The sequence below is a fragment of the Lepisma saccharinum genome, chromosome 9 (assembly GCF_977018435.1).
Source record: "Lepisma saccharinum chromosome 9, izLepSacc3.1, whole genome shotgun sequence".
NCBI lineage: Eukaryota > Metazoa > Arthropoda > Insecta > Zygentoma > Lepismatidae > Lepisma > Lepisma saccharinum.
Window position 1 is genome coordinate 58,181,331 of NC_139237.1, and position 123,013 is coordinate 58,304,343.

The following is a 123,013-nucleotide window of genomic DNA, read 5'->3' on the forward strand; positions in this document are numbered from 1 at the left end:
ATTCCATACATTTATTGTTATATTCTCGTTGTTCATCCACTGCTCCACGAAATAGTCCAGGAATTTTGTTAATTTTAGATCCTGTGGCACACTCTCCATAATCCCGAGCCAGGCTTCGTCGACTTTTTCTATCGGTATCAATGCCAAAGCAGCACACATCGTACATGTTTTCCTAATCTCCTCGTTTTCTTTGTACTCCTTTTCTAAGCCTAGTTGCTGTATCTGCCTCCATAGACACTGGTTTAAATGATAATTACAACCGGACACGAAAGTCTGTGGTAACGCATCTCTGATCGCCTGTATCACCGCTACCTCAAAGTCTAATTTAACGATTTTCGGAGACCAATCCCGACTTTTTAACGCTGCAGAAAGTTGCACGTACGTCGATTTCTTCTAATCGCCCAGTAAGACGTACGTACACCACTGGAAAACTTTTCTTTCTTTTTCTGAACTTCCACAATCAACATGGATTGAATAAATCTGTTGAAACTGTTTAGAACAGCTTTTGAATGTGCCGTCTAAGAAGAAAGAGTCCCTGGATTTTAATAACTTTCTGCCACTGTCACTTCCAAACAACATGCATTTCTTTCCATTATCCAGCGTTATGTCGAACATAGCTCGGAACTGTCGCCCGGATTTTGCGTAGTTCCCAGGGCTTTTCTACGTTCCTGGCACAGATTGCCTTTCACGTTCTCGCATCTAGGAATTTGGGTCACCAATTCCTATCCCCTGTTGAACAGTTTACCACACTCTTGCTTGTAGACGGCGTTGGCTGGCGTCGAAAGGTCCTCTCTGGCTTTTTCCTGCACTTATACTTGGCTTTTTCTACTTCCGACTCGGCAACGTTTGGCACACATTGATGAGGTGTCGATTCCAAAACATCGTCGTTCGATGGCGTTTTCACCGAACCATTGCCCTTGAGTTGCCGTTCCTTCACACACCGCCAGTGGATAATGTTCTCAGTTTGACGGCCAACACGGTACATATATCCGTCGAGCAGAAGGCTAGGTTTACTCTTGTAAGTAGTGATTACTTCCATTTGAAAAAAAATACACAAAAATAATGCACTCTGAACCGCGACTTTCTCACTATAAATACTTTGCAAAGAATGAACCCAATTTACAAATTTCAATTCCCGCCTTGCTTGCACCTTGGGTATGCTATGGTGACTCAATTAGTGACCTTCACGTTCGCTTGATAAACGGCTTCTCTACTTTGTGCGCTCCAAATACCGTGTTCTCGACGCAAGCAATCTGTTTATGAAATCAACTAAACACTTTATACTAAACATATGGTAACTGAAACACAAATCCAAATATAAAACATACACACACACACACATAATGCAATTAATTACAAAAAGTTACACTTCTCCCAGATGAACCGTTATAAACAACAGTGTCACAGGTGTGTGCACACAAGTGAATGGATATGATTAGAAACGAAAATATCCCTCCAGCGTGTTATATTCCTCTCTCCGGTTTTAAGGTGATACGTGAAAAGGCGAAAGGAGACTTCCCATTTCGCCTTAAATTGACCACTGGAGATCAACCGGTTTCTGTGTGTTGTTGAAGGCGAAACGGGAAAACACGATTTCAAGGATGGATGGTAAAACTTCACCCCAGTATTGATTGCGGGAGTGGGAAGAAAAAGATGCGTGCATCCTGTTAAAAATAAGAAAGTTATATTATATTCTGTGTCATACGAGTCAATACAGTGAAAGGGCAGATAGGAATGACTGATTGATTGGTTAATTGAATTGTTTTATTTTACTTTGCTTCTTGTGCCACTTTTGGCTAATTTGCGAGGATGAGGATGAGTGATGATATGATGAAATTGATGAATGGACACTCACAAACATCCATGCCTAGGCCAGGATTCGAATCCGGGACTCCTGGCGTGGTAGCGCGATGTGCTAACCACTCTGCCACGTAGCCGGCAGGAATGACTGATGCATGCTTTTCCAAATATAAGTCGCTCTCTAGGGTAATTAGTAATGCAAATACTTTAACGATCTTTTCACCTGAACTAACAATCTACTTTGATCGCCCTATAATTATCTAGGGAGTTGAACAGTTAGGTAAGGTGCATGTCTCCTTCTAGGGTAACCTTTCTAAAACAAACTTGGTAAAAAAAAAGATGCATGTAAAACTTTCTCGTTTTCATTATTTGAGGTCGTTTTCTACCTCTTGGGTTAATTGCAACGATGTGGATGATCTGGTGTAGCGGCGATGAGAGAAACACATCAATGCCTGACCAGGATTCGAACATTGGGCGTCTAGCTTCGTGGCCTTTTACACTGACACTGAGGCCTACTTCCTCTGTTAAACTTGTTCCACTGTTCTGCAGATATTATATAGTTTAGCAGGTAATTCTAGGAAATTATTTTATGATGTTTCTTCTTTGTATGCCCAGATATCAAAGATTATAACATAAGTATTGAATTGAATTGTTATTTTAAGCCCACTTTATGCACAGAAAAGCTAATCGGGACTGAACCTACAGTTTAGAGTGGGATTCGAACCGCTATGTGCCTCCACCGGGTATCGAACCCGGGACCCCTTGATTATAAGGCGACGACGATACCACTGCGCCATCGGGGAGACCTATAACATAAATATCGTAAGAATCCATAAATAATAGGAAAATATTAGTATGAAAAAACTCCAACACCCAGACACCAGCCGTTGTATTCCAGACAGGAAATATCTAAGGAATGCCTTGTAAGACATTACCTAAGCTTGCCGGGTCACCAATGGGGTAAGCATGTAAACAGGTGTAATCGAGGAAGAAGCTACAGGTTACTCACTCGGCATTGCTTAGGCAAATTCGATTGCAATAAATAAGTGGAACAACGGGGGGTGAGGGGTCAGTGACCTTTGTGCAGTACGAGCCAGTGAGACGATTGTCAGGCAGTCCGTTTGACGATTCTCATCCGGGCCAAGGAGTTCCACGATTGTCAGTGAAACGATTATGTGAATCGCAAGTCAGACTCTCTATAGCCCAGTCAATGAAGGACAAAAGAAGGCCAATGTCGGGAATAATTCCGTAAAAGCTGAATTTTGGTCAGTTGTTAGAACACTACAAGTAGTGCAAAATCCCAAAAGTCCCCGCCACTCCTCGCGGTGCTTCCCCCCCCCAGCCCCCCCCCAAACCAATTTCGCAGGCTCGCAGTTATTGACCCATGTCTCCGTAACCAATGGTCGTAGGCAGGTAATCTTTTTTTAGTCTTAATTCTCATTAAATGAGTGGGCTACAAAAAGATTCTGTTTAATTTTCCGACAATGTTGGTGATTTTGCCGTAATTTAAAAAATAATCTTCAAAAACTGAATTTTTTCTAGTACTTTCTGAAGTTTTTGCCTTGTAACTTTTGAACAAATTAAATGACAAAAAATTGTTTCGAATAAAAGTTGTAGCCTAATTTATAAGCTTTAAAACGATATCAGTTTTAATATATTTTAATGAAATATGCGCCATAAAATGTGTCTCAAAATGGAGGACAGCATCAAAAAAGTTCGTCTTGATCACAGACCGGCGGTTAAGTCCGGAATCAATGATCTTTCGATATAAGCATGAGACTTGGTAGAATCAATTGTTATATCACTTACGACATGTTCAGTCGAGTAGACAATCGCCATCTGTGTCCTGTGGCCGTCATCTTGAAAAGAGTCCGGCATATTGGATATTTTTGATTAGATATATCTCGGGAACGGTGGCACCTGTCAACTTCAGGATTTTTCAGAAATGCTCCAAATAGTGTAAGCTTTCATAATATAGCAATAAATCATTTTTTTAAAAATAGAAATAGTGGTCTTGTAGAAAAACTCACTATAATACATTATGCGAATATCTCCGAGTTAAAAGTCTTAATAATTCTCGATCCATACAATAGTATTGTATGTTTGGTAACGTTACGAAATGTTTGTTAGAAGACTAAGTAATCCCTTAAAATACTATTTTTTTGTATTTATAAATTTACCTCAAATAACATTTTTAAGATAAATACAAGATATATATATATATATATATAACCCAATTTGATTTCTGAAAATATGAATGAGAGAAAAATCAAAATCGTATCTTTCACATTCGCATAATGTAGTGGAGGCAAGATTTTTCATTCAACACTTGGAACATCCAATTCACTGTTAACTTGGCGCGTATTTTATGATTTCTCTCTAGTTATCACCAGCAAATATTTACATACATTGTCAGCCATTGACGTATCCAAGGACCTCTGTCGCTCTGTACTCCTCCGTCGGAAATCAGCAGAGCTGGGTCGAGAACAAAGGCACTTACAAAGATACCAACCCTATGGCTATAAGTGATGGAGGTTCTTGCATGATACAGAAATTTTATTATTCTAAGATCCTCATGTTGACAAAAGTGGATCAAAATATCCCACTCTAGCCATGTCAAAACGAGTAAAAACGATTGGGATGTTTTCCAATAACTACACATTTCCGGATCGCCTTAATCTCAAAACACATTTATCTTCATAAACTTTTATCCTCTCACATAATATCTATGAAACAAAGTTAAAATTAACCAAAAACAAAAAACAAAAGAAGACCAGTAATTTTGCCTGTAGTTATGTATGAATGCGAAACTTGGTCCATTGCATTACAAGAGGAACATAAATGAAGAGTATTTGAACATAAAATCCTCAGAAAAATATTTGGACCTAAGAGGAATGAGGAGACAGGTGAGTGAAGAAGATTACATAATTTAGAATTGTATAATTTGTATTCATGTCCAGATACGTATTATTAGAATAATTAAATCAAGAAGACTTAGGTGGGCAGTTCACGTGGCACGAATTGGAGAGGAAAGAAGAGTTTACAGGATTATTGTTGGAAAACCTGATGGTAAGAGACCTGTGGGAAGACCAAGACGAAGATGGAGGGATAACGTTGAGATGAATCTAAAGGAAATTAGTCCGGATGGAAAAGATTGGATTGATTTTGCCCAGGATAGGGACAGATGGAAGGCTTGCATTGCTGCATCCATAAACCTTCGGGTTTAGAAATGCTAGAAAGTGAGTGAGTTACTTAAGCTGGGTACCTTTCAGCCTCCAAGATCTGATGAATTAAGAACTTGCAAGTAAAGAATCCACCTGTTGCTGACATGTTATGAACTATATGAGTTGATAGCAATGAGTGGATACCCAAACTTCAACCCATTCACGTGATGTAACAGCACGACTGTTTTTGTTTCTTAATGACTAAATAAGTCGTAATGATGTGACATGGGTTTGGCACTCAAAAAACAGTAAATCTTCTGAAAACACTACAGTTCCAACTTTTGCATATTGATATTGAATATACGTACCGTACATATACATGTATTCAAAATATCGAACTGGGTTCAGTGGTTCCCGACTAGCCACAACTATATGAAGACGATAAGGGAGTCATCATGTTAGGAGGCTCCACCTTGAAATGACTGCCTTAAAATGCATGGCGGTGTTCTTACTGGAAGAGTCTAGATATAAACTCTGGAGCAAACCAAAATTCCTTCTTATTTGGTACAAGGGATTCATTTAGTAAAGCTTCACATGTGAGGAAAACAGCACATGCCCATCAGACTACAACGCATGTACTCTCCAAACTGCATAAGGATGTAGTATACCTTGTTAATTGTAACACAGAACCTGACTCAAGATATCTCAATTTGGAAGACTAGTGCATGCAAGGAACTAAAAGAGCCCAAAAATCTCAGTGTAACAACTTAAATTGAGAGAGAATTTCACATTGTTTATCTGGGAAAGAACCTTCATGAAATAAACCTATTTTTATACATCAAAACTTTTTAAATCTGCAGTGGGTTTTTCACGTTCAAGACCATTACAACCAAGCACAACCCGGGGGGGGGGGGGGAATCGATGGAGGAAGCGAACGAAAGTAAGTCTCTGCCCAAGAGGGGCTCCAAGAATAAAATTTTGCGAGGAAACGGGGTTGCGTGTACGGGCAAAGGGGAGTGCAGTTACGAGCTGTTTGCATCAGCGTGTACTGCTTTGCTCGTGTTCTCCAATTCATTTAATTTAATTTAATAGAATCAATTTTATAATCAATTTAATAGAATTTCAATTACTTCTACTTTCAGAAATCAAATTGGGTTGTACATAAATTGAATTTCTCTTAAAAATGCTATTTGAGGTAAATGTATAAATACAAATAATAGTATTTGAAGGGTTCAGTTCATCTAAAGTTTTCTAACAAACATTTCGTAACGTTACCAAATATACAATACTATTGTATGGATCGAGAATAATTAAGACTTTTAATTCGGAGATATTCACATAAAATATTATAGCGAGTTTCTCTACAAGACCACTAGTTTTATTTTTCAAAAAATAGATTTACTCCTATATTATGAAAGCTTACACTATTTGGAGCATTTCTGAAAAATCCTGAAGTTGACAGGTGCCACCGATCGCGAGATATATCTAATCAAAAATATCCAATATGCCGGACACTTTTCAAGATGGCGGCCATCAGGACGCAGATGGCGATTGTCTACTCGACTGAACATGTCTTAAGTGGTATAACAATTGATTCTACCAAGTCTCATGCTCTTATCGAAAAGTCATTGATTCCGGACTTAACCGCCGGTCTGTGATAAATACGAACTTTTTTGGTGCTGTCCTCCATTTTGAGACACATTTCATGGCATATCTTTCATTAAAATATATTAAAACTGATATCGTTTTAAAGCTTATAAATTAGGCTATAACTTTCTCGAAACAATTTTTTGTCATTTAATTTGTTCAAAAGTTACAAGGCAAAAACTTCAGAAATTACTAGAAAAAATTCAATTTTTGAAGATTATTTTTTAAATTAAGGCAAAATCACCAACATTATCGAAAAATTAAACAGCATATTTTTTGTAGCCCACCTAATGAGGATTAAGATTAGAGAAAGATTGCCTGCCTACGACCATTGGTTACGGAGATATGGGTCAATAACTGCGAGTCTGCGAAATTGATGTTTGGGGGGCAGGGGGGAAGTACCGCCAGGAGGGGCGGGGACTTTTGGGATTTTGCACTACTAGTAGTGTTCTAATAACCGGCCAAAATTCAGATTTTATGTAATTATTCCAGACATTAAACCTTTATTCACTGGGCTAGTACGTATCGTACGGTCTCAAGTACAACTCCTCACCGCAGAACTTCTCATCTAGCAGACAGAGACAGGTATACCTTCACATCATGCTGGTCCAGTCTTTGAGGGCATAAAACTCAAGTGTTGTGATTTGCCATTCGCATGTGTATTAATCACCTCTCGCATGTTGCCATTAAGCTCTCCATGAATAGCGAGTGTGCCATTGTTGAGGATGATTGATGAATGACCTACGCTACCCAGGTTCGATCCTAGTTCCCAGGAATGTTACGGTATGCAGCTGATAATGTCGCTGTGGGAAATATATTATTATTGTTATCATTATTTTTATTATTATTACTGCTAAGATGAACATTTAACAGCTTATAGTGTGCTCCCGCTTTATGCATGATGTTTACGTTTAGAATGAAAAACTGTGACGCGTGTAGAGAAGATCATATACGTACATATACACAGAAAACTACGTGGCACAGCTTCAGTGTTGCAGCGGACTTTCATTTTTTCTTAAATAATCATATTAGTTACTTAAGTCTGTCGTTGTTGGACACTTAGTGATTTATTATCCATTAAGGTATAAAAATTATTAAATTCATGAATAGTAGAGGAAAAGGTCTAAATATGGGCCCCCTTTTTTATGTTTTCATTTTCGGAGGGAAAAAAAATAATATATCAAGCACCTGCCTTTAAAATGCATAATATTGAAATATATACTAAAATGTAATAGCATGCTAAAGTATAGAAAGTTCCAATATTTTTTTTAAAAAAAAGCAATTTTCAAAAAATGGTAAAATGATGTATTTCAAAATTGTGGTCTAAATATGGGCTACTAGTGGCAATATCACAAAAAGCAATTAAAATTTTAAAAAACAGTCATTTATCGCTAAAACATTATAAGATTCATATTTCTGAATAACCTCATGCCATATTTAGACCATCACGCTATTTTTCTTCTTCAACTTATTTTTGCTCTCTGTGGTACATATTTCACAAACATCTCATGGCATTATAAAAGCCCACATTTGTTTTATGTTCCGCTAATATCATAAACGATTCAAAGTAGATGAGCATTCAGAAAACGTTGAGTTAAAACATACCTGCAAAATGTTTTTGGAGGTCGCAATTCTAAAACAGCGTGGCCTCGCCCATGGCGCTGCCACGCGTCATTGCCTTGTAATCGATAGATCCCGGGTTCGATACCCGGTGGAGGCACAAGTGGTTCGGATCCCACTTTAAACTGTAGGTCCAGTCCCGATTAGCCTTACTGTGCATAAAGTGGACTTAAAACACCAACTCAAACCAACTCTAAAACAGCGTCTAAGGCCGAAACTAACCACCACTATCTTTTGCGAATTGGCGCCGCAACCTTTGTCCTTGACAGATAACCAGTATCAATAGCTTCTACCAGCACCCGGCAGCGTTGATAGCTCCAAAACCCATATTTAAGCCTTTAGCCATATTTAGACCTTTTGCTTTACAATTATTTTCTTTAAGAGTTAAAATACTTAACAATAGTTTCCTGAGCAGCATAAAATGAAGTAGCTCTACGTATCTTCCTCTACGATAACATATCATACTACGTCGCACATACACAGTATCGAATCTCGTATATATAATTCATTAAGTAATTTATTATTTTATCAAACAGCATGAATTTCTAAATAACAAATGAAGAAACATTTTTCGATAAATAGTTTTTACACATTCTTCTGTTTTTCACTGAAATCACTTTCTTTTTGTGCTTGAAAATAAAGGCAGACAGACTATTATTTGTGCAGTACCAAGCCTCCAGTGACAGCTCATATCCATCATGTATCTCTTCGTGCAGGAACAAATAGAACATCTATTGATTTTCTTTGAATTTACTGTTCTCTTCCGTGTTAAATAACGTGCAGGGCCTTCAAATAATATTTTCCTATATCCCATCTTATAATCAATAGTTTACTATCACTGATGTGTTAAATCTATCTATCCTTTGTATGAAAGTACCCCCCCCCCTTTTCCTTACCGCTAAGACTTTAAGCGTAAGTATTGCTTCATTCTGTTATCCATGGTTCTCACGTACAGTGACCGGCAATAAAAATGGGTGACGTAGATCCTGAAATACTCGCTTCCCTCCAATGCGTTACGTGTGTTGCCTAACTCTCCGGCAATAAATGGATTTACATAGCAAAATTTCAATGGCAATATCTGCCACCGCCGTAGAGTTATGCAACACACATAACGCACGGTACTGAAGTTAATATTTCAGGATTTAGGTGTCCCATTTCGATTCCCGATGAATGTACACTCAGCGTAAGTACAGTATGCGCCAAAATATACAGTACTGAAATGAAAAGATGAACAAAAGTATAGTACATGTTACAATATAGTGACTGGTCTATATGCAACCCAAATAACAAACGTGCCTTTTGGGTTGCATAACTGTCAGGAAACATAAGGTTAGGTTAGGTTAGGGCATGTGGAGTGGACGATTGTCATTTCGGTTGCATATAGACCAATTACCTTTTTCAAACTCGGTCCACCTTCACGACCGCTTCCGTATGAGCGGAAATAATGCTCAACTATGAATTCTTTTTCCTCCGTCGAGAGACCCATTTCCAACAACAACTGCACAACACAACTTCCTTTTCACTACTGCGAACACGTGCAGCTGGAGCTATGCCCCGTCGACAAACGCAACCACGTGTTCGATATGCGCGAGTTTCAGTACCGTATATTTTGGCGCATACCGTATAGTTCAACAACAAAATATGGAATTCTCAATTGACTTCACCATCACTCATTGCTGTGTAATAATTATATCCTTGGATTTATGCAGCCAGGATCATTTGATGGTTATGTAGGTTGCCTACCTACAAGGATACTTTTTTTAACAACGATAATTTTGTACGCCGATTGTAGATTCGTCTGACTTTACCTGTACTTCATACCTATGGTCGTCGTACTAGCACCCACTGTATAATACCTTAATATTAGTAAAGGTGATTTTCAGTGACTTCATCGAAATATATTATGGGATGGAGCCGCCATGTTGTGAGTCTGCTATGTAAACAGCCTGCTAACCTAACGTTGAGGAGAGGATATATGAAACGCAATTGTTCACTATGCAATTATCGGTTCCTCAAATAGACGTTACCGCTTGTCATGTATTCCTCTGAAACTCGATATACGCTTTTTCTACATGCTGACGATTATCGTAGAGCTGATTCTACGAGGACTGAAGAATTGTAGACAAGATTGTGGCTAGTGAGAATACACAGTACCGACCTTGGTGAAACAAATAAGAATTACCTAATTTGCAGTGCAGTGAACACTTTGTCTCAGGCAAATACAGTTATCACGTATTTCTCTATACGTTACAGTGCAAGCGGGTTATATTCATGGTTGCCAACCCCTGCCAATAAAAGGCGCATTCTACACTCTGAAATTGTGCTAAATGCTGACAAATTATACTGGAATCTACTAGTATTATTAATTTATTATTATTTTCCGAGACTGACTTTAATTTACGTATATATTTTCAGAGTTCTGAACATATGTTAACCAGATCGTTATAAGGGAAATGTAGGATAATGCTGTCCCGAAATATAGGACATTAAGTCAAAATGTAGGACACAAAACATTCTCAATAAATAATACATATTTCTATAGAACACGTGAGAAAGTAATTGAAAAATGACACTTTTCAGTTTTATAAAATGAAAATTCTTAATAAATTTTCAAATGCAAAATTTCAAAACCTGCAATCATACTAAACAATGCACCTCTTACTACATGATTTAAGTGGTACCTCTCAGAGGAGCCAATTTCTCTCAAAATTTCAGGTTTAGTCAAAATATTTATATTAGGGTGGACAGTAAAACTCTTTGAAATTCTAGTGACCAGTACCAAGCATTTTACAGACATTATGAAAAAAATCATTTCTCTCGTGAGTATGTTGTGCTGATGGTAATGAAAGTACTCTCTCAACATTTGCATTATGACTTGTAATGACAAACAAATATTCAGCAATTACCGTAATTTGAAATGGTTCCAGAAGTTTCATCTTGGGGTAGTTTCTAGTTCAATTACAGGGTGTCTACCAAAGCAACAAATCCAAAATTCTTGACTTTTTCTGAACTTGATTTTTTCCCTGTTTTCCTTAACGATTATATTTATTGGACACCTACTTAAGTAAGTTGGAAATTATTAATTAATAAAATAAATATTTATTTAATGAAAACCCCTACCAAAGGGCCAGTTAAAATTAAAACTGAAACTGTATTTAAGAAGAGAATTACATCTGCTTTATCTATTAATGCATCCTCGACTGTTTTTGGCAGACTAGCGAGGCTTTGGTGTTTGGACTTACAGCCAGTATAATCTTATGTGGGGCTTGTGTCGGTTGTTTCTATAATATGTTTGTGACTGTTCCTTCATCCATCTTATCTTAGCACCATTTATCCTCATCTTCGCGATTAGCCAAAGGGACAGTGAAGTGAAATAAAATAAATCAAATCAACCAATCAATCTTGACCACAAGAATAATTTATTGACTTTTTATTGACTTTTTGACCTACTTGTTGATTTCTGTACTTTCTCTTGACTTCCATGATTTTCTTGACTGTGAGACACCCTGAATAACTTTGTTCTCTATGTCCCTGCTTTACAATCAAAATATTGAATAAGAATGGGAAACACCTTATAGCAACACACATAGCAACATATTGCAAGACCCTGGGCGAAATTAGAATGCGAGGCCCCCATCCCTTCTTTACATTTGAAATCTCTCAATGTGAATCGATACAAAATCCTCTGGGATACCATCAGCAATTTTTCGTATGGGCCTGCTGTAGGAAGGAATGAAACAACGCAATCATTTAAATGCCGCACAATTGCTTCGTGGCAGTTGCAGGTGCTTTTTTGTGAACTTTTTATTCAATAAAAGAATAAATGGGTAAAAAAGTCCTAGCGAATTATCGTGAATTTTTGCGTAAATGTTTCACATGAGATATACGGCGATAATTTTTATGTTACGCCCCTGATTTGACGTATTCGTTCAAACTATAACATTAAACTAGAATTTAAAACTAGATAAAAACAGAATGTTTTATTTTTTTTGCCCACAAAAATTAGCCTTTTCCAAATTTTTCCCCACTTCTATTTATTATATTTTTCGTATCAACCTCACCCGACGCCCTTCAGGCCTTCAGGCGCAAGTTCCCGGGCGGTCACTCACTTTGCCCACCCCTTGCTACGCCACTGTTCATCAGTATAAACCATAAGGCATGAAATTCCACTCAGGCATTGAACAGTGACATCATCAGAAAGTGGTCCCAAAACTTTGTTCATTAATTGCTTCCGTTTTCCCGTTTGTTTTCTAGCAGGACAAACTTTTCTTTTCTTTGTGGGCAATGACTGAATCAAAATAAATTTCACTGAGTTTGAGAGCTCAGTCCATAGACTTGTAACTTGCATGTTTTTATTTTGTTACATATTTTCCTAATTAATATTATGTGATGCTCAAAATGTAGGACATTTATGATATTTTTCAAATTCCTCCCGGACGCTGGACAATATGCTAAAATGTAGGACATGTCCGGGAAAAACCGGACGTCTGGTAACCTATTATTAAACCTCTATCTACGGTTCAGTTGCCTCGGCATTCGCAACTATTTTCTCAGATTATGTCTCTAGCAGGAGAGTGCCGAGAGAAAAATATCGTGTTGGGTTTCTTAGAGCCATAATTTGCATAAAGCGTACATACGTATATGTATTTACATAGAATAAATTGTCCAATACATTTTCGACACTTTTATCACAGAGATTTCTTAAAATCTTAGTCTTTTCCCGAAATCGGAATCCTGACGGGCAGATTTTCTACCCGATCAGAGTACCTAAATTGTGGGACCTCACATAACCAATCAGTGATTTAAAAAAATTGAAATTATTTCTTCCTTTACTTCAGTAAAATTATCTTTCACATAGTCTGCATGAGAACTGGTATAGTTTTCGAGTTATTGTTTAAGTATTTGAGTGTTCATACTAAGTATTTATACTCCATGTGTGGGTAATAATATATTTCGATTATAATAGAAGTGGTTAATAAATCTAATGTTATGTATTTCATTTTTAGTATTACGAACAGATATTTCTAAGAGGTTGATCCCCCAAACCCTCTTGTCAGCAAGTACTTGGTTTTCACAGGTACGCGTATTATCACGTCAGTAACATAACACATATTTGTTGGGGACAAAGATAAAGTAACAATTCAAGATTCTTAACAAAAGTTACATATATATTACCAACCAGTTTTTCCGCAAATCCTGCGAAAGGAGAGTTCCAACAGAAAGCATACGAAAGCGAATATCAGACTGAATACAAGAATGTAAAAAGCACCCTGAAGATGCGTTGTAGTTAGTATCAACGCATCTTCGTTTGAAGCTCGTTGTAAATATAATTTCTGCAATCTTGCAGTAAGTATTATGTTCGTGTACCAAAAGTTTACAAGTCCAGCTTCAACCGCTCTTTCGATAATCCAGTCCACCCTTGGTAAGTATGGGGATCCTTTCGGCAACATGTAGATCACTTGATACTGAGCTGGGCATTCTTCAACTATGTGCATGGGGGTGTCGGACTTAAGATGGTGCTCGTATCTAAAGCTCTGTTGGTATTGCAGATACTTCTCGCTTTCAATCAAGGCAAAGTCTCTTTTCCGAGCGACTTGATCGAGATGCTCCAGAATGTCCAGCACTGGCGTAAAACGCTTGTAGATAGTGGACGCGTAGGATTGTGAGCTGTCTTCGAAGAGGTCTCTGAAAGCGAAGAATCCTCCGACTGTTAGACCGGAGGCAGCAAGATCTTCAAGAGTGTTTATGTCCGGGTATCTTTTGGGTACAGCGAAGAAGCTAACAAGGGAACCTTGATAGCTATAGCACAGCACAAGGGAATAGAACAGCCACGCTGCGAAGAAAATTCTCAGAGGTGTGCCACGTGGACACTGCACCTGCGAACCTCCAAGTGATGACGACATCAGGTAAAGAGTCACGGAAGCAAATGTCTTGGAAGGTGAACGCTCCAATGTATTAGCAACTGCAGCTGAGGTCCAATACATGAAAGACGCTACGACAATTACAGCTAAGATACTTATCCAGAGTGATGTCTGAAATGGGAGCATAAATACGCGCCAAGCCGGGACGACCCCCGCCCGCGGAACAGCCCAGCAACAATAATCGACCGTGTACGGTTTCGATACATCGACGTATTCGAAACGATCAGTGAAGAGAAAGGTATTGGCGAAGGCCATTTCAGAACGGCGGTATATGACGTCACCTATCAATCCTGTCCAGGTCCCGTTCTCGAGCTGCCCTCCCCATAGGCTGTCGTCCCTGGGTGAAGATATGAGAGGGGTGAAGTTCATAGCCCAAGACACCGTGAAAAGCAATTCAACGTCAACACCACCGTACACCAAGGAACCATCGGATGCGTTTTGGAGCAGCACTGCGGGTGGGTGGTGGAACGTAGAGAACTGTAGCACCCTTCCGTGAACATCTACCAATTTGTTTGGAAATATTTCTGTGCTTTTCACAACCGCTGAGCAGCGCCCGAACTTCACGACCTGTATGGAAGGAAACGGGTTGAATGTCATCAATTGGACCTCACCCTCGACGTTTGTCAACAGTAAAACAACATTCAGCATCTGTTGCTGCCATATAAAGTAAAACATATATTCCGTCTCTTCAATTTTCATGAAAGTCAAAACTATTACTACTTTTCCCCTACGATCCCACGATTCAGCCTCATTTAATGCTTCAACCATGTTTTTTAGTATTTTTATAGTTCTTGCAAAGCAGATATAGTTATTTGCATTTCCCAATGCTCTGTGGATATGTTTCCCACGTGAAATATTGTAAATGAAGACCGAATTCGAATTCTGGAGTTTGTCTAAGAAGTCTGGCAATCCAATTAAGTAATTTTCGTCGAAAATTATAGTCAGGTGATTGGATGTCAATGAAAGAGTGGAACTCACTTCCACAATACATTTGCTAAGTTCTTCATTTTCAACTGCAGGTAGGATAATGGAACTTGTGTCGCTCCTTAGAGATTTTAGAATAAGCCACAAACAAATCTGCATCATCTTCGACATCTTGTTTATTCTGGAAAATAATAAAAATATATATTATTTCACAATTTAAATGTGAATGCCATCTACTTTAATAAAACGTTAAGATTCATATTAATATATGTACCATACTACAAAAGGCATCGCCTTTACAAATAAATAGTGAATATCGATCTTGTTATCGATCATCACTTATTCTCCTCATCTTTGTTTGTCGAAAGTGGCAGAAAAGTGACGCTAAATATACAATACACCAGCATGATCAGCTTATAAAATATCCAGAACATGACAAAGAAATCGGTTCTACGGTGTTAAGAGGTCCAATGGCAGATCTTGATCGAAGCTATACCCTGTCTCGGGAATTTGTAGAGCAAGGCCGCGCATAACAGAAGAGAATGGGAGAAAGCGAATTAGCGGAGCAAAGCAGTGCGCTCTGCTGCAAACAGCTGGTAGCTGCATTCACTTCCCCTCTCACGAGTTTATTGTTCGAGCCTTCTCGAGTCACGACCACTTGCGCAGAGACTTCTTTTGTTTGCTTGCTCCAGACAATCCCTGAAAAGACTATATATAGGCCTAATTTGAAATGTGATTAAATAAACATAAAGATATAGCTATTACTATATTATTCTACATCTTGCATATTTTATCTGTGAAATTTTGTATATTTTTATTTAACTTAGTGCTTTTTTATGGTTTTATTTTGTGCTCAGTACTTCAAATAAACTAGTGGTAGTGAACCTAAAAAATAAGTAAAGTGATCCCCTGTGCTTTGCACCACCCAATAAAGGCGAATGGGGGGGGGTGAAGTTAGTGCCCCACACTTTCTTTATCACGGCCGATCACCACGCCTCTGGCCGGCTTGAGCCCCCAGAGTTTCCTCTAGATACCCACTTTATACGACGCTGAGCGGAGCCGCTTGAACAGCTGGAAAAAAAATCCCGGATAATCTCCCGCCGGGGATCGAATCCGGGTCTCTCTCATGGTAGTCAGACGCTCTAACGATTGAGCTACCGCGGCTCCTCAGTTGTGGGCCTAATAGAAATGTAACTACAACTACTATTAGTAGAGACTTTTCATGTTTGTTGTACAACTATTCAAAAAGAAATTTTATTATTTGCTTGTTATTGCTTAGTAATTAATATTCACAATACTAGCGCCAATTTTTATAACCTTACCTGCAGAAAAATTCCGATCAGGAAGTAATTAATACAATGAATCTACTGTGACATACCTGTATCTCAACTGAAAGTTCTTCATTGTTTTACTTCTCTATACGTTCTTGGGGGTGGGGGGAAGGCTGTTGACCTTTTGGTGCACTGCAGGTCGTGCGTCATCCATTAAGATGCATGGTAGTGACTTCTGTCTAAGAAAGATACATCGTCAGTGCTTAATCATGATGCAACAAAGGAAAACGACAAAATTAATAAATATCGAAAAAATGAGACTTATTCATAACGTCTCCCAGTAATTTTTATCGTAATATCTTATCATTTGTACTGCTTGCCACAATTTGTTAGATGAGAATGATTAATATAACGGCTATGACTCATAGGTAACTTAATTAATCCATCTTTCATTTGATCTATCCATTCATTATATTTTCGAGGTTAACGAACCTCTAGAAATTTAATGCAAAGGAGTGTAATCTCTATGCCTTTATTTAATTAGTATTATTTATAATTAATTACCAAATATACTTACTTACTTATATTACAAAAAACACAAAAGATCATCTTTTCAGGATCAGGTATCATATAAACAACTACTCAGAGAATTCAATGTTACACCTCTGCACGAAAGGAGAGTAGTATCACATCAATTATTTTTATATAAGTTAGTCAACGGGCTGGTCGACAGTCCAAGTCTCCTCCAAACATTAAACTTTAATGCTAAGAAGGACATGTTGCGGTTCAGGCAGCCTTTTTATTACAGTAAATCCAACACAACAGAACACCAGAATTCGCCCATTCTAAGACTATGTATTAAACATAATGAAATAGTCAGAAACGGTGGAGACTTGGATTTCGCTATGCCATTCATGCAATTCCTGTCCGTCCTTCGAAGAATATCATGAATAAATAATAAATAATTATAGATGTTTTCTGTGTATATGGGTATGTTTGTAAATACAATTATTCCTGTATGTGTGTATATTTGTTTATATATGAGTATTTACATGTGTATAATTATAATTGCCTCAGTCTGTATATAGATATGTATCTTGTTCTACCTCAGTGAATATCATTTTTGGATTTATGTTCTCTAGAATACTTGTGCTGGAGTTCTTTATGAAACGATTATTGTAGTCTTGCTCTCCTTTTTCTTCTTTGTTTTGTATTGTTGGAATTATAATTTTTTAATTGTTTAATATATATATATATATATATATATATATATATATATATATATATATATATATATATATATATGTAAGCCTATTGTAATTGGAGCGAAAGCTCTGTTATAGGTGAAATAAATAAATAAATACTTGCAAGCATTCCTTAGTCGATATGTATGTACCCATCACGTATCATTTAGGTTAAGACGTTCTAAATCAATACCCTGATGATAAACCATCCACCATAATGTGAAGTTTTTCATATATTAATATGGTTATATGATTTGCCACACTGCAAAAATAGAATCAATTCAGAAACTTTTTCTCGTGTGTGCATGTGTGTTCATAGAATTATTGTGATGTTCTCACATCGAAGATTGATAGTTAATATTTATTGAGAGACAAATATAGGACTAGAAAAAATTATCTGTTGTCAGTACATTGTAATATAATGGTGTACTAATAAAAACTCTAACATAGCCTATAAAATAAACGATAATGTTCTGTGAACTAATTAGAGAAATATTATACCTGGCACTATATCTGACCATGGCTATGGTCAGCAGTAACAATAAATTATTATTATTATTATTATTATTATTACTGAAATGTGCAATTCCTCCCATGGAATCTGTGATCTTTTAATGTTAGGTCAAATTTGTTTTATTTATGAAACAACCGAAGCTGCATAGAACTTACTAAACCTTATGTTTTGAGAGAAAATAATTGCGCATACATTAGATAGTTATGCAACTTTAATGTGACATATTGTTCTAAGAACATCATTAATTTATAATATACGCACTGATCTTAAACACTGTTCACAATTCACTTTACTCCACGGCGAATGTTCCGAGAATACGCGAAGGTGAGAGTGGTCTGTTTGTTAATCGTAATTAATCTCGTATTTCTAAATTACCTTGAATGTACGTATATTGTCCAGTAGGTAAGAAAATGCAGCAAATCCAGTCCGGGTAGATTCAATTCTTACTTTTGTTACCACGGTAACGTCAATGTTGCCAAGTGCACAATTGTTAGACAACTTATTATAGATTAAAACATTATTGAGCACTGTACATGAACGAAATAGACATTTGAAGTTTAAAAGACAAATATGAATGAAAGGTAATAAATATACAAAAAATATGAATAATAAATTGGTTTTGTAGCAGTGAACAGTCAGAAAATCCATTCAACTTCTTTCCTTTGAAGTGGCAGTATAGTTTTGTTCAATCAATCTATTTCTTAACCTAAGTAAAATATCAATATGGAAATACTGATTGAGAGCACTCTGCCTAGTGATTTATGCCTAAGAATAGAGCACCAGACACACATTTATTAATGTCTATGTTCCATGTAATAAAATAAGAAAAAATGGACGCAACTATTTAAAGCGGATGTCGCATAGTACTTCATTGTTCTGCCTTCAATACATATCCCGTTTTAATGGAACAATGGTTGTGAGTTTGCAAAATTTATGGACCATTATTTACTACATTCGCGATTAGCCAAAAGTGGCAGAAGTGCGAAGTAAAATGGACCAAATCAATTATTTACTACTCACAAATAAATATACTCGTACCTTACTTCAGAGCCGGGTATAGGGAGGGGCAACTGGGGCTCTCCCCCGAAACCCCGTGCCAGATAAAAATAATTGTTTGTAAACGCTGTTGCTTCAAATTAAACAACAAATTTGATTTTCCTGACTTCTGGATTGTTTTGACAAATCTTACTTAAAAATAACTTCAATTACAGCAAAATCTTTAAAACATTAACTTTATTGAACAGTCGAGTCGGTCTACCACACCTATAAAAGCAAATATTGACGGATTGATAAATCTAGCACATTGTAATTCAATGCAACATAACAATCGATAAAGAAGTAACCTGTCGATATCTCGTAAAGAATCAAATTCTCAAATCTAAAAGTTTCTGCAATGGAAGACGTAGCGAATGATAGTTTAACGCGACCCAAATTTTGTGATGAACACCACAATCTGACACATTTTTAACCCTGCAATATATGCAAAAACATTCGAGCAATAAATTGGAAATTTGGCGGGCTTAATTGTAAATTATCTCCATTAGACTAGTAGAAGAAATTAGATCGATTCCTCCTTTCTTATTTATGTCAATACTCAAAGTGTTTATATTTATTTACATATTTGTGCATATAAATAAACTATTCACATATTAAAAAAAACTATTGCAGATACGAATATGCACGTAGCCAGAGGGAAGGCTCGTGAGACTGAACCCCCCCCCCCAAAAAAAAATCCTACAAATGAAGGGCACGGTGCAATAAGGAGCTAACCCTCACTTCTGTCAAAATTGAGATACACCGTGTAGTACGTGCGGCATGAACGTCTGCTGCATTCACCAAGAGGTGGTGCTGTGTCACATTCGCGCGCAATCACATGGTACCCTTCTTCGAAAGGAACGTACGAACGGAAAGTTCTGTGCAACAAGGTGTCAAGCCACAGGAAAATGTCGGATAACGAGGAAGGTCTGCAGAGCACCTCCTCATATATTTGTGATTCTGATGAGGAAAATGGCCCTCTGTGCGGCGGCAACAGCTTTGATGACCCAGACTATGTGTGTGGAGTGTCGAGCAGCGAAAGCACCGACTCTGAGGTAAGAAATAAGTTGGTTTTTTTTTTGGTATTTTTTTGAAAATGTTGGTTAACACCTTATTGTCTCAGACTTGGGCACGGTGAAAACGGTTGGTAAGTGTGCGTCGTGATGTGCATGTTAATGCGCAAATCAGCTCACTATGCATTCGTCAGGCCTCTTGCAAGTTGGTAAAGTAAATTCATGAACTTATTCAGATGACAACTGCTGCTAACATAATGAATGTAGGTTAGCACCATACTGCTGAAATGATTAATCACGAAGAAATCGACATGACACACGTACATGGTTCCCTAATAATGACAAATTCTGACAACGTACCATCAAGGACATTGCGATAAATCGTATAGAATAGGAAAGGTGGCCTCCCGGATGGCGCAGTGGTAGCGTGGTTGCCTTGTAATCAAGGGGTCCCGGTGCAATTCCCGGTGAAGGCACATAGTGGTTCGGATTCCACTTTAAACTGTAGGTCCAGTCCCAATTAGCCTTACTGTGCATAAAGTAGACTTAAAACAACAAATCAATCAGTCAATCAACAGGAAAGGTATTGTAGAAATAATGTAAAGATAAATAATCAGAATTGTTATGTCATTTGCAAAAATGATGTGTTTCGGAAATTTTTGTTTGTCGAGTGGATTGGACTGTTATTGCTTAGTCCTAGTTTACATTTATAAATTTATAAATAATATTGTTACTCTGATCCATTTCAGAATGACCTTCACATCACAAGGACGACAGAGCGATCTCCTGTGAAACATCCTTCAGCCAGAAAGAGACGATGCGACCAAGATAACTGGGAGAGAGTGAAACGTAAGAGAAGAAGAAATAGAGAGGAGCAGTACACATCCGGGCACACAAAGGATGTTGTTCCAGCTAGGAAGATAGGTGAGCCATGTACTTGTCCAAAGAAATGCTGGAACAAAATTAAGGGGGATGCAGAGTTCATTTTTCACACATTCTAGGACTTGGCTGATTATGCAACACGGAACACATGCAAAATATTAGACTCCAGAATACGAAACGTTCCTACACAAAGGGACAGTCTTCCAGGAGGTCATTCACATTTTCCTATCATATACAATATACAACAGATGAATGGGCAGATGCGATCAGCAGTGCAAACAGAAAGAAGAAATTTCATGTAACACGCATGCAGCAAACCGACTTCAAGGATCTCACACCACTTGTGGCATCAATTACCAAGAAAACCATCACAGATGGTAAGGAGCCCCTCAAGTTTAAAGAGGCTGCGGTGTTCATGATTGAATCCGCTACTCGCCATATTCTGCATGAGAGTTATTCATACCAGAAAGAAGCGCCAGTATGGGCTAGGTGCACCCTAAAGAAAAGAGGCCGTCCACTGCCACCCCTAAGTGATTTGCCATGCAAGTACAAGGAACATATTCCCATAGATGCCCGGAAATATTCAGACATAATGTCCCTGTTGGAATGGATCCCTCGAATATACCATAATTTTTATCTCAGCCTTGTTCCAAAGGAAGTAGCTGCCGAGGAGAGTGCAGAAATTCTGGATGGACTTCATGACTGATACATTAGGAGGGCCTGGATCAGTTGATTTCAGAATAGTTTGTGCGACCTGCATTCATATGCCACTATTTGGTGTCAGTGCTGAGAATATTTCGACTGACACTGCATGTGAATTAAACTTGTATGTCATTTTTTTCTCCCTACAAAATTAACTTTGATTTTTCATTCTTATGTATATGTTCTTGTTCACAATATAATGGTCATGCATTCCTGTTTGTTGTTATTCCACAGAACTGACACCAAAGATTGTGATGCAATAAGGATCTAACCAACAATGGGAAACGATGAACTGAAAAAAAAACGAATGTAATCATCTTTGCAATAATTGTACCACATTTGAATGTGTCCATGTAAACTCGAAACTTCAGACATGCTTTTGAAATCAACTATACGACAATACAAACAAAACTCAGATTTATGGATTTTTTCAAACTTTCAAATGCTAATATCTCGAAAACAACTTTTTGAGGGTTAGCTCCTTCTTGCACCGAGCCCTTCAAATATATAATTTAAATTGTGTAATAGTGAAAGTGCGGTAATTAATTTTACTTATATGTATGAGAAATTCATCTTCTTACACATATGTATACTGAGAAATTCATCTTCAGGGCTTCTTCCCCCCACTTTTTCGTCTTTATTGATAAGGTATGAGTCCCCCTCCAACCCCTTTGAAATGAAGTTCTGGATACGGGCATGGGTACAAGGATATAATTTTATTGACTAGAAGCAATTCCAGTCCATATTGTAGTATCATATGTTACCATTCTATATAATTTATCTCTATCAAACTAGCCATATGTTTGCCAATGAGAGTCAAAACATAATAATTTTTAACCTATCCGTAACAAATAATGTTAAAACATTTTTGGATATTTTTTGGTTAAACTGCTTATACGAGTAGCATAGTGATTTCTAAAAAGTTAGTCATCTCGATTTGGCTATTTAGAAAACTACAAAGGTAAAAAAAAAAAAAAAAGGTAAAGTGTTCCCCTGTGCATAGCACCACGCCATGAAGGCGTATAGGGGGTGTGGGGGTAACGCCCCACACTTTCTTGATCCGGTCGTGAGTGGGGGTGATGTGATCAGCATCACGCCCCTGACCGCCTTTACCCCCCAGGGTTTCCCCCAGGTACCCATGTTATTCGACGCTGGGTAGGCGCCGGGGCCGCTTCCACCGTTAGAAAAGTTCCCGGATTTGAACCGGCCGGGGATCGAACCCGGGACCTTGAGCATGGTAGTCAGACGCGTTACCGACTGAGCCACCGCGGCCACATTTAGAAAACTACAAATTCTAAAATTTTATGTAAAGAGATCAGTTTCAAATGCTAATTAAATGTGATAATATAATTTAACCTTAAGTTAAGTAAGTGTTTAAAAAGTCTATAGGCAATGAACTATCAGTGTTCTCATCAGTGCCCATAGTGATTACTTTACTTAGCAAATGCAGCTGAATAGTATTTATCCCTCTCATATACACCCTCTTTCTCTCTTCCTCACACACACACACACACACGACCCATTATGGACTTTGGAGTCCTCAACTCTAAACTGGTCTTCTATGTATACTCTCACTTAGCGGTGTCAACATAGCAATGCCATATTATGACACATCTCACGTATTTTCAACGAAATGTGTTAATGTTGCGTGCTTCCAAAAATTTCCCATTCCCAACCATCAGATGCAGAATTTGCCGCTGCTCCGACACCATGCATTACGTTCTTGGTCAAATAAGTGCTTGGAACATGAAACAAAAGGAACGTGTTTCGTCGTGTCTCGTGTGGCGTGCCTTAGTAAAAGGAGCAGAGTGGCCGCAAGGCTTGAATGGACTGTGCTCATTGGATCACATTACTCAAACAACAAAGTAACAGCCATTTGTTTTCGTTTGTCTCTTACGTGACTACATTGTCACGTAGTTCAGAATTCATCTTTCCTGATACGTGACAACCCTCAAAACGATAATGAGAAGTAAAAGGCATGACTCCAATTGAACGATGTAAATTGTATTCCCTTTATCACAATGAAGTAACAATGATGAGAATTGTGACGTCATGAGTAGGGAACGGATTTTAAGGTGCAGCACCTATCCCAAAATGTAGTTGTTTTCATACCAATCCTTTGAGATATGTATTTTAGGACATGAAATCAAGTCAAATGAACACACTTTGTTGCACCTTTTTGCACCTTTTCGTGAGACTAGTAGATTTATTCCATGCTTCAGCACTTTTACCTTCCTTTTTCTTTCATGTCTTCTTAAAAAATTGGACGGAAAAATGAATGATTTTCATTCTTTTTGAGCAGTTACATAAAATCCAATAGCCTCATTTTCGAAAACAGAAATGTTTAGCGTAATCCAGTATAACAAGTAATCTGAATATTTATATGTCGACTATTAATTGTTGAATTTCGACCGGCCAATCAAGATAATTTTGTTATTTTCATTTGATAGCTCTCTGTAGTTTTTGAACTATTACAAACCATATTTTTTTTTATACACAATGTTTCAAAGGTCTTGACAAAATTTCGACCTGCTAGTGTTGGCAGCTAATGTTATTTGCCTCTAAAATGGCACTTTTTAACCAGTTTCAAATCCATCAAATGCGGCACTTGACCTACGTTGGTCACAAATGACAGATTAACATGACATCAGTCATCATGCGTCTAATTATGGCCCTTCACAATTTCTTACATATGTGTTTCGCACCAAAGATTCCAATAAAGCTGACTTCCGCCACTGATTAATTTATAGAATGCCCTGTATGGAGTAAACTGATAATGTTAAGCATTGATAAATATCTCAATGGATGAGGGTTTGTAATGCAAAAAAACCGGTGTAAATATCCCTTGCAGTTTTCATGCTGTAAGCGATCAAAGTTTTGGTTGGGCGACTTTTGAAACACACTGTATACCTAGGTAATCCAACTTACACCTTCCTCAAAGCTTTCTTTCTTGTGTCTAGATTATAATATCCACACTGCATATAGTCTTCTGTTTAGGGCAGTACTTACATCGGAGAAATTTACGACTCGATTAGACACACCAGTTACATTTATTAACGATAAAACAATTCTTCAGAGTATGCTAATCTGATATTGGAAGTAGTCTTTGGGGTTGTTATGGAAACGATAGAAAAACAAAGTGACACGGAAGAAAATAATTAACAGATATCATGGTGTACCAGGTCTGACATTGTAAGGAATAACAATTACCTTTCCTCGTTATTACTACAACTTACACACACATGTGCCTGTAATATTCCAAAAATCTCCAGCATAAGACATTTTTCATATCCGTTATAATGTGTCTGTAGCTGTTGTAGTTCCTAATATTTATTAGCCATTTCGGGACACACACAGGGACAGATTGCCCAGTTAAGACAGAGGTCGCCCTGAGAGTAAATATCTTACAAAGAAGTGAAGATTTTTAAAATGGAATAACATTTTTACTCTTCTCATGACACGCTAGTGCATTTAGTATTTTGTCCAACAAAAGAAAATTCTCTGGAAACCCTGAATCAATTCCGTAAGATTGCGTACGAATAATACTATATATGCCTATTTATTTTCAAGAGGTCTTTGTTTCCAAAATAGTTAAAAACAAAACTTTAATTTAGAATGAACAACATTTTTACTAATCTAATAATATTATTTACATATCGTTTACAGCTCTTACACACCCTTCACAATATTAGCAAACTTCTGCTCACAAACAATATGCATAGGTTCCAGTGGCGGCGATTGGGTTCCGAAATCGGGGGTATAAGGTGCCAAAACTGGCGGGGCAAAGACAGTAAGTATATTTCCCTTTATTGATAAGGTTTAGCATAGTGCGGGGGCAAAAGTGGCGAAAATTGCGGATGCAACTCGCCCCCCCCACCCCAAATCGCCGCCACTGACAGGTTCTATAACAAAAATTATTAGGATGAATTTAAGACGTTCTGAAATTCACAGACAATACTTTCTTAGTCTGAATTACTGGTGTCCTATTCAACCATAATAAGCATTGTGATCACTAGTAAATAATTTACATCTGGTACAAGATCCCTTTCTCAGAGAGACTTACCCTTAAAATCAGCACTTCTTGTAAAGATTCAAGAGCGAAATTCTATCAATAGTAGACGATGTTCATACAAGGACATTCTGGGTTCAATGTACTACTACTACAGAAATAATCCTTTTTGTAACTCTTTGATCCATCTTCTCAGCCTATGAAATAGTGATGTAGTAACATTCAGGATATCCTTATCACGTACCTGATGTTGAATTTCTACGTATAACGTGTCTCCACCAAACTTGACTGCAAATGCCAAAGGGACGTCTGGTAAGGAATGTTTGCATAGCATACACATTTATCACATATCCTGTAGTTAGCGAAGGGTGGAGACCAAATGACTTTGTAAGTGACGCTTCCCTCGTAAAGGACTACAATCGATTCTGCTCTGATAAGGAGTGACAAAGTGTCCTTCCACACGGAAAAGGATGATGATTATTCATTCTCGTAAGTCGTTAGTTATATAGGATTATCTATAACGTAGAAGAAAGAAGTACGAAATGAATATGTATGTTGTATAAAGAGTTATCAGCTCTTTTCCTTGCACGAAAGCTAGTCTGTATACTTTTATCTCTCCTTGTCATTAATTCTACTTAATACTGTAAGCTCGAAACAAAACTTAGAACATGTTTGAAACATGTACAGTCACGGACACATATGGATTGTAATGTTTCAATTGAAAGTGAATTTGTTTGTTACTACCCAGAAGTGTCCGTGACTGTATGATTGACTTAGTTTATTGTATTTTGCTTTTCTGTCCCTTTTGGCTAATCGCGAAGATGAGGGTGAGTGATGATATGATGAAATTGATGAAGCGACACTCACAAAGAACACCCATGCCCAGGCCGGGATTCGAACCCGGGCCACTGGCGTCGTAGCTCACTATACTAACCACTCCGCTACGTAAGTCAAAATATTGTACCATGCGTTAGTAGAGTAGAGAAATTAGTTAGTGGATGTTTGTGCCCTCGGGCGATAACTAATTTGAATGTATTTAGATTTAATTTGCATAATTTAGAATTAATTTGCATATATTTAGAATAAATTTACATACAATTACAATAATTAAGATCCTTAAGAAAATATTTGGACCTAAAAGGGATGAGGAGACAGGTGAGTGGAGAAGGTTACATAATTTATAACTACATAATTTGTATTCATGTCCAGATATTATTAGAATAATTAAATTAAGAAGACTTAGGTGGGCAGGCCATGTTGCACGAATGGGAGAGAAAAGAGGAGTTTACAGAATTCTTGTTGGGAAACCTGATGGTAAGAGACCTGTAGGAAGACCAAGACGAAGATGGAGGGACAACGTTGAGATGGACCTAAAGGAAATCGGTAGGGATGGAAAAGAGTATATAGATCTTGCTCAAGATAGGGACAGATGTAAGGCCGGTGTTGCTGCAGCCATGAACCTTCGGATTTAAGAAGGCTAGAGAGTTAGTTAGTTAGTTAGTTATAATTACAATTTGCATTTATGTATCTGCATGTATAAAAGTTATAAATGTAATTGGAAGTGTAATTGGTGATATTACTATCTCGATAAAGTATGAGCCCCTCTCAGGCAGCTTTGGCTACACTTAAAACTAGCTCAAGATGTGCATATGAGCTTATTGCTCAAGTGTGGTACTCTGTCTAACCCAAGATTTTTGTAAAAATGCCCTCGGGAATTTCCCGTGAAAGTATGACCCCCTCAGATTGATTTGCCTACACTTACAAAAGCTGCATCTGTGCGATTGTTGTCCATAAGCTTGTCAAAAATATGCCCCTCTTGATATTGTTATGGCTACACTTAAAACTAAGCCAAAAATGCTCATAAGAGCCACCCACACCCACCCACATCCACCCACACCCACACATATTTACTTCCGGTCCACTTCCGGTTTACTTCCTGTCCACTTCCGGTTTACTTTCGGTTCACTTCCGGTCCACTTCCGGTCCACTTCCGCCCACTTGTGGCCCACTTCTGGTTTATTTCTATTGCATCATGTTGTGCAACAAATTATTATCCAATATTATGCAATAAATTATTAGGCATGTGTTGTTTTCTGATTGGTTGGTTATGACATAATGTGATGATGTGGTATATTCTGATTGGCTTATTGTTTCAGATGTTTTCAATGCGGTCCGTGCTTAGGCTATATAAAGAGATTTTGCATTACATATCAGCTAGTATTGTGAGAGTGGCTGAGGAGTAAGGGTATGTTGTTGCAGTGCTCCCCATATTTTTTTAAAAAACACAAAAATATAGCAGATTTGTATAAATTGAATTATAGGTTTGTTTGATTTAATATACAGAATTTTTTATTATTTATATCAAACATATTTCTAATAATTGAACCAAGGGTTTATATCTGCCCCAGTTTGTTATACATGACACATGGTATTAGGTCATTGCCTTTCTAGGACATGCCTGTGTAGATATGTATTTGTGGTGGCTTAGTGCTTCTGCAGATTAATACTTATTCTACCTTTGTGCATGTAGGCTATCAGCTTTATACAACCTGTCATAGTTTTATAAGTATAGAGTTTTGATTTGAACACCAAGAAATTTTATATAATAAACCAACAACAAAAATACCAAAGCCAAAAGTATTAAGACACTAAGTATACACACACTAGGTATACAAAGCACACTGCTGAACCCAACTGATATTTTTTATTAAGCATAGAATTTTGATTTGAACCCCAAGAAATTTTATATAATAAACCAACAACAAAAATGCCAAATCAAAAATATTGTAATCAATGCAATAAGAATATATCCAGCCCTAATTGGGCTAAGCACCAAAGGAATTGTAATCCAGACAAATGCAGAACACCCACAAAAATATGCCCAAAATGCCATAGAAAATATAGCATGGAATACTTCACATATAAACATATGGGTACTTGTTCTGCACAGTCATCAACATTGCCCCCACAACCATCTACATCTGGTCTGAAAAGGAAGCTTGAAACACCTGTTAATGCTAGACCGGCAAAGCAGCCACGCTATGAACCATTCCATAGCAGTTTTAATGGCCAACTTAGGGATCACCGTTTTGTATCAGAGCCAAGATGTGACATTAAGAATTTTTTGAACAGTATAAATTCTGATGTGCAGGCAATTCTAAATGCACAAAATGGCTCTTATAAGCTGTCCCTCAAATTGTTTACACAATATAAGAAACCAAATGGCACAAAATTTACACAGCCCCACATAACAGAAACTGTAGCTATATATTCAAATACAAATTCAGACAAAATAATAAGCAGTTTGATAGATCAATTGAATATTAAACACTCTGAATTTGCTGCAAAAGAATCAGGATGGAGCCTATGCGGAACTCCACACAAGCTCTATGTTAATATTTCTGAATTCAGCCCATTACAAGGTTCTACATATCTGCCATTACCTGCCAATATCAAAAACAAAATAGCCGTGGTTAACATAGAAAATAATGATGAGAAATGTTTTCTGTGGTGTATTTTAGCTGCTTTGTATCCAGTTTTAAGGAATCCTCAGAGAATAACTTATTATAAACAATATGAACACAATTTTGATGATGCTATGAAGGGCTTAGAATATCCAATGTCAGTTCAGAATATTGATAAATTTGAAAAAAAGGCCAGGGATATCAATGGTAAACAATTATCTATTAATGTATTTATTTGTTCCACTGGTCGTGGAAATTGCTTGATAGCACCTCTCAGAATCAGTACACTTGATGATGATTCTACTGTCCCGATTGATCTGCTCTTAATTGAAGGGGATGACACATACCATTACACTCTGATACACAGTCTTGAAGCTTTAGTCAGAAAACAACAAGGCAAATCCAATACAATATTCAAGTTGTGCAGAAGATGTTTGACTGTATTTGTTGGTAGAAAAATGGTGAATGGGGTTCGGGAACAAAATGCAGAAATTGCTAAAAACAAGTTAATTGAACATTTAAAATACTGTGGCAACCATAAACCTGTTCATATGGTGATGCCTAGTCCAAGTGAAAATGCCAAATTCAAAAAATTTGAAGTCTTGTTGGAACACCCAGCATATATAGTCTGTGATTTTGAATCAAACCTCAAACCCCTTGCATTATGCAGCCCAGATCCTGATGAATCTTCAATTACATCATACCAGTTACATGAGCCTTCTAGTTTTTATTATGTTGTTGTACAGGATGGTGTTGTTAGTGAAGAATGTTTATACATGGGACCAGATGCCATCAAAGAATTTGCACATAGAATAGAAAATGAGTGCCATGACATAGCATCTAATATCTTATTAAAATCAAAACCCATGATGCCTTTAACACAGGATCAGATTGAAGATTTCAACATTGCAGAAAAATGCCCGGTATGTGATTCTGAATTTTCAGATACAAATATCAAGGTGCATCACCATTCTCATACAGATGGTAAATTCAAAATGGCCCTGTGTAATATCTGTAATATTAAGATCCAGACACCAAAATTTGTCCCTATATTTTGCCATGGTGCATCCAATTATGATTTTCATCATCTGATCAGGTACGAGGGGTTTGACAAGCAGAATATAAATATTTAAGCAGAAAATGATGAGAAATATATTGCTATTAGCAAGATAATTAAAGTTAATGGTGTTCCTATTCACTTAAGATTTCTTGATTCCTACAGAATTCTGTCGGCTAGCCTGGCTACACTGGCCAGTCAATTATCTGATGATCAATTCAAAATCGCATGTGCTTTGTTTCCAAATCAGGACCTGAAATTAATTAGGCGGAAGGGTGTATACCCATATGACTATGTTACAGATTTTTCTAAATTTGATGAGTGTGCTCTGCCACCACAACAAGCATTCTATAGTAAACTCAGGGCATCTCGAATTATTGATGATTATTATCACCATGCCCAGTTGATGTGGAACAATTTAAAATACCAGACATTTGGTGATTATCATAAGGCATATTTAAAACTTGATGTGACTCTCTTAGCTGATATACTTCAGGCATTTAGAAAATCATCGATGGAAAATTATAAGCTGGATCCAATGTATTTCTACAGTGCTCCAGGCTTAGCATGGTCTGCAATGTTTTTGAACACTAAAATGCAATTGGATCTGATCCAAGATCAAGATATGTATCTGTTTATGGAGCAATGTATAAGAGGAGGCATGGTGCAATGTTCTTAGAGATATGCCAGAGCAAATAACAAGTATATTCCCAATTATGATCCAGCACTGCCATCAAGTTATATACTGTATGTAGATGCCAACAGCCTGTATGGTCATGCTATGATGGATAAATTGCCATATGCAGGGCTTGAGTGGGTTGAAGATTTCAATGTTGAAGATCTTCAGGATTTTGATGACAGTGACTATGGCCTGTTCTTAGAAGTTGATCTGACAATTCCTAATGATTTACACAACAATTTTTCTGATCTGCCCCCAATTCCTGAGGTTAAGTGTTCACCTGGCTCTAAACAGAAGAAGCTCATGATGACTCTAGAGCCAAAACAGGATTATGTAATATATTACAAAAACCTCCAGTTCCTAATGAATCATGGTGTTCAAGTGACCAAAGTTGGCAAAGTTTTGAGGTTCAGGCACTCAAGATGGTTGAAGCCATATATTGATACAAACACAGAGCTTCGAACATCTGCAATGAGCCAATTTTATAAGACCTTGTTTAAATTGATGGTAAATTCAGTGTATGGCAAAACCATAGAAAATGTCAGAAAACATAGTGATGTTAAATTAATTACTGACCCCAGCCAGAGCAAAAAATTGATAGCAAAGCCTAATTTCAACTACAGAAGAATTTATGATGAAAATATGGCACTTTTCAACACGAAAAAAACAAAGATTAAGTTTGATAAGCCTATTTATGTAGGGGCTGTGATATTAGAATTGGCCAAATTACACATGCTAAAGCTCTATTATGATGTATTGAAGCCTATTTATGGTGATTGTGTAAAACTGATGTACATGGACACAGATAGCTTTATTCTTGATATTCAGACAGAAGATGTCTATCAAGATATGTCACAGCCTGCATTGCTTGAATATTTTGATACCAGTGAACATACAAAGATTCAACTCCACAACAAAAAGGTGCCTGGCAAGTTAAAAGATGAGACACTTGGTGATGTTATTGTGACATTTGCTGGGTTAAGGACCAAGATGTACAGCTTTGAAACATGTAGTGGTGTGGTTGCCAAAAAGGTCAAGGGCATTGGCAGAGTAATTTTGGACAAAGAGCTTGAATTTGAAGATTACAAAAATTGTCTCAAAACCCAGAGTTTAATCAGAACATCAGAATGCAGAATTCAGAGTGTGGATCACTTGTTGACTACAAATGTTGTAAGAAAAGTGGCTCTGGACCCACATGATGATAAGAGATGCATTTTATCATGTGGCCTACATACTCTACCATGGGGGCATTGTGATTTGAAAAATGGTAATCAATGCCCAATTACAGACCATGATTTGAAATAAATAAACATGCCTATGAACTTATTTGGGTTGAAAAACAGCCTATTATGGACCTGCCAACACCAGCACCCTCTTCTGATATACAATCTATGATATCTAAACTAAGTGGTTTGTTAATTATTCATCTGAACAGCATACTTACAGATGTTGATGATAAAACAGGTAAAACATTGTACATATTTAACAATAATTTAAATCATTACCAATTACCTGTAGGTGGTCAATTACAATTTATTACAACTCCCGAGGGTAATGTCAAGGTTTCAATAGGGAGAAATATTTATAGAATTAAGCACTCAAACATGGTTTCTGGCACTGTATATACTGTTTCTGCCGGTGATTGTTTATATATTGAGGTCCCAGGATCCTATGACAAGCTTATACCTTTTTTTATAGAATTAAGAATTAGATATTTTATAATAAATAACCACTAAAACAAAAATGCCTAATGATATATTTGGCCATACAAGGCATGAAGATCACAGTGATGAGATTCTGATGCTTGATGTAAGTGTCAAAAAATTAAGAAGTGATTTACAAGCTTTACAAACCACACTGAATGCCAGTCTTCAACTAGAGATTCCAAATTTACAATCACAATGCATGGGCCCTCTTCTTAAAATTGATTCAGAACTCAAATGGCTGCTTCAAAAATATACTGACTTGGCTACATTGGATAATTTTCAAAGTTTAGAGGAAGCTGTAGCAGCTCTTCAAGCCAAATTGAAGACTCAGGCTACCAACTCTGAGCAATTGAAGCAACAATTGGAACAGCAGATAAGTAATGTCCAGACACAGCTCCAAACAATTGTCAAAAGCATAAAGTCACAAGAAGATTTTGATCTAGTGATTTCCACTCTAAAAGAACAGATTCAATCACTACAGATACCTAATCTGGACCCCTTGAACAATGCCATAGCCGAGGTTAAAGAAAAATTGAGACACTTGAAAATTTTATGAACAACTTGCCATCTTCTGATGCTTTGAGTGCTATAACTCGTAGTGTTACCAACATCAAGCTGCAACTTGAAACATATGAAGATTTTGGAAAAGTTCAGAGTACCATAAGCCATCTTGAGGGTACAATAGCAGCAGTACAAGGTGATCTGACAAATGTACAAGAATCTCTAGAATCTCGCCTGCCTGGTATTGTAGACACCCTTGTCAGTGTCCAGCAACAGATCACAAAACTTGAAAATCTCAACACTGAATCTGAGCTATCTCATTTTCATCACTTGATCGATGATATCCAAACAAAGCTTGAATTTTACAACAATCAACACCTACTCAGGCAGACATAACCCTGCTCCAAGATGCTATGCAAAGTGTGGCTGATGCTTCTGAATTAAATAATGTGAAATTGGCATTTGAATCTTTGCAGAATACTGTATCAAATCTGCCTACATCACAGGAACTTAAAAATATTAAGAGAGCTGTGAATCGCATATTGAAATCAGAAGATATCAAGAATATCCAGACAGAGATCAAACAACTTACTCAGACAGTGGCCACTCTACCAACTAATCAACATATTAATGAACTGCATGCTCTGTTTGAGGATATCAGAAGACAAGTCCATGATCTTACTGCTCAAAATTCAAAATTGGCAGTTGTTGAAAATCTACAACAAATTGTAGCTAATATCAAGCAACAGCTAGGGAGCATGGAATCCAACCAAGCAAATGCTCTGTCTGTTTTTGCCACCCAGCTTCAAGAAATTGTGCAACAATACAAAAAACTTGTTGTGGACATAAAAATCAAGCCAGGCCATGATGATGTTGTTAGGACTATCAATGAGCACCTTGAATCTGTAACAAGTAGATTGCTTACAGCAGAAAAAGAAATAACTGGCCTAATCGAGAATCCTAAGCATACAGTAATTCTTGAATTGTACAGTATCCCCAACAAAGAATATGATTCACCATTTATACCAGGTGGCAAAATATATATGCTGTCCCCTGCACAATTTTATTACCAGTTTTTTGTTGGGGGCACACTTAGACCAATTAAGATCAAATATTGGCTACAACCACAGGCACACCACTACCCTACTTTATCAATAACCAATGCTGACAACAAACCAAAGGTCACCAGTGTAGAGTTAGAGGATTTTACAGACCCCAATACATTAGAGACATCTTATGCTGAAGATGATGGTTCTCTAGAATTTAATATACAAATAGGAGACAAATTATATTTAGAAAATCCTGTAGTATCAGCTGCTGAACATCCCATAGTTGCAATATTCTTGTTTACATACTATGTCTAGACAAATTATTGTTGATGAATTACACAGACAAGCCAGACATAATTATAAGAGACTGCCAGTAGTTACAAAAAGCATAGATGATTTATGGCAGTGTGACTTGGTTGAGATGGCAAGTGGACAGCTGAAAAACTTAGACAAAATCAACAAGGGCTACAAGTATCTACTCACTGTCATAGACACATATTCAAAATATGCCTGGGCTGTGCCACTCAAATCCAAGAATTGAACATGTGTTACAGAAGCCTTCAGGACAATCATCAATCAGAGTGGAAGATCACCGCACTATCTACAAACAGATAATGGCAAAGAATTCTATAATTCGGTGTTCCAACAATTTATTAAAAGCCAGTCAATACAACATTACTCGAGTTACAGTGATCTCAAGGCCTCTATTGTAGAAAGATTCAACAAAACCCTAAAAAATCATATGTATAAACAATTTACCCTTCAAGGTAATTATAAATGGCTCAGTATCCTACCAGAACTTTTAGATAGATATAACAACTCGGTCCATTCCACAACCAACATGAAACCCTCTGAGGTAACTTCATCTGATGAGCAAAAATTGATCAGTACTGTTTATTATCCTAGATACCAGCCAACAACAAGAAAAGCCAAATACAAAGTAGGTGATCAAGTAAGAATCAGCAAATATAAGCACATATTCAAAAGAGGCTTTACCAGAAACTGGAGCATTGAATTATTTACAGTGGTTCAAGTTAAACCTGGGACCCGATACACATATATAATAAAAGACCACCGAGGAGAAATTCTCAAAGGCAGGTTTTATGAAGAAGAACTCAGCAAAACTAAACAGCCTGACACATATCTCATAGAAAAAATCATCCGCAGAAAAGGCAACAAGATACTGGTGAAATGGCTAGGTCTCCCAGAACACAGCTGGATCGAGGCAGACAAAGTGATACTATGAACACCTGGGATGTTATAAAAAGACTGCCAGAGCCTGAACAGCAGATTAAGAGAAATGGAAAGCTGCTGCCTGATAATATTAGATGTCTTATTGTTGGGCCATCGGCTTGTGGTAAAACTACACTAATGATTGATAATATTTTATTGGCACCCAACTGGTTAGACTGGAAAAACAGGCACTTGTATGTCTTCTCTAAGAGCTTGGAACAATTAAAATATCAGCAGCTGATGAAGCTATATGATGGACTGGATATTGCCACTTTTGAATCAGATGTTAAGCCACTCCATGATTGTCTTGATAACTCTGTTGTTGTGTTTGATGACATTATACTGGATAATCAAAACAAGGTTAGAAATTTTTTTACACAGGGGCGGCACAGAAACATAGATTGCTTCTACCTGGCACAGACGTTTTCTAAAATACCGAAGCAGCTGATCCGAGACAACAGCAATTTTATGTGTGTGTTTCATCAAGATCATACCAACCTCAAACACATACATGATGAATATGTAGGTGGGGACTTGAGCTACAATGATTTTTCCAAGTTTTGCAGTAGGTGCTGGAACCAGGACAGCTATGGGTTTGTCACAATTGATATAACAAGGAAACCCAATAGTGGTAAATACAGAAATAAAATTAACCATTTTGTAGACATTGAAACATATATAAATAACCATGAAAAGGCCAATCATTGATGATCTTAAATTAAATGATTATCTTGTAAAAAGATTTAAGGGATGGAAATCAGAGAACCAAGGAATCTATGAACAACACAAGCAAACAGAACAGCCTATTATTGATGCTATTGGTGAATTAGGTAAAAATATCAAAACTGTTACAAAGCAAAATCAAAATTTGATCACAGAGCTTGTACCTGTAGCTGCTAGGAACATATTAGATTATCCAATCACCCCACTTTCTAGTATTCATACACCTAGTCCTGTTGCTCCTCGAAGATTTGAAGCTACTCAGGATCCTATTGAATTGGGTCTTCTTGCTCAAAAATATTTAAGCACACCTAAAGACAACAAAGATGAGGTTTTTGGCTTATATGCTGACACAGAGCATGATGGTAGCATCATACATAGAATTGGCAATTTTAGAGTAACATTTATGGGAGATGATCTAATTGTATATTCAGAATCTCATCTTGGAGAAAGAGGTGGTTTTGTTAAGTACCCTGGCACACCTGGAGTGTGGGAACTGATGACTAGGAAAAGACCTGGCAGCTATACAGATCAAGATTATGAGCATTACAAAGAAATATTAATAAAATCGGATGCTTTATACCAGAACAATGATCCCACACAAAAAAGAGTCAAGTCTAGCAGTGGAGCAAAATACAACAACTTAATCAAGCCCATATGGTCACAGATCAATACTGGTAGTGGAATCAAACATTACAATACCCTGCCTAAAGAATTTGTCTGGGTTGATGATGTCAGGAAACTTGTAGATAGGTTGCTGGTGATAGCTTGGGAAGAAAATGCTGGCAACCACAATTGTTACAATGAAAAGGTTGGAATTATGGACATGATAAGCACCAAATTGTCTAACTTTATAGTGAATGACACTAAGGGGATTGGATATCTTATAAAAATTATTAATACTCTACCACCTAAATTTTGGAATATCTCTGAGGGTCGGGGCTGGTTAATGACATCATAAACAAGCTGCCATTTGAGCTACACATACCAGGTTATCAGTATTGTGGTCCAGGCACCAAACTAGAGCATAGATTAAACAGAGGGGACCCTGGTGTTAATCCTCTAGATGCTGCTTGTAGAGACCATGACATAGCATACAACACACATTCTGATCTTGATAGGCGACATGTTGCAGACAAGAAATTAGAAGAGGCTGCATTTGGTAGATTTGTAAGCAAAGATGCTTCTTTAAGTGAAAGAATAGCAGCATTGGGGACCACCATAGCTATGAACACCAAACAAAAACTGGGGTGGGGGTTGTGATAAATTAAATAAATTTAAGCCACTTAATTAAGCTATGTAATCCCAGAATATATATATAATAAACCTACAATGAAGGCCAAGGGTGTTATGTATCAGATACCTTATGCAGGTCTTAAATCTCTTAAAACGTTTGATAGTCTTTTAACCAAAAAGCAGCGCAAGAAAAAAAGCTCTTGTCTTGCCAAGGGCCATGGTATGAAATTATTACTTAGTACCCCTCAATTAAAAAAATTACAGCAATCTAGAAAAAAATTGCATACAGGGGGCTTCATATTTAGTATCCCGGCCATCTTAGCAGCTTTGGGGGCTGTTGGCAGCTTGGCTGGGGGATCAGCTGCTATAGCAAAAACAGTAATAGATGCCAAAAAAATAAGGCAGAATTAGATTAATTGAAGCGCCATAATCTGGCCATAGAGAAACAAGGCAAAGGTGTTAAGAGAGCCATGCATAAGTTTAAAAAAACAAGAGCCGCTTACAAACCAAGATATTGAAGCTTTAATCAAACCACTGGGCATCAAAAATTTTAGAGGTGTGTACATGTCTGATTCTTTACCAGAACAACCACTCAACAAAGAGTGTGGCATAGTTAATTTGGATAAGTACAAAAATCAGGGCACTCACTGGATTTGTTATCTTAAATATTTAAAAGATGAGGCATTTGTGTTTGATTCATTTGGAGGTGTTCCACCTGAGAATTTAGTAAAATATCTAAAATCAACTAATCTTTATTACAATAATGCCCGTGTTCAAAATTTCAAAGATGTTAATTGTGGACATCTGTGTTTATCTGTTCTTAGATATCTGTCTCAAATAAATAAACCATCAATTGAAAATTTTCAAAAGGCCCTGTGGTATCTGAAGCATCATGGGAGTATTCCATCTCACCAGCCAAAATTCAATATTGAAACTTAGATTACATGATGTTATAGTGTATCCCAAAACAATAGCTCTCAGAGCATTTTATGGCATGTACTTGATCCCTAATATTACACACCACAACAACAAGATTGCAGTTCGTGACCAAAACATTGTCATCACTCCAGGGCAATATAATCTGTCTACTTTAAATGCTCAGTTACCCAGAGGTATAGTGTTAACTCAAAATTCTGTCACTCACAGAGTAGAGATTGTGTCTGCTACAGAAACAGTGGATCTGGGTACTATAGGAGAGCTGTTAGGCTTTGAGAACAACACAAAACTTGAACCAGCTATTAAACACACTGCTATTAATATACCTAAATTCTTAACCATAGAGACTCTAAATATTCACTGTAATGTGGGCGAGGGTATGATCACCAAATCAGATGGCATAGGCACTCACAAACAAACTGGCATCATTGCAACATAACCTAACTCTGAATTTATGGAGCCGATCATCTACACTCCATCACCAACATTATATTTTCCTGTGTGCCATAATAGAATAGATTATATTGAGTTGATGGTAACTAATGAAAAAGAAGAATTAGTTGATTTTGCTGGAGCCACAACAACTGCTATCATAGAGATTAATATTTAAATAAAAATACATACAAGAAAAAAATGGAAAATATTGAGAGTTATGAGCTACAATCATTCCCCCAAACAGGAGGACCTTTGCAAATTTAAATCAACCCAACACAGAAATTGAGGTTGATCTTGATGTAGGAGATGGCTTTATACACCCCCACAGAGCAGATCTATACATCAAATTTGATGTTGTAAAGCTCGATGGTACAGATTATCCGGCAAATTCAAATATAAGATTGGTAGACAATTTTGTGCCACATCTGTTCTCTGAAATTGAGATCAGAAAACATGGTGTTGTTATAAACAGAGTAGATTACCCTGGTATTACCTCTACAGCTTTGGCCACACTAAAATTATCCAAGACCGAGGCCTCATACAACAAAATAGGTGGATTTGAGGCTGGTGATAAAATTATATTTAAAAGCCACACAGTGCTGTTCCCTATGCGCCTGTTGCCAGGATTCTTCTCGGATTACAAAGATATTATGTGGAAGGGTGGTTTAAGAATCACATTTAGAAGAGCTGCAAATGATAATAATGCTTTGATGAGGTACAGTTATTAAACTCTACCGGGGAAGCTCTGCCTAATACCCTACCTGATGAAGGCAAATGCATTTTTCAGACTATGGAGCTAAGAATCCCGGTTGTTGAATATAAGGCCAGTTATGCTCTTAAATACAAAGCAGATATATTAAAAAATCCACAGGTGCCTTTACAATTTTATACATATCAATCTGTGCAGAAGCCTGCCACTGGAAGTTATTATGAATTTGATGCTACAAACTCATTCTCCAGTATACAATATGACATGCCAGATTTTGTGGTGGTACTGTTTCAAACTGGAAGAAACAATAATCAGGAAAAAAATTCAAGTAAATTTGATAACTGCAACATCAAAAACATATATCTTAAAAATGGCAGAAATGAGGTGTTTCCTAGAGAAAATTATAATTTAAACATGTCCAAGGATGATTTTCTTAAATTATATGAAGCATTTACAGCATACAAAAGGGTCACAACCGGGAATACAGACATGTATTACACACCAGATGAATTCAAAGCACAGAGACCCATGTTTGTCATCAACACCTCAAAAAGGAAACAAGTTGTGGTTAATGACAGGACAAACATTAAAATTATCTGTGAATTCCATGATACACTCCTTGATGACACCATATGTAGTGTTATTCTTATAGGTGAAAAATCATATGTTTATGATGTAAAAAATGAGAGAGTCACAGAGCAATTCTAGAAAGCCTCTGCATACTACATTGTCTTAGCACTAGATATGCAAGTTGAGCCTGGTGCCCAATTGAAATATTCGGGTTAACATATTAATACTCTGAACTGACTGTCAAGTATTACACTAGAGGCAATAAGCTCTTATGAGCATCTTGGCTTAGTTTTAAGTGTAGCCATAACAATATCAAGAGGGGCATATTTTTGACAAGCTTATGGACAACAATCTCACAGATGCAGCTTTTGTAAGTGTAGGCAAATCAATCTGAGGGGGGTCATACTTTCACGGGAAATTCCCGAGGGCATTTTTACAAAAATCTTGTTTTAGACAGAGTACCACACTTGAGCAATAAGCTCATATGCACATCTTGAGCTAGTTTTAAGTGTAGCCAAAGCTGCCTGAGAGGGGCTCATACTTTATCGAGATAGTAATATCACCAATTACACTACTGTAATTGTAATTATAAGTAAATTTATTCTAAATATATGCCAATTAATTCTAAATTATGCAAATTAAATCTAAATACATGCAAATTAGTTATCGCCCGAGGCGCAAACATCCATTAACTAATTTCTCTACTACTTGCGTTAAAGAAAGTGTCGCCTAATTCGTTGTATTCTCTTTTAAAATTAAGCTGATTTTCAACCTTGTTAAGTTCATAGCAAAGATGAGTTGAGTTGAGTTGGTGTTTTAAGTTCACTTTATGCACAGTAAGACAAATCGGGACTGGACCTACAGTTTAAAGTGGGATCCGAACCACTATGTGCCTCGACCGGGTGGCGAACGTAGCAAAGATGAGAAAGAATTATGAGATGAGGTGGATGAAGATACAAAGATGCCAGCTGGTACTTGAACTCAGAACCTTTGGCAGCAAGATTGTGAGTGGAATACGTACTTATGCACTCTGGAACTTCAATATGTTACGAATAGAGTGACTAGATTCTTCAGGGGGGGATGAATACTTCATTTTCTACTTTGCTTATGCATTTGCCATCATTGTTGTCAATGTGTAAGGTTCAAAAACCTCACCAAGCGTTAGATTCCTGCAGACTTAGGATTTTTAACACTCCAAAAAGAAAATCTTCATTATGTAAAACTCAAATCAAGTAAAAACTTTAGAAATGTCCTAAACAATATTTATGTTCTAAGAGAAAATATAATAGCCTAGGTGTATTTATTGCGTATATCGGCGTTATTGCAAAATGTTAATATATTGTTCGAATTTATCATATGCAGGAATTAATTGCAGTACTGTTTGACATTACTTAGTCAAAAAGTTCCGTTCACGATAGATTAAAGCAAGTTTTCACTACTTCACTGTTCAAAACAAACACGACTTTTTCATCAGACGAATAATATATATTACGTAATTAAACTGAAAGCTCTATCTTCTGCAGTATTCGCTTCCGGTAGTCACAATGCCAACAATGTTATTTGCCTTTTCTGAACAAGTATACAAGGGATGTATAAAAGAGTTGATCTACGTCGGTGTTCTGAATAAGTCAATGAACAGAGCACTTATATTCATTCTACGGATTGTGAAATTACATTTCTAACGCTCTTCGTTTATTGTGCTGATGACAACGATAATTTCAAATTGCTCAGAAAATATTACGGATTTGTCTTTTTGGTTCAAAAGCTGGATAAATGAGTGTCCTGAAAATATTTCGAGGGACACCGGCACCTCTAGATCAAAACCAGGACGTCTGCATTCCAGAGTTATGGGTTTTGCTAATTATTACATTCATCTTTTCATATTCAAAACTAAAGAAATGAGAAACTGTTGAAGAAAAACTTACATAATTTCTCAAGGATATTCATTGTTTGCTGTCTGTTGTACGGATTGTGATCAGAGGACAATATTGTTCTAAAGTCCTTATGTAGTGATACGAGAGAAGCATCGCTGTGCCTGCATTTTTTGTAAGTATCAGTATCAGATTACTAAAATTGCTTAAAAATGCAATGCAATTAGAATTTATGTGTTCCTGGACTGTTAACAACCCTGTATTTTAGTCCTCAGGGAGAGTATAGTTTGCCTGTGTTAAGCAACGAATGAGCGATTAGTTTCAAAAACTGAATAATGAAGTCTTTATTCGAGATATTTTATTTTCTTGTTAGATGTCCGTTCTTAAACCTCTGTTGGTATACGTGTGACCGCGGCGTTCACCCTGCGATATGATTGTAAGTTTGTCAAGCTCAGCACGTATACCAACCGCGTAAGCATTTTCTGAAAACATGTTTTATTTCTGTGCTCACTGAATTCGTGTTGTGTCACTGTTTTCTGTTTTCATTCTTCTGTAATTATTTTATTTGACTCCATTCACTTATTACGGTTACTATTTCTGGCTAAATGAACTTTGAAATCTGATATTCGTCACGAATGAAGAACGGCAGTTCCGAGCATGGCTTCCTGAATCAAATGCTCAGAAAGAGATCTAGGTAGAATGTTTGATCCTTAGGGAACAGAAGATAATATTTGCTGCTGAGTCATTGAAAAGTGATAATGATAGCAACACCGATCAATCTCATTCTGAAGATGAACTTATTTGTACTTGTTTTTTTCCCCTCAATATATTGCTCGGGTTGAAACTACGAAGTAAAATGTATACCTTTTGTATATATGTAATATATTATTAATTTTTTTACTAATGCAAATTAGTAATCAACAAAATTAAATTATTTCAAAAAACTATATACATGGTCATGATTTTCTTGACAATTTGTCTCTCTTAATAGGTAATCATCACTAATATCGCAATACGCATATATAATTTGTTTTTATATAAAAAAATATGTGATAGGCTATATATTAGACAATGCATATATGTAAAATATTTTTAACATGACTATAAAAATAAATTCGAAAAGAATGACAAAAACATTAAAATTCATATGTGAGCGCGACGCTCACCAACGAAGGGTTAATTTTGCTTTAGTTAAAGGGCATATCCACGTATTGTGTAACGGGCAAACATAGCTACCTATGTTCTGTAGTGCCCACAATATCTCGATTCTCGAGCCACCAATGTGTTTATCTCTTGATAACGTAGCCAAAATATATCAATATATTTAAAATCAAGTGGATATCCACATGCTATATCTGAAGAAGTTCTAGAGTAAAATAAATCAGCACCATCTATGTTCATTTTATACAGAGACCTGTCCCGTTCTCAGTTTTGTCTCAACAAGTCTTGAACAGTCTGATGTCGTTTTCGTCTCGATATTTACAAGTCAGTCTCGCTCATGGTCTCGGTATTATCGAGCTCTCGACACGTGGCAACTTAAGATCATTTCTGGAGTTCAGTTATTGGGAATTGCCTGATTAATTAATTAAATGCGTGCGAGAAGTGTGTGCAACGAATGCTTCAGCCTAGTGTGCCAGAAACCTATTGTTTAGTTTGTCACTGTTTGCGATAGCTTCATAGCTGTCACCAAGATTAACGATATTCTTGTACTACAAATATTCCAGGAAACTTACCATGCAGTTTTCATGAAGTTATTAATGATTATTCTGCCAAAATATTCAAACTAGCCTGATTTTTCAAAATTTAAAATATTTGAGTCCATCTTGAAAACGAGAAACATTATTTTAAAAAAGTCATTTCTGAGTCATGACCACTGTCATAGCAAGGCTATATATAACAACTGGCTTACCTCAGAAGTTAAATCCCAGATGTATTTCCAGTCAAATTTGATTCCATTCGGTCCTTTTTTTCAGAACCACATAGGCTCCTAAGCACAAGAATGGCAAACTGCATTGAATAAAAACGATCTGATACAGGGTCCAAACCGTTCTGTCGTTACCATAGATATCGATTTATTGTTGCATTCGTGGTAATTACAAGTACTTATGGTGCAATTGTTGACGTCAGGAATAGTATTTACGCAGTACACCCCAGAGAGGCAATTGACGATAAGTACTTGTATAAACAAAATGGGGTAAAGATAATAACAGGATATTAAAGAAGAGAAGGTCGATGAAGAGGACAAAGATATGACAATGGGTCGTATGAATTAATCTTTGAAGTTTCTTATTTCGCAGGTTTTTAGAACACTTATCTAATTTCGTAACCTCATCTCTTCCTAGCATTATTCGTTCTAGTAGCATATATTCCACAGTTGTGTTAGGGTAAGTTACGCATTTTATATGCTACGTGCCTTTGGGTGCACACTGCATACCACGGCTAATCTCGAACGTTATAGGTTCTTTTATTTGGAATGTAAATCAGACATCAGAGATATATTCCAATGGATATAAGGATGAGAATATATACCGTATTCTGAAACCTTCACAATTACAAACATTATATGCTTAAATTCTCAATACAAAATTATCTTCTTCTTCTAAGAAAGAGGTTAACATCTTCTTTCTTCTATGGAGTGGTTAACTTCTTCTTCTTTGGGACAATTAACTTCTTCTTCTTTCTTCTATAGAACGGTTAACTTCTTCTTCCTTTCTTCTGTAGAGCGGTTAAATACTTCTTATTTTCTTCTATGGAGTGGTTAACTTCTTCTTCTTTCTTCTGTAGAGCGGTTAACTTCATATTTTCTTCTATGGAGCTGTTAATTTCTTCTTCTTCTTCTATTCTTCTATAATATGCTTAACTACTTCTTCTATTCTTCTGTAGAAGGATCAACTACTTCCTCAATTCTTCTATAGAAGGCTTAACTACTCTTCTATTCTCCTATAGAAGGCTTATCTACTTCTTCTATTCTCCTATAGAAGGCTTATCTACTTCTTCTATTCTCCTATAGAAGGTTTATCTATTTCTTCTATTCTCCTATAGAAGGCTTATCTACTACTTCTATTTTTCCGTGGAAAGATTAACTTCTTTTCTATCAAGATTCGATTTATTTTGGGGCGACAAATCTTGATATAGCGCCACCAAGATAACGACCAGAGAACAACCAAGGATCGCTAATATAGCAGCGCTACCTTTGGTCCAGTACGACTAAAGTCAATAGCGCAACCGCAGTGTTTTGGGGCGACAAATATCAATATAGCGCCACCAAGGGGAAACAACCAAAAATCTAACGAGACGTTTCCTTCTCGCCAGAGAGACAAGACACGGATTTGAATCGGCAAAAAAAATCTGCAAAAAAAATTATCAGCTGCATGGGTTCTTTTTAGTGAATGTTATGTTTTTTGGTGTGCTGAATCTTAATATGACCTCCATTTTTTCCCAGCACGTACCGGTTTCTTGCAAAAGAAGAAAAAATAGTATTGAATCCACAATTCTCGATCAAAAAAACATAATCTTATTATCAACTAAAACACAATTAAATTTGTCATCCATGAAACACAGTTGATTGATACATGTTCAATATTCACAATGTTGACCTGTGAAACCTTCTTTTCTTCTCTTTCACAGTTCTCCTGGTACGCTTTCGTTTCTCGGTATTTCCAGTTTCCCGCTTCAGCATCCAGCAATAGTCAGACATCATAGTCACGTTCCCATCTTCCTTGGTAACGTCTCTCCATTTCCATAACATCTTGATGGAATTTTTCTCCCTGCTCTTCACTGTAGGCTCCTAAGTTTTCAGGAAAGTAGTCCACGTGTGAATGTAAAAAATGAACCTTTAAGCTCGTGTTACAGCCTTGAGCTTTAAATGCTGACAGCATTCGTTCTACAATGTTTTTGTAATCTGGATCTTTGTTATTACTCAAAAATTTGTGAACCCATTTTTAAATGAATCCCATGCTTCTCTTTCAATTTCATTCATGGAGTCTGGAAAAAAGGAATCAGACAAAAGTTTGCGTATGCCAGGTCCTACAAAAACTCCCTCCTTCAACATTGCTTCAGACAGTTTCGGGAACTTGGAGCACAGGTATTTGAAACACTCTTGGTAGAGATTTCAGAAACTGCTTCATAAGTACCAATTTTATGTGAAGAGGTGGGAGTGGAACGTTTTCACGTGGAACCAGGCTTTTACTTATGACGTTCTTTTCACCAGGAGTTAGGGCATCTTGAAGTGGCCAGTCGGTTTTTCTTCCAATGAAGATCTCGGGCTCGACTATCCCACAAGCACAGGAAGCAGGGATACTTTGTATATCCTGACTGTTGGCCCAACAACGTGGTTAGTATCTTGAAGTCTCCACAAACCATCCAGCGAAGAACTTCGTACTTGATTTTCTCAAGAATTGGAGCCAAATCTTTATAACTTTCTTCCAGATGCACCGAGTGTCCAACAGAAATTGAAGCGAATTCATTTCCATTATGCAGCAAGACTGCTTTGAGGCTTGTTTTGGAAGAGTCTATAAATAAGCACCATTGGGATGATTCGTATTCTATGTCAAATTGCCTCATGAGCCCAGGGACATCACTACATAAAACGAGATTTCCCTCTTTAGAATGAAACGATGTGAATCCTCTCTCTCTATGCCTGTACCACGAAAACGACGTTCCAGGTGATAGAAGGTTTTTATTCTTGAGTCTTGATCCCAACAATTTAGCAGCATCTATTGAAAGGCCCAAATCTCTAATAAGATAGTTTAACTCGTTCTGAGAAAAAGTAGAGGCCCCTCATCGATAGAAAAATCAGATCCACAATCTTCCTGTGCTGGTATTGCATCTTCTTCTTCTGATTCCAATCTGATATCATCCAAATTAGGGGGTGGATGTGGTATTGGTATTTCGGTGGAGTGAAGAAGTGGACGAATAGCTAAATTTAGTTTTGGGGAAGTTATTTCTTTTTTGTCTCGTTTATTGAAACCTTTAACATTGACCGAACAAATGTAGCAGTCATTACTGTGGTTCTGCTGTTCACGCCACATCATTGGGATGCCAAAACGAAAAGATTGCTTCTTACCCTTATACCACAAGCGGAGATCTTCTTTGCACCTCCTGCACACCTTATGGCGAGTCCAGGTCTTGTCTTGATCCCCAAGTTTCAGTTTGAAGTATGCGAAATAAACTTTCTTCACAAAATCACTTATGTTTCTTCGTTGATCTTTAACAGTGTATTCGCCACAAATATAACAAAAGCTGTTCGGAGAAATAACACAACCTCTTGGAGCCATATTGCGCGAAGATGAAAGAATCGTACTGGCAAGCTTGAATGCAGAACTAGTAATGATGGATAAACAAATAACCTGTACGTACAGTTACTTAATAGAACAAGTCAGGGCTTGTTTAATCTTGTTGTCACCCACACCTCCACGACAACTTTTCCCAAGAACGGAATGATTCACGTCAAGACATTATGCTTCTGTGAGCTAGCCCAAATCCCCCTCACCCACAATATCCAATCCACTATTTCCTTCTCCTCCCCCCTTACTGTCCTCCATTTTATCTTTTTTCACTCTTTATCTTTATTTTAGAAGTCATTTTTTAATAAGAAACTCTGACGTGTTGGATTTTTTAAAATATTTTCCCCGTATTCAGCGTACACAAATCTTCAAGAAACAGTTGAAATATCCTATGCAGTTTTTTGGTTGCAGACCTGTGATATCTTTAATTTGTTTTATCTAATTTTAATCACTTTCTGGCTCCTCTTATTTCATTAGTAAATTTACTTTCCGCCTTGCAGTCGCGCTGCCATCTGTTGTTGTTTCCGCCAACTGTTTCGGCCGTCCAGGCACGTAGGTACAGGATGTCAAAACTCTGATCCTGAAATATTCAGCATAAGGATAACAATGATTTCAGGGAACCGAAACTTTTCTATTCCGGATCCGAATATTGGAGAAACCGGGTAACCCAAGTCCTAGAACATTTGGTCATTCGTAATGTGTTGACTGATTTTGTTTAAACGGAATACTAGTATATGCGAGCCTTCGAAAGTTTCTAGCAGCTATGAACATATGAGATCAAAAGGATTATACTCTATACCGGGAATATTTGGAGCAAGGCCGCGCATAAAGACATAGTATGGGAGCAAGCGAGTGGAAGGAGCGAAACAGTACACGTACTGCAGTTTTGATTCTCATTTCCCGCCTCGTGGCGCTGCGTGCATTGCATGTGCAGAAACTGTTTGAATTGTTGGTTCTAATGAAACAACTTTCAATGCATATCGTGTAACGTATCTTTCACAATAACTTCATCAAATCCCTCACCATTCATTCTCGGAGATCCTGTATATGAGCCATTCCATGTGAATCAAGGTTAATTCATTTTTATTGAAAATATATCTTATTATATATGAACTTAAATGGAAAACTATGCAGAATTTGGAAATATTAATATAAACATTAGTTTCGTGGCTTTTAAATAACATATTGTTTCAAACTTATTACTTTTTATGGTAGAAATTGGATTTTATTTTTCCACTTATTTTAGCTTCATTTTCATACTAAAATTATTCCAATTTCGTTCTAATTGCCTCATTTATTGTTTCTATATCTTAAGCTCTAAAATATTCTACTTAATTCTGATACGAGCCTTAGTTTGAAGAATCAATTTATGATAATTTTCATAGCCTTTACATGTTCCATAATCCTACATGCGCATGATGTCACGGCCGTCATAAAATTTGTCACACCAGTCACAGGCAAAAAAAAGTTTATAAGAAAGTATGTAGCAATATTTTTAGAAACTAAAAGTATCTAAATGTCAAGTTAAGTTTGTTTTGTGAAAATATAATGAAATTGTTTCAGTAAACCGACATATTTCACAGAGTTTTCTGAAAGACTGAGGAAGGTCATGAAGTCGTGTCTCAGGAGTGTCACACACGTCACAAGTACAAAAATGTATTGTCTGTAGCTGAGAATTGGGATGGGGGGAGGAATATACTGCAATTAAATACCTTTCATCAAGGAAAATGAATCGATGGAGTTACATACTTGAATGTTCTGATAAAATAATTTTAAAATGAATGTAAATTTGTCTGCATGTCACACCAGACACAATGGAATTGCCCATGTGTATGTGAGGATTAGAGACACAAAAATGTCATTGCAAGTAGTAAAAGAGACCGAAACGTGTAGAAGCAGATCGATTCTTTCCTCTCCACATATCAATTTCCTACTCAAATGGAGTTTGTCGTGATTCTTGGTTTGTTCTTCAAGAATCGACATCGGGGTCTGTGGAACGAAAAAAAAAAGTGGACAAGAACATTCTTCTACCTTAAAATATCCAAGAAACCAAAAATCACAAAGAAGATAGTTCAAAGAAAGGTCTATTTACCAATGCGAGAGGTGGTGGAAAGTTTTTTTATTCTCGTCTTTTTGTAACAAAGAAGAGTTAAACCTTAGGGTAGAGTTAGTTAGATCCATAAAAAATAATTGTTTAAATACATAAGTTAGAAATTTAAATAGGAATAAAAATAATATAATAATTTTTATGATAAATTATTGTCAGATTTCGTTCCCATACACTGGGACATATTTACCTCCATTAGGGTTATCAATTGATGAATCCAAGAGCTTTATTACATAACTGTAGTTGCAGTTACATTATGATGTCTTCTGGTGTTGTACTGAGGGTTTCTTTTACATCATTTTTTGAACAATTTATTACAAATATTAAGATATTACCTATAAACTGATGACACAATCTACATCCAAGGCTACGTAATTTGATCTTGTTATTTAAGTTGTATTCTTTATAAACGTAATGCATGTGCATATGTATGATTTCTAGTGCGTTTGAGTATTGTCATTCCGTTTCAGAACAAGACACAAAACTCTCCATTTTTAAAATACAATTTGCATAAACATGTACTGCCGATAAAACAAGCAAAATTCACAAAACGTTGTAGTTGTGATGTTGAAATTTTAAAAACTACGACTATTTTTTAAGATAGTTTCTAACAAGTTTTTATAACATGTACACTTCAGGAACAGGTAAGCTCTAATTTTAAAGTTCCTCATAAAACTTTCCGAGAGTAAAGATTAAGGAAGCAACATGTATTCTGACCCAGGAGTCTGTGGAGTAAGCGAACGAAAGCAAGTCCTCTGCACAGGTATTAACTCGAGACGGCTTCACCAATGAACGAGTAAGAGAAAAGGGGATTGCATGGAGTGGGCAACGCGGCTACAGCCACTGGCCGTTTACAGCAGCTCGCGCTGCTGGGCTCCGCCTACTAGCTATCTCCCCTTCTCTACAGTTATGCGCGGCGTTGCTGCACAGACTCCAGGAACAAACTGTAATACCACAATGTATTCACGGTGGTTTTGATTGTTTTGGATAGGGTCATAATGTAGACAAAAGAACACTTTTACGTGTAGCTACTAAAAATAATATTCATTTAACGGCAGTGTCTTGCGTGTGTCAAATTATTCGACGGGTTACAATTTGATTCAAAGGATTTAAGGGGACACAGTGCCCCCTCCTCAACACCCCCCTTCTCCCGTTTATGCGTCATTACAACGCTATTGCATGTTATAATCTATGAGGTCTTAAAAAGATCGCTTCGCGGGCTTGCAGCAGACGACAATATGGGGGTGTGTTTGCAAGAACCAATCAGATCCGCGAATGAGCGAGCCCGGTTGCCACAGCTAGCTCGCTGCACCCTTCTGGAAAGGTCAGTGGCCTCTGCCTGTTGCTACCTCCGCCTGTTTGTTCGGCTGACGAGCAGACGACACGAGAGTATCGGCAACAGTGTGCGAGCGACGTCTGCTGTTAGCCCGCGAAGCGCTCTTTCTAAGGCCTCCTGCAGTATAGTTGGTTACACGGTGCAACACCGACACGTCTACTTCGTTGATTTGGTGTCAAGTAGTGTATTTAGTATCTGTACCATTTCCACTATACTCTGTCCCGGGTATCGCTGGAGCGGGCGAACGAAAACAGGTCTCTGCGCAAGTAGTGACGCGAGACAGCTCGACCAGTGAACACGCGCGAGGGAACGGGATTGCGGGAAAAACGACTGCACTTACCAACCTTGGCAGCAGCGTGTTCTGCTCCAGTTTCGCCCATTCGCTCTCTCCCCTTCTCTACTCTTGTGCGCAGCCTTGCTCCAGAGATCACCGGGATAGAGTGTACGTTCTGGAGCGGTGTAATGTATGGTGTATATTCATAGGGGTACATCTGCAATACACCTAGTGTCAAAAAGAGCAGCGAACTACACGGGGCTCTTCTGTGACCGAAACTCGTGTTGTTTCTTTTAAAAAATCACTACCACGTCAGTGCAACTCGCCCACGTGACAAGTTAATTTATCGTCAAGCACAACGCGTTTCCTTGCTTTTAGTAGGACCCCGCCCGCTGTTATGCAACCGGAAGAAGCTGCCGTGTGTGACAGTTTCCGGCGAATTCCGTTCTGGTCAGCCAGGGCTGCCTTCATTATGAGTTACCTGTACGTCGGAAACGGGCGCCAGTCTACAAACCTGTGCGAAATTCTGCTCCGGAGTATGGTCAATATCGGACGCTAATGCTGTGGCGGTAGTTGCGAACTTTGCGGGGAGATGGTGCTAGTGAGGCAACGCGGTACACGTGACAATCCTACCGCAACGAGGAAAGCTGCAACCCGCGTTGCCGAGGTGACGCCGCACTTGCCTACACCGCCCGATGCCATTTATTATCGGTCCTGCGGCTGTGCTCGCAGATATCCCCTGAGGGAACGACCCGATTCGGCGACATCTCCCGGTGAGTAAAAGAACTATAATTATATCCGTGTGCACGTTAATTGTCGAGAAATCAATATGTAATGAACCATAAATATTGCGGCGTGTGCATGAGTACATGCGTGGACTTGGTTGCAGGTTCTATCGAAACAATAGAAGCATGTTTTAGTGGTTTAATCAGCATTATGTTTTCTGTACTTTAAATTAATATTGTTAATATTTTAAACATCAAATCATCTATTTTATTTTAACTCTATTATACAGTAACGATGCAATATGTCTGTATTATAACGTGTTTGTTCGAATTTTGTTCTTTAGCGTCTCATTTCTTCCACTTTTAGCTAATCGCAAATATGAGGATGATATGATGGAATTAATGAAGGAACTCTCGCAAAGAACACATAACGCCCAGGCCGGGATTCGAACCTGGGGTCTTTTGGAGTCGTAACGCCTTTGATACAAACAGGGTCCTAGGAAGAAGGGGGCCACAGTGAGGGCCCCACCCTGAGTCAGTTGTTGGTCCATTCTGAAGTTTAGAAATCGATGTACACCTAGTGCATATGCCGAACAAAATTTTCCACAATAGTTGCACTACTTAAAAATACAATGTTGCACAAGGTTACTATTTATAAAGGATAGAAAACTTCCACAAGCTTGGAATTAGAAAACGTACCAAGCTTACGAAACAGAAACTTGTACAGGATTTTTCAGAGGAGGGATAGGGGAGAGATTGGCTGTACTCGTGTTGCAATTTAGCGTCGTTGCCTTGTAATCAAGAGGTCCCGGGTTCGATACCCGGTGGAAGCATATAGTGATTCGGATCCCAACTTAAACTGTAGGGACAGTTCCGATTAGCCTAACTGTGCATAAGGTGGACTTAAAACACACAAACAATCAATCAATCAAGCGTGTTGCAATTTTAATCTAGAAAGGTTTGGTTTGAACGTACGGGTGATCTGCCTGGGTGCAATTTCTACCTTCTCCCGTCCATTTAGCCAACTTTAACTCCCACTATCACACTCACTTTCTTTCTTCTTTTGTTTTAAAGAAATCTACACCAATGGGGGATATAACTTCCATGTTCTTACCCGAAGACACCAATGTCAGAAACTATTTTGAACATAGCATAACTAAACGTATCCAAAGTAAATATTTAGCCACTGAAATTGACATCTTCATTTGTATGTATCGATGGGGTAGTGGAAACGACGTCGCTTTGTAATCAAGGGTCCCTGGCTCGATACACAGTGGTTCGTATCCAAGTTTAAACTGTAAATCTAGTTCCGATTAGCCTTTCTGTGCATAAAGTTAACAAGGAACGAACTCAATACAGTTAATATCTGTGAAGGTTTAAATTTGAACAAGGAGTACTAAATGGTTGAGCCACAAAGGAGCAGTTTCTACGTTCCTCCACGGCCGACACCCGTGGCGTAGTGGTTAGCAGATCGCGCTACGACACCAGGGTTCCCGAGTTCGAATCACGGCCTAGGCATGGATGTGTGTGAGTGTCCATTCATCGAATTCATCATGTCATCACTCATTCCCATCTTCGCAAATTACTAAAACAATGGCCAAAAAGCGAAGTAAAATAAAGCAAATGAATCAATCGTCTGGCACCCTCTGACAAATTTCCGTTTGGCGTTATTTGTACTTCGATTACACCTGCAAGAAATGAACTTGTTGGTGCGTTAGAGCATCATGCAACAATGCCCCAGGAACCATCCACGTCTCTGGATGAATTCCTGAAAACACGAACTCTGATTGGTAGACAAAACTTACAAAAAAGACGTGTTCAATTTCTTCGTCTCGTCTACATGCGGTGGCGGCGGAAGGTATAAAACTTCCACCGGGCTACAAAACATCACGTGTCAACGTGCCTTTGAAAAAATCTGCTATTTTTATCGCTTCACGTCCGACAACTTCAAGATTTAATTGAACACGAGCTCTCAACTACTGCGTTGCAGAATTAATATTAACAATAATAATATTTTGAGAAGCATTGATTGGGCTAGAGCCGCCTATGACTACAAAATACATACGCGTAACTTTCCGAGGGCACTTCCCCCATCCCCCCAAAAGAATATCAGATTTGTAAAAATTACAAGTTAAGGGTACTTTTCTTAACCACGCGGGAGCTAAGTCAAATAATGAAGACTAACTTTTGTGATATCGGCAGGGATTCCGGGTTCGAACCCGGCCTGGACATTGATGTTCTTTGTGAGGGTTGCGTCATCAATTTCATCATATCATCACTCATTCTCATCTTCACGATTAGCCATAAGTTGCAGAATATCGAATTAAAGTAAGCCAAATCAATCAATCAATAACAGTCAAGAATGCGACTGATATTGGATGGAAAAGTTTTCGGTGCTCGTCCCCCTACGATGTTATTCCTAGAACGTTGTCTCCAGATAACCAATGTTGATCGTGGAACAATGTCTCAAGGAATCCAATGTTTTTCCTATGAGATTGTCTCAAATCAACCTATGTTGTTACTAGAACGTTGTCTCAGCGATTTCAATGTTGTCCCTAAAACTTTGCTTCAAGGCAGCCGATGTTTTATTTTCTATATACTTGTTCCTGGGCAGTCGATGTTGTTTATCATCCTTATCTCAGGGCAGCCGATGTTGTTCCTAGAGCATTGTCTCAGGGTAGCCGATGTTTCTCCTAGAACGTTCGCTTTTTCAAGGATTGTTTCTACATCTTTGTCCCAGAGCAGCCGATGTTGTTCCTAGAGCATTATCTCAGGGTAGCCGATGTTGTTCCTAGAACGTTGCCTCGTAGGAGCCGATGCTGCTCGTAGAATGTTGTCTCATGGGAGCCGATGCTGCTACTAGAACGTTGTCTCAGGGGAGCCGATGCTGCTTCTAGAATGTTGCCTCATGGGAGCCGATGCTTCTCCTAGAACGTTGTCTCATGAAAGCCGATGCTGCTCCTAGAACGTTGCCTCGTGAGAGCTGATGCTGCTCCTAGAACGTTGCCTCATGGGAGCTGATGCTGCTCCTAGAACGTTGCCTCGTCGGAGCTGATGATGCTCCTAGAACGTTGCCTCGTCGGAGCTGATGCAGCTCCTAGAACGTTGCCTCGTGGGAACTGATGCTGCTCCTAGAACGTTGCCTCATGGGAGCTGATGCTGCTCCTAGAACGTTACCTCATGGAAGCTGATGCTGCTCCTAGAATTTTGCCTCGTGGGAGCCGATGCTGCTCCTAGAATGTTGCCTAATGGGAGCCAATGCTGTTCCTAGAACGTTGTCTCATGGGAGCTGATGCTGCTCCTAGAACGTTGCCTCGTCGGAGCTGATGATGCTCCTAGAACGTTGCCTCGTCGGAGCTGATGCAGCTCCTAGAACGTTGCCTCGTGGGAACTGATGCTGCTCCTAGAACGTTGCCTCATGGGAGCTGATGCTGCTCCTAGAACGTTACCTCATGGAAGCTGATGCTGCTCCTAGAATGTTGCCTCGTGGGAGCCGATGCTGCTCCTAGAATGTTGCCTCGTGGGAGCCGATGCTGCTCCTAGAATGTTGCCTAATGGGAGCCAATGCTGCTTCTAGAACGTTGCCTCATGGGAGCTGATGCTGCTCCTAGAACGTTGCCTCATGAGAGCTGATGCTGCTCCTAGAACGTTGCCTTGTGGGAGCTGATGCTGCTCCTAGAACGTTGCCTCATGGAACCCGATGCTGCTCCTAGAATGTTGTCTCGTGGGAGCCGATTCTGCTCCTAGAACGTTGTCTAGTGGGAGCTGATGCTGCTCCTAGAACGTTGCCTCATGGGAACTGATGCTGCTCCTAGAACGTTACCTCATGGAAGCTGATGCTGCTCCTAGAACGTTTTCTCAGAACAGCCGATGCTGTTCCTAGAACGTTGTGTCAAGGGAACTGATGTTGTTCCCAATACGTTGTTTCAAAGAAACCGATGTTGCTTCAACAATGTTGTCTCAAAATAGCCTAGAATTGTCTTAGTGGGACCTATGTTGTTCCTAGAACGTTGTCTCCGGAGAGCCGTTGACGATCCTAGAAAGTTCCAGTGCCAGACTCCCTCATACAAGTTACCAAGAGTTCCGTAATCTTCTTTTCGTTTTTCTCACTACCACTCTACCTGGGGTGACATTGACGTCGAAGCAATGAACTACGATAACTAAAATGTGATACTGCACCGCCGCTAATATCTACATTTTTTTTATGGTTGATTCATAACTTTCAGTGTGAAACTACAATCTGCTTACAGCAACCAAGAGAGTGAAGATGTGAGTTAATCTATCAACTTTACAATTTGGACTATTTTCGATAACAATTTTAAATTTACAAAAGGAATCTCTCGATTGTCTTACATAATATTACTATGTATGAGAAGAATATATTTCTAGAATGAAACTTTCTGCCAGTCCAGTGGGATGTACATGAATTTCCCAGCAAATTGTGCATGAATGCTTTCATTAAGGGGTAGGTTTTTACGTATGCTGGTACGGAAATTGCCAGCAGCTTGTTTGGAGTTTTTTGATTCTTGAAACTCTCATTGCGTAAAAGAGAGAGAATGAACATGACGAAGGACAATTTGCTTTGTAATACTTATGCATCAAATGTCCAGAAGTTTCGTATGGTGAGAATCTGACGATGAATGAGAACAACAACAAGCTACAAACTTCCTCTCTTAGACAAGCTTATCCTTTAAGCATAGGAAGAAGTACATTCAATGCTGAATCTTTGTAGAGAATGATTGCGCCAAATTATCAATCTGCACCTAATTATTCTATTTTAATTGTTTTATGTCTGTTTCTACCTCTTGTGTTAATTGCGAAGATTAGAATTAATAGCGAACTGATGAATAATTGGAGGAAAGTAATGATAGGTGCATAGGGATCGAACCTGGGACCTCTGGCATCGCAGTACATGACGCTTATCACTCCCCACGGAGGCACGCACCTAATTATTATTTCCACAATATCCATTCAGTAACATTTGAAGCAATTTGCATCAGCGCTTCAAGTGGAAGACGTTAGCTGGGGGAATGTTTGGCAGTGCCTTGGGGTTAGCTGAGAGATGTTTGTGATTTAGCATGGCGACAATGAGACAGCTCGGAGGACGCTTTGCGAAAATATTCCAACCTTTTTTATCTATTTATCTACTCCATGCTCAAATAGACTTATGGAAACTAGACTCGCGGTTGAAAGTGAGATTCGAACTACTGATCAAATTCTCTCCTCCAGGAATCGAAACCTGACCCCTCGATTATAAAGTGACAGAATTATCCACTGTCAATAGAAAAGCTTGTATTTTGCATGAAATGTGATTGATTGTACACTCACTGACTCATAAACGAACAACCCATATCTCTGAACCTAGATAGCTGGAAGTTAAGGGGTGTCTTCCTTTTTGACGTAAGTACTCACTTTAGAAAGGATTTTCCGAAATTCAACCCCTTAAGAGCGAAAGGTGTGCTAAACTTTTTTTTAAAAAAAATTGCACATTTACAGCCCAACCCCATGGACCTTGAAACCAGAAAGTTTAAGAATATGTTCCTCTTATGACGTAAGCAACGAATTAGAAGGGATTTTCCGAAATTCAATGCACAAGGATGCAAGAATGGACAGTATCGATGACAGAGAGATTGACAATAGTTTTTGAAGAGAAGAATGGAAAAGATACCGATTATAACTTTACATGTTTTATATATATATATCTGCTACGGTTCGATAAAAATGAATGTTAGAAAAATATTTAGGAACAAAACAAATTGACTTAGTAGATACCATTCCAAACTTTGGGGGTCACGGGTTCGAATCCCAATGCGGGCATGGATGTTTATCTTTTTCCCAATGAGAATACAGAGAATTAGTGAAAATTGAGGAAATAGTGACAAAGACGGGGTATACTACCGCTTGGTTCTTTTTTTATTTTTATTTGTTTTTTTATTATTTTATTTAGAAAAAGGTTGGTACAGGATCTGACTACCACGCGGAAGATCCGGGTTCGAATCCCGGGACAGATGATCTGTACCATTTTTCCAGTCATTTCCTTGTTTCTGCGCGGCTCTTAGGCCCACCCAGCGTCGTAAATGGGTACCTGGGGGCAACCCTGGAGGGTAAAGCCGGCCAGGCGTGATGCTGATCACATCATCCTAACTATGACCGAGATCAAGAATATGTGGAGCTCTAAAGCTCCATATTACCCTATATGCCTTCATGGCATGTATGCACACGCACAGGTGTACCTTTATCTTTCGTTGATTGACCACCCAAGCCACCCTGGGTGCAAGGAACCATAGATGTGTATCTTCGTGCGCTGAGGCATGGTTAGGAGGACATCAGCTTCAATATACCGCAGACACTGGGCGGTCATCCTGTCCGATGACGTCATCAACTTAATTCGAGGGAGTATCACTTAAAATTAAGTGTCCCATTGAAGACTGGAAGAGTTGCCAAGACAATTTTGTCCGTACCGTCGAGTTTCAGGGCTTGTTCAGAAGTCCTTGCTCGTAGGGACAAGTGCGACAATTTCTTAATAACCGAAAGATTTTCTCGTGACAAACAAGCCAGAAGTTGATCATATTGACAGCTGAACTCGGAAATTCGGATTTACTAATAAAAGTGTGGTAAATATGTTCCGATTTTAAACGTTGGTCATATTTAACCCGTTAAACCCGAGTGTAAAGCATGGCTGTAATGATTTCCCGCGCACGGAAATTTTGGGAAGATCGTGTTGCCAAAGAAGAGGAGGAGGGGGTAATTTATGCCCCCGGAGAGCTGAGGCGATGGAGTAGCTTTGGCAGCAGTCGGAAGTCGCTTCAAGAAACTCCAGTTTGGTCGAATATCTACTGCACTAGTAAGTATGATTCATCCGGCTTCATAGCGATCTCATATTGTGCTGAGGCGTGTTCTTGCCTGTGGGTGTGTACCTTTGTTGTGATTCTTTTTTTTATCAAACTTTATGTTCGTCTTGTACAGTAACGGACACTTCTAGTTTGAAACTATCTCATTGTGCTCCAATGGACTAGTTGCAACCCAGAAATATCCGTGGCTGTATTATAGTCAGGAGGATTACAATATTTTCCTCGAGTTTTATGTTAGTATTGCTTTCCCTGTCTTTGTCTTCCTTGATCTGTCTTTACATCTGTCTCACTCGCTTTCTCTATCTCCCTGGCTCGATCTTTCTCTTTCTCTCTATCTCTCTCTCTCTCTCACACACACACACACCCACACACACCCCCACACACACCCGCACACTCTCTCTATTCGTCTCTACCGCTCCCTATCTCTCTCTCTCTATCCATCTCTCGGTCTTTCTGTCTTTCTATTTGTCACTCTCTCTCTCTTTCTCTCTCTCTCTCTCTCGCTTTCTCTCTCTCTCTCACTATATATACGATTTCTTTCTCACACTCTCTCTATTCATCTCTACCGCTCTCTCTATCACTCACTCACTTTCTCTCTGTTCTCCCTCCCTCTCCTCCATCTCCTCTCCCCTCTCTGTCTCATCCATCCTCTCCCCTCTCACCCCTCTATCTCATCCCTCTCTTTCTATTCATCTCTATCACTCTCTCTCTCTCTCTCCTTCTTCTCCTTCTTCCCTCCCTCTATCATTATGCATCTCTCTAGTTTTCAGTTTCTCTGGTTAAACATGAGTCATATTGTAATCAAGGGGTCCTGGGTTCGATACCCGGTGGAGGCACATAGTGGTTCGGACCCCACTTTAAACTGTAGGTCCAGTCCCGATTAGCCTTACTGTGCATAAAGTGGACTTAAAACACCAAATCAATCAATAAATCAATCAAAACATGAGGCATAAATAAGAACCAATTGAAATAGTTTTTTTTCTTTTTTTTCCCACAGTGAGCCTTGTAGTGGATTCTACATTTTATTCTGAAATGTTTCGTAAAAACGACACATGTTTGGCTCAAACCAAAATCTTTGAGATCCGTGACACACGCTTGATAAAGTTCTAGAAACATTATTATTAAAAATAGTAGTAGTAGCATGGTTATTGCAGGCCAATGTGTTTAAGCCAAGCATCTATAATTTTAAATTTAGTTTCTAGTAGCTGCGTCTTATTAGATGGCCACAAAGATAATTTTGGGAACCTAGGACAAATTTTATTTCGGAGAACCCTAGCTTGTCGTACGTGTAGTTTTGCTAATTTATACAGACGACTCCTTAATACCATTCAATCCTTTGCAACGGTTGTAATTCCATTGATGAGCATGATAGCTCAAACTATAAATTGAATTTCGTTCGAGGGTACGAAATTTAGTGGAAGAAAACTTACAGTTTTATTCGTGGTAGGAAAAAATTCCATACAAAATGCTGTTAAATTAATTGTTTTGTTCCACAATAATTGTCAAATACAACGTCCATTTATCATTAATAAATATCTAAAAATATTGTACATTTAAACCCTACATTTTGGAAATGTTATTATTTTTTAAATGTTTAAAATTTATATCATGTGTATGGTCTTCGGTGTTGTAAAATTGTGTTGTTTATGGAAGAAAAATTGGCTAGTCATTTTAAGATTTGGAGATATCTTTAGACGCTCGACAGACACATGCTTATTCGAGAAAGCTATTTGGTTTATTTTTATGAATAATTTGCTTAAAATAGTATATTTTATGCACTTTTCGTAAATTTTGTATGCGGATATCTTTATTTTTGTGTCATAAGACCAGTTGAGACAATACAGAATTATTAACATTTAGATAGTCTGTCCTAAGAATAATTATCGGCAATTCTATCGATACTTTGACGACGTTATCAGTCGTTTAATCTGTACCTCTCCATATTTCTAATTAACATAAGAAATGAGACCTATACTCTCTATTGATTAGAAGTTGGATGATAGCAGACAATGGTTTTCCAGCATGCATGAATGAAAATATTATAATGTGCTAGGAAATCTTTCGAAGACAGAGTAGATGATTAATTAGAGAGAATTTTCAAAACTAATAAGTATAAAGAATATTTAGAGAAGGAAAATCTTAATTATGGACTATGATACTACTGAAACAAAAATTTTAACAGTCATCAATAATAAGTCTGATACTTACATACTGTCCTGTACTGCAACATGTTGGATATGAGCCACGACATTAGATTGGATAAGCCACTTGAAGCAGAGCCTTGATTCTCTTTAACGAAAACTTACTACGACGTATGTTATCTTAAATACAGAATTACTCCCGTGAAAGCTTTGTGTTGAATCGCGGTTTGGATGTAGTTCCATAGCTACTGTTATTGTTATCAACAATGTACAACGTTATAATTGCTGAATATTATTATCAGACAAAATCCGCAAAGAGTAAATAATGAGTGTGTAGCGTATCGAAAAAATAAAGAAAACCAACATGCTGATGTTAAAAGTTATTTTAAATTTTAATTTTACTATTACGTACTGAAGAAATGTTTATATTAATTGAGAATTTAATCTATTTCGCTAGAAATCTCTTCCTTTGCATTATTTATAGATGGAATACTTTTATGCAGTCCATGTACGGAATTATTGAACTTGTTCTACGTGCAGTGGGATCCACGAGTATTACCGTGCAAATTGTCTATGACTATTTTCATTAATTTTTCTCTTACATCCTATGTATTTTAAGCGATGGATTATTGTGTATGCTGGTGCAGAAGTTGTCAATAGCTTGTTTTGAGTTTTCTTTTAATTCTTGAAGCTCTTATTGGGTCAAATAAAGTGCACGAACATGGTGATGGACAATTTTCACGTTAATACTCATGGATTCCACTGTAAATAGGCAAATGAGAGGCCCAAAACTCCTATTAGAATATATTTAATACTTGTACTTAAGCCGCTTGAAACGCTGTTGTCAGATTCTGTAATTGACAAACCCAGACATAAGTTTCAGAGAAGAAAGGATATTCTACTGCTCTATATTATAAGAAAGGAATATCAAGTATTTCCTTTGAGTTATAACATATTGAAGTAAAGAACATTTCACCATGTACCAGTAATAAAATATTTAAAAGAAGAGGCTAAATTTTTACTCTTCATGAATGATAGCTAATGTTAATGTTTTATGTTTAACATGCTTAGGTTTTGTGCCTCCCTTGCGGCGTGGTAATGTCGTCGCCTGGCAATCAAGGGCTTTCGGATTCGATGCCCGGTGGAGGCTGACATCACACTATATTAATCCACCAGTCCCGATTAACTCATCTGTACATAAATTAGACCAAAAACAACAAAACTCAAAATGTTCAGGTTTCAAACTTGAAATTAAATTAGATGAAAACCTTTTCCTAACTTAAGAATGTCTGAATTTCTACCTTCATATTTCTATCACTCCCGCTCCTGATATTTACCTGACTGCAAAGCCTTGGAAACTAGATCTTGACGCTGGCTCTAATTTGAAAACAAAACCTAGGCAAATAGGCGTTCCCAGAGCATTTTTCGGGGCTGTCACGCAAAACCGGTACGTCTGGCAACCCTGATGCAAATTCTACACGCAATGACAATAATAGAAAACGCAGAATCTAAGATTATGTAATTTCCGCTAATATCTAAGAGAATATTCGCTGCAATGCTCTTGCTAAACACCTAAAATTCACTGACCACTGAAACAATGTAGACATAACACAGATTGCCAAATTCCTGACACGCCACTGCGCCTATGTATGGTTATAGAAGTTCTGCATGCACCTGAGGTTCTAATCGAGACAGGTTCAACACCGTCACTGTGGGTGCTATTCTAGGCTAATCGGGACTAGACCTACAGTTTATAGTGGTATCAGTAACACAATTTGCCTCCACCGCGTATCGAATCTTGAAGTCAGTTGGAATCAATATTAAGCCATAGTTTAGGAATTAGAATGAATGTGCTGTCAAAAAACTAAATTTGAATGTATTTTTCTGTATCTCGGCTCTTTGTCACCGTATGTGACCGAGTTGTTAGATTAAAAAAACAAAACAATGGATTCTTGCAACGCATCCGGCAGCAAGTCCTTGTCTCAAGGCCACAGTGACGTCACGGTAAGCACGTCGGAACAGATGGTGTTCTCGTAGCATGCCTGTCGTCTCATGTGAAATGGATATCGCAGGCATGCCCTTGCACACTAAATTGTTAAATACACATGTGCAAAATAAACACACTCAATTGCAGCTGATAACAGTTTCGTTGAATAGAAAATCGATGGAAGGTTTCAATAGCTAGAGATTTCTTTCACAAGGGGGCGCCTCCTACACCGAATTTAGTGTCCCCAATTTCTTTGCTCGGGATAAATGTTTTTCTTCAAATTGTAAGTTACATTTTCTTTATAGCACTTTTTCTTTGTGTGTTAAGCAAACTTTGAATAAGTTTTGTTTATAAAGCACACTGAGAATAAACAGTGTTTGGCTTTATTAGTTGGTAAATTTGCTGTTAACTTTTCTTTCTTGAAGCTTTCGTGGCGGCGAATGATTAAGAGGTTTGATCGGGATATGATGATTTCCGAGCATTCGAGAGCCAACGTCACTCATCTTCAAGAAGAAGAAGATGAGAGTGACGAGCTTTCGAGAGCTAATCCCGAAAGCTCGGAATCCTATCCGGAAATCACCTGCTTGATGTCCAGAGAAAGCCTCTTACTAACTTTTCTTTGCTTATGCATATGCTTGTGTGTGAGCATGAAATGAAAAGTAGTGAATTTCAGATACAAAAATTGGTATGTTAAAATTGAGGGGTCTAGTGAGAGAGGGAGCTATGCCACAAATCTTGAAAATTTTATTTTTTGCCATTTTCAGTCTTCTCCTACCATCTGTCATCTATCATGTGAACTACAACCATGTGGTATAGCTCCCGCTTGTTCTGCAGCAGATTTTCTGAGTTCTTGAATACGTCCTCATCAGCATTTTGAGCGAGAGAAGGAGCTATGCCACTTACTGATGGTGTCTGCAATAAGAGTGGCAGAGGTTGTGTTGCAGTAACCGGTGCCAGATTTAATATCAGCCCTGAAGTTAAAAGATCTAATGGCAATAATGCCTTATATTCCTCCAGTTTCTCATGGTGTTTACCAAAAACTAAAATCCACAGAAACAATGGACAGTGAAGATACTCCAGAAAATATATGAAGTTTTCTTCATATAGTTCATATGTAACCCTGTGAACGTGATTTACACTCAGGCAAAAGTATTTAAGCCTTGTCCAAAGTCTTTGATGTGCTAGATTGATTTTTCCACAGGGGTATACTACAACAATATACCATACATGTTCATCATAAATGGTATTTATATTGAAATTCATATTTTTCCTTTTGAATAATTTACCTAACAAAATGTTCAGAAAAAAAATTAGCCTTTGTTATACAAATTATGACTCAACGCAATGCTTTAGAAAACTCAATTTATTTCCATTTCTTGTCAAAGTGGCATAGCTCCCTCTCTCACTAGACCCCTCAATTAGTTTCTACATATTTTATAGGGACACGAATACATTAATTAACATTTCGAACTTTCGGTAAACGATACAAGTATGAAACGAAATTTATTCACATCACTGTATTATTCGCGTTAGTAGGTCGAAAGCATTTCAGACAATGTAACGGCACAGAAAAGTACATAATTTTACGATTTTCAATAAACTTAAACACGTAACTCCTAAAAGCCTAATGCTTATTTACAGTGGCGTGACCAGGATTTTCTAAAGGAGAGGCTTGCGTAAACGTTTTTTATAGTCAGCCCTTATTTTGCCGTATTTTCGTGCCTTTGGCGTACTTTTTTTTATGTAAAAAACTGGTACAAATCGGGAGGTTATGGCCTCCACCAACCTCCTTCGGGAACGCCACTGTTTATTTACCACAAAGCAGATTTTCCTTCTACCACGCTGGCCTTGTTTACTCAAATCATCCTTCTGGCTGTGCAAAGATAAAAGCTCACACACTGTCTCTCAAAACGCGTCAGCATGAGAGTAGATAGCACGCATGGCAAATAACAAGCTGCGGTGAAAATCGTTCTGGAGTTCATCTTCCGTTGATCTTCTTTGCCTGTAAGTAGTAGTTTTAATTCTCAACCATCGATTTGTATTGTTTTCGTTCCTGCATACTAGCGACTCGCTGAACAAAGGGTCATAAACTGCATCTAATCAAAGACAAACATGTTGACGTAAGCGAGCATATCTCATTGGCACAGTCTGCAAGCAATAGAGCTTGCGAGGCTTGGTGCGTTATGTCATCTGTTGAATATAATCTGAGGAACAGGTAAGTGCATGAAGCAGCATATAGCTTAAATAGAAATAACTGTCACAGTTTCTTGTCAGCGCATTATCTTTGTCTTACTCTTGTTAACTATCTCTGGTAATTGTATATTTGTATGTAACGAATTGTAAATACAATAACTTGTGTATGCTTTACCTTACCTATTGCTTTCAACAAGAAATAAGAGCAAATTAAATCCAACTATTTGTGAATATTTCTGAATTGATATTGATGTGGTAAATTTTACTTCGATTTTCTGCCACTTTTGGCTAATTGCGAAGATAAAGGATGAAAGGACACTCACAAACAACATCCATGGCCAGGTCGTGATTCGAACGAAAACTTCTAACGGTTGAGGCTTATAATAATACGTTATTCATGCATGACAAAATGGAAAATATTTACAACTTAGATTTGCATTTATAAAGTAAGTTAAAAATGTTATCTGCATGATAAAGCTTGGTGCATTATCTCTGCGTTGTACGGACTTTTGTTGTTATCTTTAGTACTTAAGTAAATTACTATCTTCTGTTACACTAGTAGAGACAGAAAAGATTTTGCTGAAGCTTACTCAAGCTTATCGGCGTATCCAGCGGGGAAGCAAGTTTGTTGCACTTGCTTCCCTCTGAAAAACAAGTGGTGGAAATTTAATTTTGTTCATAGTGCTTCTTACGTTGGAAAGTAAAGTAAATGTTATTTCTTCTTCATGTAAATCAAAGCATTGCCACAATTTCGAAATATAACTTGCTCTTCCTTTCGTTTCTTCGTACGGCTGCAAACTGTTGATTTCGTCTTAATATCTAATAGAGGGTAACCAGAGTGTGTCCAATAATTCCATTGACTGTTCAGTAAGGGACGGTTTGCTTAAACCATTGGGATAGTGGCGCAATGTTTGTATGGTTTAACATGGAGATAATGAAAAGGTTTGAAGAGTGCTTGCAGGATATTTTCGTGGCTGGAGGTAGGAATGGGCGTGCATATAGCACCGTGCCATGAAGGCACATTTAGGGTACGTGGGAGTAGGATCCCACACATTCTCGATCTCGGCCATTTTGGATGTGATCAACACCACGCTCCAGCAGCCTTTACGCCCAGGTACCCATTGATTTCAGGTTGGGGATCCCCAGGTAGCCGCAGAGTCAGTCACCTTAGGTTAACCACCCCGGGAATTAGTGTTGCCCACGAGACGAGACGAGACGAGACTTTGGTCTGTCCCGTCCCGTCTCGTGAAAATGCTGTCTCGTCTCGTGTCTCGTCTCGAAAATATTCGTTTGTCCCGTCTCGTGTCCCATCTCGAAGGGTTCTGTCTCGTCTCGTCTCGTCCCGTCTCGTTTTGTCTCGTCTCGTCTCGTAAAAGTGATCCGGGATATCATGCCAACAAAAGTCAAAAGTAGCAGAAACACGAAATATTTTTCCAGAAAGTGGGATAAAGCTCCAAATATTTTACCCATTGCGTGGTGAGAATAAATAAGGTTCGTTAATCATGAGGACATTAATATTAAAAATGCAGTTTGTTGGTTACTGATTGCTAGGTATCTTATGAAATCTACCATGTGTTTTTCTCGCTTCCATACAACTGTCTATACACCGTACATAAGTGAGTGCTCTTTTTCATTACTGCTATACCTTTTGGAAGTCTTCAAATGTTTTTCACTAGACCTTCTTTCTTTCTGAATGTCGAACTTCCATGCACTATGAAAATTTACATTTTTTCTTCAAATTCTAAGCTTGGCGCGGGGAGCAACAAAAAAGTTTTTAAATGTGTAGTACGAACACAAAAGACTATTTAAAATTTCAATACTTAGCCTAGTATATTACAAATAGAAAGCATTTATTGTTCTTAATATTGTTAAACATCTTCTATGACATAAGTTTCAAAAAGTGTTTCTTTGTGATATTGTGCTGTTTCTTATGCTCAGCTTATGACGCACATACTTCTTTGTTTTCCCTTTAGCCTCTAAGTCCGGTACCACCACCGTTTGATCTAATTTATCCTTCGGTAGCCACGCATCTAGAAATGTCGGGGAAGGTGTCCTAGCCAAGTGTTCAGAAATAATAATAATAATAACATTAACGACAACAATTAAGCAAATGTTTAAATTAATACATTAATATAATTCATAGGTCTATTCACTTGAATATGTAAATTAATTAATTCTATTATTGTTATTACATGAAATGTTACACAGATGGTAGAATAATAGTAATATAACAGCACGAATATTAGCTAATATCTAGCTTACGTGTAGTTAAGATCGCCAAAATTTGCATAAAAACAGCTGTCCTGGCAAGAAAATTAATGTCAAAAAAGGTGATAAATTGAATATTTGTTGAATAACAAAAAAGGATGTTACATCCAGTTGACGAAAAATAAAGTTCCTGATTAATATTTTATGCTTATTATTATAAGTAGTAGTGTACATCATAAATCTTCATTGATACTGTCATTCAAAGCCGCATGATCCCAATGGAATCTTCTTTTCTAGTAAGTTCGGCAGGAATAAGTAACCCTCGATTATGCTAAACAAATATATTTTCTTGTTTAGCTAGAGCAAGGCCCCAGGAGGATGAAAGAAGCCGTTCCTGCAAAAGTGTATGTTTCACGAAGCGAAGAAACGTGACAAAACCACCACGTATGGAAGGCAAACCTGCATTTAGTTCATATCGCATATTTACAGAGCCGTGCCTCCTGAAGTTATAAAAATCCCAACTTGAATGATTCTTTTAGACATGCTATAGTTGAAAAAAATATGTTTAGATGCACCAAAAGTGCATCATTATCAGATTATGCATATAACGTGTTATTGGAATCAACATATTTGTGTAAATTGGGTGCCTCCCTGATGGCGTAGTAATAAAGTTGAGGTCTTGTAATGAACGGTCCTTGCGTTCGATACCCAATGGAGTCAAAAAGTGGATCGGATCGCACTTTAAACTGTAGATCGGTTCGTGATTTAGCTATTTGTGAATCAAGTGGACTTAAAAATAAAAAAAAATATCAACCTTAAGAATATTAGAAACCACTAATTCACCCGCAGGTAAGTCAAATTTCACATATCCGTCTTCATCCTCGTTCATAGACTTCCTGCAATACCTTCTGAATGTGTGTTGCATCCTACCAGGTGCAAGAAATGTGCAGAGTTATTCTTTTCCTGTACTGCGTTATTTCTTTTCATAACAGTAAAGCTAAATTCTCGTTTTATCTGAACTTTTAAAAAATGTGCAAAATACGTCTCTATCTTTAAACAACCACCCTTTCTCATGTATCTGTAAAATAATCCCACTCTTGTCTCAGAAAACCTTTTCCCACGATGAAATGAGGGAACAACTATCAAGTCTCAACAATTATAATTTTTTGCTTAAATTTCCTATCATTTATACAAACAGTAGAACATATCACGTCCTTTGGTGCAACACTGTCAACAGCTAATGTTACTTTCCTCGTCCTAATCAATTTACTTCCAACCAGTGACGGCGCCAGGGAAATGTGACTGGGAGGTGGCGGAAGGCTGGCAACAAAATATTGTAAGGGGGCAGTCACATTAACACGCCCGAAAACACTACACATATATATACGTATATAATAATACTTATAATAATAATAATTATTATTATAATTATTATTATTATTATAATTATTATATTCATGTATGGTGTTTTGTGTTTGTCTTTTATTTAGAGTGGACGTTTACTGCCTAAATTTACTTCTTGATTACGAGTTTATCTCCACAAGATTCGTTTTAATAAAGGCGTTACCCCCACACCCCCTATACGCCTTCATGGCGTGGTTCTATGCACAGGGGAGCACTTTACCTTTACAAAGGCATTAATTCTTTTTTATTGTAAAGTTGCGTTGTCTCTAGTGCCCTATTTCAGTATTGGAAGACATTCATAATTTTATAATTCATCGTCTTTCTTGAGATGAAACTACTGATATAAATATTTAAGCTATAAGATAATAATATAAATGACGAAAAAATGCTTCGAAGAGTTTAATTTTCTTGGAAAATAAACGTTACGTTGGAAGAAATTAGTCTTCTTAAGTATTAGAAACAATGTGAGGCACTTAGTTAAGTGCAATTCTCCTGCAGGAGAATTCTGCTCTATGTACTTTGGAGAACACATTGCCCACGTCTGCATCCAGCATCCTGTTTCGAGCAAGCCTTTTCAAAGATTTTAAGGACAACCATCTTCGCAACGCTGAAGAGTTTTAGGCAAAATTTGTGTTTCACCTTTCAGGGAAATGTTATCACAGGATAAAAAATCAGACAAAGGTTTCAGTTATCTCATAATTCAAGAAATATTCTGACCCAGGCATTACTTACTCTTGCTCTACCACTCCATCGTATGTCTGTGCTCACAATTGCAGGCACCTATGGAGTTCGTGGGAAGAAGTTCTTCGACTTTTATATGTACGAGAAAGAGCGAACCTGCCCGCGATGTGTTTTGAATCGAATTTTAAGTGTAATTTGCATTTTAAGGTTCAAGTTCAATACATTTCCAAATAATAATTCCTCATTAACTTCAAGAGTATCGAAGAAATTCCCTTTGTTAAAGTTTGCCTCAGGCTTATCATCTCGAAATTCAAGTCCCTGAATAGTAAGAAACCGCGATGAATCCACAACAACTGACATGTAGTGTCGGTTTTTCTTCGATCACCTTTGGTCCCGGGTTCGATACCCAAGTGGAGGCACTTTAAACTATAAGTCCAGTCTCGATTAGCCTTACTGTGCATAAAGTGGACTTAAAACATCAAATCAACCAACCAATCAAATCTTGAATCAACTTTGAATGTCTTTTACTAATTAGCGTTGTCACTAATGACCACGATTAGAATAATTTGCCCGTACTACAGATGATGTCTTGTGGTCCTCAAAATGTTCGTGATGTTTTAAAACCATCCACATTCAACATTTTTTCCCAGTTCTTAAGACTGGTTAAAACTTAGGTTAATCTCGGCTATTACAGGACATAAATGAATGAGAAATCACCTATGCCCAGGTCGGCGCTCGAATCTTGGACGAAAGTCACACACAGATAGCTATATATATACTAAACAAATTAATATTTGTTAATCAAGTTGGTATTATAAGCAGGAAAGTGATATCATGCAGAATACACCACTTTGAAAAGGTGAAAATTGTCATACTCTTATAAATGAATTCTCTTATTATTCGATATTTAATTAACGTCAGTTGGGGACCCCCAGGGGAGGGGGGAAGTGTCTGACATGGAGCGTCCCCCTGCCCCCCTCTGGCGTCGTCACTGCTTCTAACTCTCTAATAAATTCGCTGCTGATAGCCTCACCTTGGAAATGGAAGCTTGTGTGTCGGCGAATAATACAAAGAAATTGTATTCACTGTCCCTCTTTCATTCAAAGTCTGCCGTTTTCCTTTTCAGTTTTTCCTGCAAAACCTCGTCAGCAAGCAAACCAAATTACAGAATTTTTATTGCCCCTCCCTTGCATCAACCTTCATTCCTACTTCAGGCCTGGATTTATGGCACTTACCCGCTACTGGAGGTCAACCTCGCCCCTATGTTTGGTGTTTGCCCCCTGAAGCAACGGTGTCCTTTGTTCAAAGAGAAACCTCTGTCAGTGGGGAACGGCGAAAAATAGTCTCGCAATACACCCTGGCCACAAACAGGCTCCCGCCACCCTGACATTGCTGTCAGCTTCCCTCTGAAATTTGATAAAACTACTTTGTGAAATTTGTTTTGAAGGCTAAATTCATAGAATAAAAATAACAGCTACAACATTCCTTCATCTGATTTACAGAAAGGCTAATTGGGACTGGACCCACAGTTTAAAGTGGGATTCAAATCACTATGTGCCTTCACCGGTTATCAAACCCGGCACCCCTTGATTACAAGGCGACGACGCTAGCACTGTACAATCGGGGAGTACCCTCGTAGAGCAACGTTTCCTTCTACGACGATTATACAGAACTTTGTGCATTTCTTCATTTGAAATCTATTCTATATCATCCTTGGTATTTCGTTATTACAATCCAAGGAATAGTATTCTCCTTAAATAAGAAATAAATAAATAAAAAAAGCATTGGAAATAATCTTCAAACGGACGTAAAGAAATCGAATCCAACCACCTGTAGATTGCCTGAGGGAAACAACAAGAATTTTCTGAACAAAGACATTTCCGAAATTTCCATAACATTCTAATAATTTCGCAACCCGTGCAAATAATCATGTGGTAAAATCTTGTCATGGTTCCCTGTAAACACTAAAATCACCAAATTAGTTATTTCCATATTTCCCGTATTTTCTCCTCCTCTTTAGCTCTCAGCTGTTCGGAGTGGGATAATGCAAGATTATTTGTACGTACCTAATTATCTCCTTCTCTTAGTCTTGCTAATATCTTGGACTCCTTAATAACTTTCCCAACAACTCCTTATCAATTTGTACTGCTATGTTTCCTACAATGTTTTTCCTACATCCTAATAACATTCACTTCTGTACACCCTTTGATGTAAAAATTAAATAATAATAATAATAATAAACCCTATCCGTCGGTCCGTTTATCTTTCCAACCTATAGAGCTGAGACTATTTTTACAAGATAAATCTCGGACTCAGACACTCCACGATGTTTTGGCCTCTCCTTCCACCTTCTCTACCTGCCCTTTTACTTGATGTTATTCAGAATTGTATTATTATCTGGAGTACTATCGTAACATAAAGTTATTAACCTGGAATAAATTCGAAAAAAATGGGGAGTAAAGCTGTGTTTCGAAAGAGTATTGAAAATAAGTTGAGGTATTCAATTCATTCATTCCTCTCTCTAAGATAGCCTTCTTTTGACTTAATACACGCTTAGCAACGTTTTTAATTGAAATACCTTTTTCCAAGCAAACAAGTATTTGCAACTGATTAAATATTTTGCTTTTATTTTTTCGAGACATTCGAGACGAGACGAGACTTTTCAAAAGCCATCCCGTCCCGTCTCGTGTCTCGTCTCGAAAACGAGACGAGAAAGGCATTCCGTCTCGTCCCGTCTCGAATTTCAAAAGGCTTGTCCCGTCTCGTGTTTCGTCTCGTTTTCGAGACGAGACACGAGACGGGACATATCCCGTCCCGTGAGCAACACTACCGGGAATCGAACCCGGGTCTCCCGCGTGGCAGTCAGACGCCCTACCGGGTAGACCACCGCGGCTAGGTTTCAGACAAATCCAAGACGAGACTTCGCACAGCCTCGTCTCCTTATGTTTGGGGTTCGAGCTTGTTTTAAGTTCACTTTTTGCACAGATAGGCTAATCGAGACTAGACCTATACAGTTTAAAGCGGGATCCGAGCCACTATGTGCCTCCACTGAATATCGACCCCGAGACCCCTTGATTACAAGGCGACGGCGGTCTTCTTTCGTGAATGAGAAGCCTCTCGTTTACGTCTGGAGTAACATATGCCAGGCCTCTTAAGGCATCAAGACAATCTCTAAACTCCAGTCTTTCTCTCTTATCTCAAGTCTCGTCTGGGCTCTAAAAAATATATGTAGAAAAGGATTGACAATAGTTATTATTATTATTATTATTATTATTATAATAAAATATAGCCTAATATATAAGCATAAGGTTTTGAACAGTAAACAAACCAGGCAGCCACGCAATTGGCACTTCCGAATAAATCACTCAATAAAGCAATTTTGGTATAAGGTAATTGATCATGTAGCGAACATCATATTTACTAACATCTCCAAGGAACAAAAGGTACAAAACATACTCGAACAGATATATTGGGGAGTCTTTTTCACTGTAGCAAAACAAGAAAGAATGCTTTGAAGAAATCACCTATGAGTACAATAACAGTATCTCTGGAAGAGCTCCAAACTTGGATACCTTTCCTTTGTCGATCAAAACTTTCAGTGTTTAGAGGAAGAAATGTGAATCGGAATTTTTATGTATGTATATGTTTCTTATATACTTACATGTACATTGGGTGACAAGTACGTATATTATTGTTTCACATGGGTAAATTATTATAATGAGTATATACCTCTTGTGCTTCGTTCAACAAATTAAGTACATGTATATTTTTCCAGTTCGAGATCGGAGGCGGAGTCGATCCAAAACTCCAGCGCAGACACGGACTTCTTCCCGATCCAGCGAGGTTTCTTCTTCTTCCAGTCAGGAGACAGCCAGAACTACCCCTTCCCCAGGGTAGGTGAACGCTTGCCTTTGGCTTCTTTGACTTCGATTTTGCTAAGTAAGGCTAATGTACCAGTAACCATGAAATGTGAAAGGAAAGGATTAAGGAAATATATCAATAAGGGTTATTTATAAGGATCTATAGATATCCATAAGGAATAATATATATATATATATATATATATATATATATATATATATATATATATATATATATATATATATTATAGTGTGTATGAAAATAGTCAAATATAACACTGACCATTAAGAAAATAGACAATAACTATACATACATACAACACTAAAAATCTAAGATCTAAGTTTTAAAGTGTATGGAATGTACTTTCGAGAGAAGCCACCAGATGTTGTATGTGAACAAAGGTGGGGTCATATGAACGCATGCAAGTTCAGTCGGTGAGTGACAGCGTTCGAAAATGGAAGTCATGAAGCAGGAGCAACGTTCGTACGTTAAAACAGCAGTTCTTATGCCATACAGAGCTACGGGAAGCACTGGGTGTGAATGTTATGCCCTATAGAACAGTGGATAACCTGGGTGAATACTTTGAAGGTTGTTAAACAGTGTAGTCTTGTGTACTTGTTGTTCATGCCATGGTAAAACACTGTTGTCCAATGTCCTGTGTTCTGCCTCTTCCCTACGAGAGTCTCCTGCATCCAGACTTCATCTGGTGGCTTCATTCGAAGGTTCATTCCATACACTTTCAAACGTATATCTTAGATTTATCGTGTTGTCCCCTGTTCGCGAGAAAAAAATAGTTGTCATGACTTATGACTTAACCCTCGTATATATATAGATAGATAGATAGATATTGGATTGAAAGACATAGTGCAATTGGGTTATGTCTTTCAATCCAATGTGATGGAAAGTTTGGTATTTTTCAAATTATGGAACTCCTATAGGATGATACATCACCACATGATATATGAGATGGTGTATCACTTGGACCAAAGTAAGTTCCTATATTTCAATTAGCATACTAAATTGTGAAATTATTAATAATCACTATAGACACCATATATATTTACATACATACATACATACTTTGTTTATTTATTTATTTGCTTTATTTTACTTCACTTTTTGTGCCACTTTTGGCTAATTTGCGAAGATGGGGATGAGTGATGATGATATAATGAAAATGATGAATGGACACTCACACAGACATTCATGACCAGACATACATACATACTTACATACATACATACATACATTTTGAAACCTCTGTTTAGCTTAGAGAACGGAACTCACATAATTCAACTTTATCTACAATTTGATAAGGAAAACATTAAAAAATCGTATTTGAGGTCCAAATGGACAGAATTGAACTTTGTGATGACGATTGTTTTCAATATGGAATTGGCGCAGTTTATGCGCAGAAGAGATGTTTTTATATTGGGTACACAAGCAGTCCTTAATGACTTATAACCATGATATTTTTTTTTGTTATACTAGTTTGAATCTATGAGATCAGATAATTTATAAGTTTTCATATTTTGTTGGCACGTTGCAAGCTACAAATTTAGGGGTAGAAACAAAATTAGAGGTTCAAAATGGATCTTTAGAGCGTTTATAAATTTTAGCTTCAAATATCCAGCTGCTAGTTACGAATTTTACAATGATTTGAACCATTTTTTGAGAAGAGGTTTATTTTTCACTTTCCTCAAAAATTGATAATACATTTCAGCTTTGTATATCTATTTGAGACTGTGCAAGCCCCATCCATTTTTCTACATGTAAAACATTTTATTTTATTTAATTATTGGCCTATACTTTATTTCATACAGCATTCATTTTCTATTTCATTATCCTCAATCTGTCTCCGATATGCACGTAGACCAACTTTCACCACGCGGTACCGCTTTCAACCCTTGCCCTGGCTACGACGAAGTCAAAGTTCTGAACTTCGGTCAGTAACCCTAAATCACCGCCAAGATCTGGATAATTGCAAAGGAAAAAGTGACAAAAGTCTTCATGAACGAGCCAATAAAGATAGGGGAGAAAGAACGAACCGAATTTCACATTCAAATTTAGATGAACCTGTGAGTTTCGGGATGAGAATAGAAGTTGGGAGTGGTTATATAGCTGTTGAGTTTGTGCGAAAAAAGTGCAGTGTATTTACCTACTCTGTGGTGCAGACAGTCGTGGTTTGATTGAGTGCCTATTCCTACCGTGGATGCGCGTAGAGAACAGCATAAGTTGATAGAAGACTTAGGTAAGCCAAGGTCTAACAAAATTTACAAAACGAAATCCATCTGGAAAGCACAGGTCTTCATGCATTCAAAGATGCAAACTTTCTAGTGTCTGTTTTGTATTTTTCACCTACGAAACTTCTCCGGGTGTTTTGCCTGACTATGGCCATTCCATGTGAAATCAGCCAAAGAGAGACACTTTCAACCTCGCATACTTTCATCCATTTGAAATATAGCATATTGAAATGGCCACCTGAGATAGAAACCTATGCAAATTTGCAGATACATCTTTCCAAAATTACAGAGGTGCAAGTTGTGCGATTTCGACTAATTTTAAATTGCAATATTTAGGCAATCAGGGCACTTATAGAAATGATTCACACGTCGATTCTGGGTGGTATTTGTAGGGTACTTGTGCCCCCTCTCTGCTTGCTAAATTTTATCCATGGGGAGAATGGCATGAAGTCATTATCTCATGCTGTCCCTTGACAGTCAGTAGAATTTCCCCCCACTAAAAATTTCTTAAATACCACACTGTACTACTTGTAAATCGGCTCATCAAGAGCGTTTTTGTAATTATAAAAGTTTCAGTACAGTATTCAAGTAAGTAACTCTTCCCTCCATAAGGAAGGCCCTTGAAAGAACACATTAATATCAATATCAATATACAGTAGAATACTTTTCATTATATAAGTGATCGTAGTTAAACTAGATACAGAGGAAGCATTTGTCACTAAATTTCCTTATCATCACGTTAACTTCCAATTTATGTCTCCTTTTCGTAGTGGTTGAAAATCCAAAATAAACAATTGCCAAGATCCCTCTGTTCAAGAGTCTCTTGCTAAAGAGAGCATGTTTTGCGGTCTTCCTCCGCCACGAATATACGTACAAGGGAGAGTCATAAGAAAACCTTAATTTGTTTTTATTTCTTATCTAATAGATTTCTGTATGTAGCGTTGCATTTTAGCACAGACCTATTGCTGATCTACACATATTTTCAACTTTGAGCTAGTGCCTGTATACCGTAAGAAGAATTAGTCATTGGTCACTTAGGAGCCACTGCGAAGGCCTTTCCACCCAGCTGCCTGCGAAAACTGAGGCCATTGTCGAACCGTCTCCTTCTTAGTAAACTTGCTGGTGTGGTAGGAAATCACAGAGATATTGAATTTTCATATGCCGAGAAACTGGTGCAAGTGTGTATAGTAGGCGCCATCTTTAAAATTACAAAAATGGCGTTTTGAAGCTCACTTGATTAATGTTGAGGTCGTTTTGTAAATAACAGTTGATACGTCATGTCAATTTGAGCTGTGTACAGTCTGCCTTGTCAATTTTATTGGACTTTTAAAGTTTTTATTTGACTCTTGTATTATAAGGCAGATAATCGTAAACATCAAGAAGCAATACATTTACATTCACAATACTTTCTTTCCGGCAAAGTGCTCCACGTGCGTGGAAATGAACTTTGTGTTTTGAAACCATTAGTAGCTTAATACAGTAATTTGACACAACTGTATCACAGGACTAACGTAATGTGAAATTTAGAATTGCAATTGCATCTGTTTTATTTCTAAAATTAGTTTCTCTTTCTTTTCCAGCCCTCAGTTTCGTATGTCAGCACGTACAATGTCTGAGGAGATTATAGTGACGTCACCCACTCCAGGCCCAATTCTCACCTACGACAAGCGTTGCGATCTTCAGTCTCCTCAAGGGTTAGTATTTTTGCTACACCTTGTAGCAAGTTTTACGTTATCGGTAAACAAGAGTATTGCATGGTATTGCGTTCATGCTGATGGTACTTTCCCTTATATTATGCACACCCCGGAAGTAGAAGAATCAGTAGCAACATGCACATACGTCATAAGCATCGTGCTCACATATTGGCTACACTGTCTCGGGAATCTGTGGAGCAAGACCGCGCATAACGGTAGTGAAGGGGAGAAAGCGAGTGTGCGGAACAAAGCAGTTGCGCGCTGCTCCAAAGCTGGTAGCTGCAGCCGCGTTTTCCCCGCTATGCACTTACTTCCTCTCTCACATTGGTCGAGCCCTCTCGAGTTCTACTTTCGCAGATGGCTTGTTTTCTTTCGCTCGCTCCAGGACGAAGTGTAGTATCCATCTCGACGGTTTTCGTTAACAAGTTAAGGCTTAGCAATGAAAGCTTGATGCTCCAATGTTCGTAACTTGGCACCAAAACGTTGTCGAATATTTATTTCATTACGGATTTCATTCTTATACGATACCCTTTTGCAATGAGTACGGGTATGAAAATATTACCACTATCTTTCCTGTTCGTTAGGATGTTAATGTTCAACAATTCTTGTTTGAAATGTGTAGGTAGGGACGTGAAGTTTTAGTTTTAACGATAACACCGAAAAGTTGAGGAAAGCAAAATAAAGTGTTTAAAATGTATTTGGGTAGGTAAAGGAGGCAAGTTTTCGGTGTTTCGGAATCGCCAAATAACGCGAATTATGCCATTTTTTAGAATAACACCGAATTTTACACTTTAACGCGAAATAAGCAATATTAACTGGGGATAATCCATCTTCTGATCAAAAAGAACTACCTGAAGTAAAGCGCTATTCTGTCATTAGTAGTCGCTGGTAATAGTTCGATTCAAAAGATATTATCACGCTTCATTTATTGCAGTTTGGCGCAGACATGACTGACAGTGATTAACCTCATCCTGAAATAGAATTCGCTCGGGGGCGGGGGTCTTCCCAGAAGGGAAATTTCGTAAGAACGAGAAAATTTTCAATGAGAGGGGGGAGGGGAAGGCGTGTATGTGTGTGTCCACGAAAACAGTATTTCGAGGTCGCAGAGGAATTTTTTGGCATTGTTATGGAAATGTGATGTGTATGATTGTGTTCAAAGATGTGGGTGTTATCATTTAAAAAAATGCATGTTTAGTGTCTGATAACATGAAATATGTAGTTTTCCTAACAGAAGAAATTTCGTCATTTCTCATAAAGGCAAGCCATATTTTTTTTGTCATTAAAACTAAAATTTTGTCACAATTTTCCAGAACCAACACAATGTGAAAATCTTAAGTAAAAAACTATACAAATGGATGTGAAAAGAACACCGATTAAAAATTAATAACACCAAATTTTGTCCTAAGCCGCGAAAAATAGCACCGAATTGCAGTAAAAAATAACACACGAAATTTAGGGAAAAATAAAAAGGAAAACTTCACGTCCCTATGTCACGTCATTGGACGGACGTTCCTTCAATAACGTGTTCACGGTTGTCATTACGTTTCTGCGACAGAAGACTTCAGTGGGAATGACATTGTGTTGCATGGCGATTCTTCTTGTATTCTGTTTAGGAATATACGAACATAGCAAAACCGGTTCGTCAAACTTGGACCTAACTTTGGGGAGGCAGAAACGAACTTGGAGCTTAGCTTAAAGGGGGGGATGCAGAATCAAAACGTTTTCAAGCCTATAAAACTATCGCCGACTCCCATGGCGGTGTGGTTGGCACATCGCACTACGATGCCAGGGATCCCGTGTTCGAATCCCGGTCTGGATGTCTGTGAGTGTCGAGTCATCAATTTCATCATATCATCACTCATCCCCATCCATCTTCGCAATTAGCCTAGGTGGCACAAAAGCGAAGTAAAATAAATCAAATCAATAAAATTAATATAAGATTATCATCCAGAATCATTTTGATTAATAACTGTTACAATTGGAAAATCATAAAAATTACTCGTTACTTTGTTCCTCAGGTTCCAGGAGGATAACAAAAGTACCATTAACTTGAAAATTTTCATAAAGCTGAACATTTTTGGAGGGCAAGTGTCCCCCTTGCTCCCGCCAAGTTACACCTATGCGGTTCGTTATCAGTGGAGCCCGGACATTGCCATAAATTCCAAATATCATATTCGTTTGCTTGCACTACAGAAGTAAGTTTCAGGGTAATGCAATAGTTATATATAAATTCTATCGCACCTGTACACATATCCAAGGTATATCCCTTACGAAACAGTGCCAGGCAATTCTATAACATAAAGTTTTATGTTTACAATTACATTCTAAAATGTTCACAAAGCAAAAACATTTCCTTTCTTTCAAGCTTCCTAAGTACAAACGTCCAAAATGCCCTACCATTGGTCATACATTTGATTATTGAAAATATGATGTGTTTTTAAGGTTTGATGACTTTTTTTAATTCAGGAAGATGACTTTGCTCATTATGTTCAAATTGTAGAATTTTTTAGATTCTAAGGAGGTGGTTGATAGTAATTTATTCTTACGTTAATTGTCGATACATTGTAATTTTATGTCTTTTGTGGAGATATGTCCCCTCCTGCTCCCCATTATCTGACCATGAAATAGCAGATCAAAATTTCCGCGTGATAAGAGACATACATTGATGAAATTTCCCAAAAGAGGCGAAACATTTTTAATATTGCTTGCGCCTTAGGAAAAGTGGAAAAAGTATTTTGTTGTTCGGCAGTTTACAGTTCCTGATTTCAAATTACAAGTTATCATGATATAAAACGAGAACGAATTTCCTTATTTGGCAGACAGTTGATAGTTAAAATATTGTGCGTTTCTAGAATGTAGATTATTGTAGTACTGACTTCTATAAGAAGTCTTACTTTTTGCATATTGTGCTGTATTTACTCGTATTTTGTTGTGTCAGTGTATTTTCATAAAATGAATAATTTGCTAACATGTCATACATACGTACATAAATTTCGTCTACTATATGGGTGGGCATAATTCAATGTATAGAGTTCATTACGCAATAATATTTTCCCTCCTTTTAGTTTTCAGGCTGGATGTTGGTTGGAACCTCGACAAATCCCATACCGTTATTCTAGCACAATGGTAATTAAAATGGGCTCTACAAAACGAAAATACATCGAGGAAGTTTACTGGCAGGTGAGAAATTTCAGCTATGTACAATCATATTCAGAAGTGTATTATATTAATTTTAAATAAAAAAACGTTCCATTGTTCCAGTCCATTAAGTGTTGATATATCGAAGACTAAGAAATGTGGAAAAATATGGCATGTTTCAAAAATGAAAGGTGGAGAAGAAGAAACAAAAGTACTCAGAGAGGGCGAAGACAAGATCAAGAGAATTGGGATTAAAAATGGAAGAAAATTGTGTAGCGTTTGAGTGGAAATGAAGGCATTATGATTTCTTACACAGCGAAAAAATATGAACCTAATTTTTTTTACGTAATTGCATGCACATTTCAAGTGTCAATACTAAGAAGAACATAATGTTTAAAAGTTATTAAATATGAAACTAACAAGGAATTAAATATAATCTAGTAATAACAACTCTCACGTCACTAACTACAAAACGTAACACAGGCAATGAAATCACACGTGTATACAAATAATAATAAGTTTAACATATGTCAACAGTTCCTGTTGGAACGACAGCTTTGCAATGGATCCCTTACAAACCGCGAAGATGATGGATGATATGATGAAATTGATGAAGGGACAATCACAAAGAATGCCCCAAGCCTGGCATGGGTATTTCATCATATCATCCCTCATCCTGATCTTCGCGATTAGCCAAAAATGGCAGAAAAGCCAAGTAAAATAAACCAAATGAATCAATCAACAAACGTAGTAGCTCCAGCCTGATGTCGCAGTGGTAGCGTCGTCGCTCTTGTAATCAAGAGATCCCGGGTTCGATATCCGGTGGAGGCACATGGTGGTTCGAATCCCATTTTAAACTGTAGGTCCAGTCCCGATTAGCCTTGCTCTGCATAAAATGGACTTAAAACATCAAATCAATCAATCAAACGTACTAGCTAATTAAGTCCTTTTAAACTGAAGTTAAAGAATAAAGTAAAAATACATAGTATTGTACAGTCACGGACACTTCTGGGTTGTAACGATTTAATTGACTTTTAATGGATTCATTACAACCCAGAAGTGTCCGTGACTGTACATGAATGCATTGATCGTAGATCCAGTCGCTTTGTTAGCCTGCATTATTTGCAGTTGCAGGGAGCAGTGTCAGGAAAAAGAGTTAATACATGAAATAAAACTCGTTTATGTGTGTGTGTGTGTGTGTGTGTGTGTGTGTGCGTGTGTGTGTGTGTGTGTGTGTGTGAGAGAGAGAGAGAGAGAGAGAGAGAGAGAGAGAGAGAGAGAAAGAAGCATATACTACTTACTATTTAACATGCTCTAGGCTGATAAAATTAGTATTCTTTTTTCATTTGTTTTAGTAGAGAAGAGGTCAAGTAGCCACTCTTGAGGACGCCTATTACCACAGAACGTATTAAGCAAGAAGAAATTTAGAGTTCCTATTAAAATATTTTGTATCCTCTTCTTTTCCAGTCGCGGCTAGTTCCGAATCGGTACACAGAAAGCATCATCATCATGCCACAGGAGCCTCACACGTCATATACAACAACACTTCAGCCAACAGGCGACAACAAGCAGCGATGGTACACAGCTGGCCTGGAAGTGAAATGTTTACCACCAACTGTGCATGTAATAAGCTTAGAACCTCAGCAAGAACTGGCAGGGCTTAGTAATGGCGTTGATTAATAACTGTTTAGGTTTACTGTGATTTTCTTGTGGGGGGGAGCAAATGTGCATTTCAGTAATGAACTCAATATAGTTTACATTAAAATGTTTTGTTCTTTTCTGTTCCGATACAATATTTCATGAATTATCCTGTTGTTTCCTCAACCAAGTGTTTCCTTTATAAAAATGCTCCAACTTCTCATTTTCTGAATCATTTAAATGAATGAACAATAATAGTTAATTCAAGATTTCAATACTCAAAATTCAGAAAAGTATTCAATCTTTAATAAATTTTCCATTATTTCATGTTAGTATTTTCTCTATTTATATGTGCATAAATATGCATTAAGTTTTCCTATTCTTATATATTTTTACTTTTCATTTAATATTTTAGATACATTACTTTTACTTTGCCCTACATATTCAATGAAAAAAATGGATTATCAAAACTAATAAATATAAATCAGTTCTATTTAATGTTAAAATGGGTCCATAGAAAAGCAATTAGCAAGCATGAACAGTGTTGGAATGATCTTGCTCAGAATAGAAACACAGAAAGTTCGTGATTATCATCAACAAACCTTTGAGTTTACGAATACCAGGAAGTTGTATGGTTCAAGAACCATCCAGTGACTGAAATAAAGAAGCTTTACTTCATTTACTTCTGTATACACTTCAAATTAAACATTATAAAGTGATTTACAATGTTAAACAATATAGAAACTTTAAAAGTGCTCACATTTTGTTACTATTTGACAATCTCTGGAAAACCTAAAATATGCTCAACGTAAGTATGATCAAAAAAAGATTCATAGTCATAAAAAATATACTTAATCCTAAACACTATAGCACAAGTGTTTATTATGTTAGCATTAATTCCACATAGTACCTATACATGCTGTCTCTGCCATTTTCTCAGTTTTCTTAAGTAGTCATACAGACAACTCCTGAAACTTAAGTTTTCTCCAAGAAAGAAACATGATGATCATAAAATATTAAGAAAAGTCAACAGAAAAGAAATTTATTGTGATGTGACATTTTTTTTCAATAACAGAAATGTGTTCATATGGCAATGGCGTCCATATGTTCACATGTAAACGAGTGAATTTTTAAAAGTTGAATTTATGTATGACTGCAAAAGCTTTCAATGCGAAGCACTTATTACTTGTTTGCATATCTAATGTTGCTTGTTCATTAACAATGCTGTAAAAAGTAGACAATATATTTACAAAGCAAGAGATTAAACTTGACAAGATGTTATAAATAAGCAAAGTATGTACGGCTATTATGCGAAATTGGCTTGTTTACTGGATTACATAAAGAATTATTTATATTTGACATAGTGAGTTGTTGCGCACGTTATGCCTAATTTCCAATGTTGTTACATTGAAATCTTGTGAATATGCTGGTAAAATATTGCACTAAAAGCTTGCCAATGTTATCCCTGTTTGTACGAAAATTGTACTATACTTGTTACTTTAAAAATAAATAATTTTATATTAATTTTTAATCTTTGGATAGAAAAAAGAAAAATAAGAAAGAATAATAAAAAGTTTCTTGTATTTGAGTAGGCTGCCTGTATGGCTATAGGGGTGCTGTGGGTAAAGATCCGTACGGGTCAAAGCCGGTCTCGGTGGCGGAATGGTTAACACAGCATGTTATGACGCCAGGGTTTGAATCCCGGTGATCTTTGTGGGTGTCCCTTCATCACTTTCACTACTCATGCTCACCATCCCGATTAGCCAAAAGTGGAAGAAATGCGAAGTAAAACAAAATAAAACCTTCCAAGATCAAAATCCACTTTTCAGTGCGAAAATACTGTAAGGTAGAAGGAAAGTCTGGTTTCGCAAACTATGAAACATCCAAAAGAGTGCGAGTGATGACTGATGAGACTGTGAATCGTGTGCTTGATTTATTCCCTACATGCCCTCGCAAGTCTATCAGACAAAGTAGTAACGAACAGCAGATTCCTAGTTCAACAGTTCACGACATCGTACACGAACGTGTTCGTTTGCCTCCGTACAAAGTTCAACTTCTTTAACACATTAAGCGACTAATCACTGCGTCAGAGCTGATTTCGCTGTTGAGACAATCACAATAGAACTTTGATCTGGTGTTGTTCAGTGATCAAGCAAGCTTTTACGTGTGCGGAAAATTAACACACACGTATTTGGAGTTCTGAGAATCCTCACCAAGCGTTCGAACATGAAAGGGAGAAACAAAATTCAAATCTCGTTGGTAGCGTGTCTTAGACTTAGGTCCATTTTTCAATAAATGGATATGATTCAGAACTTTGCTGTTCTACAGATTCCCTCAGGTATGACATTTCAGCAAGATGATGCTCCACCACATTTTCATGGATATGTTTCTATTTTCTGAACAAAAATTTCCTGGCCGTTAGATTGGAAGAGGAGATCTAATTGTCCAGGTCGCCTAGATCTCCGGATTTGATTCCATTGAACTTTTTTGTGTGGGGGGCTTAATTGAAACCGTATGTTTCAGAGTAAAGTTCACGATTTGGACCATTAGAAACAGTGCATCGTTGAAGTGTAGTTGCTCTTGTAGCGCCTCAGATGCTGGAAAACAAAGCTCAAGTATTGTTTTGGCATCTGTCAAGCTACAAAAGGCTACATTGAACTTCATTGACTTCCATAAAAACTACTTGAGTTACCCTGTATAATAATCAAACAAACATATTATAGCACTTATAGCTACCGAGATACATGTGTTCATTTTTGGATACCAGACAGCCTGTACAATGACTACATGGAAGTAATGTATGTGACATTATATCACATACTGAAATAGAACCACATATATTTTGTATCGCGAATTAGCCTGCTCTCCTTAGCCGAGCGAGTATTATTGGTCTTCTCACAACCTTACCACTAGGGGTAGTATCGAAACTTGGGTCTCGGTCTCACCTGGATTTATAAATACGAAGGCCATTTTTCTTGTAGTGGCAACACTGTTGGTATATGATTGTCAGTTGTCACTGGGACAAAGGACGATTGGGTCTTGTCTAGTCTTGTACTACGGATCATGTGTAGGTGTTTGGTGCTGAATAGTACCTTTGTGTGGTAGTTAGAAGACGTTAAAGTGAAGTGTGTGTATAATACCACCCTGAACACTGTTCACGCGTGAAGAACAGCGAATATTCATCAAATTTCAAGTTGCACGTGGTATATGACCATGAAGGGATTATGCTTGCACATAGTGTTCGACAAGGTGTTACAGTGAATGTAGACTATTACGTCAGTTACCTTCGTGATCATTTGCACCCTGCTCTGCAAAAGACCACATCTCCTGCAATCAGGACCGATCATTCTCCACGATAACGCAAGATGTCATACAGCACAAGTGGTGCAGAACGTACTGCAACAATGGGGTTGGGAGGTGTTGGAGCACCCACTTTATTCTCCTGACATGAGTCCCTGCGACTTTGATTTGTTTCCCAAGATGAAGGAACCGCTGAGGGGGAAACTCTTTCCAGATGTCACGAGCATCAATTCGGCAGGGCAGTCTCTGCGCACACTGGCACGAACGGGCGTTATCAATGGCATTCAACAAACTGCCAAGTGTTTGGAAACGTGTTCACGCACCAGCAAAATATTACATTGAAGGATTGTAAATGATTCCAGATATGTATCTTCTTTCATGTCTCTATCTAATACATGTTGCCACTACAAGAAAAATGGCCGTCGTACCAGTGGCGGCTTCTGCCTATTCGCACATTCGCACGTGCGCACCCAAATAAATCTGTAATGCAAATAATTTTTATTATACTTATTTATTGAACTCTATCTCCTTTGAAATATCAAGTGTTCCCACGCCGCTCCACCAAGAGAGATGGTAGAGAAGCCTGCGAACCGTGATATCAACCCGCGTAGACCAGGCTGCGATCGGGGCTGGAACACAATGGTAGTTTCGCTCGCTATGACGCTGTTGCAGCAGTCGCGTAGAGGACACTGATTGGGCGTTTTGGCTTGAGCGCCGTGTGAGGGGAGGTTGCATAATTTTGGAAGGCTGTGAACGCAGCGATCTGTGTGCGAGCAAATGTAGTGTTGTAACCTATTTCATTAAAGATCGTGTGACGGAGTCGATGCAACCCATACATCATCGCAAATTGAGGGATTTTTTTTTTTTTATGAAAGGGAAATTTCGATGGCATATTGTCCCGAGCATAACAGGGGAAGAAGAGGAGGAGAGGGTGGAGGGCAACTGAAACCAAAACTGGTGTTTTAAGCATGCCTTTGCTTCGTGTATCTTGGTCAAAATAAGCGGCCTCTGAGGCGCAGTACCCGAATTATCAACCCGCGGTGTGTTACAAAATTATTTAAATCTGTCAAAAGGTCGTTCCTGTTTCAGCGCAAAGTGTTTGATTTCATGATGAATAGGGAAACTGCACATAGGCAAAGCAGACTTAGCGTTATTGAATTTTTGGAGGGAAGTTAGCTACAAAGCCTGTAGCAACTGCAGTAATATGTGGATACGGCGGAAGAGAAGGATAATTCTGAAGTACGATTACGAAGCATGGCAGTGTGAACTTAGTGAGTACTGTTATTTGCTTTAACATTTATTATCTCTTGATTTCGCTTGATTTGATCAATCTGTCATTAGAAATAAACAACAGCTAGACATATTACAACTGATTTCCTCCATGTGGTAGTTGGATCGGCTTCTTTGGTGCGGGGGAGAAAGTTTTTACGAAATATTTTGCAAGTTTACAATAGTATTGATATTGTAGATCGGTATTTCTATGTTTTGAGTGATTTTGTCAGGTTATTGAATGCTGAATTACATACTGCACAATAACATCGCTCTTCTCGTGATTGGCTGGATAATTTCCGAAATATTTAATATTTGTAACAAAAATCGTGTTAAAAAAAATCATGAAATACGTATCACTCTGTCATAGCCCCATTTTCAGTGAAAGGTGATCAGAACTTGGGTTGGCATTGCCAATATATTAAGCTTCATTATGTACGCAAAAATGGGTGTGAGTATTTCACAGGGGTGGTATAACACTTCTGGACGATAGACTGAAGTGCACACCCATAGAGCCAGACCACGAGCCGCCACTGCCTCTGTACATCTCTCGTTCTCGTCTTGTATTATGAAAATACATCTCGCTCTCGACGACACGTTACGACGCTACGAACAGATCAGGCAATGCTTATTGTAAGTGGCAACACGATAGTTGTGTCCTTGCGCTCCAAGCAGGGAACTATTTTTCCATTTAGGGAGATTTCAGACCGAAGCTACAAGCGACACATGCTGCTCGGGAACGAAGCAATCATCAGCAACATTTCACACCGTAGAGGCATGGCAGGCTGCACAAGTTTGATTGGTGACATCCTCAAGCGACTTGTGTCGCCTGTCGCTTTGTCGATTCTATATGAATTCTCCATTGAATGGATGGCGATTTCGAAGCTGGTCGTGCTGTTATTATACATTGCAAGCTTAATTAATTTGATTTTAACCTTAGAAATTATGTAGGAACGGTGGCATTTTAAAAAAAGATGATCGTCGTCGACAACAGGAAAGATGTCGGAACTCAAAGAACGGTGCAATTTTCATAGCATTTGTTTACGTCACTTGCAATTTTAATAATTTAAGTGCTTTACTTTTGTGAGTTTGTTCGCTAAAGTATAACACACAATAATTCCGTACGAGTGTACTTCAATTTTCATAGCTGTTAGTATTAATAACTGACTTTTTTAAAAATAGATCGCACTCTTAGACATAGTTAGTAAAAATGATCGTTTGATTGACATGAACATTTATCGAGAAGTCATTACTCTTGCATTTATGGAATAAAAGGAGTCATTTCAAAGAAACTGTAGACACTCATGAGGAAGAAACCTTCAATTAATCACTTTTAAATACGATCATTTTGAATTTTCCAACTGGTCAAGATCCAGAAAAATCGACCAGGACGGACGGAAATTATTTCCCAAGATCCTGCTACCGACTCTTCGGGATACGTCACATAAGTAATTTTTCAACACATTCATAAAATTTTCTCAACACCTCCTAAAATTTTCACAAAAGCCGAATTTATGGTCATTTTTACTCTACCATCATACATTTGAAGTGGCAGAGGCGGCGATTGGGTTCCAAAACTGTGGGAGCAAAGACAGTTTACTTTTTCTCCCCCAAATCATATCATTCGCGCCCTTAAACCACATCGTAATCCAACAAAGTATTTAATTACGACAGCGTGTCTACCGAAAGTAGTTTTATTCTTAGCTTTACTGAACAGTGTACTTGATCTGCCCTTCCTCCCTAAACAGGGGTGCCCATCACTCCAAGATCGCTCCATAAAATCGTTCATCATAATCCCCCCAAAATTGTTTGGATGAATACGTAATAATTGATGCCTATGAGCTACCATGTTAAACTGTTCATTTTTTTTATTCGATTTTCGAAAAAAACTTGAAGCTAAGACATTGATTGGTTAAATGTAGTAAATTAAATTGTTTAAATAAGCATATAAATGTGGTTCGTGAATGGTTTTATAAAACTCATAATTTGAGTATAACACAAATTGTTACACAACTTAAGATAAAGATAGAAAATTCAACCTTGGCAAACCAAATAACATGCCCCAGCCGTATGACCGATTCAATTATTGTTTCACGAGACATTACAGAACCCTAGCTAGAAATTCCTAAGCTCAGGGCGAGAATAGAATACGGTTCTACTTTCAAATAACTCACCTCCCCCCCCCCGTTTTCTTGGGGTAAATATAATTATATTAGTAACCCATAACAATATTTACGTGGCTTTTATCTTCAGTGCAAATCTAACTTGTTAAAGAAAAATTTTCCTGTGAAAAGAAGTTAGAAATGCGGATTCGATATATTTTTGTTCCAAATGAACCACTTGCTTTAAATTAAGCAGTATACCAACACTAAGCATTAAGCGACGTTATTAATGAATATCGAGAATATCGCTTATGTCTTCTAATGCAGCTATAGTATAAAACTTCACATCGTCCTCAGTAAAGCGCCAAACACGCATACTCGCAACAAACCATTTCGAGCAATGCGAGCAAGAAAACTTTTATATCCATTTCTTTGCAGGCTTTCAAGAATATTAATTCAATGAATGGGGTGTCAATACTTTATTAGGATCCAGGGATATTTAGTCTTTTCCAGCATCTCTTTTAGCACGTTCGGGGTCGAAAACGTGTGAATACTTTATCGCTAAATACAGTTTCCAAAATTTAATGTTCCAGCCGGACCCTGTGGCCGAGTGGTTAGCACACCGCGCTGTGACGCCAAGGGTCCCGGGTTCTAATCTCGATCGGGCTTGGTTGTTTGTAAATATCCATTCATCAATTTCATCATTTCATCACTCATCCCCATCTTTGCAAATTAGCTAAGAGGCACAAAACGCGAAGTAAAATAAACTAAATCAATCAATTAATGTTCGAACTCTCTCTCCACTACAGAAATCCCTTGAAAATCTAAGATTTTACACTTTAACAAGAACTTCCTATCTCCCCCTTTAAATTTAATACTCAATCCTACCAGCAAAATTTGCATGCCAAATTTAGACATACTGGTGATATTGAAGAGTGGATATAGCCTCCTCCAAAACATTAATACAAAACAATACCCCCTCAATTTAATGCTCAATCCACCTCTAACTAAAAATACCCGCTATAATCTAAGATCTAGAGTTGGATGCTGCCCCCCCCCCCCCAACATTTCATTCAGAATCCAGTGTTCGGAAAGTTACTTTTCAAAAGGTAGTAACTAGTTAGTTACAGTTACTTGCTTAAAAAAGTAACACAGTTACAGTTACGCACTTTTAAAAGTAACTCGGTTACCCGTTACTTTCTGCTGCAAATTTTCTTGCAAACAAGTTACACAAATCGATAATTAATTGTAGTAAAATGATTTGTGAAGACTTACATGTGTTTTACTTATGTTAATGGTACATAAGTCTTCCATCCCCCGCACATATTAATTTTTACGAGTCACTTAACTCCAAATGAAGCTTTGTACAGTTTTGTTTGATAGTTAATAGTTGCTGATTTAAGTTTGTATCCTGACCAAAAGAAGCTTAAGACCACTTTACTATCAGAACAGCTGCATTGACTGGGAGGCCTCTTACTGTGTACATAATTTCATAATTCATTTTTGTTCTGGAAGTGTAAGCTCTTGAACACTTTCTGAAATTATATTCTAACAAGGGGGATTTGCTGCGCATAAAGAGTGTGACAGACGGAAAAACAAATGTACGCATACAATTTCAAGTGCTTATGAACCAGAAAATTAAAAAGAGTATAATGTAGTGTCGCCTACAATTGTGCGTTATCATTGAAGGTAAAAATGGCATTTTAAACTTACCCCTTCAGTTCTCTCTGAGATGATTCCATAAGAAAGTGCGAATGGTCGTCCTGATTCGTTTACTCGCCACATGAGTATTGTAATTCACTGTTGTGCCAATAACAATCGTGTTTTTATTTATTATTGCATCCAAAGTAAAGATCTGTCACGTCTATCATTTCAGGAAATTGAGTTTTCATTATTAATTTTTCAAAATTTCCAGAAATGCTGAAAAATCGTAAATAAGCGAATTCTAAACGGAAATATTTTTGTATTTTTAAATTATCTAGAATTGAGAGATAAATGAAATCACGTAGATTTCAGCTTCCATATGCACAATTGCTAACTCTTGTCTTCTTCAGTTTTGTTCATAGTACCGTACGGTCGAGTTAATACACAGAAATATTGCAGGATGTTACTTTTCATTTTAATCCGGTATTCTAGAAAAGAAAAAAATAATTATCGGATGCTGCTTACACAAAGGAGGGAATTATAAAGCCACGGGGGAATAAACTACGAAAACAAGAGTCACTTCACAGCACACGCATGACAATGGCAAACTGTTAGCAATAGGAAAGAATTCTCCTCCTAGAAGCTTGTCTTCCCGCTTCTGGGAAATGCACACCCCTTCCGAGGTATGCATATCGCGTTGGTAGTGTTGCTCACGGGACGGGACATGTTCCGTCTCGTCTCGTGTCTCGTCTCGTTTTCGAGACGAGACACGAGACGGGACAAGCCTTTTGAAATTCGAGACGGGACGAGACGGAATGAATTTTTCGTCTCGTTTTCGAGACGAGACACGAGACGGGACGGGACAGCTTTTGAAAAGTCTCGTCTCGTCTCGAATGTCCCGAAAAATTAAAAGCAAAATATTTAATCAGTTGCAAATGCTTGTTTGCTTGGAATAAAGTATTTCAATTAAAAACGTTGATAAGCGCGTATTAAGTCAAAAGAAGACTATTCTAGAGAGAGTAATGAATGAATACTTAAACTTATTTTCAATGCTCTATCGAAACACAGCATTACTCCCCATTTTTGTTTTTCAATTTATTCCAGATTAATAACTTCATGTTACGATAGTATTCCAGATACTAATACAATTCTGAATAATATCAAGTAAAAGGACAGGTAGAGAAGGTGGAAGGAGGGGTCAAAATATCGTGGAGTGTCTGCGTCCGAGGTTTATCTTGTAAAAATAGTCTCAGCTCTATAGGTTGGAAAATAAACGGACCGACGGATAGGGTTTATTATTATTATTATTATTATTATTTAATTTTTACATCAAAGGGTGTACAGAAGTGAATGTTATTAGGATGTAGGAAAAACATTGTAGGAAACATGGCAGTACAAATTGATAAGGAGTTGTTGGGAAAGTTATTAAGGAGTCCAAGATATTAGCAAGACTAAGAGAAGGAGATAATTAGGTACGTACAAATAATCTTGCATTATCCCACTCCGAACAGCTGAGAGCTAAAGAGGAGGAGAAAATACGGGAAATATGGAAATAACTAATTTGGTGATTTTAGTGTTTACAGGGAACCATGACAAGATTTTACCACATGATTATTTGCACGGGTTGCGAAATTATTAGAATGTTATGGAAATTTCGGAAATGTCTTTGTTCAGAAAATTCTTGTTGTTTCCCTCAGGCAATCTACAGGTGGTTGGATTCGATTTCTTTACGTCCGTTTGAAGATTATTTCCAATGCTTTTTTTATTTATTTATTTCTTATTTAAGGAGAATACTATTCCTTGGATTGTAATAACGAAATACCAAGGATGATATAGAATAGATTTCAAATGAAGAAATGCACAAAGTTCTGTATAATCGTCGTAGAAGGAAACGTTGCTCTACGAGGGTACTCCCCGAAATATGGAAATAACTAATTTGGTGATTTTAGTGTTTACAGGGAACCATGACAAGATTTTACCACATGATTATTTGCACGGGTTGCGAAATTTTTAGAATGTTACGGAAATTTTGGAAATGTCTTTGTTGAGAAAATTCTTGTTGTTTCCCTCAGGCATTCTACAGGTGGTTGGAATCTTTTTTTACGTCCGTTTGAAGATTATTTCCAATGCTTTTTTTTATTTATTTATTTCTTATTTAAGGAGAATACTATTCCTTGGATTGTAATAACGAAATACTGAGCCTGGTATAGAATAGATTTCAAATGAAGGAAGTGCACTAAGTTCTGTATAATCGTCGTAGAAGGAAACGTTGTTCTATGGGGACTCCCCGATGGTACAGTGGTAGCGTCGTCACCTTGTAATCAAACGGTGCCGGGTTCGATACCCGGTGAAGGCACATAGTGATTTGAATCCCACTTTAAAGTGTGGGTCCAGTCCCGATTAGCCTTTCTGTGAATTAGATGAAGGAATGTTGTAGCTGTTCTTTTTATTCTGTGAATTTAGCCTTCAAGTTTATGAGCTAAATACATGTAGTATCTACTGTCTACATTTTCAATCGTTACTAAACAAATTTGACAAAGTAGTTTTATCAAACTTCAGAGAGAAGCTGACACCAGTGTCAGGGTGGCGGGAGCCTGTTTACGGCCAGGATGTATTCCGAGACTATAATATTTCTCGCCGTTCCCCACTGACAGAGGTTTCGCTTTGAACGATGGACACCATTGCTTCAGGGGACACACACCAAACATAGGGGCGAAGTTTACCTGCAGTAGCGGGTACGTGCCATAAATCCAGGCCTAAAGTAGAAATGAAGGTTGATGCAAGGGAGGGGCAATAAAAATTCTGTAATTTGCTTTGCATGCTGACAGGAAGCTTTGCAGGAAAGGCTGAAAAGGAAAACGGCAGACTTTGATTGAAAGAGGGACAGTGAACACAAGTTATTTGTATTATTCGCAGACACACAAGCTTCCATTTCGAAGGTGAGGCTATCAGCAGCGAAGTTATTAGAGGGTTGGAAGCAGTGACGACGCCAGAGGAGGCAGGGGAACGCCCCATGTCAGACACTTCGCCCCCCCCCCCCCGGCCCTCCAACTGAAGTTAATTAAATATCGAATAATAAAAGAGTTCATTTATAAGAGTATGACGATTTTCACCTTTTCAAAGTGGTGTATTCTGCATGATATCACTTTCCTGCTTATAAGATTCGAGCGCCGACCTGGGCATAGGTGATTTCTCATTCATTTATGTCCTGTAATAGCCGAGATTAACCTAAGTTTTACCCAGTCTTAAGAACTGGGAAAAAGTGTTGAATACGGGTGGTTTTAAAACATCACGAATATTTTCAGGACCACAAGACATCATCTGTAGTACGCGCAAATTATTCTAATCGTGGTCGTTAGTGACAACGCTAATTATTAAAAGACATTCAAAGTTGATTCAAGATTTGGTTGGTTGGTTGATTTGATGTTTAAGTCCACTTTATGCACAGTAAGGCTAATCGGGACTGTACTTATAGTTTAAAGTGCCTCCACTGGATATCGAACCCGGGACCAAACGTGATCGGAGAAAACCCGACACTACATGTCAGTTGTTGTGGATTCATCGCGGTTTCTTACTATTCAGGGACTTGAATTTCGAGATGATGAGTATGAGGAAATCTTAACAAATTGAATTTCTTCGATACTCTTGAAGCTAATGAGGGGATATTATTTGGAAATGTATTGAAAGTGAACCTTAAAATGCAAATTACACTTAAAATTCGATTCAAAACATATCGCGGGCAGGTAAAAGAACGCTTATTAGGATTTTCCACTCTTCAATCATTAGATGCAGGTTCGCTCTTTCTCGTACATATCAAAATCGAAGAACTTCTTCCCAAGAACTCCATAGGTGCCTGTAATTGGGTAGCACAGACATACGTTGGAGTGGTAGAGTAAGAGTAAGTATTGCCAGGGTCCGAATATTTCTTGAATTATGAGATAACTGTAACCTTTGTCTGATTTTTTATCCTGTGATAACATTTCCCTGAAAGGTGAAACACAAATTTTGCCCAAAACTCTTCAGCGTTACGAAGATGGTTGTCCTTAAAATCTTTGAAAAGGCTTGCTTGAAAAAGGATGCTGGATGCAAACTACCTCATTTGGCTGTTCTTGCCATTGAGAAGAAATGTCAAGTCTTGGACGTACCAAAGGTGGGCAATGTGTTCTCCAAAGCACACAGAGCAGAATTCTCCTACAGGAGAATTGCACTTCACTAAGTGCCTCACATTGTTTCTAATACTTAAGAAGATTCATTTCTTCCAACGTCACGTTTATTTTGCCAGAAAATTAAACTCTTCGAAGCATTATTTTAATCATTGATATTATTACCTTATAACTTAAATATTTATATCAGTAGTTTCATCTCAAGAAAGACGATGAATTATAAAATTATGAATGTCTTCCAATACTTAAATAGGCCACTAGAGACAACGCAACTTACCAATAAAAAATAATTAATGTCTTTATTAAAACGAATCATGTAGAGCTAAACTCGTAATCAAGAAGTAAATTTAGGCAGTAAACATCCACTCTAAATGAAAGACAAACACAAAACACTATACATGAATATAATAATAATAATAATTATAATAATAATAATAATAATAATAATAATTATAATAATAATAATAATTATTATTATTATAAGTATTGTTATATATGTATATATATGTGTAATGTTTTCGGGCGTTTTAATGTGACTGCCCCCTTACAATATTTTGTTGCCAGCCTTCCGCCCCCCCCCCAGTCACATTTCCCTGGCGCCGTCACTTGTTGGAAGTAAATTTATTAGGATGAGGAAAGTAACATTAGCTGTTGACAGTGTTGCACCAAAGGACGTGATATGTGCTACTGTTTGTATAAATTATAGGAAATTTAAGCAAAAAATTATAATTGTTGAGACTTGAGAGTTGTTTCCGTCATTTGATCGTAGGAAGAGGTTTTCTGAGACAGAGTGGGATTATTTTACACATACATGAGAAAGGGTGGTTGTTTAAAGATAGAGAAGTATTTTGCTAGTTTTTTAAAAGTTCAGATAAAACGAGAATTTAGCTTTACTGTTATGAAAAGAAATAACGCAGTACAGGGAAAGAATAACTCTTCACATTTCTCGCACCTGGTGGGATGCAACACACATGCACAAGAGTATTGCAGGAAGTCTATGAACAAGGATGAAAAGGAGGATGTGAAATTTGACTTAGTTGCGGGTGAATTAGTGGATTCTAATATTCTTAAGGTTGATATTGTTTTCTTTTTTAAGTCCACTTGATTCACAAATAGGCTAAATCGCGAACAGACCTACATTTTAAAGTGCGATCCGATCCACTTTGTGCCTCCATTGGGTATCGAACGCGGGGACCCTTCATTACAAGACCTCGACGTTATTACTACGCCATCGGGGAGGCACCCAATTTACACAAATATGTTCATTCCAATAACACGTTATATGTATAATCTGATAATGATGCACGTTTGGTGCATCTAAACATATTTTTTTTAACTATTGCATGTCTAAAAGAATCATTGAACTTTCTTTTTTATAACTTCAGGAGGCACGGCTTTGTAAATGTGCGATATAAAATATATGCAGGTTTGCCTTCCATACGTGGTGGATTTGTCACGTTTCTTCGCTTCGTACAACATATACTTTTGCAGGAACGGCTTCTTGCATCCTCCTGGCGCCTTGCTCTAGCTAAACAAAAAATATATTTGTTTAGCAATAATCGAGGGTTACTTTTTCCTGCCGAACAAGGATTTTATTGCGATCATACGGCTTTGAATGACAGTATCAATGAAGATTTATGTACACTACTACTTATAATAATGAGCATAAAATATTAATCAGGAACTTTATTTTTCGTCAACTGGATGTAACATCCTTTTTTGTTATTCAACAAATATTCAATTCATCACCTTTTTTGACATTAAACTTCTTGCCAGGACAGCTGTTTTTATGCAAATTTAGGCTATCTTAACTACACGTAAGCTAGATATTAGCTAATACTCGTGCTGTTATATTACTATTCTTCTACAATCTTTGTAACATTTCATGCAATAACAATAATAGAATTGATTAATTCACATATTCAAGTGAATAGACCTATGAATTATATTAATGTATTAATTTAAACATTTGCTTAATTGTTGTCGTTAATGTTATTATTATCATTTTTTTTCTGAAACACTTGGCTCGGACACCCTCCTCCGACATATATTTCTAGATGCGTGCCTGCCGAAGGATAAATTAGATCAAGCGGTGGTGGTACCGGACTTAGAGGCTAAAGAGAAAACAAAGAAGTATGTGCGTCATAGGCTGAGCATAAGAAACAGCACAATATCACAAAGAAACACTTTTTGAAACTTATGTCATAGAAGATGTTTAACAATATTAAGAACAATAAATGCTTTCTATTTGTAATATACTAAGTATTGAAATTTTAAATAGTCTTTTGTGTTCGTACTACACATTTAAAAACTTTTTTGTTGCTCCCGAGCGCCAAGCTTAGAATTTAAAGAAGAAATGCACATTTTCATACTGCACGGAAGTTCGATATTCAGAAAGAAAGAAGGTCTAGTGGAAAACATTTCAAAACTTCCAAAAGGTATAGCAGTAATGAAAAGAACACTCTTGTATGGAAGCCAGAAAAACCACAAGGTAGATTTCATAAGATACCTAGCAATCAGTAACCAACAAACTGCATTTTTAATATTAATGTCCTCTTTATTAACGAACCTTATTTATTCTCACCACGCAATGGGTAAAATATTTGGAGCATTATTTTTCGTGTTTCTGCTACTTTTGACTTTTGTTGGCATGATATCCCGGATCACTTTTACGAGACGAGACGAGACGGGACAAACGAATATTTTCGAGACGAGACAGCATTTTCACGAGACGGGACGGGACAGACCAAAGTCTCGTCTCGTGGGCAACACTACGCGTTGGGCATTGGATGACTATCCAACGAAAGATTAATCATGTAACAAACCGGCAACCCTGGCACCTGGAGCCTATGGACTGGCCACCGACAGGAGACAAGTTTAGTACAACTTTCTCTTTTCCTCTTCATCTGTTGTTTGCAAGAATTAATGTAACAAGGGATAGCTTTTGCATCGCAGCAGATACTCAGATACTAAGTTCCAGTTCAATTTAAGTCCTAAATCACCAATAATTTATGACACTTATGTAGCAATTTAATTGTCGTAATGTAACTGTAAAAGTAACTGATGAAACGTTACTTCTATCACAAAAAAATAACCCTGTTACAGTTACAATTACTTATTTTTAAAAGTAACACTGTCAGAATCCTCCCAGAACCCATGAGTCAATTAAGGCCTAATGTGTAAGTATGTAAGAGTTGAATATTTCTCCCCCCCCCCCCCTTTGATAATACCCTTATTACTTTATTTTCTTCATTTAATAGAGATGTAAATTGTCTAAATATATTTTGGAAAAATATATAAATGTTGAATTTTATATTATTTGAAGGGGAAAAATCCCCCAAAAATCTGGATGGCGCAGCCTGCGCTATAATCTCCCCCCCCCCTGTGGGCACCCCTGGCCACCTGCAATAAAAATTTGACACCTCGAATCTGAAATACTCGCTTCCCTGCAAGATGTAAAGTGTATTGCCTAACTCACCTTGCAGAGAAGCGAGTATTTCAGGATTTAGGTGTCCCATTTTTATTGCCGGTGACTGTACATAAGGTTTAGCATATTGGCTGGGCTGGGACAAAATTGGCAAGAAGTGGAGCGGGGTTCAATTGTTTGTTCCTCCTAATCGGCGCCACTGTCTGCCAGTATGGGTGTGCGAGACTTTTTTTTTTTAACGGGATGGGAAATTATTTAACCAAAGTTTCGGGACATGTTCCTGACACTACAGAAATCTCATGTGGGGTTCTGCACACCTCCAGAATGTGTACAAATGTAGCGTAATTTCAGAGTTTGAATGGCACACTTTCTGTCGATAGGCAACACTGCTTTGATTTAGAGAGGGAACGGACGAGGTAGGCAACACTGCTTTGATTGAAGAAAACAGAGAAAACAGCTGTGCACAACAAACAGTGATATTGATTGGTAAATGCAAGATTATTAATAATAGTATGTCCTTACTTTGCACATGAAAAATGAAACCAATGCTACACGAACAAATAGGAGAAAATTACCAAACTTTATGCAGACTCTGCTTGAAGAAGACAAGTTTGAAAATTGAGATTTATCAAGAAGAAGGGCTGCAAAGAGACGTCTCAGGGAAAATACTTCATTGTTTATCACTTGTTGTAAGCAATATTGGTGTTCTGTTTCTAGTGTAGAATAATAATATGACCAGAGCAGATACATTTCGAATGGGTCCTAATTCGATTCCCGGTGTTACCTGTTTACATAGATACATTGGAGTGGCCAGTGACAGACCGTACACCCTCTAAAATGTCGCCTTTTCTTCTATTGGTCTCCACTCTCCAGATTATTTTTTTTACAAACCTGAAATATATTTCAAGATGCGGGATCCACAAATAAGCGAGACATTTAGGGCCATAGTGTGACCTGCGTAAGTCCCAATTCACTGTGAGCATCAAACTTCTCTCGGCCCAAGTTCCTTTTGTTTTATTACAATTTCATCACGCTACGTATGCAATTTTTTACATGTTTCGATTTCGAGTTACGTTTGTTAACACACACTGCGGAGTTTTAGCGATTAGTTGCGCCAGAATGTTTGAAGATTTTGTTCAATACATGCCTTCGTAGTTAGGTTAGGTGGGTCAGGTTTACTTCCCTTAGCATATTAATAATAACCCTAAAATGCTTTCTGAAAAAAGGTTCTGGGTAAATTTCTCGTAAGGGACAGACGGCTGAAATTTGCTAGTTCACTTAATTTGAATATTCGTACTAAGGTATTCTGCATTGAGAAACATTGCTGAAGGTGGCATTTCGCTTATTTCACGGAAATAAGCTCTATTTGCGACTTATCGAGTAAGTTTTCTTCGTTTCTTTCATGCTTGAATAAGGTCATTTTTAAGTTGTTTTTTTCAATAGCTACAAATAACTTTGGTAACACTTTACTATACCGGAGACGGATTTCTTCAAATTTACAGGAGAAAGTACTTACGCAAATCATTTTCTGTAGCGTTGTTGATGTTCGGGAATGTAGTTTTGATCCATTTTAATGCGAAAGCATGTGGTTTTCTATGAAAATCTATTTCCGATGCGCTATTGCTGCTGCCGCCACTTGCTTTCTGCACGAGAGCACAATACGCTCTCATATTGTCCGTATATGCTAAATTGAACGAAAGGAGTGCTAATGGAACCTAACCTAACAGGCCTAACCTAACCTAGTAGGCATACCTCGTCCCCGTGATGGTTCGTGGGGCTATCGTGAATTTTTGGGCTAACGTTAATGGTTTTTGGGGCTGCCCGTGGAAGGTTTGTGGGACAGTAAGTACTCGTTATTGTAAGAAATGGACATTATTTTCGTTAGAAATTCATTATTCCACCTAAAGAAATGTTCCGCAATGCAGAATAGTACGTTAGCAATGTAAAAAATTGTGAAATAAATCATTGATAGGTGTCTCCGGTATAGTAAAGTAGTACCATAACTTTTTAAAAATTCAAATAGTGCTCATTAGTTTATTTATTTATTGAACTCAACAGGTACATACCTAATTACAGAGCCCATATGAAGGTTTATATATATTTCTGTAATATAGAGATAGAAATTATATATATATATATACACACACACACACTTTATCACGCAATTTCAATATGAACTTATGTGTTTAAGCTTAGGCCATTGTGTTAATAGTGGCTTTACTGAAGTCCCTTAGGTTCATAGAAAAGATATCAATGGTGTTATTCTTGATTAGCAAGCTATTGTAACTGGTGCACATTCTCCACAATGGAGATTTCTTTTTAATTTCGGATCTAGCCTTCTTTATAAGAAAAACTTCATTCCTAAGTCTAGTTTTCGACGACGGGATTCGAAAATTAATCTGGCAGAGTAGATGTTCAGCATCTATTTCGTGATTTAATATTTTCCACAAGAATACTATTTCATGTAACGTTCTTCTGTGACACAGCTTTGTAAACCGGCATTCATATATTAGGTTGTCGTAGTGTTCAAATGTGGGGTAAACTTTCTGAAATTTGTATTTTAAAAATCTAAGAAATCTCGATTGGATTCTTTGAATTGCTACACTGTACTTTGGAAGGAAGGTTCAAATTTTGTGTGACAATGATTGCCAAAATTCTACGATAATTAAGTCTTTCTGCTAGGAGATTTGAAAAGTCCGAAAACATTTGAATACCCTTCTCTCTCCTAACCTAACAAGAATGTAAAATTATTATCTGCATCAAACCTAACAACCCAATTCGTGGATTTGGAAAGTAGTAGAACAATTTGACACTTTATGCCTTGGGAGCACACACCTGTTCGATAAAGTGCCACAACAGAAGATAACAACTGTTCAAATATTTTATAACGCCATTTACCAGGAAGAGCCTTTCCATAAAAAAAAACATTATCTATATGTATGGTGTCAAAAACCATGCAATCAATTTTAAGCTTGTCTTTTTATAATAAAAACAAAAAAATTGACTTAAATCAAAAATATTTTTTTTATGGTGCCAAGCACAAGGAAGAACTTTACCTTCTTATTTGAAGTGACTAATCCAATTAATTGTGATATAGGTTTTTGTTAGTTGACACAGCTTACTTAACTTTCCTTGAGGAAGTCGGTGACTGTACTGATTGTACATGATTATTTTACAATGACACCACATGTTTGATGAAAACTGGCTACATGCAAACTGTGTGCTTGTTGTACACACCAAAAAATTATGCAAGTGCATTGGAAACAGTTTTCAAATAGCATTACACTCACAGATGTGAATTGTTTCACAGAATGATACACACAAAACTTTAGCTTTCTTTTGCTTCTTTTATAATGCACATAATTGTCACGTTTTCCAGTACCATAGTTTTCATTTTTTTCTTTACTGTTTCACAGGTTACCAAAGATGACCTGCTACCGAAGTTTGTGTGCATGATGTGCCTACAAAATTTGGAGAATTTTCACGACTTCCGAGACATGTGTCGTGAGTCAGAGAATCTTCTCAATAACTATATCTCGGGAGTAGAAAAATACTCCCGCAACAAGCAACACAATGAGGTAAGCATAAACTGTGTGAGGTTATGAATGGATTTAGAATTTTGTAATTTAATTTTCCTGCAATGTCAACTGGAAAGTCACCATATATCCCCCAAAATGCAATCACAAACTGCAATCATCCAAGAAAAAAAGAGGAAGGTAACATTTTAGTATATCGGAGACACATTAAAATCGAATATTTTGTGTTTCGCATGGTTCGTACTTACTAATTGTGTATTGTGGAACATAGTTCAAGGTGCCATTATGCTTTTTACACAAAAACAAACACAATTTTTCACATACATAGTGATTTTTTTTTATTCCTTTCTTTGCTTCCGTAACACACAATATGGCGGGCACATCTTGACTCATGTTGTGGGTATGCAGTGTTTCCAACCTTGTTCACTGAAAAATACCTACTATTGTGTTCGTCACGTGTGCAAATTGTACATTATGCACGGGTAGCTGACGGATAGCCCAGGTAGCTGACAGATAGCCCCATGAACCATTATGCATGGTAGCTGACGGATAGCCCCACGAACCATTTCTGATAAGGTTAGGTTAGGCAAGCATAGTTAAAAAAGGGGGGGTTGGAAACACTGACAGGGGCTTACGTCATCAAACGTGGAAAATTTGTTTCACGTAGTCGAAGGTAATGGAGATAAGAGCTTTTGTGCATCGGAGAAATATTTCTCTTGAAAAATATATGATTTCCCGGTCAAATATATTCCACGATGAAAGAAAATACCTCTCGGATATACTACACTGTTACGAAGAGAAAAATAATGCTGACCGATCTTTAAAAAAAAAACTGACAAGTTACACATCAAGATGAAAAACTGACTTTTTACCTTTTTCCACCCCTGGTGTTGACCAATATAGGCATATTGTATCAGTTTGATCAGTAATGTTAACAATAGTTCTACCAATTCGATATACTTACAAATAGCCTGTATTGTAGTGCAATAATATGACACTATTTTGTTATTTTTATGTACAAGAAAATATAATGCATATGTCATGGTTGTGTAAAGTAGAAGTTTAAAAATGTACTTGTTTTTCAAAGGCAGCACCCATTGCAATCACTTAGTTACATACATTGATTTATTCTTTCCCTGCTAGAAAGGCATGTAAAGGCACCACTGCCTGGGAGGGACATTTGCATTTAAGGCCCTATAGTGCAAGAAAGTACAATATATTTAATAAGCTCAAGAACCATTTAAAATGCATAATCACTGACTGGATATCAGAATCGAGCTATTCCAAACATTCCCTGGTGTGGAATGTATGTCTTCGCTCTCTAGATGTTACTACAGTGTAGTACATGAACCTCTGATTGTGAAATCTTGCCTTTGTGTCTGAGAATATATCTGCTATTCAGTGGCGAGGCATGACATTTTTATGTAGTCCTTGCAAGATTTGCCGAATATCAGAAACTCAGGCTTGATTTTTCAACAGGGGAAAGTTGAATAATTCTGCGGGATAAGCAACAAGGTCATTGCCCTTTCAAATTTAAAAGCTCACTGCAATACCATAGACATTAAAACGACAAGAAAATTAAGCTGTCCCATACAATGAGAATTATAAAATCTGATTAATTTGGATTTCTCCTGTAAATATAACAAATTGACATGTATGAATTATGAAGTAAAATAGGCCTAATTGTAGAGGAACCTTAGTCTCCCTGCTTTCGTGGCGAATATGTGAAATGTACAAGTCGTACATTTCTATATTTCCTCTTTTTACTCCAAGAGAGGTCTTTCTTGGTGGATAATAGGTCCAAACTGCACATTCGCTTGTGTTGATCTTTAAAAGTATGGAATTCTCTTGAGTGCAGAAAAACTCTCAACTAGTGCTGTTTTAGTTGATATAGTGTGCAAAATAATTTAGCTAAACTGAAAACTTTCTTTCAAAGCATTGTCTAAATTATCTTTTATCCTGGACCCTTGCAGTTCTATAAAACACAGTTAATTTCTCAGGCCTTGTAATCATAAATATTTGGATAAACTGTATTTGCAACTCAGCAAGCAGATTTTCATGAAAATCCTTTCTTTCCAAATATGATTTGAATTTTGTGAAATTTGAAAGTTCAAATAGAGCAGGTTCAGCAATGAAAACACCCAGCTACATGACAGGTTGTATAATAATAATAAAAAGGCCTTCTGTATCTTTGTTCAGGCACTAAGCCATGCCTGGCTTCGCGTGCCGTGACTGCCAAGGTCAGTTAAACCATGGTGAACACTACCGATCATAGTGGAGACATGGGTGCACTAAACTCAGTGCATCGGATTTTGCCTGGGTCACCAGAGTGGTCGTAGAGTAATAGCATTGCACTCAAGAGGACCGGGCCTGGGGTCACATTTCGATACGCTAAACTGTGCAAATCCCTTGAGTATTTCTAGCCTTTATTTGCTGCCATTTGACTAATTTCACACAAATTTGGGAATATTCTGACTCCTTATTTTGGTTTCTCCCTAAAATATTTAAAAAATAATATTTTTATTATTTTTATTGATCATCGCCGCATCTCCTGATGACCGGATGTCTCACCTCTGCCGCTGGTGGAATGACTGCCGGCAAGGGAGGAGAAGAATTGTGTTTTTCTTTCTTGTTCACCGGCTTACTGTCCCGCACAGTCTAAGGTGTCAGGCTTTGTGCTCGGGCTACGGAACGCTTGCCGGTTCGAGTCTCCTAGGGTTAGCGTTACATCTTTTCTCCTGTGATTTCGGCCTGTCTATGGGACCAATGGCCACCCACAATTGTTAGGATTGGGGAACTATGAATGAGTAGCGTAACCCGGTCATGGAAATCTACAACTGACAGGGGGTCCGTTGTGCTGCCCACACATCACCCTGTAGCTGGTTGGATGGTCTCCCAGCTCGAAGCTGCAAGAGGCTTACTACAAGCAAGAAACCAACACAGACATGCTTGACATTTTCGTCCTACCTTGCTAAACTGGCCTAAAATACACAACGAAAGAAGGAACTCTTTTTTCCTGTCATTCACTTATCAGCTGTTGGAGTGATATTTTCAAGGCCTTAGAGATGTATTTCCTGATATGAAATTAGGTTTTGACAGTCACACATTCAGCTACTCTGCTTTAATAACACTCCAAATAAGCACTTGCATCAGGGCATACAAACATGTCCATTATATCATATCAATGCCAGGGCTCTCCCCAATGGCATAGTGGTAGCACCGTTGCCTTGTAATCAAGTTATCCTGCATTCAGTACCCAGTGAAAGCACACAGTGGTTTGGATCCCACTTTAAACATAGGTCCAGTCCTGATTATCCTATCAGCGCATAAAGTGATCTCAAACATAAAATTCGATCACACCAATGCCATTTTATTTAACCATGCATTGTACATTCACATCCTTAACTCTTTCCCTGGTGTCTGCATGATTGATTTTAAATCTACTACAGGGAGGTTATTGCAGCATGACACCGCAAGAGCGTCGGCCGCTTGCCGGCCCAGTCATGCAACAGGTGCCGGCAAATTGCGTAACAGATAGCCCGTTACACAAACCGCTTGTTTTGTAATGTTTCCACTTTTCACAATTATAGTTACAATTACAACTTAAATAAGCACGTACCTTGCCGCAAGGATGCTGGAAAAGGTGTCCTCTAAAATACAAATATTTCTGGCACTTTATTTCTGCCCATATCGCTTCTGACAGCAATGACTCATCCAACATAAAGGATTCAATTTTTCATTCTTGTCTTGCCTTCGAATAAACAAAACCGTGACTCTTATTTTGCAGATAACACAAGATTAATCCTTTTGAACACTAGAGTCAGTGGCGTGCCCAAGATTTTCGAGGGGGGAGGTTACGTATACATTATTATGCAAAACGAAAGCGCAGATAAACGAATTATTTAACAGTGTCACTTAATTTTAACGTGTGAATATTTTTGAAGTAAAGTAGCGATCATACACTGTGTGCGTTTTTCTTTCTGAGAGCGCCATTTGAAATAAGCACTTTTCCCCTTTTGCTACTATGGGATAAACTGAATATAAAAGGCTATAACTGCTCAACAACTGCATCTTTTTAAGAAATTTAAATTCTAAATGTAAGAATGAACAAAAAGCAACATTTTATGTAAATTCCGACAATTGTGAGTCCAGGGGGAAACGGGGGCCAAATCCCAAAGTTCTATTTTCCCCGTAATTACGCAAAATTTCTGAACGTCGTAATTTCCATATTTTTTTTTTTCAAAGTTGCGGCAGGAGCATTACATATCCTCATAGAGTAGTCTTTTGTTGTGCTTCCCTCAAAATTTGGTCCATCCAGTGTCTATAGAGCCGACGCTAGAAGCGAAATTCCTCAGATGTCGCAAGAGCGTCAGCGGCTTATCGGAGTAGTGGTAAGCCGCGAGAAGCCTCTCGATACTACGCGAATGCGACAGCTGTCGGCTACCAGTTGTTTAGACGTGTTCACTTCTGTTTGCATTTATCAGTACGCATGTTGTTTATACTGTGTTATTGAGTTGAATGTTCTGTTCAGTGCTAGTGCTTTATTGTGTGTTAATTGTTATTCATTCATTAGTTATGCCGCCAAACAAATATAGTCTTGAACAAAGAGTTTTTATGTACGATACTTACGTGAAAACGAACTCTTGCAGAAAAGTAGTCAGGCGATTCGCAAGAAAATTTCCTGGCAATCCTGTTCCGGACAGACATACTGTTTACAACCTCGTTAAAAGATTACGAGAGACAGGATCTCTTGAACCTAAGAAACGTGTTTCCAGACGACGTGTTCTTACGGAAGAAAAGCTAGACGAAATTGGTGAACGACTTGAACATACTCCAAAAAAATCCCTCCGTCGGCTTGCTCAGGAAACAGGCATTTCAAAATCCTCAGCACGAAATGCCACTAAATTACTTAGATTAAAACCCTACAAAATTACAGTGGTTCATGAATTGCAACCGCGCGATCACGCGACTAGAGTTCGATTCTGTAACTGGATGCTGGATAATATTGTTGCTGGCAGAGTAAATCCAGAATTAATCATATTTTCAGACGAAGCTTGGTTTGAATTGAATGGCCGAGTTATTTCACAAAACAATCGCTATTGGAGCGCAGAAAAACCTGACCTTGTGCATGAAGTTCCGCTCCATCCTGCAAAAATTTGTGTGTGGTGTGGTTTGAATGCGCACAGAATAATAGGGCCTATTTTTTATGAAGGTACTATCAATGGTGAAAGGTATCGAAGAGACATACTACAACCTTTTTTTGAACAATTAACGGACATTGAATGCCAGCAGTCATTTTTTCAGCAGGACTCTGCTACTGCTCACACTGCTTATGAATCACTTAATTTTATTGCCGAGATTTTTGAGGACAGAATTATCAGTACTGAGTTGTGGCCCTCTCGTAGCCCCGATCTTACTCCTTGTGATTATTATTTATGGGGAACATTAAAAAACAAAGTGTATCAGAATAACCCGCGTACAATAGAGGATTTAAAAGAAAATATAAGAAGAGAAATTGCCAGAATCACACCTGAGGAGCTTATGGATGTTCAGAGGAATTTCATACGCAGATGCCGGAAATGTATTGGTGTTGAAGGAGGTCATTTTCAACATCATTTATAACACAGAAGGTTAGTGATCATCATTATTATTAGTTTTAAATATAATTTTACACTTTCGGTTTGCTTTATGCGCCGCGATGCTGTCTTCCCTTTCTGTCAACCGAGGATAAAGTAGAGATGTCTAAGAAAGATTAGATGTCTGAAATAAGGTTGTAATTGTAACTGTAATTGTGAAAAGTGGAAACATTACAAAACAAGCGGTTTCTGTTACGGACTATCTGTTACGCAATTTGGCGGCACCTGATGCATGACAAGGCCGGTAAGCGGCCGACGCTCTCGCGGTGTCTAAGAAAGATTACATGTCAAAAATAAAGTGCCAGAAATATTTGTATTTTAGAGGACACCTTTTCCAGCATCCTTACGACAAGGTACGTGCTTATTTAAGTTGTAATTGTAACTATAATTGTGAAAAGTGGAAACATTACAAAACAAGCGGTTTGTGTAACGGGCTATCTGTTACGCAATTTGCCGGCACCTGTTGCATGACTGGGCCGGCAAGCGGCCGACGCTCTTGCGGTGTCATGCTGCAATAACCTCCCTGTATATGCACAGATAGGCTAATCGGGACTGGACCTACAATACTTGCTTATTGCAAGCGCACACATACAACTTACTGTCCGATTAAAAATTATAGATACTCGAGTTTGGAAAATTAACCAGTAGACCTCGAGAAAATTTGGTTAGCATAGAGTAACGCAGAATTAAATAAGCTAAATTTTGATGTAACTAGTTTTTATGTAGTACCACTGGTTAATTTTTAATTGGAGTCCAAACTCGAGTATCTATCTATTGCTATCTACGATTAATTACATTTTTTTTTCAGTTCTGATTTGAAGGCCAGATTTTCTTTCCTCGTTCCAATTTTATTCATTAATGTTACAAATTCACCTTTATTTACAATTCATTAACTTTGCAGTACAACATGGAAACATATAGTACAGTAGTGAAAACATTATCTTACCTCTGTGAAAACTATAGCTTGGCATTCAATACAAAGGTGTGTCATGATTGGCTATGGCAACAACAGGTGTCAGATATTTTATTTATTTATTTATTTTGTGAATTTAATCCCTCTTTCACTTTTAAAATGCTAATTTATTGATAGAGATCAGTATTTAGACAGTTTTTTCTTTTTGATATTTTGTCAATTAAATCAGGGTGGGTGAGAAGTTACTAGGCATTGAAAATTTGCTGTAGTTTTTGTAAGATTTAAGCAACCTCAATGAAATTTTCTGTACGTATACATTATGAAATATGATTACATGTGTTCCAACTCAGAATTCAATGTAGGCACCTGTGGCATCCACCAGTTTCCTCCAACGAACAGGGTGGAATCCATGGTCTTCCGTCGGAACATCCTGAATCTGTGCTTCCATTATTCCACAGTGCGGGCTTTCGTCTTGTACACTTCCTCCTTTGCCCAGCCCCACAGGGCATGAGGTGTGGACTTCTGGCAGGCCATTCGTGAGGTCCTCTCATCGTCCAGCCAACGTTCCAGAAAATTGTTATCCAACCAGGCCCATACGTTAAGTGCAAAGTGTGTCAGCTTGCTGTCTTGCATGAAAACAAGATCACGGATGTTTCCCATCAAGATACGACGGGTCAAATATACCCTTGCAACATTGTCAAGTAGGGTGGGTTCATCATTCATGGTGCCATGCAGAAAATATGGACCTACAACCCTATCAGCTATCATATTGTGAAATTTGTATGCACATATGTAATCCTATTCCATAATGTATATGTACAGAAAATTTCTGTGAGATTGCTTATATATTACAAAAACTACAGGAAATTTTCAATGCCCAGTTACGTTTCATCCATCCTGTATACCTTTTGACAAATTGCACCCCCTGAATACTGATAAGACTATCGATTAACCAGTCCCATCGCTAATAATAATAAAGAGAGAATGGTATGACCATGAGGTAGAATGGAGGAGGCCATTGTAAAATTAATTTTAGGGATGGTGAACTACGCTTTTGCAATGCAAAAGAAGCTGCATATTTAGACATTTACTTCTAAAAAATAGTACAGAATGGAAATTATACTTTCATATCCATAGAAATTGTTACAATATTGCACTAAATTGTAAGATACAGATATATCGGATAGATAATTTTACTGATGGCCTACATGTGCCGGTATCGGTAGAGTACCGATTTATCTGTCCCATCCCTAATAAAAAGTAATGTACTGTGCATTGAGTACTCAGTGAAAAATTACCAACACTTTTACATTGTCTTTGAGTATAACTTTGTATTCACATGTGGAATGTCTTTTCAGGCATCAGATGACTCACCCTCAAAAACACAAGAGCCAGTCCCCAATCTTGTCACAGTCAAGACTGAGCCTGAAGAGATATATCTCAATGTTCCTCCCCACCAAGAGACGGTCGGAAACGCTTGTCAGAGTGAACAGTTGATAGTTGTTAAATCGGAGCCGAAGGAGGAACAGATGAACATTGATGCATCAGACACTGATGATGACAGCTCTTCCCAGCAGTTCTTCCAGACTGGAGCTGGACTAGAGAAAAGTGCAGATTTCGGTGCAAGTGGTGATAGTGTACAGGATGGCGGTAGTGGATTCAGTGACAGTGACAGTGATATTGCTGAGAAACCTCCTGAAGAAACGAAGGAGACTGAAGTGACAATTGAAAGTGAGGGTCCAGCTGCAGAGGGAGAAAGGTAAGTGATTATTTCCACAAGAGTAAAGCTGAGTATGACAATACATTTATCATATTTCCTTGTAATTTTGTCAGTGTGAATGCTCAAAATTAATTTACCTACATGTGGATAGAGACATGCATTTTTTGACACTTAACAACTAAACAGCTTCATCCTTGAAGAGATGGCAAGGTTTCAGTTCTCTGAAATAATGTAGAATTTCTTCAAAGTGCAAAGTTATATAAATTACATAATTATTAAAATTATTATTTAATTTGTATAAGGGGTGGGGCATAACTCATGGCAACTATTTTTGTTCACAAGAATGCATGACCGGAACGAAAATCTGAATTATACAAATGGAAGAGTTCAGAGTATGTCACTGTGGAATGTATGAACAATGCAGATTATGTGTACCAAGTGGAGTAGGAGAGCGAGCAAATATCCTTAAAGATAGCATCATGCCACATGTGTTTACAAGTCAGAAAGCGTGCATTAGCATTGTAGGAACAAAAGAGGTACATTGTGTGGTAGGACACTATTCCCCACGGTTTCTACCAGCTTCCTGCTTTCTTCATTTCACTGACACTCAATACTGTAGTCACTGTCACACAGTTAAGTTAAAACTATTCTATAAAACTTCACAAAAAAGTCTAAATCAATCGGTTAAGTACAACAGGCATGCCGCTTACAATATGTTTGTTAGTGCTCAAGCTCAGATCGCATTGTTGCAACAATCACTGCAAAGACTTTCATGGAGGAAAGGTAAGGTAGAAAGTGCTTGTTCTTTCTTTCCTCTAAACTGCACCAAATAGACAATGAAAAAAAAATGAAAAAAAAAAGCTCCCGTGTGCTTAGCACCATGCTATAGATCCACCAACTTATTTGAAACCCTGGCCAGAAACAAGTGGCGCTAGTGTCGAATGTTTAGGAGGGGAGCTCGGGAACTCTGGGGCAAGGGAAGGGATGGCAGAAACACGTGTTTTCCCCGTGTTGCCAAATCTAGAAGTGGGCGTGTGCCGTGAAAGGTTTGCAAGTAAACAAATATGCAGCTAGTCGTGGTAATTCAAATAATATAGCATAAGAGAGAGGAGGGAGGGGGACACTAAAGTTAAAAACGCCTGCTGTCTCGCAGAAGGATATCAACAATTTAAACACATAAGATTAATATTCTAAATTATGTAAACTATAAAAAGAAATTATGTAAAAAAAAAAGAAAAAAGCATGAATCCAAGTTTCATCAATGTAAACAACAGGCCTCCCTTCGTTGCGGAATCTGTTGATCGCAAGAAGATATCTTGCTCTCCAAACCACAATGTTGCTTCGTTCAACCAGAGCTAAGCGAGAGTTTCTACATTTTTTAAATTTAAAGCCGATTTGTTTCATAATTTTCTGTAATGTTTCTCGCCCCCCCCCCCCCTGATAATTAATTTCTTCCTGAGCAATAGCTAAAAGTTTCAATATTGTAGGAACTTCTCTTTTCACTACGTACATTTCATGGACAATTTCTGGTCAGGGGTTTGTAAATCTTTTTTCTCTCTTTTCAGTTTTTTAAGCAATGACTCCAACCGTCCCGTTAGATATTTTGATTTGATTTGATTTGATTTAGTTTATTTTACTTCACGTTTTGTGCCTCTTGGCTAATTTGCGAAGATGGGGATGAGTGATGAAATGATGAAATTGATGAAAGGACATTCACAAACAACCATGCCCGACCGGGATTCGAACCCGGGACCCTTGGCGTCGTAGCGCCCGTTAGATATACTGCTCTCTTTAGGGGTTGATCGCGAGGATAATTCCACCCTTCTCGATGATTCGTAGTAGCAAATTTCGCTCACTGCTGTGTACAACTTTCGACACTTTACACTTAGCCTACTCAAAAACACGTCTACGCACATCAACAACACTCCTCGAATTCTTGAAGAGAGTAAAATTAGCAACACTGTGTCAGCGGAAGTGGGAAGGTCCTTGCCTGACCAGCGCCAGAGCAAACACCGGGGGTGAAAGAAGGGGGTGGGGGAGGCCGGTTAGTTCTCATATTTTCCGAGGTTTCAGAAAGCTTGGTGGATCTATATGAAGGCGTATAGGGGGTAACTCCCCACACTTTCTTGATCCGGTCGTGAGTGGGGGTGATGTCATCAGCATCATGCCTCTGCCACCTTTATCCCCCAGGGTTTCCTCCAGGTACCCATGTCATTCGATGCTGGGTGGTGTGTGTGTCTCAATAGACAATTTTTTTTTGTTGCTTTTTTTTTTTTTTTCAGGAAAAAACAGTCACAATATTAGATATCTAGTCAATAAAGTGACCAAGGAAGATGTTTTTTAAAGTGGGGGGGGGGGGATGGAGGAATGTAGGCTGAAAAACTAGTCAATAAAGGGTCCAAAAAGGAAGATGGTTTTAAAATGGAAAAAGAAGGGAATGTAGGCTGAAAAGGGGAAGTCAAAACCATGTAATCTTGTTGGTGGAAGATAATTATCAACATTGTTGTTATTTATTCCATGATACATGTTGAAAAATAAAAATGGACTTCCCTTTTAAATCTGGTCTAAGATGAGGTTGATGGAAAACAATCATGGACAGGACACCAAATCCAACAATTATTGTTACACATTACTTGTAATGATATTACTGTAGTACTTTGAAATTTTGGAGAGTGAGTGAGTGTGTGTGTCTCAAGATACTAATGCAAGGAAGTAAGTGCAGACATTACAGTTTAAGTGAATGTTATAATCTATTGTTCTAGCATGTTGCATCATAAGTACCTTAGATTCAAATCACTGTTAGTGTTCCAATTTTCATGCATACAGAGTGATTCAAATGTCCAGTCTCATAGGACAACTCTGTTATTAGTGCACATAGTGAAATATTTCCAACAACTTTCCCCTCTTTCCATTTGTACACTAATAGGAGTTGTCCTATGTGACCTGACTTTTAAATTGCCTTGCAATTAACTCATCTACATTCATTGTTATAGGTTATTCAGAAATTATTGAGGAGGTTGCAAAAATGTATTCCAAGCAGACTATTAATCTTACGTTAATGAAACCAGCCCAGAAGGAACACAAACAGTTTGTGCGTGTATGTTTTGTTAAGCTGAATGTTCACATTCCTGCCGATAGGTGACACTCACACTGCTACACAATACTCACATCCCTCACAGTGTTTTGTTCAGTATTTTTATCCCCAAGATGACTAAACCTTATACCATGTGACTTCTTTTTGTGGAGTTTGATCAAAGACAAGAGTGTTCATCCCACCGATGCTGCGTGATATCACTGACCTAAGGGAGTGTAATGCAGCAATATTGACAAGCCCATGTTGATGCAAGTGTGACAAGAACTAAGACTATCATGTTGATGTGTGCCATGTCACCGATGGTGCACACACTTGTAGGTGTCAAAAAAAATGTTTGCAAATGTTTGCTTTCCTCGTGCATTCCAGACTGGTTTCATTAACGTAAGTTCAATGCTTTACTAGTAATAAATTTTTGTATCTCCTCAATTATGTGTAAAAAACAATAAATTTAACATAACTAGTTATTAAGCACTCGTTTTTTAGTGGAAAATCCTCTAAAGTACATGGCATGGCTGTAGGCAGGAAAAAGTTTTTTGGGGGGGCAGGGGGGGTTAATTCATAATTGTTTCCATGGGCGTCGCCTGCGATTTGAATAATAGAAATAATAACAATAATTATACAATAGTAATTAAAATATCATAATAATGAAACAGTTTTATTCCAAAATAATAATTATTATTATTATTATTATTATTATTATTATTATTATTATTGTTATATCCTTGAAGGAGCTTACTCAATCCAGTAGATGAGTCAATATCCAGCACAAGGTTGTTGTTTTTTATGTTGTTTTACGTTTCATACAGTGTGTACTGAAATGCACAATTAATATACTTTGTTATTAAATTTTAAGATACCTTCAAGAAAGAGCTCTAAAAGGTAGATGCAAATTTTAGTCAAAGTTTTTGTTGTTTGACCTTAAAACTTAATTTTTAGAATTTTGAAAAGTGTGGAACCAGTTATCTCTTTAAAAACTTAGACTGGTGCTTGGATTGTAACCTTAATCATGAACATAATGTGCTACGAAACTGGAGATCCTGGGTTTGAACTCAAGGGGGATTTTCGACTTTATCGGACAGGGAATTTAGAAGTTGGAAAGGGAATTTTGGGACAACCATAAGGGAATTTTCAGTCTATATTCCTTGTGACACAGGAACAACACTGGAAAGAGGACAGCAGAAGTAAAAATGGAGGGCTCACGGGTGGGCTGCGATTCGAAGAATAAATCCTGTTTCAATCAAGTTTCAGAATTCCAAATGTATGAAAATTCTAGCTCGATCATTTCAATATTGTCTCCTTGTATTTTTGTGATGCTTCGAAAAAAAAAAAATGAAAATGAGTTACAGATTTTGGTTTCTGAACTTCAATTAATGTAACATGTCAGATGTTTCGGGAGGGGCTTGAACCCTAGAAAACCCCCCTCTAAATACGGCCATGGTACATGACCACAGTTTGCTTAAATTTGAATACATTGCAAAATGTGTATGTAAAATTTTTATTTTTGATACTTTGTGTAATCAGATTTTTTTTTATTGTGTATTTAATAAAATATTTTGTAATGGTCCTCTAAATCTGCTTCCAGGTACTCATTGCAACATTCTATTGTTGGAAGAACCATTCACCAAGAATCCAGGCAAGTAGATGAGCAGTCACATCGTGGTGTAATACCTCCACTTCCAGTCATAACCTTATATCAGTATGTTCCACTAGAAACAAAAATTCAGTCACAATACTGCAAGGAATCAGCATCCATGGACACAACAGTGAATGGTGGTGTAATGCATTTGAAATTAGTCGGAAAAGAAAGAGACTCCTTGAATTCTTCAATCTCGCGACTTGACTTGGTGTGCCCGGAATGCAATAAAGTGTTTGATCATAGGTGTAAGCTTGACATTCACATGAGAGTTCACACAGGAGAGAAACCATATGTGTGTCCGACATGTAATAAAGCATTTAAACATAAAGCAAGTCTCACGAACCATTCAAGAATTCACAGTGGGGAGAAACCATATAGTTGCTCAGTATGCCACAAGCAATTCAGACAAACTTCAACTTTAAGGAAACATATGCAGTTCCATGCCAAAAAACCTTACAGTTGTAATTTATGTACCAGGGCTTTTGGTATAGAAAGAGATTTGAGAAGGCATTCAGTTCTTCGACATACTTAAAAACAGGAAGAGTAGGATAATAATTTTTGACATGCGTAAAATATCTATAATACATATATGATTTTCATTCTTGGTTTTTGACTTTTAACCACTGTTATTTTCAAAAAATTTACCAACATTTCGGAGGCTGAATCTCCCTCCATCTTCAGGGTAGCATGTAGTCTAGTCTGTTAAATCATCCACTGTTATTTTCAAAAAAATTACCGTTTCGGAGGCTGAATATGCCTCCGTCTTCAGGGTAGCGTGTAGTCTGTTAAATCATATGATTTAGATTCAGCCTCCAAAACATTGGTAAATTTTTTGAAAATAACAGTGGTTAAAAGTCCAAAGCCAAGAATGAATAAATCACCACTGATTAGCTACAAAGAAGAATATATGATTTTGTTCCTCATTTTACTCTTCTCTAAATTTGTTAAAACAACAGAGAACCATAGAAAAATAATTTTATTGAAATAAAATTAATTTTCTGTACTCCTCATTTTTTGTATGGTTTCAAATGATTTTTCTGGTACAATCCTTAACACATACAATGTTGCATGAAATATTCACAGTTTTACATGATATTGATACACTAACAGTTATTAGTTTTAAAAATTGTTACACTAGCAATGGTTAATTTTTGGAATTGCTAAAGTTTTGATAAATAATGTGCATCTTACAACTTTTGACATCCCCACGTACGTATTTTGCCTCTATACAGGAAACAAAATACAGGCGAACATCATACCACGCAGTGGATAGTTAGACTGGGCCTCCATTTTCCTAGAGCCATACAACTGCGTTTCTAGTAGTGACAGCAATAGACCATATCAAGTAATTGTAAATAATTATAAATTATAAGCAAAAGTGTCTTTTCAATTTCATGTTTATTACACCCAAAGCATTATCAAGTAAATACTACTTACTAATAACAAGAATTCTAACATCACTAATGTTTATATAAGTAACCAGTAAATAACCTATACTTCTTGGCACCTAAATTGAGTTTTCACCCTCCTGTATATGTTGTATAGTCATAGGCAATATTAATTGAAATACTTAACTGAAGTAGAACTTTTCCCCAGTGTGTGTGTGTGTAGCTTTGCTACCCGAGAACAAGTGGGAGAGCGATTCTCCTGGCTCGGACACGAGGCCTCAATATTACATAGCGTGACGTCAGAGCATGTGATGTAGCATTGCCAAATCTATCGTACAGCTATGCAATGGGGTGGTGATAAACTTATAATTTGTCCCCCCCCCAAAAAAAAAAAATCTCCAGAATTAATAAATTTTGCAACATAGCACTTCAGTATCAACTGACGGCAGGGAATTTTGAAAAGTGGAAAGCATTCCATGAAGATAGAACCTATAATATTATGAATATTACAATCCTCTATGCTCAAATTGAAAACAAATTTATGTGAAGTTTGGAACACTGAACCAGGTTTTACTCCACTTGGAGGAAAATGCAATCAATTTGAACACAAAGATGCAAATTTCGCAGGACTTCGTGCAAAATTTGAATTGCTGGAGAGTCCTCAAAAATGCATTTTTCCCACATACAGTGGCAAAAATGTTCAGAACATAGGCAGGTGGTTATTTTCACAAACATCAACACTTTACTTTCATTTAATCACGTTTTAATCCAGAGAAATCAAGGCTCCATGTGTATTTTGTTCTTTGCATCTGCCATTTTTTTTTCAAATAACCCCTGCTGATTCTGGGAATATTGACTGCAAGTCAGCAGTTTATGTGGTTGGTCTGGTGAAATTTCCGAGAAATCTACTTCAACCTAGATAATAGCACAGAAATGAAGGAAATATCTAAAGACTATAGAAAATATCATTACGTAATATAATATGATTTTTCTAAATATTTATGTACATATTTAGTATGATTCAATTACATAAAAACCTGTTACATTAAGACAAATATGTTCATCGACAAGAAGTATTTTTGTGCATAAGAAAATACAATTTATAACTTTACACAACATATGTATTCTACTGCGGTAAAGAGTAGTGCAGATAGCAATTACAGGGTGTCCGAGAAGACCTCGTACCCCTAGGTTTGAGTATCACAGAAGTATCACAGAGAACAATGTCAGTGTAATTTTGGTTGTGGTATTGGTAACACTGCTTTCGTGGTCACAGACATGGGCCGGGATGACATCACAATACTTGTTCGGACCATATTTTTTTGATGACTATGTGAATGGACATTCTTATTTACACATGTTGCAAACGTGGTTAATACCTCAGCTGCAAGGGAAGGGAATTGTGGATCGTGTGTGTGCTCCAGCCCATTTTGCTCTTCTGGTGCATGATTTCCTTAATGAACAATTTCCAGGCCGCTGGATTGGACGTGGTTCTCCAACATCTCCATCCCAATTGAAATGAACCCCACCAAGCCCGGACCTTACAACACGAGATAACTCATTGTGGGGAATAATAAAGTCACATGTCTCTCATTGTCGGTACAGGAGAGATGAAGAATTGTGCTAAGTGTGGAGGAAACCTTTCGAAAGATAACTCCTCAGATGCTTCGCAACATGTCAAAGAGGACATGGCGATGCATACACCTGTGTGTACAGCGCGATGGAGCACATACAGATCCACTGGATGCATAGTTCGTATATATAGGTACTGAACTATATTATGTACTAAATAAATAAACTAAAATTACACTGACATTGCTCTCTGTGATACTCAAACCTCGGACACACTGTACAACATCTGGACACACATGGAGAGGACTTTCCACTCTTCCATTCATTCAGACCCATCAGGAAATGCAGCAGGAGTATGAACCCTGGGGATTTCAAACAACAGTCTGATTGTGTTGTCGATCTTCGTAAATTGATGCATATAATTGGAATGGAATTCTTACACACTAATATTAATCAATATTTTGAATTTTAATTATCACAATTTTCAAGCATCGGTATCGATAGGAGTATTGGTATCAGCTCAGCACTAATAATGTTTTTATCGATGCTTCAAATAATTCATCAGTAAAAATTTCCTCCATCATTAATATGTGCCACCCACTTTGGGAATTAGAAACATGCTTACAAAAAATAAAAAATAGCATGAAAAACATGGTAACTCATCCGTAGAATGTGAAAATACGATTTGCCAAAGAGATCTCGAAAATGTTGTTATGTGAAGGAAATTAACATTATTCCCTCAGGTGTGTTAACATTGATAGCATACAAGTTGTAAAAATGAGACTACAGGGAACATTGGTGGTGGAGGTATGGGAAGAATCATTTACATTATATACTTTTTTATACAAATCTCTATGAAATAACTCACTCAGTGCTGTTCCTTAGAACAATGATTTTTTTCATATTAATTATGTTGTTTCATGCAAATGCTAAGTCAACTTCTTTAGATATAAATAAAAATCTAAATTTGTAAATTTGAAACTTTAAATGAAAATAACAAACAAAAACAAGGATGATTTAACAGGGTGTCTACAATTTTGTGAAAATAAAATTCCCTGACTTTGCAGATTTTCCATACCAAGAAAGACCAACCCATTAGGGCAATTAGTTTTATTTATTTAACAGGCTGATGCCCAGTTAGAGAGTTCATGTTACACAATGGAACAGAGATACAATTGGTCAAACATGCTTCAGTGAGCAGTATTTGAAAGTATTTTCATATGAGACATATAGAATAAATCCATACTTTTGTTATGCTTTTCTAAGGCATTGTAGAGGACACTCATTCCCCAGATAGGTGATTTCTTCACAATGTTTGTTCGTGCCCTATTCACATAAAAGGTTTTATGATTAATTAGGTTGCATCTTGCTGTTTGGAACGTGTAATTGAAATTGTGAGATCCAAAGAGGAGAGCAAAGATTCCCATTATATATTTTCTGAGCATAAGCAGGTCGCGGACAGTCCTTCGATCATCAAGCCTGTGTATATGGAACTTGTCAATTAGATTACTGTAGGAATCAAATCTGGGAAAAGCACCTTCAAGTTTATACTTCATGTAACGTAACATTTTGGATTGCACTCGCTCTATTTTTGTAGTCTGTATTATACTGTGAAGTGTTCCATATAACAGACCCACATTCAATTTTTGCATGTACTATAGAGTAATATAATATCTTAAGCATTTGGATGTTTCTAAAGTCTTTGTCCATTCTAATAATGAATCTGTTTGTAAGCATCGCTTATTACTTTGTTAATATGATGAGCGAAAGTTAGCTTAGAGTCAAAGTAAATTCCTAGGTCCTTTACGTTGCAGATTTTTTAAGACTGGTATTATTAATTTTATATTGAAAATTTAAGACTGTTCTTTGTTTAGAATAAGTAACAGAATAGCATTTTGCTGCATTTAAAGAAAGACTGTTGCACAAGCACCACACACTCAGTTTATTTATGTATTGTTGTAGATAAACTCAGTCTTCAATACTTTTTATTCTCTGGAAGAAATTTAGGTCGTCTGCAAATAACAGTTTCCTAGAATTAATCAAGTGTTCTGGTAAGTCATTGATTAATAGGAGAAATAGAAGAGGTCCTATATTGGTCCCTTGAGGTATTCCGAAACATACTATATGCCTTTATATGAAACATATTCTTTTCTATTCATTAAGTATGACGCCACAAGTTTCCTGAGGGGAAGGGAGAAATTGAAAGTACTTAGTAGTACATCATAATCTACAGTGTCAAAGGCTTTTGAAAAATCAGGGTATATTACATCCACCTGCCCCCATCATCTAATATTGTGCTTATATAATGCTGATTTTCACAAAGGTGTGTTTCTATTGAGCAGTTGGGCAGAAAGCCATGGTGGAATTGAGATAAAAGCTTCTTTGAGATGGTTATATATATATATATATATATATATATATATATATATATATATATATATATATATATATATATATAATGGATAAAAGCAAGGAGGGCCAAAAGGGCTAAGTAAAAATCAAATAAGGTAAAAGGAAACACTCACCGGACAGTAGGAAAATTCAAAATTTTCGCTAATTTATAGCATCATCGGTGTGAGAAGAAACAGAAGACGGAACCGGAAGTTGGGGTCCTGCAGAGTTGCCAGGTCCCCATTGAAGAAGAAGCGGTGCGTAGAACGAAAAAAACACTGTTTCGTCACCAGGCTCGTCGTAAACTGTGAGTGTGTAGGATGAGGCGGGAGGGTGGGTGAGGGTTGGGCATTACTGGGTGGCCTTGTTCAGGCCAGATGGAGTGGTTGCACTCATGGCCGATATATAGGCCCTCTCCCATCTTTTGCGAACAGAGGTGTTGGCTGGTTGGGGTAGGAGGTGGATGATCGCTACCCGGAAGCAGTCGTTGAAACTGATGTTGTGGTGGTTGGTGTGGACGGCGACAGTGAAGTCCAGGTTGTGGGTGGAGGAGCGGTGGTTATTGATGCGGAGGTTGAGGGCCGTTGATGTTTCCCCCAGGTAAAAATCACCACAGATGTTGCAGGTGAGGATGTAGATGAGGTTTGAGGCATGGCAGGTCCCTTTGGGATGGAGGGTAAATTTGCCAGTGGCCGTGTGCACCTGGAGGGTGTGAGAAGTGATGAGGATGGGACAGGTCTTGCACCTGGGTCGGTTGCATTTATGGGCAGGGGGGTGTTGGATGTGTGGTGAAGGAGTGTTGTGGACCAGGATGTTTTGGAGGTTAGGGGGGCGTTTGAAAACCACCCTGGGTTTGTCGGGAAATATGTTTTTGGTTTCGGGATCACTGTGGAGGATTGGGAGAAGAGAGTGCAGTGTGTGCCTGATTTTGTTGAGGTGGGGATGATATTGGGTGATGAGTGCAGGTGGGTTGGTGGCAGCAGGTTTCTTGGTGGTAGTGGTATGTGAGGCAGCTCGTGATATTTGCTTGGTGACCAGGATGGAGGGATATCCACGGTTAACCAGGGCCTGGTGTAGGCGGAGGTTATAATTCTGGCGGGAGGTGGGTGAAGTGTTCAGGCGCTGTCCCCTGAGGGCCAGAGAGAATGGAATTGCTTTTTTGGTGTGGAACGGGTGGGAGCTGGAGAAGTGTAGGTATTGCATGTGGTTGGTGGGTTTTATGTGGATGGAGGTAGTCAGGTGTCCTCCCTCGATGTGCACGTCCACATCCAGGAAGGTGATCTGGTTGGGGGAGTGTGTCCAGGTGAATTTTAGGGAACGGAAGTGGTTAAGTTGGTCCAGGAAGGCTGACAAGGATGGTTCTCCATGTGTCCAGAGCATGAAGATGTCGTCGATGAAGCGGAGCCAGAGGAGGGGTTGGGGGGGTTGGGTAGCCAAAAACTCTTGCTCAAGTAGGCCCATGAAGAGGTTTGCATAGGATGGGGCCATTCTGGTACCCATGGCTGTACCTCGGATCTGTAGGAAATTTTGGTTTTCAAAGGTGAAGTTGTTACAAGTGAGGACAAGGTGGGCTAGGTGGGTCAGGAAGTTGGTGCTGGGGTTGTGAGGTTTGGGTCTGCTATTGAGATAGAATTCTATGGAGCGGAGGCCATGGGAGTGAGGTATGTTGGTGTAGAGGGAAGTGACATCAATGGTGGCAAGGATGGTATTTGGGGGCAATGGTGGGAGGGTGCTGATTTTCTGGAGGAAGTGGTTGGTGTCACGGAGGTAGGAGGACAGAGCTTTCACAAGAGGCTGGAGATGGGAGTCAACAAAGGCTGAGATTCGTTCTGTAGGTGAGTTATAGCTGGACACAATGGGTCTGCCAGGGTTGCCAGGTTTGTGGATTTTGGGCAATAGATAGAAGGTGGGGGTGCGGGGATTGTCGGGTATTAACATGGCGGTGGTACGAGCTGTTAGGCCTTCAGGTGGGCCGCGGGTGTGGATGAAGTCCCGGATTTTGGTGAGGTGTTCGGCAGATAGGTCAACTGTGGTGGGTTTGTAGGTGGAGGGGTCAGCCAGCTGGCGGTTGGCTTCCGCCAGGTAGTCTTGAGAGTTCAAGACCACCGTGGTGGACCCCTTGTCAGCTGGGAGGATTTTGATGTTGTGGTTGTTGCGGAGGTCTCTGAGAGCTTTCTGTTGGGGGGGATTGAGGTTAGGTTGGTTGTGAAAGTTATTTAAGAATGAGCTGTCAGAGGTGGTGGAAATGACGGCAGTGATGTATCTTTCCAAGGGGTGGTTGGATCTTGGGAGGAGGGGGGGCTAAATTGAAGGAGGCTCGGGTGGGTTTCACTGGTAGTAGTTTGGAGTGAGGGATTTTTGGCCCAGAAATGTTGCCATCGGAGGCTGCGAGCAAATGTGTGTATGTCAAAAAGTAGGCGGAATTGGTTGGGGGGAGTTGTGGGGGAGAAGGTGAGGCCTTTGGATAAAACAGCTATTTCATCAGTGCTCAGTTTATGGCTGGATAAATTGAGTACAGTCTGGTTGTTTTTGAGTGGGTTGGGGTCATTGGTGGTCATGGATCTGGTAGGGGTGGGTTTGTCCGTGGACTGGTTGTTTCCCAAGGTGCGATGTATGGGAGTGCAGTTTTGGTTTTCAGGGGGGGTCTGTGGTGGTGTGGGAGGGGTGGGCAATGGTAGAGGGGGGTCGGGTAATAGCGGGCATGTTGGTGTGGGACTGAAATTGGGCGGCAGTGGAAGGGGAAGGGTGCAGCCAGTCTGAAAAGCTTGACGGCAGAGATTGGAGAGTTTTTGGAGGTGTTTAGTGTTAAGATCACTGGCAATGGAATGGGCGGTGTGCCAGAAGGAGTCTATTTTGTGATGGTGGTTACCTGGGGTCAGCAACAGGATTTTGGTAAGGGATTGAATAGAAATGGACAGTTCTCGGGCGCGATTTAGCTGGGATCGGTACATGGCGTGGGTCAGTTCAATAGCGAAATTTCTCGCTAGTGGGAAAATCGTGGGTTTTATGCTTGGGGGCATGGCAGAAAACGGCAGTTTGGGTGTGAGGCTTTTGGGTGTTAGGCCTAATATATATATATATGACAATATAAAATTTGCTGTAATATTTTAGCAGAGGCAGATAAAAAAGCTATGGGATGATGGTTTTGTATATTTCTTTTTTTCTGAAGATTTTGCTACTGGGCATACAGCAGTTACTTTCCATCTGTCGGGAAACTGCAAAGAAGATATAATCGTGTTGAAAATAATAAAAGGAGAATATGTACACATCCTTTGAAGATGTAGGGTGGGACTGCCGACTTCTTTGGCTTTAATTTTTTCAATTTCAGTCACACTGATCATCTGAATGTTTAGTGTATCCAACGTTTTGCACTCTGTGTGCCCTGCCATAATTTTGAGGTTGTACTTTGCTGTATTGTTTGCGTACACAGATTGAAAGTATTTTGCAAATTCTTCAATGATGGTATTCAAGTTGAGTATGGGTTCATCGTTTGAAGAAACTGGATGTTGCTGTTTATTTTGCCTGTTGCGATTTATGGACGACC

At 37.9% G+C, this 123,013-nt stretch overlaps 3 protein-coding genes across 5 annotated transcripts; 2 read left to right on the top strand and 1 right to left on the bottom strand.

Annotated features, from left to right (window-relative positions):
* Positions 1–13,358: 13,358 nt before the first annotated feature.
* Positions 13,359–26,042, bottom strand: LOC145992678 (glutamate receptor ionotropic, kainate glr-3-like). Its single transcript, XM_083129055.1, has 3 exons — positions 25,991–26,042; positions 16,455–16,586; positions 13,359–15,257 (listed from the first exon to the last, which is right to left on the bottom strand). The coding sequence occupies exons 2-3, from the start codon at positions 16,478–16,480 to the stop codon at positions 13,403–13,405; spliced, it is 1,881 nt and encodes a 626-aa protein (XP_082985181.1). The 5' UTR covers positions 16,481–16,586; positions 25,991–26,042; the 3' UTR covers positions 13,359–13,402.
* Positions 26,043–51,370: 25,328 nt separating this feature from the next.
* Positions 51,371–83,202, top strand: LOC145992066 (uncharacterized). Of its 2 annotated transcripts, none has more exons than XM_083128232.1 (5): positions 51,371–51,687; positions 72,880–72,997; positions 76,789–76,902; positions 79,968–80,082; positions 81,508–83,202. In XM_083128232.1, exons 1-5 carry the CDS (start codon positions 51,507–51,509, stop codon positions 81,718–81,720), a joined length of 741 nt encoding a protein of 246 aa, XP_082984358.1. In that variant the 5' UTR covers positions 51,371–51,506; the 3' UTR covers positions 81,721–83,202. The 2 variants fall into 2 exon arrangements, with proteins under 2 accessions (XP_082984358.1, XP_082984359.1); XM_083128233.1 differs by lacking the exon at positions 51,371–51,687 and adding an exon at positions 58,115–58,483.
* A 14,828-nt stretch (positions 83,203–98,030) lies between these two features.
* On the top strand, positions 98,031–115,269 carry LOC145992679 (uncharacterized). Of its 2 annotated transcripts, none has more exons than XM_083129056.1 (4): positions 98,031–98,272; positions 101,000–101,161; positions 109,027–109,427; positions 114,065–115,269. In XM_083129056.1, exons 1-4 carry the CDS (start codon positions 98,120–98,122, stop codon positions 114,648–114,650), a joined length of 1,302 nt encoding a protein of 433 aa, XP_082985182.1. In that variant the 5' UTR covers positions 98,031–98,119; the 3' UTR covers positions 114,651–115,269. The 2 variants fall into 2 exon arrangements, with proteins under 2 accessions (XP_082985182.1, XP_082985183.1); XM_083129057.1 differs by having other exon boundaries at positions 98,035–98,069.
* The last annotated feature ends 7,744 nt before the right edge of the window (positions 115,270–123,013 follow it).

What these genes read in the sequence shown, in the direction of transcription:
- LOC145992678 (XM_083129055.1), bottom strand. Translation starts at nt 16,480, where the DNA reads ATGAAGAACTTTCAGTTGAGATACAG. An exon ending in AACTTTCAGTTGAGATACAG is followed by an intron (nt 15,258 to 16,454) that starts GTATGTCACAGT and finishes ATTATTTTCCAG; the next exon opens with AATAAACAAGATGTCGAAGA.
- LOC145992066 (XM_083128232.1), top strand. Translation starts at nt 51,507, where the DNA reads ATGGTGCTAGTGAGGCAACGCGGTACACGTGACAATCCTACCGCAACG. An exon ending in CGATTCGGCGACATCTCCCG is followed by an intron (nt 51,688 to 72,879) that starts GTGAGTAAAAGA and finishes ATATTTTTCCAG; the next exon opens with TTCGAGATCGGAGGCGGAGT. An exon ending in TCGAGGAAGTTTACTGGCAG is followed by an intron (nt 80,083 to 81,507) that starts GTGAGAAATTTC and finishes CTTCTTTTCCAG; the next exon opens with TCGCGGCTAGTTCCGAATCG.
- LOC145992679 (XM_083129056.1), top strand. Translation starts at nt 98,120, where the DNA reads ATGAAACCAATGCTACACGAACAAATAGGAGAAAATTACCAAACTTTA. An exon ending in TTCATTGTTTATCACTTGTT is followed by an intron (nt 98,273 to 100,999) that starts GTAAGCAATATT and finishes ACTGTTTCACAG; the next exon opens with GTTACCAAAGATGACCTGCT. An exon ending in GCAACAAGCAACACAATGAG is followed by an intron (nt 101,162 to 109,026) that starts GTAAGCATAAAC and finishes ATGTCTTTTCAG; the next exon opens with GCATCAGATGACTCACCCTC.